This window comes from Myotis lucifugus, unplaced genomic scaffold (assembly GCF_000147115.1).
Source record: "Myotis lucifugus unplaced genomic scaffold, Myoluc2.0 scaffold_164, whole genome shotgun sequence".
NCBI classification, from domain to species: Eukaryota; Metazoa; Chordata; class Mammalia; order Chiroptera; family Vespertilionidae; genus Myotis; species Myotis lucifugus.
The window spans coordinates 1,242,114-1,384,794 of NW_005871212.1; the positions used below are offsets into that span (position 1 = coordinate 1,242,114).

Here is a 142,681-nt window from a genome sequence, read left to right on the forward strand (position 1 = left end):
TTTAACCTTTATAACAAAGAAACGGTAGGTGACATAAGTAGAACATAATTGTCATTTAAAGAAAGTTAGAGATAGTTAAACTATATATTAAATGCCATATTTAAAAGAGAAAATTGAAGGTGATTTAAGAGAGGCCTTCAAATACATGGCACAGGAAAGATTGCGTCATTTGAAGCCGAATTACTCTTAATGACATTATTAGCTCAAGATGGGCAATTGTTAATTTAGAAGTCGTAGGATAAAATTTTGGAGTAAGATATACAGATTAAGTAGAAAATAAGATATAGATTAAGTAGAAAAGTAGAAGATAAAAAATAAGATACAGATTAAGTAGAAAAGTAAAAGATAGAAAATAAGATATAGATTAAGTAGAAAAGTAGAAGATAGAAAATGAGATACAGATTAAGTAGAAAACTAGAAGTAGAAGATAGTACAGGAACAAAAACAAGGAGGAAATTAAATTTTTAATAAGTTATATGCTTATGAGCACTGGACCTCATGGGACTTTGCAGGCTCAGTTCAAGTGTAAAAGTTATAAAGGTTGCAACCCAGGGAAGTTTAAACAAAGGCCAGCCAAGCCTGCCTATAATTAACAAACCATTATCTTCCCCACCTGAGGCAAAGCAGGAGGGGAAGGAAAAAACTTTAAATTGGGTATATTTGACAACTTTTCCAAATGTAATATTTCAAGAATTTAACTGAGAGATAGCTTTGTGACATCTCAAGGGCCCTGAGGTGACACAAAGATCTACTTTCTCCCTAAAAGAAATATTTTTTGGACAATGGTTTAGACCAGAGCCAGTAATGATGTGGGGCAGAGGTTATGTTTGTATCTTTACCCAGAGAAGCTCCTTGTCCCTCCGTTCAAAAGACAGGGTTGCCCTGATGATAGCGATGTGGAAGAAGATAACAAAGGCTACACAAGGGGCTGAGGTGCCAACATGGAATCAGCTAAAGAAGTTGACGACTGAGGCCCAGCAGATGGTAGAAAAGCAAGGAGTGGAAGCTACTCTTTCAGCCATGTTTCTGGCTACGCTAGCATTGGTGAGCTGCCAGTCTTTTGTAAAGTCTTGCACAGCCAAATCCGATGACTCTGAGTAGATATACACCAGCAGCAAAAGAAACTATAACATATCTGTGGTTTGGTTTCTCTCTTGTTGCTGTGTTGTATTGACATTGTTTTGTTGTTGTTTTGTTAATAACCAGAGTTTTGTTCTTGATGTTTTGGTTATGCTGCGTAATTTCCCTAGAGCTTTTGATGCCAAGTAAACAGGAGCAAGTTTTTACTTTTATGGTTATCTTAGTAGCTTAAAGTTTTGGACAATTCCTAATTTTGGAATAATCCTTATAAGTCCAAGTGGTTGTGATGAATAATTTAAATAGAAATGATTAAAAACAGCCCTAGCCGGTTTGGCTCGGTGGATAGAGCATCAGCCTTCGGACTGAAGGGTCCCAGGTTCCATTCCGGTCAAGGGCATGTACCTTGGTTGTGGGCACATCCCCAGTAGGGGGTGTGCAGGAGGCAGCTGATCGATGTTTCTCTCTCATCGATGTTTCTAACTCTCTATCTCTCTCCCTTCCTCTCTGTAAAAAATCAATAAAATATATTTTTTTAAAAAAGGGGGATGGGGGAGATGTGCAGAGCAGCTACAGCGTTTGGACAGGTTCAAGCCTCGGACTATGAGAGAGCACAGTCTTCTCGTGGCAAAGCCATGTGCAGGTCCCAGCTTGGAGGGCAAAGCCCTCCCAGCACAATTATAGCCAAAGGCTATGGTTGTAAGTTTGACCTTATGTACAAAAGGTGGCTGAGTGATGTAGGCTGTTGGACGTGCAGCAAGTGCTGCCAAAACAAAGCTTGATAGAGTTCTCAGGTGAATATAATTAAGTAGATTCAAAACTCATGAGAACATGTAAACATCTTGACCACGCCCTTGATTTGCCTCATGGGATCTGACTATAAAATAAAGACTCAGCTTGCAGGCTGTGGCACTGTCTCTCCATCCAAGAACAGTGTCCCAACTGGTCCCAACTGTATTCTCTTGTCTGTCTTCTTTAATCCTTCACAGGTAGCAATACTTAAATCTGACAAAATAGACCTCAAAGTGAAGGCCATAACAAGAGATAAGGAAGGCTACTTCATAATACTAAAGGGATCGATACAACAAGAGGATATAACCTTGGTAAAAATATATGCACCAATACAGGAGCACCCAAATGCATAAAAATACTGCTGGAGGATATCAAGGGAGAGATCGACAGCAGTACAATCATAGTAGGGGACTTTAATACTCCATTGACATCACTGGATATAATAATGTCAGGGAATTAAAAAGAAGCCCTAAACACATTTCTGTTTCCTTTCTATTCTATCTCTCTTTTATCTCTCCTTTTAAAATACTCTTCAGCCCAGCTGGCGTGGCTCAGTGGTTGAGCATTGACCTATGAACCAGGAGGTCACAGTTCGATTCCTGGTCAGGGCACATGCCCAGGTTGCAGGCTCGATCCCCAGTGTGGGGCATGCAGGAGGTAGCTTTTCAATGATTCTCTCTCATCATTGATGTTTCTATCTCTCTTTCCCTCTCCCTTCCTCTATGAAATCAATAAAAATATATTTTTATTTTAAAAAAACTGGCCTATATTTTATTTTAGCTGAATAAAATTTATAGAGCAAGAAGGAAACACTGGCTAAAGGTCACATTTAATTGCTAGGAGACCAGTCATTTTGTGATGTCACAGCTACACAGGTTGAGGACCATTGTGACGGTGTGAGCAGTTTATCTGTGTAAGCCTGCAAAGACAACCTTTGAAGTCGCAGTGTTCAAAATTATGCAGATGTGGAAGGCCGCTGAAGAAAAGTTTATTTGAGATGGCCCATGTTTCCTCAGAAATTCAAATTGTTTCTCCTAACGATGGATCAAATGATTCAGAAACCTCCATTAGGTCTGCATTGTGTGATCACACTTACCCTGGGGACTCGGAATTGAGGTCTATGATCGAGGAATATGCCTTTCAGGCTTTGTGTGAAGAAACCTTGATAAAAAGACCACGTTACACATTTTGTGCCTCCGAACCAGATGAAGATAATGATTTCCTTTCTATGACCTTTCCCAGAAAACTGTGGAAGATAGTTGAAAGCGATCAATTTAAGTCTATTTGGTGGGATGAGAATGGAACTTCTATAGTGATTAATGAAGACCTCTTTAAGAAAGAAGTTTTGGAAAGAAAGGCTCCTTTCAGAATATTCGAAACTGAGAGTATGAAAAGTTTAGTTCGACAGCTTAACCTTTATGGATTTAGTAAAATGCGACAGAATTTTCAAAGATCTGCTTCTCTAGCTGACTTTCTGGCAGAAGAAAAAGAAGTCTCTGTTTTGAGCAAGGTATTCAGAAATTTTCAGTTACAATATATAGAGGGTATATATATATATATATATTCTTTTGTGCATCAATATGTTCATATATATAAGCTAAAACCAGATTTGTAAAATTATTCTTCTAAATTTAGGACAACTTGGGCATAAACACTCAGGATTATAAGAAATGTTGCTAGTAACTTTGAACCTTATCAATGAGGTCTATTTAAATAAAGGTCCTGAAACCACTTTAAACGGTATTCACAAGTACTGTAAATATACAACACATTTTTGCTTGAAAATCACAATTAAATGTCCTTGCTAATAAGTAAACTTTCAAATATATTAACAGCGTACATGTATTACTTGATGACAATAACTTTATGTGATAAGACTGAAATAATATTTTATAGAATAGGTTTGTAACATTCTTGTATCTTGATTTAAAATGTCACTAAATAACTTTCTCGTTTGGTTTTAGCTACAGTTTTTTCATAATCCCAATTTTAAACGAGGCTGTCCCCAACTCCTAGTAAGAATGAAAAGAAGAGTTGGGATTAAAAATGCTTCTCCAGCATCTTCATTATTTCAAGATTTCAATAAGAAGCATTTTGGAGCAGATAGTCATGTGGATAACCATAATTCTGGTTTTGTTGCTGAATCAAGTGAAGAAAGTGTATTTCCACACTCCACAAATGTAAATATGCCTCTAATAAGAAATCCTGCTACCAGCCAGATAATTGCTAAGACAACTGCTCAAAGGAGAAGTAATTTTTCTCCTCCATCATCCACTTTAGTTAGATCATCAGAACAAATTGTAATGGATCGATATGCTATTTCAAATCAGTTGACTACCTTTCCTGTGCATTCACATAGCAGCTACACTCAAGCAAATACCCGCATGGTGAATTTCATTACAACTACAACTTCTGCTTCTCAGAACCACATTATTTCTCCCTTACAGAGAAGTTATTTTGAAAGGATGGTCCAGCCTTCTACTTTTCCAAATAGATATTCTTATTCACCAGTCATTGATGGTCTTCCTTCTACCCTGCAACCCGTAGGCAACCCAAACTTCCCAATGACAATGATAGCAGATACATCTGCCACCTCCCTTTCAAGATCAACTCCTCAGACATCTTGATTATATGAAAATCATCCTAATTACAACTGATCTACCAAAGAAATACCAGATGCCCCAGGAGAGCAAAAATTAAAATTTATGTTGGCAATATCAGTAAAATGCCTGCAATTCTCTTTTTGAACAATAAACTTACATGTTCAATTTTATGGTTTCATTGTTCTTATTTTTGAAGTAGTTGAGAGTAAAATGATGTCTTATTTATATGGCAGGCTATTTAATATATACATATTTTTAATCCTCACCTGAGGATATTTTTCCATTGATATTGAGAGAGAGAGAGTGGAAGGCAAGGAGGACGGGAAGAGAGAGACATCGATGTGAGAGAGACAAATTGACTCTCTGCCTCCTGCACAGGCCCTGACCAAAGCCAGGGAATGAACCTGTTGAACCTGCAACCAAGGTACTTGCCTTTGGCCAGGAATTGAGCCTTAACCCTTCAGTCCACAGACCGATGCTCTAACCCCTGAGCAAACAGGCCAGGGATTTAACATATATATATATATATATATATATATATATATATATATATATATATATATATATATATATAAATCTTTATTGTTGAAAGTATTATTACATATCTCCCTCTTTATCCCCCATTGACCTATTCTAGCTACCAACCCTGCCTCAGGCCTTCATCACCCTATTGTCTGTGGCCAGGGGTTATGCATATATGCATACAAGTTCTCTGGTTGATCTCTGCCCACCCACCCACCCTCCACCACCTTCCCTCTGAGATTCAATAGTCTGTTCTATGCTTCTATGTCCCTGGATCTATTTTGTTCATCAGTTTATTTTGTTCATTAGTTTCCACATATGAATGAGATCATGTGATACTTGTTTTTCTCTGACTGACTTATTTTGCTTAGCATAATACTCTCCAGGTCCTTCCATGTTGTCTCAAAGGGTAAGAGATCCTTCTTTTATACTGCTGAATAATATTCAATGATGTAAATGTACCACAGCTTTTTTATCCACTCATCTACTGATGGGTACTTTGGCTGTTTTCATATCTTGGCTATTGTAAATTGCACTGCAATGAACATAGGGGTGCATACATTCTTTCTGATTGGTGTTTCGGGTTTCTTAGGATATATTCCTACAAGTGGGATCACTGGGTCAAATGGCAGATTCATATTTAATTTTTTTGAGGAAATTCCATACTGTTTTTCATAATGGCTGTCTACATTCCCACCAGCAGTGTTAATTCTCCACATCCTTGCCAGCAATTGTCATTTGTTGATTTGTTGATGGTAGCCATTGTGACTGGTGTGAGGTGATACCTCATTGTCATTTTAATTTGCATCTCTCTGATGATCAGTGACACTGAGCATCCTATCTAATAATAGAGAAACATGGCGGTTAATTTGCAGGCTGGCCACACCCCCTTTAGGTTGGGGGGTCCCCACTGGGGTGCCTGGCCAGTCTGGGTGAGGGGCTGAGGGCCGTTTTCAGGCTGGTCAAGCCCCCCGGCGACAGAAGCTCCCAGCCTCTGCTTTTTTTCTTTTCTTTTTTTATTCTGGGATTTATTTACCTTCTATAATTGAAACTTTGTTGCCTTCAGTGGAAGCTTGGCTTCCAGTCACGGTAATTAACCATAACTTCACTACCCTTCCCATTGGCTAATCAGCGAGATATGCAAATTAATCGCCAGCCAAGATGGCGGCTAATTTGCACAAAGCCCGTTGGCCCTGGGTAGGAGCAGCCCTCCATGCCGCCGCCAGGCTCCGCCCCTGGGAGCCGAGCCCGGCAGGAACAGCGAGCGAAAGGCAGGCATGGGGAGCACAGAGAGCAAAGCCAGCACGCTGGCTCCACCCCCGGGAGCCGAGCCCGGAAGCGGGAGCAGAGAACGAAGCCTGCTGCGAGGGTCCCTACCAGCGAAGAGCAAAGGCCTGGGTTCCTGACGCCGGAGGAAAACTGGGCCAGCAGCCAGGGGAAGGGGGCCCCCGACTGCAAGAAGGCACAAGTTGGGCTTAGGCGGCCGCTTCCCTGCCCTAGCACTCGGCATCTGCGGTGATCAATCGGTGACCGCAGAAGCCCGGTGCAGTGGTAGGGAATCGGCTGCTGCCAGCGTCCCCGGGCCGGCGCTTTCCCTGACCTGCACCCAGCTTCTGAGATGAGTGACGCCTATGTTTGCATGACACATAACTGACTACCCTCCCTGGAAGCACAGAAGAAGAAGAAGCCCCCAGAAGAAGAAGCCGCCCACCTTTGGTCCAGGTGCCAGCACCTGCAGCTTGCTGCAGCCCAGGAGACGGACAAGCTACCCGCCCAAGGTCCCAGGCTGCAGCCACCCGGAGAAGCTGCCAGCCCTGTGGTCCAGGGCGCCAGCGCCTGTGGCCAGGGAAACAGGTTCCCTCTTCTCCGACTGCAGTCATTACTTCAATATTCCCCTTCTAAATTTCTCTCCTGTGCTGCAACCCAACTCCACTTTTCTTCGGAAGGATACAGAACAGAGAGAACAGTGTTAAAAGCTTACATTTTTAAGCCAGTAAGATTGGTGCTTAAACATATAAATGGAAAACTAGAGTCCTCCTTAAGGTAACAAAGGCTACAAAGGACAGGGACAGCGCATGACCTATTATATCCAGCAATCCATATGGGGACTGAAAACTTTGCAATGATGACTATTACTAAAGATATGAATCAACTAAAATAGTTGACAGGGACAATTCTTCCATCTTTGAAAATATCTACATCAAATCTGTTTAAATAGATTTTCATCTGCATAATATAACACATTCTGACAAGACCACCACCACCGTCACCAATGTGGTCAGTCAGTGTTGTGCGGATAAATGTTTAATAACTGAGGGACCCCCCTCCGAGTGCACAAATTTTGTGCACCGGGCTACTAGTTTTTTATATGTCTCTTGGCCATCTGTACGTCCTCTTTGGAGAAGTATCTATTTAGGTCCTTTGCTAATTTGTATGAGTTTCTTATATATTTTGGATATTAACCCTTTATCAGATGTATCATTGTCAAATGTGTCCTCCCATACAGTGGGCTCCCTTTTCTTTTTGTTGATGGTTTCTTTTGCTATGCAGAAGCTTTTTATTTTGATGTGGTCCCATTTGTTTATTTTCTCCTTAGTTTCCTTTGTCCTAGGAGATATATCTGTAAACATATTGCTTCAAGAGATGTCCGAGAATTTGCTGTATATGCTTTCTTCTAGGATTTTTATGGTTTCACAACTTATATTATAGTTTCACGACTTACATTTATTTTGAGTTTATTCTTGTGTATGGTGTAAGTTGGTGGTCTAGTTTCTTTTTTTGCATGTACCTGTCCAATTTTCCCAACACCATTTATTGAAGAGACTATCTTGACCCCATTGTATGCTCTTGCCTCCTTTGTCAAATATTGAGTGTAATGGCTTGGGTCAGTTTTTGGAGTCTCTGTTCTATTCCATTGATCTATACGCCTGCTCTTATGCCAGAACCAAGCTGTTTTGAGTACAGTGGCCTTGTAGTATAACTTGATATCTGGTATTGTGATTCCTCCAACTTTGTTGTTCTTTCTCCAGATTGCTGTGGCTATTTGGGGTCTTTTTTGGTTTCATACAAATTTTTGGAGTATTTATTATAGGTCTGTGAAATATGCTGTTGGTACTTTCATAGGGATTGCATTGAATCTGTAGAATGCTTTGGGTAGTATGGACATTTTAATGATGTTAATTCTACCAATCCATAAACACGGGATATTCTTCTACTTATTTATATACTAGAGGCCCGGTGCACAAAAATTTGTGCACTCAAGGGAGGGGGTCCCTCAGCCTGGCCTGTGCCCTCTCACAGTCTGGGACCCCTCGGGGGTTGACCACCTGCTGGCTTAGGCCCGCTCCCCGGGGGATTGGGCCTAAGCTGGCAATCAGACATCCCTCTGGCAGCCCGGGAGCCCTCGGGGGATGTCCACTTGCCAGCGGGGAGCAGGCCTAAGCTGCAGTCTGACATCCTTAGTGCTGCTGAGGAGGCGGGAGAGGCTACCACCACCACTGCTGTACTGGCAGCCGTCAGCCTGGCTTGTGGCTGAGCAGAAGCTCCCCTGTGGGAGCGCCCTGAACACCAGGAGGCAGCTCCTGCATTGAGCGTCTGCCCCCTGGTGGTCAGTGTGTGTCATAGTGACCAGTCATTCCCAGTCTTTCTGCTGTTAGGGTCAGTTTGCATATTACCCTTTTATTATATAGGATAGAGGTCTAGTGCATGGGTGGGGGCTGGCTGGTTTGCCCTGAAGGGTGTCCCGGATCAGGGTGGGGGTCCCGCTGGGGTGCCTGGCCAGCCTGGGTGAGGGGCTGATGGGTGTTTGCAGGCTGGTCACACCCCCTTCAGGGTGGGGGTCCCCACTGGGGTGCCTGGCCAGCCTGGGTGAGGGGCTGATGGGTGTTTGCAGGCTGGTCAAGCCCCGCCCCAGTGGGGACCCTCACCCCATGGAGGTTTGGCCAGCCTGGGTGATGGGCTGATGGCTGTTTTCAGGCTGGCCACACCCCCTTTAGGTTGGGGGGTCCCCACTGGGGTGCCTGGCCAGTCTGGGTGAGGAGCTGAGGGCCGTTTTCAGGCTGGCCAAGCCCCCCAGTGACAGACGCTCCCAGCCTCCGCTTTTTTTTTTTTTATTCTGGGATTTACTTACCTACTATAATTGAAACTTTGTTGCCTTCAGTGGAGCTCAGAGCCAGCCGCAACAGGCAGGAAGCTTGGCTTTCTCCATCACTGGAGCAACCAAGCCTCCTGCTCGCTCCAACTCCGTGGCCACGGCCAGCTGAAAGCAGGTATCTGGGGTTTATTTACCTTCTATAATTAAAACTTTGCTGCTTTGAGTGGAGCTCAGAGCCACCGCGGCAGGCAGGAAGCTTGGCTTCCTCCATCATTGGGGCAACCAAGCCTCCTGCTTGCTCCAGCTCCATGGCTACCGGCTGCCTTCTTGGTTGGGTTAATTTGCATATAGTCGCTCTGATTGAGTGGTGGGCGTGGCTTAAGGTGTAGCAAAGGTATGGTCGATTTGCATGTTTGTCTTTATTAGTGTAGATTCTTTTATTTCTGTTTCCAATGTTCTATAGTTTTATGAATACAGGTCTTTTACCTCCTTGGTTAAGTTTATTACAAAGTATCTTAATTTTTTTTTATTGTTGCAATGGTAAATGGGATTGTTTGTTTAGTTTCTCTTTCTGATAGTTCATTTTTGGTATATAAAAATGCCATAAATTACTGGGTGTTAATTTTGTATCCTACTACATTGCCAAATGCATTTATTAAATCCAGTAGGGATTTTTTTGGTGTGTGGAGTCTTTAAGGTTTACTATATACAATACTATGTCATGTGCAGATAATGAGAGTTTTACTTCCTCTTTTTCAATTTGGACGCCTTTTTATTTATTGTCTGTTTACTGTAGTAGCACTTCTAGTGTTATGTTGAAGAGAGTGGTGAAAGCGGACATCCCTGTCTTGTTCCTGTTCTTAGGGAAAATGCTTTTAGTTTTGCCCATTGAGTATGATATTGGCTGTAGGTTTGTCATATAAGGCCTTTATTATGTTGAGATATGATCCCTCTGTTCCCACTTTGCTGAGAATTTTTATTAAAAATGGAGGTTGGATTTTGTCAAATGCTTTTTCTGCATCTATTGATATGATCATGTGATTTTTTACTTTCAGTTGGTTTATGTATCATGTGAAATGCTCCCATCATTTCCTGACATTCCTTGGTTCAGGGAGGTGAGGGTGGGGGCTTTGTTTTGTGTGTGAATATTGTACCAGCCTTGCATCCCTGGAATAAATCTCAATAGTTCATGGTGTATGATCTTTCCAAAAATATATATATATATATTTTATTGATTTTTCACAGAGAGGAAGAGAAAGGGAAAGTTAGAAACATTGATGAGAGAGAAACATCGATCAGCTGCCTCTGCACACCTCCTACTGGGGATGTGCCCACAACCAAGGTACATGCCCTTGGCCAGAATCGAACCTGGGACCTTTCAGTCCACAGGCCGACGCTCTATCCACTGAGCCAAACCGGTCAGAGCGATGTATAATCTTTTTAATGTATTGCTGGATCCAATATTTTATGGAGGATTTTAGCATCTGTGATCATCAGGGATATTGGCCAGTAGTTCTCTTTCTTTGCATTGTCTTTACCTAGATTTGGAATTAGGATAATGCTGGCCTCATACAAAGGGTTTGGAAGTGTTCTTTCCTCTTGGATTTTTTTGGAATAGTTTGAGGAGAATAGGTGTTAGTTGTTCTTTAAAGGTTTGGTAAAACTCCACTCAGAGGCCATCCAGACAAGGGCTTTTTGTTTGCTGGGGATTTTTTATTATTGCTTCCATCTCTTCAGTTATTGGCCTGCTCAGGTTTCCTGATTCTTCCTCATTCAGTTTTAGAAGATGGTATTTTTCTAGAAATTTGTCCTAGGTTGTTTCTTTTCTTTTTTTAAAATATATTTTATTGATTTTTTACAAAGAGGAAGGGAGAGGGATAGAGAGTTAGAAACATCAATGAGAGAGAAACATTGATCAGCTGCCTCTTGCACACCTCCTACTGGGGATGTGCCCGCAACCAAGGTACATGCTCTTGATCGGAATCAAACCTGGGACCTTTTCAGTCCGCAGACCGATGCTCTATCCATGGAGCCATACTGGTTAGGGCTAGATTGTTTTTTTATTGTCTCTTGTGATGACCTGCATTTGGAAATTTATTTTGACATCTCAACATTGTCCAGCTTGTTAGCATATAGTTGTTCATATTATTTTCTTACAATCCTCTGTATTTCTATGGTGTCCATTGTTACTTCACTGCTTTCCTTTCTGATTTTATTTATTTGGGTCCTCCCTCTTTGTTTCTTGATGAGTCTGCCTAAAGGGTAATCAATCTTGTTTATTTTTCAAAGAATCAGCTCTTGGTTTCATTTATCTTTTGCATTGTTTTTTAGCCTCTATGTCATTTATTTCTGCTCTAATCTTTATTATTTCCTTACTTCTGCTTACTCTGCGCTTCTCTTGTTTTCTTTCCAATCCTTTAAGTAGTAGGTTAAATAGCTTATTATTTATTTTTCTTGTTTCTTGAGGTAGGCCTGTAGTGCTATAAACGTCCCTCTCAGAATTGCTTTTGCTATATTCTTAAGATTTTGGGTTGTTGTGTGTTCATTTTCATTTGTTTTCAGGAAGTTTTTAATTTCTTCCCTGATCTCACTGATAACCCATTCATTTTATAACAACACTATAGGCCTGATGCACAAAATTCATGCAAGAATAGGCCTTCCTTCCCCTAGTTGCCACCACCGGCTTCCGTCTGGTACCCGAGACCCGGGCTTCCCTCCGGCCACCAGTAGGCACCTGGGATCCAGGCTTCCCTCACACCCCTGGCTTTGTCCAGAAAGACATCCAGTCTAATTAGCATATTATGCTTTTATTATTATATATGTTATTTAGCCTCCACATACTTGAATGGGTTTTTTTGTTTTGTTTTGGTGTGTTTTTTTTGGGGGGGGGGTGTTTGCTTGTTTTTTTGGTTTAAAACAATACAAATTTATTATGTTATAGTTCTGAAGGTCAGAAGTCCAAGCTACAGGGCTAAAATCAAGATGTCAGCAGGGCTGGTTCCTTCTGGAAGCTCTAGGGCAGAATGTTTCCTTGCCTTTGTCAACTTCTAAAGGCTGCCTGCATTCCTTGATTCATGGCCTCTTCCTCCATCTTCAAAGCCAACAGTGTAGTCACACCTTTACTGGCTATGCCCCCATCATTTCCTGACACTTCTTTTTTTTAAATTATTGTTTAAAGTATTACATATGTCTCCTTTTTCCCCCCACTGACCCCCTCCAGCCCACCCCCATCTTCTTTCCCCCCTCCCCACCCTAGGCCTTTAGTACCCTATTGTCTGTGTCCATGGGTTATGCATATATGCATTCAAGGTCTTTGATTACCTCCCATCTACCCCCCTTCCCCGCCTTCCTGCCAATATTCTGCACTCTGTCCCATGCTTCCATGTCTCTGGACCCACTCTGTTCATCAGTTTATTTTGTTACTTAGATTCCACATAAGAGTATGATCATGTGATACTGGTCTTTCTCTGACTGACTTATTTCACCTAGCATGATACTCTCCAGGTCTCTCCATGCTGTCTCAAAGGGTAAGAGATTCTTCTTTTTTACTGCTGCAAAGTATTCCATGGTATAAATTTTCCAAGCTTTTTTATCCACTCATCCACTTGGGCTGTTTCCAGATCTTAGCTATTGTAGGTTGTGCTGCTATAAATATAGGAGTGCATACATTCTTTCTGATTGGTGTTTCGGGTTTCTTAGGATATATTCCTACAAGTGGGATCACTGGGTCAAATGGCAGATCCATATTTAATTTTTTGAGGAAACTCCATACTGTTTTCCTTAATGGTTGCACCAGTCTGCATTCCCACCAACAATGTACTTGGGTTCCCTTTTCTCCACATCCTCACCAGCACTTATTGTTTGTTGATTTGTTGATGGTAGCCATTCTGACAGGTGTGAGATGGTACCTCATTTCATTTTGATTTGCATCTCTTGGATGATTAGTGAACTTGAGCATTTTTTCATATGTCTCTTGGCCATCTGTATGTCTTCTTTGGAGAAGTGTTTATTTAAGTCCTTTGCCCATTTTTAAATTGGGTTGTCTTCTTTTTGTTAAGTTGTAGGAGTTCCTTTTATATTTTGTTTGTTTTGTTGTGTTTGTGTTTTTTTGAGAATATATTTGCATTTTATTTTTTTATTGTCTAAAGTATTACAAATAGTAGTACATATGTCTCCTTTTTTCCCCCCATTTACCTCCTCCCGGCCTCCCCTACCCCCTGGCACATGCCCTCACTCCCCCTCCACCTGCCAATGTCTTCTGTCCATTGGTTATGCTTATATGCATGCAGACAAGTCCTTCAGTTGGTCTCTTATCCCCCCCCCCACAACCCTCCCCTTATATTTTGGATATTAACCCTTTATCAGATGTATCATTGCCAAATATGTTCTCTCATACAGTGGGCTCTCTTTTCATTTTATTGATGGTTTCTTTTGCTGTGTAGTTTTTTATGAGAAATCAGGTGTCAGCTTTATGGAAGCTCCTTTGTAGGTAACAATTTGCTTTTCTCTTGCTGCCTTTAAGATTCTTTGTCTCTAATTTTTGGCATTTTAATGATGATGTGTCTGGGCATCGCCCTGTTTGGGATCTTTTTGCTTGGGACGCTCTGTGCCTCATGAACTTGTGTGATTTTTTCCTTTATCTGGTTAGGGAAATTTTCTGCCATTATTTCTTCAAACACATTCCCTCTCCCTTTCTCCCTCTTCTGGCACACCCGCTATTCTAATATTGTTGTTTCACATTGTCTCACAGTTGCCTTAAGCTGTCCTCCTATTTTTTCCATTGTTTTTCCTTTTGGTTTTCTGATTAATTTTTCCAATCTTGTCTTCTAATTCACTGATTCGATCCTCAGCTTCCCCTAATCTGCTGTATATTCCTTTCAATGTGTTCTTTATTTGTGCTATGTCATTCTTTATTTCTGTTTTCATGGGTACTATATCTTTTCTCATGCTGTTGAGCATCTTTACCATTATTATTCTGAACACTATATCAGATAAATTTCTTATCTTCATTTATCTCTTCCTTTGGAGAATTCTCGTTCTCTCATTTGGGGGCTTTGTATTTCCTCATTTTGGCTGCCTGTTTGGGTTTCTGATTATGTATTAGGTAGAACTGCTACGCCTCTCAATCTTTAGTGTCAAATGCTGTTTCTGGCTAATTAGATCAGGCAAAGCCTCCAGAGACCACCTCTGTCTCCAGACTGATAGGATTCTGTCTTGAATTATCCACAAGTATGGAGACAGTTTTTAAAACAAGGTGGGACAATTGCTTCTGCCTGGAGGCTGTTATTCTCAGTCTGCTAATGGGCCTCAGATACTCCACACCATCAGCATTCTGAGCTCTAACCCCAGAGTCCCTTCACACAGTCCCAGTCCACTTTGCCCTCCCTCTGCTGGAGCACAAGGTGAGTGGCTCCCCAGGGAATTTTGTGCATTGGCCCTTTAAGACAGTGCCTGAATTTCCAGCTGTTTTTTCCTGGCAGACAGCAACCCTGCTGCTTTTCATAGCCAGATGTTATGTGGGTACCTTTCTCAGTACTGGTGCTCTCTGCTGGGGGGCCCAGCTTGTGCAGCATCCACTTACCCTCTTACTTTTGGTGCCTCCCAAGACACACAGCCTCGTCATATCTTTCATCAATGGCTTCTTTATAGATGGTGTTTCCTCTAACACATTACATCCTGTTGAAAGGTAGCATCTGACTCCCCCTTAGTGCCCAGCACAGAGTGTCTCCCATGAAATGCTCAATAATATGTGCCTTGGTTCTTTTATGATCTTTACCAATGACTGCACAATATACTATAATCACATCTGAGTAGCCCTTGGCTAATGAAGCTATACTAACTTTCCAGGCATCAGTGATCTTCAATGACATGCACGTAACCTCTATTCAGGAACAAAGAGGGCAGCTGTACTTACCCAGAGGACCCTGTACTGAGAAGTGATCCTGAAGTCCTTCAGGCTTCTCATCTCATAGGATAAAGCCTCTCCTCTTCTCTATATGGGGACCTGAAGCTTCCTTCATTCTGTCCTTTCTCTCAAACAGCTCTGTAGGGCACCCTCCCTGCCTGTAGCCCTGCTGTGTTCTTGTCTCACTTTCTCCTATCTGGCACTTTGTCTCCTCAGAGCATTTTGAGTAATAAGTATATTCTCCTCAAAATGGCTCGAAGACCAAGGAGAATTTATTGGAAGGAAATGAAATTGTCTTGTAAGAACCCCACAAAAAGTGAAACAGTAAGTAGATAAAAGTGATAGATGATTAGGAGGACCCACTAAATGTGACATTTCAGGCCAGAATGAAGCAGCAGCCATGTGAAGATGATAATGATGAAAATAGTTAATACTCATTGAATGCTTTTAAGAAGCCAGGCATTATAAGCATTTTACACCAACTAACTCATTTAATCTTCATAATAATCCTGTGAAATAGTTGTTATCACCATTTTACAGATGGGAAACTGAGGCATGGTGCAGTGAAGTAATATGTCCAACATCATACAAAGCCCTTATACATGCAACTTGGAAATATACCCAGATAACATGGCTCCAGAACCTATGTTCTCCACACACACATAGACATGTATATGTACACACACTTTTGAGCTCTTGAAGGGTATGGAGTGTGCCTTATTTATCTGCCCCATAGCTGATGCTCAAGAAATGGCTAACAGACATAACTGAGCATGATTCTGTATCAGTGACCATAACATCGTTATGATCTCAGCCTTATCTTTTACCATAACAAGTTAATGTACTCATTGTTTTCTAAAAACCTTCTCTATTTTTATTTAAAACTCTGGCTTTCTTCTCCTAGTTCAGTATCACTGTAAAAGCATTTTAAATCAAAAATTGTAAATCATTACCATGTGTATGCTTATGTTTTTTATTTCTTAATCTTTATTGTTGAAAGTACTATAGATGTCCCCCTTTTCCCCCTATAACCCCCTCTACCCTGCTCCCAGCTTCTGGCTCCTCCCCAGGCTTTACCTGCATTATTGTCTGTCCTTGGGCTATGCATCTATGCATATAACTTCATTGGTTAATCTCTTCCCACCCCATTTCCTTCTGAAATACACCAGTCTATTGTATGCACCTTTTGAAATGACAATGTATGGGTATCTGGATGAATTCTCTCATAAAATAACAAAATGACATAAAATTATGTGTAGTGAAGGCAAATAAACCTGGGGAATTAAAAGGACTACTTCATTTGTGCAGTACCAGTGCTTAAGAGAGCAGAGAGAGGATAGAGAATAGGAGAAACAGAAAGTTACTGGCATTATCCCATAACTATATATTATGTAGTGGCTAGTCTACCCATAATTACAACATTTCTTTATCTTTGATACCATGCCATGCTTCCTTCATTATCCCTCAAAGATCCTTCAACATTCCCTAGAATTTCAAAATCTCATGACTAAAAATCAAAGGAAATATAAGTCTCTGCTTAAGATTAAAAATTCTCCATCTCATTCCAAACCACTCTATTGAGAATTGCTAAGGAATGTGCCTTGGTTTTCAGTTAAAGTAGCACATGTACTAGAGTAGTATTTTATCTAAAGTCTGAAACCCTATCACACACTCCACATCGGAATTATTATATCAGGATATACCATTCTGGTTTAAAATAATTTATTACAATTATCAGATGCCATAGAGAACATAATTTGAAATATAACTACATAAACTGCCCTTTAGTTCCAACAGTGTCCACACAATCCTAACCATTGATCTATGTTACCTTTCCAGTCACAAGATAGGAAACCATGGGAGACAGGAAACTTACTTATGGGGATAAGACTATTCCATCTCTTATATAATTCTTATATAAGACTAGAGGCCCGGTACACGAAATTCGTGCACTGGAGGATGAGTGTCCCTCAGCCCAGCCTACACCCTCTCCAATCTAGGACCCCTTGGGGGATGTCCAACTGCCGGTTTAGGCCAAATCCCTGGAGTCGGACATCCCTCTCACAATCCAGGACTGCTGGCTCCCAACCGGCAGTCGGACATCCCTCTCACAATCTGGGACTGCTGGCTCCCAACCTCTCACCTGCCTGCCTGCCTGATTTCCCCTAACCACTTCTGCCTGCCAGCCTGATCCCCCCCTAACCACTCCCCTGCCAGCCTGATCGACACCTACTGCTCCCTGCCGGCCTGGTCCCACTCAACTGCCCTCCCCTGCAGGCCCGGTTGCCCACAACTACCCTCCCCTGCTAGCCATCTTGTGGCTGTGGGCGCCAACATCTTTGAGGGCATGGCAGTCAATTAGCATATTCCCTCCTTATTGGCTGTGGGTGCCACCATCTTTGAGGGCGTGGCAGTCAATGAGCAAATTCCCTCCTTATTGGCTGTGGGCACCACCATCTTTGAGGGCAGGGCAGTCAATTAGTATATTCCCTCCTCATTGGCTGTGGTCAATTAGTATATTCCCTCCTCATTGGCTGTGGGCGCTGCCATCTTTTGTGATGGTGTGAGGGTCAATTAGCATGTTCCCTCTTTATTAGATAGGATATTTGAAGCCATGCTCCTTATAAACCGTAATTATCAAGGTTCATTGTAGGAAACAAAAACTCTCATTTCAAGACATATATTACAGAAAATTAATGGTTTCAAAATTGGCAGGTAGGCTGGAGTGGTTTAGATAAACCTCTAAAACTATGATTCAGGGAGGGATAAATGACTGCTGCTATTACTAGTGATGCTGCCAACAGTAATACCCCAAAACCATAAAATCTGAAACTAGACACTGGATCACAGGTGTCTACCTGCAGCAAATACAACAGAACTTGCTGGTGTGCTTTGCCTACAATGACCCCCAGACTGTGTGTGCTTGCAGTTTCATACTTAGTCCTCATCCTTCAGGATTCTAATTAAAAAGCATATCCAGCCCGGCCAGTGTGGTTCAGTGATTGAGCATCGACCCATGAACCAGGAAGTCATGGTTCAATTCCCAGTCAGGGCACATGCCCGGGTTGTGGGCTCAATCCCCATTAGGGGGCGTGCAGGAGGTAGCAGATCAATGATTCTCTCTCATTATTGATGTTTCTATCTCTCCCTCTCCCTTCCTCTCTCTGAAATTAATAAAAATATGAATTTTTAAAAGCATGCTCTGATCCCTCATAGTATGCTATTTCTTGATTATGTTCTCACAAGTACTTGTTAAAAATTTAAATGTGTGAATTAATCCAGTGGAAAAGGACTATGAAATGTCCTTACCAAAAATGAAATTCTTAGCACAGAGATTAGGCAGTTTTTCTTTTTTAACATATATATTTTATTGATTTCAGAAAGGGAGAGGAAGAGATAGAAACATCAATGATGAGAGAGAATCACTGATCAGCTGCCTCCTGCATGCCCCCTTTTGGGGATTGAGCCTGCAATCCAGGCATATGCCCTGACTGGGAATCGAACCATGACCTCCTGGCTCACAGGTTGACACTCACTGAGCAACACTGGCCGGGCCAGTTTTTCTTTAGATTTGCTAGTCTCCCACTAAAGGGTGTTGTCAGTCTGCTCTTAATTCATCAAGAGGAAAGTAGTAGAAAGTTTTACAAGACATATCAGTGTCACTGTGAGTTTAATATATACAACTGGTTTTATTAGAGACTAAGAATTTCATTCACACCACTTTTTACTTCTTTTGCAAATTTAATTTTCATCTTTATAACATTTACTCAATCCACTGAGTAACTAAATATCTTCCCATGCCCATTAACCAAAGATAATTTCTATGTAGAACTTAAGTAAAATTGCAAGCTACTGCTATAAGAAATGCATATTTATTTATAATATGCTTGTTTGCTCTCCTGTAAAACTGTCTACAAATGGCATCATTGCAAAGATTTACACATAATTCCTACATCCTTCAGGTTGTTCTAGCATTAGTACACAGGTTGTTCCAAACATTCCATGTCTAAGAAAATAAGAGCTCTTAGTGAACACTTTGCTACATTTCTTACATAAGCTTTCTCTGCAGTGTGAGTTCTTTGATGTAGCATGAGGGATGCACTTTAACTAAAGGACTTTCCACAAATTTATATTCATATTTTGTCTCTCTTGTACATGTTTGTACATATTTCATAAGAGATTCATATTGCCAAGTCTTCCCCATATTTGTTATTACATATATAGAACAGTAAATACAGTGTGGGTTTACTTATTAAAAGATTAATACTGGCTAAAGGCATTCTCACATTTATTACCTTCATATGGTCTCTCTTCAGTGTGAACTCTGGACAATGTGTCTTGTACCATTGCTAAAGACCTTCCTATAGTTATTATTCTCTTAAGACTTTTCTCCAATATAGATTTTCTGTTGCTCAATCAGGGAGGATCAATGGCTGAAATATATTATGAAAAACACTGCATTCATACAGTTTCTCTCATATATGATTTTTCACACGTATAGTGATTCAGATAGCCTAAAGGTTTTTCCACACTTAGGGCACTACTGAGTTTCTCTCCATTATGTATCCTCTGATGGGCAGTAAGATTTGAGCCTTTGCAAAAAGCTTTCCCACATTCATTACATTTATATGGCTTTTCTCCAGTATGAATTCTCTGATGTACAGTAAGATTTGAACTACAACTGAAGGTCTTCCCACATTTTATACATTCATAGGGTTTCTCTCCAGTATGAATTCTGTGATGTTGAAGCAGGGATGACCTATGACTGAAGGCTTTCCCACATATATTGCATTCATAAGGTTTCAATCTAATGTGATTTCTCAAATGCATATTCAGTGATTCAGGCTGGTTGAAGGATTTCCTGCATTTCTGACATTCAAAGGGTTTTTCTTCAGTATGAATACTCTTATGCTGAATAAGAAATGAGAGGCTACTAAAGACTTTCAGACATTTGTTGCATTCAAATTGTTTCTCTATAGTGTGAATTCTTTGATGTCGAGTAAGGTGTGAGCTACAGCAAAAGGCTTTTCTACATTCACTACATTCATAAGGTTTCTCTCCAGTATGAATTTTCTGATGGTGAATGAGAGATGACCTATGAATGAAGGCCTTCTCACATATTTGACACTCATAGAGTTTTTCTTGAGTATGAATTCTCAGATGCTCAATGAGATGTGAAACACGACTAAAAGACTTTCCACAGTTCATACATTCATATGGTTTCTCTCCAGTGTGAGTGCTTTGATGATTAGTAAGTGATGAGACATGGCTAAAGGCCTTCCCACAGTCAATACATTTGTAAGGTTTCTCACCACTATGGCTTATCTGATGGCGAGTAAGGGATGAGCCATGGCTAAAAGTCTTCCCACATTCACGACATTCATAAGGCTTCTCTCCTGTATGAATTCTCCAGTGGCGATTAAGAATTGATTGTTTGCCAAAGGCTTTCCCACATTCACTGCATGTATAGATTTTCTCTCTATTATAAGTCTGGTGAAGGGTACGAGATTTGCTCTGGCTGAAGGCTGCCACACTTCCATTAGAATTCAAAAGTTTCTTTCCACCATTGATATTCTCATTTTTTATAAATGACTTTTTCGGTAAGATCTTCTTAAATATATCATGTTTATGTGATTTCCCTTCAGCAGAAATTCTCTGTAGTTCAGAAAGAATAGACTTTAAATTTAAATAGAAAATGCTTCTAAATGTATAGTATTTATAAACACATTCCCCATTGGGATTTTCTCTAAAGGTGAATGTCACTGGTCTAAAATGTTCTACCTAATTTACATGCTTTCCCTCCAACTTCTCTATATATTCCCAGTCCTTGTTAAAATTTGAAAATTCACAACTTTATCATTTTTTCTATTATTACCGTTTGGGGTGAGTCATCTTCATAAATATCCTCCTTCGCTGATAATTCTCTGTTTTCCCATCTTAATTTCCAATCTGCAATATATCAAGAAAGCAAAGCACTTCTTTTTACGTACTTCTTGGAAAGAAATTTCTATGATAGAAATAGAATTGGATAAAAAATAAAGTCCCACCCACCCGCCAGCTCGAAAACCCATAACTCTGACAACTCTTATACATTCAATGATTTCTGAAAAAAGTTAAAGCAGAGCACAGAAAACACAGACAGCTCACAGAGGTAGGAACAGAGTACAATAAGGGACAGGGGTTAATTAAGGGCAATCAATATCTTGGAAAAAATGAAACTGTCAAGCAGAATGTGCAGAAGGCATTCTGGAATCCAAGCCAATATTTTGTGCCTATATTTATGTGAAAGAACACATTCAATCTCAGAGCCTTGGTTCTAGAACAGGGGTGGGCAAACTTTTTGACTCGAGGGCCACAATGGGTTCTTAAACTGGACCAGAGGGCCAGAACAAAAGCATGGATGGAGTGTTTGTGTGAACTAATATAAATTCAAAGTAAACATCATTACATAAAAGGGTACGGTCTTTTTTTTTTTTTTTTAGTTTTATTCATTTCAAATGGCCGGATCCGGCCCGCGGGCCGTAGTTTGCCCACGGCTGTTCTAGAACCTTTAATCAATCTCAATTTGCTGTCAGATTAGTATGCTTAAAATGCAGAATTTATGCTGAAACCGGTTTGGCTCAGTGGATAGAGCGTCGGCCTGCGGACTGAAAGGTCCCAGGTTCGATTCCAGTCAAGGGCATGTACCTGGGTTGCGGGCACATCCCCAGTAGGAGATGTGCAGGAGGCAGCTGATCGATGTTTCTCTCTCATTGATGTTTCTAACTCTCTATCTCTCTCCCTTCCTCTCTGTAAAAAATCAATAAAATATATTTTAAAAAATGCAGAATTTATAGTGTTGCATTAAACAGTTACAATGACAACAAAATAATCTAAATATACTTTACAGCTCACAAAAATTTAGGCTTTTGTGAGTTTATGTAGTATCTATGTAAAATCATAATTTTCTTGGACATTAGAAAATACTGTTCTTAGAAACTTTCTTATACGTTCTTTATTTCCTCTAACACTTGTTTATGTTCATATTTGATCTCTGAAGTTCAGCCTTAGCGGAAAAGTGATTTTCTATCCAACTGACAGCTTTTCCTAACCTAAAACCATCAGTATATTTTCCCTTAAGTGGATTTATTTATTTATTTATTTATTTTTATTGCTAAAAGTATTACAAAGGGTATTACATATGTGTCCTTTTTTTTTCTCCCTCCCCCACCGCCCTTGACAATCCCCTGGCCTCCCTTACCCCCCCAGTGTCTTATGTCCATTGGTTATGCTTATATGCATGCATACAAGTCCTTCGGTTGATCTCTTACCCCCCTCCCTCCTGCCCCCCCAACCCTCCCTGGCCTTCCCGCTGCAGTTTGACAATCAGTTTGAGGCAGCTCTGCCTCTGTATCTATTATTGTTCAAAAGTTTGTAATGGTCTTTATTATCCATGAATGAGTGAGATCATGTGGTATTTTTCCTTCATTGACTGGCTTATTTCACTTAGCATAATGCTCTCCAGTTCCATCCATGCTGTTGCAAATGGTAAGAGTTCCTTCTTTTTTACAGCAGCATAGTATTCCATCATGTAGATGTACCACAGTTTTCTAATCCATTCATCTACTGATGGGCACCCCTTAAGTGGATTTAAAAAGAATAATTTGCCTCCACTTTAAAATTTTTATTTATTTAATTTATTATTATTTTACTATATTTTTATTGATTTCAGAGGGAGAGGGAGAGATAGAAACATCCATGATGAGAGAGAATCATTGATCAGCCGCCTCTTGCACACCCCACACTGGGGATCGAGCCCACAACCCGGTAATCGAACTGTGACCTCCTGGTTCATAGATTGACGCTCAAACACTGAGCCATGATGGTCAGGAAAAAACCTCCACTTTTGATTAGATGACATGAATAATACAGAAAGATAATTTTGGATGGAGAAATGGTTATTCTGAAATCTAAGCTTAAGGATCCCTCAATTTTGTTATATTTTGGGAATCTCTGAAGACAGTCTCCCTAAGATTTCCTAAAATGCCCGCCTCCACCCCCCCCCCCCCGGCCCACTTTCTACAAGCATCTTTAACAAAGACCTCTTTTGCCTGATTCACCATGATTTACCTGAAAACATACCTTTTCTCAGTTTTTTCTCCACCATCCAAGGTTCTTTCCCATCCTCCAATAAAGTGATCACATATGGCTTAGGTATCGAAAGACCTGCTTACAGGAAAAATATGGAATTTGTTTAAGCTGTGGTCCTCATGGGGAGATGCCATCATCACAAAAGGGGCCAAAGGACAGTTTAAAGAATGTTCCCTGAAAGGGAAGATAAGCTTCAGGCAGGATATAACAGAGCTTCACTTTCCTTGGGAACATAAAAAGAAAAATTCAGCCATTTACTCAGGAAGATTTCCATCAATTCGGAGTGGCAAAAAAAAAAAAAATCTCCCCTGTTGATGTGGAGGTGGAAGTAAGCAAATTATAATATGCTTACCTAGAGAGACCAGGTTCTCATAATTCTGGACCATCACATCCTTGTATAAATCCCTCTGAACAGAATCTAGCCATCCCCACTCTTCATGAGAGAAGTCTATGGCCACATCACTAAATGTTACCTGAAATAGCAAACACATTTAGGCTCAATTATAACCCAGACCTCCTCTTGTAACTGGACAAAGGGTAAAGTTACCCTGGTTATAAAAGGGGACAAGATGCAGCAATTGTGACAGTAATTAGAAATCTGATATAAGTAAACTAATAATTGGGTAATTACATTCTTGGCATTGTTGTACAGTAAGGGTGAGACAAATTAAGAACTTTGCTTCAGGAGAGTTAATTTTTTCAAAGGGAATAGAGTTATAATTTTTTTTTTAAATCAGCATTCAAAAAAATCAGCATTCAACATTTAACAGCACATAGTCAAATTGTTTTTTTGTCATTTTTTTTAAAAATATACTTTTATTGATTTCAGAGAGAAGGGATAGGGAGAAAGAGATAGAAACATCAATGATAACAGATAATTATTGATGGGTTGCCTCCTGCATGCCCCTACTAGAGACTGAGCCTGTGCCCTAACCGGGAATCAAACTGTGACCTCCTGGTTCATAGGTTGACCCTTCAACCACTGAGCCATGCTGGTTGGGCTCAAGTTGTGTTTTTTATAACTTACATGCTAGGTAAATAAAAATGTTAAGAGTAGACATATACATAACTAATTTATAAACAACAAAAAAACACTTATGGTATACTTAAATCTTGTATTGATCATCAATCTGTAATTAAAATAACTTAAGATTCCTTGTACAACAAGACTGAAGGATGGTTTCATGCCATAGGTAGTCCTTGAATAGAACCTTAAAGTAAGGGTAAAGAATAACATTTCACGGAAAATATTATAAGGAAGTAGGTTTCTTCTCAGAAACAGTGATCATTCATGGTGGTATTAAAATATCAAAACATTAGAAGAAGTTTAAATGTTTATTATGCTTACTGGTTAGTCAAATTATAACATATGCAAAAATGTATGTATTTAAAATGGCATTATTAATATCTTTCATTGGTAAAATAGACATTGCTTGGCCATGGTAAATTTTTCACTCCATAAGTGGTTGATTCAATATTCTATTACTGAGAACCAAGATGGTAGCATAAGTAAACACCAGTACTCGCCGCCTCCCACAACCACATCAAAATTACAACTAATTTTGTAAGCTGGCTGAATGGAAGTCCTACTACTAGAGAAGTAAATAAGAAAGCACCTTGAAACTGGTAGGAGGGACAGAGGCTCAGACTGGGCTGGTCAGGCACCCAGAGGGGCCTTTTTTTTTTTTTTTAACCCAGAGGGAGATTGTCCCTGCGGAGGCTGCTATGAGGAGCAAGAGGTCCCAGCCCCACACCAGACCACCCACCCAGGGCCCCAGAGCTGAAAAAAGAAGTCCCTGTAACTTTGGGCTGTAAAAACCAGTGGGCATTGGGGCTGAGAGATATGAAGGCTGCCCAAGACACAGGTGTCCCTCTCAAAGGACCAGGCATGAACTTACTCGGACTTGTTTCCTCTGAGCTCCAGCGCCAGGAGACGTTAGGGGACCCAGACACATATGGGGAGGAACTGAATTGTCTGGTATTGGGGCAGGAACTCGGGAGCGGCTTTCTATCAGTCAGAGGTGCTTGCAGAGGTCATTGTTCCTATGCCAAGACCTCCCCTGTCCCAGGGCTGACTGGAAACCATATCTGAGTCCCCATCAACCTGGAGCACACTGTTTGCCCTGCCCTAGTGATTCCCTGAGAGCCCACCCCATCCAATTTGCAGCCCCACCCAAGCTGTTTGCAGCAGTTTTTCCATAAGAATGGCCTGTCCTGGCTCAGGCTTCACACTTTGCTAAAATCTCTTAAACAAGCTGCAGCTGGTGTCAGCGTGCCCCAAACCTATCCATAAAAGGCCCAAGACCCAGCACCAGCCTGCCTTGCTTCACAGCTGGGCCTCGCCTGGGCACTTCTAAACCTGATACAAATAGGAGAAATCTGCAGATCTTTCTGTAGCTCCTGCCGGATGGCCACAAGACAGTGGCTGACTTTGCATCTCCCTGGAGACCCAAGAACCTGTGCACCTGGTGGACAGCTTTAGACCATACCAGATTACAACTCTACACCTCAACAAGCAACACACTGAAGGAGCAGACTCAGTGAGCACCACCACCCTACTGAAGCAAGTCCTGCTCCACAGGGGTATTTCCTGCACAGCAGGTCTCCCACTATAGTCACAGCTGGTACTCATAGCCAATTGGTCTGAAGGTGAATTCCTCCCAGTGACACCAACAGCAATCAAGTCTCAACTACAACAAAACTGTGCACACAGTCCACAAAAGGGTGCATCTAGAGTGCTCAGCTCAGGAGACTGGAGAGGCTGAGCCACTGGGCTCTATGGGACACCTACTACACAAGGCCACTCTACCAACTCCAGGAAACATTACAGTTCTACCTAATACATAGAAACAAACATAGGGAAGCAGCCAAATTATTGAGATAAAGAAACACGTCATAAATGAAATAAATACTAGAAAGCAGAGTTCAAAACCATGGTTATAAGGTTACTCGAGGGTTTTCATGAGATCTTCAAGGGACTTAGTGAGACTTTTAAGGATCTGGTGAGAATGCCAAAGACATGGAAAAGGACCAGTCAGAAATTAAGCATACACTACATGAAATAAAGAATAATTTATAGTGATTCAAGAGTAAAGGATTCCGATAATCAAATAAATGATTTTAAATATGAGGAAGCAAAAAACACCAAATCAGAAGAGCAAAAAGATTCCAAAAATATGAAGATAGTGTAAGGAGCCTCTCAGACAACTTCAAGGGTACCAACATTCACGTTATGAGGTTGCCAGAAGGAGAAGAGAGCAAGATATTGAGAACATATTTAAAGAAATAATGACAGAAAACTTCCCCTACCTGGTGAAAGAAATAGACTTACAAGTCTAGGAAGCGCAGAGTCCCAAACAAGAGAAACCCAAAGAGGCCCACACCGAGACACATCATAATTAAAATGCCAAGGGTTAAAAGCAGCAAGAGAAAAGCTGTTAGTTACCTACCAGGGAGCGGCCATACGACTGTCAGCTGATTCCTCAACAGAAACTATGCAGGCCACAAGAGAGTGGCAAGAAATATACAAAGTGATGAATAGCAAGAACCTACAACCAAGATTACTCTACCCAGCAAAGCTATCATTTAGAATTGAAGGTCAGATAAAGAGCTTCCCAGACAAGAAAATGCTAAAGGAGTTCATCACCACCAAACCAGTATTACATGGAATGTTGAAGGGTATTCTTTAAGAAAAGGAAGAAAAAAATAAAAAATATGAACAATAAAATGGCAATAAATCTATCAACAACTGAATCTAAAAATCAAAATAAATAAGAAGTAAATATACACTGAGTGGCCAGATTATTATGACCACCTGATGTTTGTAGGCAAATTAGCTATAATTTCGCACTGAAGTTGCTAGAGGGGCCAGACCATTATAAATAGGGAAGCAGGTTGTTGGACAGTCGAGCATTGGAAAAAAGTCATGTGGTCCGATGAATCACGTTTACAGTTGCATCATGCAGATGGCAGAGTGAGAATTTGGCAGAAACAGCATGAAAGCATGCACCCCACATGCATGAGTATTTCCATCACACTCAAGGTGCCAAAGAGCCACATGTGGCTCACGAGCCGCAGTTTGCCGACCACTGTACTAGTATGTTCACTAGTGACACTGGTCTTTGGTTTCAAAACGGGAATTTACCTTTGTCAGATGTTGGGGAAATAATTAAAAACCATTATCTACAAACAAGAGGAACTGTCAAGCAGAAAATCTTCTCTACAATGTAGAAAAGAAAGAGACAGGTTTATTATTGAATAAGCATTAAACCAGACTTCATAGGACATCACTAATGAGACTTTAAGGACAGAAAGAAATCTGATCCTTTTACAAAGCCAGGTAGATACAACCAATATATACATGCTTTCAAAATAAGTAACTTGTCCTCCATTTGCTACACATAGTTCATCCTACATTCACCTGGTAACTGATATAACCATCTGTGTTAACTGCCTTTACTCCAAAGAAAAATAAAACTTCTTTATCTTTATGATAAGCAGACAGAACTTGAAACCAGAAGCCTAGGCTAAACTCCCACAGACAGGTAGTTAAGGGTGCATCTTCCTTCATGTTTGTATTTCAAAGAAATGGGTCCAAAGCCCTAAGAAAGACTCTACTTCCTTGAAATATTGGCAGAGGGTATTAAGCTTTGAAAAAGATTTATAAGCATCTCAAGGGGACAAGGAAAGCATTTACAACGACAGGTTTTTCTCAAGGAAATATTCTAAGAAAAGGAAGGGGTGGAACAACGTCTAAATAGCACAACATACCTAAGTATCGCTGCTGATCAAGTTCATCCTATCATGTTGATGGCGTATCCCAATGGAGATGGCTTCTTCCAACAAGACAATGCGCCATGCCACAGTGCTCGTATCGTGCAGGAGTGGTTTCAAGAACATGAGGGAGACTTTACCTTGCTTAGGTGGCCCCCACAATCACCAGATTTCAATCCAATTGAGCATTTGTGGGACAAAGTTAAAAGAGCCATCAGGCAGCTGGTTCCACAACCATCAAATCTCACAGAACTGGACAGTGCTATTCATCAGGCATGGTGTCAGATTCCTCGCATCACCTTTCAACATCTCGTGGAGTCAATGCCAAGAAGAATCACCACAGTATTGAAGGCAAAAGATGGCCCAATGAAGTACTGATGGGGTGGTCACAATAATCTGGCCACTCAGTGTGTATATATATATCCCATGTTCAAAGGCTGTTAAATCGTGTTGTTTACCCATATCTTCAGAAAAAAGTCACTTCTACTGTCGTGGTAAACAACCTGCTTCCCTAATTATAATGGTCTGGCCCCTCTAGCAACTTCAGCGCGAAATTATAGCTAATTTGCCTACAAACGTCAGGTGGTCATAATAATCTGGCCACTCAGTGTATATATTCTATTAATTTATTAGGATATTTTGCATGTACTAGTTACAGTGGTCGGCAAACTGCGGCTCGCGAGCCATATGCGGCTCCTTGGCCCCTTGAGTGTGGCTCTTCCACAAAATACCGACTTCTGTGCATGGGCCACGAAGTTTCAATCGCACTGTACGTGGGCGCCCGCACGTGGTATTTTGTGGAAGAGCCACATTCAAGGGGCCGGAGCAGCGAAGCCTGCCGGCTCCAGCCGGAGCCCAGGCAGAGCGAAGGCCTGGGTCCCGGGTGCCAGAGGCAAACTGGTGCCAGCAGCCAAGGGAAGGGAAGGCCTATTGCACGAATCTCTTCGTGCGACAGGCCTCTAGTTTTATATAATAAGAGGATCATTGTGACAGCTGTATTAAGGAGAGTCAAGGTCAGAAGCAGAGAATCCTGCTAGGAAGCTACTGCAATAATCAAGATTGGCGTGGACCATGGTGGCAGTGGAGGTGGCAATGATGGGGTAACTAATGGTCAGATTCTGTATATATCCTGTACGTATAAATTTTAGAACTAACTGAAGTGCCTGAATGTGAGTTTTAAGAGAAAGGGGGGAATCAAGATGACTCCAAACATCTCTTGACTTAAATAACTGAAAGGACTTATATACCATTAATTGAGACCACATGATACAGCTTTAACAACCATAAAGCAAATAGCCTAAATTTCCAAATTTGAATTTTGAATTGTAATTTTTAAAAGTTTAGCCCTAGCCAGTTTGGCTCAGTGGATAGAGCGTTGGCCGGAGGACTGAAGGGTCCCAGGTTTGATTCCAGTCAAGGGCATGTACCTCAGCTGCAGGCTCCATCCTCAGCCCTGGTTGGGGCACCTGTGGGAAGCAACCAATCACATCGCTGTTTCTCTATCTGTGTTTCTCCCCCTTCCTTCCACTCTCTCTAAAAATCAATGGGAAAATATTCACAGGTAAGGATTAACAACAACAAATGCTTGCTCAAGACTCTACAGAGGCTTCTAGCAGACAACTGGTAGAAAAGAGAAACTTAAAGAAGATAATACTTTGGAGTTCTTCAGGCTCCATCCTTTGCTACAGTGAAAGGAATCACAGATCCAGTCCCTAAATGGACTTTGTTAGGAGAGAACTGATAGGAGAAGGAAAGCAAACACTTAGGAGTCCTGATTAAAAGGTGCTTCGGGAAGATCTGAGGACTTACCTGGAACATGACTTGGCAATTTCCAGTAGTCAACACAGTTGTCTTTCCAGGCTCTTGTATAATTGGAGGGCACTGTCCTGAGATGGCAAATTAAGGACAGGAAAAAGCAGTCATGAAAAATCGGGACTATCTTGCAGCTCTGTGACACACCTGCGTGGAGAAACACAAGGGGAATCATTTTCTAGGGCTCCGACCTTATTTGAACTAACAGAGTATTCCTTGGCACGACGTAACTAAACCATTTACTAGGTTCCACCTGCAAGTAAATCAACGTTTATATTACCTAAGAGAGAAACTCATAAAACAACAGTAGTAAGCATGTTAAATATGAGCTGATTTAATCGTCACCACTCTGCACGGTGGGCATTCACATTATTCCAGATTTCTTTTTTTAAACGACTTGACAATTGAAAGGGCGATATTGAAACAACTGTTCAAGGTTACACAACCGGAAAGCGTCAGCTACTGGATGACACAGAAACAAGTGCAGACGGCGTTTTCTTCCGTCGGTACTCCGTGCACTCGCTCGCCCATTTTCTTTTCACGAGCTCTACGGGGTGGACGCCGCCTGGAAACCCTTCCACACAGCAAGGCCCAGAGGCCCGGAGAGCTAAGGCCCTCGTGGGCTCACACCGCGGGGAGACGCTGGGAGCAGCAAGGGCTCGGGCCGTGCCAGCGCCCGGGGCCGGGGCCGTTAGCCGGAGGCCCGCGCCAGCCCCCCCGGGGCCCACGCTTGCCCAAATCCGCGCACCGGACGCGCCGGGTCGCTGTGCGCGGACAATGGTCGCCGCCCTCACGGAAACTGCACCGCCGCGTCCTCCCAGCGTCCAGGTCGGAGAATTCCGCCTGGCCCGACACTAGCGCGGGGTGGACCACGAGCGGAGCCCCCAGCAAGGCGCCATTTCTCAGACTTCTCCGCGCCGCACACACTAGTTACCGGCGCTGCGCCCGGTCGCCTCCAGCAAAACCACACTTCCCAGCAGTCTCCGCGGCCGCGCGCGGTCTCCGCGCCCCGCGAGAACTCGGCCTGGACGCGTGGGGCGGCGGGACACGCACGCAGAGTGAGGAGGGGCGACGGGAGCCTCTGGTGGACTCGCCGCCTGCTCCCCGCTGCGTTGTAAGAGCCATCGCGTGTGAGTCCCGGAAAAGTGTGCGGGGGAACGTGGTCGTTCGCACGTGGGTTCTGCCGGCCGCCTTCCGACCTGACCTTTCAGACGCGCTTAGGCGTCGGGAGTAGTTCACTTCTTAAAACCCTCTCTTCTCCCAAAACTCCCTCCAGCAAATGCTCCACGTCTATTCTCAGTAGAAAAACTTCTTGGAATTTTTTTCTAAGTTAATTTTCTATAATTTAAATAGGGAAACATTCCTATGACTTTCCTGGGCTGCTTTTCTCTAGGTCAGTGTCATCTCATTACTAAATATGAGAGACACGTTTCTTTTCTTGACCTCTTAGCATTTGCTATAACTCACCATTTTTCATCAGTCTCTTCTCATGGTTCTATGATACTACATTTTTCTCAAATTTCATCTTCACGGCTGCTGCTTCTCAGTTTCCTTTTGTTCATCTTTTTTGAGCTCTAAATGGTTGTGCTGCCCTAGCAGGTCTGGCTCAGTGGATAGAGCGTCGGCCTGTGGACTGAAGGGTCCCGTGTTAGATCCCTAGTCAGGGCACATGCCCGGTTGTGGGCTCAATCCCCGGTGGGGGGTGTGCCGGAAGCAGCCGATCAATGATTCTCTCTCATCGTTGATGTTTCTAGCTCTCTCCCTCTCTCTTCCTCTCAGAAATCAATAAAATTATTAAATAAAAAAATTAAAATGGGTGTGCTTTTTAATTTTTTTAATTTTTTTTTTTTTTGGTTAATCCTCACCTGGGGATACTTTTCCATTGATTTTTTTTCTTTTTTTTTTTTTTTTAGAGAGAGAGGTGAAATGTAGGGAAAGAGACAGACAGAAACCTCGATGTGAAAGAAACACATCGATTGGTTGCCTCCCTCACAGGTCCAACTGGGACAGGTCAAGCCTGCAACCAAAGTACATGCCCCTGACCCGAATCAAACCGGGGACCCTTCAGTCTGCAGGGCAAAGCTCTATCCACTGAGCCAAACCGGCTAGGGCTTGAGCTCTAAATGTTAAAGGGACCCAGGACTTGATACTTGGCCTCCATTTTTCATATTTTCTACATGTTTTCAGTTTTGCATTTTCATGTGTTTATGAATCATTTTTAAATATGACTCAAGTCTTTATCTATAGCCCAGCCTTGCCTCTCCGTGGAATTCAATCCACATGTCTACCTCTTTACCTCCCAGCTCACGTGGTTGTTCATTGTCAAACTGCACAAGTTTCACCAGACCCACACAGGTGTTGTCTCCTTATTCCCATCCTCTTTCAAGCCCCCACCAATTAGTAAATGGAATCACCATCCCCCTATTCGATAAAGCTGACCATCCAGACATTTCCCTTTATTTCACTCTTGTCCCCACCCTCCCCACATGTACACAGTAACAGACAGTATTGTTTTCAATCTGCCTCAAAGTAATTGGCCATCAGGCTTCATTTATTCATATTCAGTTCTCACATTAAAAACTGCAATTGCGGAGGAAACTCCATACTGTTCTCCACAGTGGCTGCACCAGTCTGCATTCCCACCAGCAGTGCACGAGTGTTCCTTTTTCTCCGCATCCTCACCAGCACTTGTCATTTGTCAATTTGTTGATGATAGCCATTCTGACAAGTGTGAGATGGTACCTCATTGTTGTTTTGATTTGCCTCTCTGGGATGATTAGTGACTTTGAGCATGTTTTCATATGTCTCATGGCCTTCTGTATGTCCACTTTTGAAAAGTGTCTAAGTCCTTTGCGCATTTTTTTATTGGATTGTTTATTTTCCTTTTGTTGAGATGTATGAGTTCCCTATACATTTTGGCAAATATATTCTCTCATGCAGTGGGCTTTCTTGTTGTTTTGTTGATGGTTTCTTTTGCTATGCAGAAGCTTTTTATTTTGATGTCCCATTTGTTTATTTTCTCCATAGTTTCCATTGCCCTCGGAGCTATATCGGTAAAGATATTACTACGACATATGTCTGATATTTTGCTGCCTATGGATTTTTCTAGGATTTATGGTTTCCTGTATTACGTTTAAGTCCTTTATCCATTTTGAGTTTATTTTTGTGTATGGTGTAAGTTGGTGGTCTAGTTTCATTTTTTTGCATGTATCTGTCCAATTTTCCCAACACCATTTATTGAAGAAACTGTCTTGACGCCATTGTATGCTCTTGCTTCCTTTGTCAAATATTGATTGAGCATAATGGCTTGGGTCGATTTCTGGAGTCTCTGTTCTCTTCCATTGGTTCTTGTGCCAGTACCAGGCAGTTTTGAGAACAGTGGCTTTGAACCTTAATATAGCTTGATATCTGGTATTGTGATCCCTCCAACTTTGTTCTTCTTTCTCAAGATTGCTGCGGCTATTCGGGATCTTTTTTGTTTGTTTGTTTCATATGAATTTTTGGAGAGTTTGTTCTAGGACTGTGAAATATGCTGTTGGTATTTAAATGGGGATTGCATTAAATCTATAGGTTGCTTTGGATAGTATGCACATTTTAATTATGTTGATTCTACCAATCCATGAACACGTATACCAGTATTCTTCCATTTGTTTATGTCTTCCTCTATCTCTTTTTTCAATGTCCTGTAGTTTTCCAAGTACAGTCTTTTACCTCCTTAGTTAAGTTTATTCCTAGGTATCTTAATTTCTTTGGTGCAATGGTAAATGGGAGTGTTTTTGTTGTTTCTGTTTCTGTGAGTTCATTATTGGTGTATAAAAAAGCCGTAGATTTTGGGTGTTAATTTTGTATCCTGCTACATTGCCGAATTCATTTATTAAATCTAGTAGTTTTTTTATGGAGTCTTTGGGGTTTTCAATGTACAATATCATGTCACCTGCGAATAGTGATAGTTTTATTTCTTCTTTTCCAATTTGGATGACTTTTATTTCTTCTTCTTGTCTAATGGCTATGGCTAGCACTTCCAGTACTCTGTCACACAGGAGTGGTGAGAGTGGGCATCCCTGTCTTGTTCCTGTTTTTAGGGGAAATTATTCTAGTTTTTGCCCATGAGTATGATGTTGGCTGTAGGTTTGTCATATAAAACTTTTATTATGTTGAGATATGATCCCTCTATTCCCACTTTGCTGAGAGTTTTTATCAAGAAAGGCTGTTGGATTTTGTCAAATGCTTTTTTCTGCATCAATTGATATGATTATGTGATTTTTGTCTCTCAGTTTGTTTATGTGATATATCATGTTTATTGATTTGTGGATATTGTACCATCCTTGCATCCCCGGCAATGGAGGAAGCCAAGCTTCCCGCCTGCCCTGGCTGGCCATGGGCTCCGCTCAAGGCTACAAAGTTTCAATTATAGAAGATAGATAAATCCCAGATACCTGCTTCCAGACCACGGGCATGGCCAGCCTGAAAACGGCCCTCAGCCCCTCACCCATGCTGGCCAGGCACCCCAGTGGGGACCCCTACTCTGAAGGGGGTGTGACCAGCCTGCAAACAGCCATCAGCTCCTCACCCAGGCTGGCCAGGCACCACAGCGGGACCCCCACCCTGATCCGGGACACCCTTCAGGGCAAACCAGCTGGCCCCCACCCGTGCACCAGGCCTGTATAATAAAATATTATATCCTATATAATAAAAGGGTAATATGCAAATTGACCCTAACAGCAGAAAGACTGGGAATGACTGGTCACTATGACACACACTGACCACCAGGGGGCAGACGCTCAATGCAAGAGATGCCCCTGGTGGTCAGTGCGCTCCCACAGTGGGAGCTCTGCTCAGCCACAAGCCAGGCTGACAGCTGCCAGCACAGCGGTGGTGGCGGGAACCTCTCCCGCCTCCTCAGCAGCACTAAGGATGTCCAACTGCAGCTTAGACCTGCTCCCCACTGGCAAGTGGACATCTCCCGAGGGCTCCGGGCTGCCAGAGGGATGTCTGACTGCCAGCTTAGGCCCAATCCCACAGGGAGTGGGCCTAAGCCAGCAGGTGGACATCCCCCGAGGGGTCCCAGACTGCAAGAGGGCACAGGCCGGGCTGAGGGATCCCCCCAAGTGCACAAACTTTTGTGCACTGGGCCTCTAGGTTTTTTATAATTCTTTGTATTTCTGTGGAGTCTGTTGTTATTTCGCCTCTTTCATTTCTGATTTTGTTTATTTGGGTCCTCTCTCTTTGATCTTCGTGAGCCTGGCTAGAGTTTCATCAATCTTGTTTATCCTTTCAAAGAATCAGCTCTTGGTTTCATTGATTTTTTGTATTTTTTTTTTTGGTCTCTATGTCATTTATTTCATCTCTAATCTTTATTATTTCCTTCCTCCTGCTCATTCTGGGCTTTTCTTGTTGCTCTCTTTCTAATTCTTTAAGTTGTAGAGTTAGATAGTTTATTATCAGTTTTTCATGTTTTTTGAGGTAGGCCTGTAATGCTATGATCTTCCCTCTCAGGACTACTTTCACTGTGTCCCAGAGATTAAAAATGGAACTCCCATTTGACCCAATAATCCCACTTCTAGGAATATGTCCCAAGAAATCAGAAACACCCATCATAAAGGACACATGCACCCCTATGTTCATAGCAGCACAATTTACAATAGCCAAGATTTGGAATCAACCTAAGTGCCCATCAGAAGATGAGTGGATTAAAAAGCTGTGGTACATCTACACAATGGAATACTATGCTGCTGTAAAAAGGAAAGAACTCCTACCATTTACCACAGCTTGGATGGACTGGGAGAGCATTATGCTAAGTTAAATAAGCTAGTCCAGCCGTGGGCAAACTACGGCCCGCAGGCCGGATCCAGCCCGTTTGAAATGAATAAAACTAAAAAAAAAAAAAACCGTACCCTTTTATGTAATGATGTTTACTTTGAATTTATATTAATTCACACAAACACTCCATCCATGCTTTTGTTCCAGCCCTCCGGTCCAGTTTAAGAACCCATTGTGGCCCTTGAGTCAAAAAGTTTGCCCACCCCTGAGCTAGTCAGAGAAAGAAAAATATCACATGATCTCACTCATTTGTGGAATATAATGAATAACATAAAACTGATAAACAAAAAAATCCAGAGACATAGAAGCATCTAATAGTCCATCAATCTTCAGAGGGAAGGCAGGGGAGGGTGGGAGTTGAGGGCAAGAGATCAACCAAAGGATTTGTATGCTTCATATAAACTTAACCAATGGATACAGACACTAGGGGGGTGAGGGCATGTGCTGAGGGTTGGGGGGGGACAATGGGGAAAAAAGGAGACATATGTAATACTATAAGTAATACTTTAAACAATGAAGAATTAAAAAAAAAAAAAGGGCCGTGGGGCAGAGGAGAGCACAGCTCTGGTTTCCTGGTTTCATGGGAAAGAACTTCTCACATCTTGCTTACCTGGAGAGTAACTGAATGAGAAAAAGTCTTAATGATGCTTTCACTAAAGAAATTCTTCAGGCCCTAACCGGTTTTGCTCAGTGGATAGAGCATCAGCCTGCGGACTGAAGGGTCCCAGGTTTGATTCCAGGCAAGGGCATGTACCTTGGTTGCGGGCACAACCCCAGTGGGGAGTGTGCAGGAGGCAGCTGATCAATGTATCTCTCTCATCAATGTTTCTAACTCTCTATCCCTCTCCCTTCCTCTCTGTAAAAAATCAATAAAATATTTTTTTTGCATTTAAATAGAACTAGATTTATTCTTTAAAAATAAATAAATAAATAAATGGTCTAAAAGCAAATGCAGATTTGTACCAAGGGGTGGACAAGACCTGGTACTTACAAAGGTGCTGCTGTGTCATAAATGAAAACAGCATGTTAGGAGAAAAGTAATATTTCAGGTGCTGTCTGCTTGCACAACCTGGAGCTGCGGCTTAACTGAGAGAAGGTGCTCTGCCAAGCCTCCGGGTGAGCAAAACCACCAGCAGCTGCTCCAGAGAACTGTGGTGGCAGCACGAACACTGGCATCAACTCACAGTCTTCTCAATATCCCCATTTTCCTTAATTTTCCTCTTCATCTGCTTTTTTCTTGAAGATGTTATTTCGGTAAAACTGAAGTTCTCTGATGCTTTCACTAATGTCATCAAGTGCCCTGTGAGAAGCAGCCTTCTTGGGTGCAAATTCATATTCTTCTGGATACCAGCGTCTGCACAGTTCCTTAACAGTGCTCACATCAATTGTTCTATAATGAAGATGTTTCATGAACTGGGGCATGTATTTGTCAAGAAACTTCTTATCTGCATGAACTGAATTTCCTGCAAGTGGACAGAGCCGCGGAGGAGTCTGCTGTCACACAAAGGACAGAAATTCATACTGTGCCTGCTGCAATGTCACTGTACTCTCCTTCACTGCTTTGGTTAGACTGGACTTCCCGTGATACTTCTTGCACCAATCTCACATGCTGTCCCAGTAACTCATCTGGCTGTTTTATAATCAGGTTAGGACCTTCGGCCAAGATGTTGAGATCAGAGTTGGTGATCAGACAGGCCATCTCAATAATTTGGTCCTTCTCAATGTCCAATCCCATCATCTCCAGGTCCACCCAGACCATCTGCTGGACCATGCTCTCCCCCACCGCCATGGCTGCGCCACCTTCGCGGACACCCCGTGCCCCGAACTGCCCACGGCTCCCACCCACACCTCGCAACAGCCTGGAGCGCAGGGAGCCGCCTAGCATCACCCAGCACGCGCAGCGAAAATATTTTTTTTTTAAAAAGAAATTCTTGAGGGAAAAACCAAGATGGCGGCATAGGTAAACACTGGAAATTGCTGCCTCGCACAACCACTTCAAAAATACAACTAAAAGGCAAAACGGACATCATCCAGAACCACAAGAAGGCTGGCTGAGTGGAAATTCTACAACTAGAAGGAAAGACAAAAGCACACTGAGACTCAGAGGAGGTGCGGAAGTAAAGTGCAGAGGTACGGAGGCGCGTGCGGAAAGGCCTGGCAACTGAGGACACAGTTGTCTTTTTCAATCGGGAGTCTCAAGTCCTGACTGCTCTGAACTCCAGTTCTGGGCAAGTCTCTGGGGACCCAGACTCATACGAGGAGAAACTGGACTGTCTGGCATCGGTCTGAACTCAAGGTCGGCTTTCTCTCAGAGGTGCTTGCAGCGATTACCGGGACACTGAGACTCGGGGCCTCTTAGGGTAGGACTGATGATCAGCCATAGCTGTTTGCTCCACCCTGTTGATTCCCTGAGACCCCGCCCCACCCAAGCTGTGCCCAGAGGCTTTTGCATATGAAAGGCCTGGCCCTTTGCAATCTGAAAATTACCTAACAAACTGCAACTGGGTCAGAAAGACCCAGAACTTCCAAAAGAAGGCCCAAGGCCCCACAGCAGCTTGCATTGCTTCACAGCTGGGCCTCATCTAGGCACCTCAAACCCCAAACAAAGAAGAGGAATCTGCAGATCTCTCCATAGCTCCTGCTGGGTAGCCTCAGGCAGAGGCTAAATTAGCACCTCCTTAGAGATCCAAGTGCCAGTGTACCCAGTGGTCAGAGTGGGACCATCCAGATTACAACTCCTCAGATCCATAAGGGACACACTCAGGGGGCAGACTCAGTGAGCACCAAAGCCCCACTGAAGCAAGTCTGGCCCCAGAAGGGTGTCTCCAGCACAGAAGTTCTCCCACTGTAGACACAGCTGATTCTCACAGCCAATTGGCCTGGAGGTCAATTCCTCCCAGTGATACCTACAACAATCAAGGCTTAACTACAACAAGACTGTGCACAAAGCCCACAAAGGGGTGCTCCAAGAGTTTCCACCTCAGGTAATTGGGGAGGCTGAGCCACTGGGCCCTATAGGACACATAGCACAGAAAGCCACTCTATCAACACAGGGAAGCATAAAAAATGCGGAGACAAAGAAACAGGTCACAAATGACAGAAATGGAGGAAAGCAAACTACAGGATATAGAGTTCAAAACCACACTTATAAGGTTTTTCAAGAATTTTCTAGAAACCGCCGATAAATTTAGTGAGACCCTCAAGAAATCTAGTGAGACCCTCGAGGATATGAACAAGGACCAACTAGAAATTAAGCATACACTGACTGAAATAAAGAATATTATACAGACTTCCAACAGCAGACCAGAGGATCGCAAGAATCAAGTCAAAGATTTGAAATACGAAGAAGCAAAAAACACCCAACCAGAAAAGCAAAATGAAAAAAGAATCCAAAAATATGAAGATAGTGTAAGGAGCCTCTGGGACAACTTCAAGCGTACCAACATTCGAATTATGGGGGTGCCAGAAGAAGAGAGGGAGCAAGATATTGAAAACCTATTTGAAGAAATAATGACAGAAAACTTCCCCTACCTGATGAAAGAAATAGACTTACAAGTCCAGGAAGTGCAGAGAACCCCAAACAAAAGGAATCCAAAGAGGACCACACCAAGACACATCATAATTACAATGCCAAGAGCAAAAGACAAAGAATCTTAAAAGCAGCAAGAGAAAAAAAGTCAGTTACCTACAAGGGAGTACCCATACGACTGTCAGCTGATTTCTCAACAGAAACTTTGCAGGCCAGAAGGGAGTGGCAAGAAATGTTCAAAGTGATGAACAAGAACCTACAACCAAGATTACTTTACCCAGCAAAGCTATCATTCAGAATTGAAGGTCAGATAAAGAGCTTCACAGATAAGGAAAAGCTAAAGGAGTTCATCACCACCAAACCAGTATTATATGAAATGCTGAAAGGTATCCTTTAAGAAGAGGAAGAAGAAGAAAAAGGTAAAGATACAAATTATGAACAACAAATACACATCTATCAACAAGTGAATCTAAAAATCAAGTGAATAAATAATCTGATAAACAGAGTAAACTGGTGAATATAATAGAATCAGGGGCATAGAAAGGGAGTGGACTGACTATTCTTGGGGGGGAAAGGGGTGTGGGGGGTGCGGGAAGAGACTGGACAAAAATTGTACACCTATGGATGAGGACAGTGGCGGGGAGGGGGGTAAGGGCAGAGGGTGGGGTGGGAACTGGGTGGAGGGGAGCTCTGGGGGGAAAAAAGAGGAACAACTGTAATAATCTGAAGAATAAAGATTTAATTAAAAAACAATTCTTCAGGTTAGGAGCTGATATCGTTTTCTTTTTCTTTTTTCTTTAATCCTCACTTGAGGACATGTTCAGAGAGAGGAAGGGGGAGGGAGGGAAGGGCAAAAAACGGGGGGGGGGAAAATGCAATTGCTGCTTAGCTGATCTCCATGCTTTCACTCTTACATCCATACACTCCACACTCTATACAGAAATTAGATGATTTTTAAACTTCATTTCATAATGTCTTTAATGTCTACTGATTTCTCAAAGAATGTAATCCAAACTTTTTATGTTGGTTTACACAGGCCTACCTGACTTGGCTCTGCCTCCTTCCATTCTTGCTCACATGTTAATTCAATGGCCTGCCTTCTCTACCTCTCATAAGCCAAACTTGTACCACCTTCAAGCCCTTAAGCAAGCCTTTTGCCTGGAGGTTCATCTTCATGACCTCACTGTTGTTCTTTCTTGTTATCTAGATCTTTGCTCTACTGTCACCTTCTAAAATAGGTCTTTTCTTATCACTCTCTCTAAAGGTGCATCTAGTCCCACTCGTTTTAATTACTTGCCCAATACTCATTATTTTGCATTTGTTCATCATCTGTTGGCAAGCACTTGATTAAAACTTATTGAGAGAAGGAACAATGTCTCTTTGTATTGAAGTACTTTATAAGTCTGAAAGAGAGAGAGAGAGAGAGAGAGAGAGAGAGAGAGAGAGAGAGAGAGAGAGAGATGTCCTGGTGTGATTAATGAAAACTAATTTTTTCTCTGTAGATGACACCTGTGTTCCTAAAAATGTTTCTCTCTTTGGGAGAAAGGAAGACAGCCTTAAAGGGTAAGGTGATTTCAATAGTGCAGATTTCAAAAAGTGGAAACATCCAGGTCTACAGCAGGTGCAATATTGTTATATTTCCTGTGATGGGTTTCTCTGATTCTCGTGAATATTTTTTAGTCTAATTCTTCAGTCTCATTATTCACCTCCTTCTCTTTCAGTTTTCTCACCTACAGCTTGCCATGCCTTACAGTATCCCTTATTGGTGAAGATGTGAATTATTGTGTGTGAAAAGCAAGAACTGCATGTCAAAGTCACATGCATGTTAAAGTGAATGAAAGGAGTGGGAAGAAATCTGAGGGCTAGAAAGCCCAACCCTTGCTATTTTGCAGGGAAAAAAAATAGAACTGGGAATTATTTATTATTGTTCCATATGTAATGACAAAATGGGTCTCCAAAACACATCACTGAAATTATGACTACACAGTTTTATATATGTGTGCCTATCATTCATCAAATTGATACTGAATGAATAATTGTAAAACCCTCTTTGTTTGGAATGAGTATGAATTTGCTGTGATGTAGAAATTTTAATGCTACTCCTCTGAATAATTTGTGAAGTTTGTATGTTTTTTTTTAACATTTCCATTGTCACTACACTAATTTGGTCTAGAACGCCACCCTGTCTCATATCATGATAGAAACCACTACCTGTCATGATGATTTCTGGGGGTCTTGTCCAAATCAGAACTGCTCACTTTGCTCTCATTGGTTAATATCATGTTTCTTGAGGGTTAAAACACAAACTCCTATTTGATCTAGCAATCCCTCTTCTGGATATCTACTGAAATTTTTGCAAACATTGATTCATAAAGATCTATGTACTCCTATGTTCATTATTCACAATAGCCAAGATATGAAAACAACCTACATGTCCTTTAATGGATGCTCGGATAACGAAGTTGTGGTACATATCGCAATAGAATACTAAGCAATAAGAAAGGATGATATACTGCCATTTGCAACACAATGGATGGATCTTGAGAGTATTATGCTAAGCAAATTAAATCAGATGATAAAAATAAAAAACCATATGGTTTCACTCATATGTGGGATATAAAACAGAAAGCAACAAATGAAAACAAACAAACTAACAAACAAAAACCTCCTAGACACAAGCAATAGAATGGTAGTTACCAAAGGTCGTTACCAGAGTTGGGGGGAAGCCACAGAGGGAAAAGGGGGCCAATTACACGTGATGGAAGGAGCCTAGGCTTTAAGTGTGAGCATGTAATAAGAGTATACAGACTTTGTACTATAAAGTTGTACACCAGAAATTTATATAATGTCAGTAACCAATGTTACCCCAATACATTGTTTTAAAAATGAAAAATAAAAATTACATACAAGTCATAAAGGAATACATAATATTATAGAAAAATTTATGGTTTGACTAAATACATATTTCTAGAAATTATAAATTATGTTCATAAATTTGTAAATCTAAAAATAATAGTGTGACAGTGCACAATTGCTTAATTTTGACTAGAAATTAAGGTTTTAAAAGGTTAAGAATTCTATTATATATAATTAAAGCTACAAAAATTAATAGGAAAAACAACTGTATACAAGAGAAGTAAGATATGTTTTGGCTTTTTTAAAGTTGGGTTTTTTTTTAATTTCAGAACATCCTGGGTGGTCACTTTAGGTGTCTGAGTTTGCAAGGCCAGGCCAGGCCTCTACAAAGGCCTCCTCAGAGTTAGCATGTGGCCCCCCCCCTTTTTTTAAATATATTTCTTTATTGATTTCAGAGAGGAAGGGAGAAGAAGAGAGAGATAGAAACATCAATGATGAAAGAGAATCATTGATTGGCTGCCTCCTGCATGCCCCCCACTGGGGATCAAGCCCGCAACCCAGGCATGTGCCCTTGGCCGGAATCAAACCTGGGACCCTTCAATCCGCAGGCTGACACTCTATCCACTGAGCCAAGCCAACCAGGGCTGTTTTGGCTTTTTAAAAAGTTATGAGATATGCAGATGTGAAATGAAATAATTTTGTTCTGATTATGAATGGCAAGAGGGCAAGAGACAAACTCAGAAGACCACAGAATATTGTAGAAAGTTTATGTAAAAGGAATTGAGAAAGGAAAATTTATGTTTGATCAAATTGTATAAGATTGCATGAATTTATACGTTTTTTAAATTAAGCTTTAATATCAATAGTGTACTAAAACAATATTCTTTTATCTGTTAAAAAGACAAAGTTTTCTTGGACTAATAGTCTGTTACTGATAAGATATTGTAAAAATGTTTTCTGCCTAGAAAGCAAAGATTCTGCATTTATCCTAACTTTCTAGGTGTTTTGTTGTTGAGGTGATGGTGATGGTGGTGGTGTCTTAATCAAGTCCTTGAATACTTAAGAAAGCTGGCCCAGACATCTAGATTAGTGGTTGAGCGTTGACCTATGAACCAGGAGGTCATAGTTCGATTCCTGGTCAGGGCACATGCCTGGGTTGTGGGCTTGATCCCCAGTAGGGGGCATGCAGGAGGCAGCCGATCGATTATTCTCTCTCATCATTGATGTTTCTATCTCTCTCTCCATCTCCCTTCCTCTCTACTAGTAAAATCTATTTAAAATTTTTTTTTTAAGTTGAATGTTTTCAACAGTAAGAACTCAGTTTTGCTAACAATTATGTAACCTTCTGTATTCATCTTTGAAGTCTTTTTTTGTGTAAAACTGTTTAGTTTCCCCACTAATATGTTTGCCATTGCTTATTTGCAGATGCTAGCAGATTACAAATGAAGTAGTAAACATGTACAGGAAAATAATTACAACCGTGAAGAGATGTCCCTCTTAACATTTTCCTCCCTGGGCAGTGGGGTTGCTCCTACTGCTTGGTTTGTGCAGGGAGTAGTAAGCTTGGAGCACCTGGGCTCACAATCCCCTTCAATGTTGAACAATGTTTTATTGTTACTTTAGTTAAATAGATAAGTATTGTTTTATAACTTGTTGGAATTATCATTGTCCCCATCACTCTGTTATCAGACAAAGGTGAGAAAACTAATGGAAAAACTGGATGCAAGCAGAAGTTTGAATTATATGCGACTGAATGAACTGTGGGGATGATTATAATTTTATGACTTTTTGTTTGAAATATTGCTGATTCTTTTTCCCCCTTTTAAAAAAAATGTCTTTATTGTTAAAAGTATTACAGATGTCCCCCTTTTTTCCTTCAGTGCCCCCCTCTACCCAGCTCTTGCCCCACCCCAGGCCTTCATCACACTATTGTCTGTGTCCATGGGCAATGCATATATGCATGTAAGTTCTTTGGTTATATTTTTGTTGCTGCTGTTTGTTTGTTTCCAGATGTGGGAAAATATTTGTTTTTTTTCTCTTAGAGTTCTTACTGTTGAATTTAGAGCAATTTGATAAATGATACCTTTGTAAATAGCATTGAAACACTTATTCCCCTAACTCAGTGGTCGGCAAACTGCGGCTCACGAGCCGCATGCGGCTCTTTGGCCCCTTGAGTGTGGCTCTTCCACAAAATACCACATGCGGGCGTGAACGTACAGTGTGATTGAAACTTCGTGGCCCATGCGCAGAAGTCGGTTTTCGGCCTGGGCGAGTCTATTTTGAAGAAGTACTGTTTGATATTTGGCTCTGTTGACTAATGACTTTGCCAACCACTGAGATAGACGAAACAAGTATATAAGATGAGTGTGGATGGGAGAGTTGGAAGGGGTCGACCTCAGCGAACGTACCTCAATCAGATTGAGGACGTTTTTAGCAAAGGCCAGCTTAGGAGTACCCTAATTAAGTTAATAACAATGTACCTACCTATATAGTTTAAGTTTTAAAAATTTGGCTCACAAAAGAAATTTCAATTGTACTGTTGATATTTGGCTCTGTTGACTAATGAGTTTGCCGACCACTGCCCTAACTTGATCCCTTTAGAATTTGGAAACTTTTAGTCAGTAAGTATTCTTATTTTCATGGCAATATTGTTATTTGCATAAATTCAATAAGGATCTGTTCACCTTGCAACAGGACACAATTGGAAATTGGTTATATTGTCAAGGCTTTGAGTGGAATGTCAGAGTTGAAAAAGACGTGCATAGATTCAGATATGACCAGACAGCTTTATAGAATTAAGACTGACTTATGGAAGTCAATATAAGCCTCTTGGGAAAATCCACTGCGTATAAGGATGAAACTCCATCTCCTGAGTGCTGCCATCATTGACCCAGTGTCCCCTTGGCTCAGTGCTGTGGAGCTCTTCCCTTTGCATATCCCATCCCCCATCCCTTTCCTTAAATAAATTCAATTTTTCTTTATCCACCGTCTGAGATGGCTATTTAGCCTGCCGCACGCACCATCCACTTTAACCTTTCACTGGGTTTACATGGTAACAGTGATTACTAGAATTAGTGGGGTGATCACATTGTAAGGTATAAAATGTTGACTCGTTATACACTTAATATAATCAGTTTAACATTGTATACCAACTATACTTAAATTAAAATAAATAAATAAATGAGTCTATATAATTATTATTCTTGTTGGACTTACACAAATAATCAGTGCAAGTTTATTGAAACTAGACTTATTTTGCAAACAAATTAGCCTTAATTTGGCTATCTTTGTTAAAAATGAGAGTGATTTTAGAGAAAAACATGTTTCAGTAACACACTTTTGTGGATATTAGATTCTAGTGCTGTTTATCGTCTTTTGAGGTGTTGTTTTCTACCTATAAACTGGACTGGATGGTGAATGAAGTCTTCTAGTTTCCTCCATTATCTGCCTATGACTCTCCAAACTAACCTTTCCAATTTTTCTCCCATCCTGACTTGGAATCATTGAAAACTAAAATTTCCCTTTAGCCAAAGCCATGCAAGCTAAAGTGGGATGACTTGATATACTAGTAAACTTCAGAGAAATCACCACAACAGCTCATGTATGTGTCGTAGGCAGTTAGGTAAGCATGAGCAGAGTAGGAACAACATGCCAGGTGCGGGGGGTCATGAGGATGGAGAGCCCTGTGTTATGCAAAGTGCTGAAGAAACAGCCTGGAGACCTGTCTGTGAGAGACATGGGTTTATTAGGACTTACATGCGCACTTGTGGCGGCCAACCAGTGAAGTACCACCACACCTGCTGCTACCTGTGAACTTGTCCCGCAAGTCCCATCTGGCCTGCAGACAGGCTGCACCGGGGAAGGTGGGGGGGTGGGGGGGTGGGCAGGCTGCCAGTGTTATTGCTTTGCCACCCCCAAGACTTACCTAACATAAGGTTTTATAGAGTACAGAAAACAGAGAAACAGGGCATGCAAGGGGAGGGGAATGGGCCGCTGTATGAACTGCCACATCAAAACGCAAGCTATTTACAAACCAGGCTCACATCTAGAAGCAGTTACTATATGGCCTTTTCTTTTTTTAATATTATACTATTATTTTAAATATTTTTAAATTGATTTTAGAGAGGAAGAGGGAGATAGAAACATCAGTGATGCTAGAGAATCATTGATCAGCTGCCTCCTGCACATCTCCTACCAGGATCGAGCCTGAACCTGGGCATATGCCCTGACCAGGAATCAAACTGTGACCTCCTCGTTCACATAGGTCATGTTCAACCACTGAATCACACCTTTCTTAGACCGAGTTGCTGCCAGGTTCCCAAGGTCTCACAATGTACTTACAGATTTCAACTGTATTTCCCACAGGGTGGGAGGGGTAGTTGAAGCATGGGAAGGGAAGAGGCCCATGTATCCATTTACCATATACCTTGGGTGCCTAGCAACCACTTCCTTAAGTATTTACCCCTGAAGATGACATCTAGGCTCCAAGTTCAAAAAAGCAGTGAAACCAGATAGAGTGATGTCAGGGCTGACAGCAGGACCAGCTGCATGGTACCAACCAATCAATGGAGACTGACCTCAAGGAGACACACCTGTAAAGCTAGTGAATATTCTATTGAGATCCTCCCCTGAGGCCTCCAGATAAAAGCCTCAGGGTGGAGGATGAGGTGTGGCGCTGTCTTCTCCTAGACCAATCATGCTTTTCCCCACACCCTTGCCCCAGGCGTGTCTTCCTTAATTCTCTCTTTCTCCTAAGCTTTAAGGGCCCTTCTTTTGCCTCTATACTTTGTTTTTTGAGCCCATTTCTTCTAGGGCTCACTTCTTCTACCTCTGTGACTTTTTTTGTGTATTTTTATAACTTAGAATTTTTATTTTTAACCAACTGAAAGAACTATTTTACTTCAAAAGAAAATCTTTTAAAACCACATTTCACTCTTCTGAAAAGGAAAACAAGCAAAGTCAATTGGTTATGTTGTAATGTACCCCACGAATCACAGAAGGACGCCTCAAGAAGTCAAATTAAAGAGTCACATTTATTGCAATCCGGGACTATGAGGGGCCATTCCCCAAATCTCATAGTGATAAGATGGTGGCAAAACCAGACTTATATAGGCAAAGATCACAAAGGTATTGATTACATCTCAAGGTTTGGAATGAGGAACCTGGTTTGCAAAAAAGCAGTTTACAGAAGCAGAAGCAGCATGTTATCTAAATTACAGTTTTGGGTCCCCGGATCACTGAATTGACAGAAACATATTATCTAGAGCCCTCGGGTCTGGAATGAGGAACCTGGCCAGACTTAAGCATGTTATCTAAATTACAGTTTTGGGTCTCCGGAACACTGAGTCAACAGGGACACGTTAACTGGAGCCCTCTGACCTTGGGATAACTGTGCTGTCCTTCCCAGGTAAAGGAAAATGTGCTTTCTAAGACCAGTATGACCACTACAAATGGGATTTCACATTACAATCAATAGGCTATTTAATCGAATGGGATGATTTATATAGTTCAGAAAATCAAAATAACTTTCCTATTGTTAAACAAAGGAAATAAGTACAGGAGCCAAACAGCAGGGTTAAAGTTAAATTATAGTTTCTACCTGAGATGATTGCTACCATACTTCAGTTAAAGCATTCTTAAAACATTTTCACATTCAGATCTAACTCCTGCAACTTGTTTTTCTACTCAGAATTGTCAAAATCCATTTTTCCCATACAATATTGTCCTCTGTGCCAACAAAAGTTCTCCATTATTGTTTCTGAGATTTTCTTTGAAGTTGTAACTTTCTAAATAAACTTTCTCTTATAGTGTGAGTTGGTTCTGAATTTTTTCTTAGCCAGAATTCAAGTATTGAGGTTGCTAAACTGAGGTCCAGTCTGACTCCACCAGTCTAACACCTGGTGCCATTTTGCCACCAACATATAGACAATTTTCATGCCTGTTGCAGAAAAATGCCAGAAACATTCCAACTACAGAACCGGAGAATCTATCAGACTGTCACTACCTGCCTTCACGTCATCTGAAGATGCTTTGAGACAGACATGTAGAAATCTTAACTTCCTGCCTTCAGAACTTAGAAACTGGGATGAGTGTCTGCTTTAGTCATTAACCATTGTTTTTCTTTTGTTTCCATAGAGCAGTGGTTCTCAACCTTCTGGCCCTTTAAATACAGTTCCTCGCCGAAACCGGTTTGCCTCAGTGGATAGAGCGTTGGCCTGCGGACTGAAGGGTCCCAGGTTCGATTCCGGTCAAGGGCATGTACCTGGGTTGCGGGCATATCCCCAGTGGGGGATGTGCAGGAGGCAGCTGATCGATGTTTCTCTCTCATTGATGTTTCTAACTCTCTATCTCTCTCCCTTCGACTCTGTAAAAAATCAATAAAATATATATTTTTTAAAAAATAAATAAATAAATACAGTTCCTCATGTTGTGACCCAACCATAAAATTATTTTCGTTGCTACTTCATAACTATAATGTTGCTAATGTTATGAATCGTAATGTAAATATCTGATATGCAGGATGGTCTTAGGCGACCCCTGTGAAAGCGTTGTTCGACCGCCAAAGGGATCGTGACCCACAGGTTGAGAACCGCTGCCATAGAGCTACCTATTATTAAATACGTGATTGCTTGCACCATTGGCCTAGCTTTGGGAGCCCACCTATATGTCTGCCTCCTGAAATGAGACATGACTGTTTAACTGAACTGATTATACTCAAGACTGAGACTAATTTAATGTCATATGGGACAATCTATCAACTCAATTTCTGAAATGTGAAACTTCTCAGGAGGTTGAGGGTAGTTACCCCTTCAAGAGGACTGGAAAAGAGAATTACTCTGGCGTTTCAAATGGACAGGCTTGCTTAAGGCAAAGACAAACCTAAGGAAGTTATAGGCCTGGGGTGTGACTACCCACTGTGACCTGCCCCGTTAGGAATTTATGATCAGATCACCCTTTGAGGTTACTGTAATCACTGAGCTTATCAAATGTTACAATGTTATGGTCATAAGGAAACCCCTCTAATGGGTGAAATGATTATTGTGTGAAATGTTTGCTGTGTGGAGACCCCAATACTCTTGTTAACGTAAAAAAAACCATTGAAACCTGTAAAGAATTTTTGTGAGTTTATTTGAGCCAAACTGTCGACATATGCTGGGAAGCAGAACCTCAACAAATTGAGATAATGCTACGGCGAATGGCGGGGTTACATTTGTATTTATACATTTCAATCAAAGGAGGAACATAGGTGGGTTTCATGAAATTCATTGGTGACAGATTAAGGAGGAGGGATAAAGCAAAGCAGGGAAACCCCTGGGATTGGATAAAAAGTAAAATGATGGACACATACTTAGGTGGGTGCAGGAACAATTAACATGATAATGAAGGAATCTGTGATATCTGTCCTGGGGCCCAGCACATTTGGTTGTGCCCCAGGGGCTCCATAAAAAGGGAAGTCACAAGTTACCCAGACATTTCAAGGATATGTTATCATAGATGCAAAAAGACAGATAGGCTCAGTTACAGTAAAGGTTGACCTTGTCAGTGAAGATATCGGCTTAGGACATGACTACCCACTATAACCTGTTTGTAGTTAAATATTTAATTTTCAGACCATCTTTTGTGGTTATTTTAGGTCTCTGAGTTTGCTAGGCTGCCACGCAGGCCTCCCCTGAGCTTGTCAGGTTAGCATGTGGCTCCTTTCGTGTCCACACTCTGTAACTTCCAACATGTTATAAACATGGTGAACGCCCCACTATCTTGATGTAAACGCCCTAAGCCCTTAAAGTGTAAAGGCCCTGCTCCTAGCATAAGGCACACCCTCTGGCCCACACTGATAAGACACAAGGTGTTTGCTGCTGGCTATATAAGCGCCGGACCTTCCTGCCTGATAAGAGGAGGACTCCACCTCAATCCGGGAGACGAGCCTCTGACTGACTGCTCTGCTGTGCGAGCCTGAACCAACTGCGGCCGCCTGTCTCCGTCTTCGTCGTCTGTCTTTCGGTGTGCTTGGCTGAGTGGCCTTTGCCGGAGCCTAGGACCCACTAGGAATAGGTAAGTAAACCTTGTGTGATTGCATACTAATTCTGTCTTGTGTGTTCATGTGTTCCGGTTCGGCTCAACTGTCTAGACTAGACATTGAAGTACCAGGGGATAGGCCGTTAGTGCTGACCCCTGGTCACCTGCGTATGTCCCACTAAATCTAGGCAGATAATTAATTAATTGGGGCATAATTGGGACATCAGATTTACATTGTTCACAGTATGTATGTATTAAATTTGGTTATTTTCTCTTGTTAATCTATCTTTTATAGATTTGATTATTAGATCAGGAAAGAAAAAAAAACTTGAGGATAGGGGCAAGTTTCTTCCTTCCCATAGTGGCATATGAAGTCATGTGTCTTCTGTGATGGGTGGCAGATAAATCTGGGTGCTTCCCCTATAAGAAGATGCAAGCCTCATCCCCTTCCTACAAGCCACCTTTTCCCAGCGCCCCACCCAATCAGGTGGTGGTTCAGGAGATTGGAAAGAGCTCCCCCGGCCGGGCTGCGAGCAAGAGAGAAACTACATTACCCAGAAGTCTGGGCGCGGTGAGGATCCGACTACAGGGTATTCGGGACCTTGAAAGGGGCTGCGGTATTGTTGGGTGGGACTTCCGGCGGCACCGGCGATTTGGTTCTTCCAGCCTAGGGGTATGTGCACTCTGGCTCTCCAGGCTTTTCGGTACCTTGCAGAGAAGCACCGAAAGGGGAGGACAGCCACTCCGGCGCTAGCAGGACCTGGAGGAGGCTTCGCGAGCCCACGGGACCATCTCTGCCGTCGCCTCTCTTGGCTGTGCTCCGCACACGGACTTCCTTGTCGGTGCTAGTTCACATGGACCTGGCGCAGGTAAGTGCAGGGTGGCCCGGACCCCTGCCCACTCCTTCATTGTTGGAGCCCTGACGTGTATTAAATGCGGGAGTCCTCGCCTTCCCCTCGCTGCCGTTGGGTCTGGGTATCCCGGCATGGGGTCACTCACAGCCCATGGTGTGGACTCCAGGATGGGGTTTACATGGAGAGATTCTCATTTCTGGCAATCACCGGTTTGCCACGTGGAAGGAAGAAGTGCAGCTTCTCAGAATCTCCACGGTAGGCGCGACTCACGTGGACCTTCCCGCTGGGTGGAACGTAGGCTGCTGAATGCAGAGACCTCAGTGTGGATTCTGGGTGGCACCCATTCCAGGGTGTGACCTGCCTGAGCCACTCCTTATCCTTGGCCTATCTTATCTCAGGTATAAAATGGGAATGTTTACAGTTGTTCCCTCTTGGTTTCGGGAACTGGAAAGTGCACCTCTGTGTCTGTCCCCCAGCACTGCCCAGGGAGCATCATTCTGTACCCATTTGCCTGAGAGGTGCATCCCGGACCCGTGTTAATCTTAGGGCCTGACCTCAAGAAGAATCTGGCCATTGGGCCTTCCTGGGCTCTGGCCTTACACATAAATGATGAGTGGAGTAGGAGGTGGGTAGCCTGGAGGGAAAGGTGGGTGGAGAAAACGGCGTTTGGCACTGCTGCTCCTCTGCTAGTGCAAGGAAGATCATAGATCAGGCTGAGAGCTAGGGAAGCCTCCAAACTCACCTTTTGCAATTGCCATCTTGTCAGTGCAGTTGACTTGCCTGATTCACAGTAGTGAATCAGTTTACCTTTTAAGACATTCACATTTGAAAAGCAAATCCATTACATATTCAGTGTGGATGAAAAAGGGGCATTGCAATATATCTAACTAAAAGTGACCTCACGGGGTGATCTGATCATAAATTCCTAATTAGGTAGTCATAGCCCAGGCAATTACTTTCGTTAGTAAAAAAGTTTATCTTTGCCTTAAATAAGCCCGGTCCATTGTTCAGTTCTCTTTTCCAGACCTCTTAGAGGGATAACCACCCTCAAGGGATAGTTAATCTTCTTAACGATCCTGTACCTTGCTTTCTCCCACCTTCAGTTAATCTTTAAACTCCTTTTTTTCTTACTAAGATAACTAGAGGCCGGGTGCACAAAAATTTGTGCACTCTGGGGGGGGGGTCCCCTCAACCCGACCTGTGCCCTCTCCCAGTCTGGGACCCCTCAGGGGATGTCCACCTGCTGGCTTAGGCCTACTCCCTGGGGTATCGAGCCTAAGCTGGTAGTCAGACATCTCTCTGGCAGCCTGGGAGCCCTCGGGGGATGTCCACTTGCCAGCGGGGAGCAGGCCTAAACTGCAGTCGGACATCCTTAATGCTGCTGAGGAGGCGGGAGAGGTTCCCGCTACCACCGCTGTGCTGGCAGCCGTCAGCCTGGCTTGTGGCTGAGCAGAGCTCCCCCTGTGGGAGCACACTGACCACCAGGGGGCATCTCCTGCATTGAGCATCTGCCCCCTGGTGGTCAGTGTGTGTCATAGTGACCAGTCATTCCCAGTTGTTCTGCTGTTAGGGTCAATTTGCATATTACCCTTTTATTATATAGCACTAGAGGCCTGGTGCACAAAAATTTGCACCAGGCCTGCGCCCATTCACAGTCCAGGACCCCTTGGGGGATGTCCACCTGTCAACTTAGACCCACTCCCCGGGGGATCAGGCCTAAGCTTGCATCCTTCTGGCAGCCAGGGAGCCCTCGGGGGATGTCCGACTAAAGGCTAGGTGCCCAAGGGATCAGGTCTAAACCGTTAGTTGGACATTTTTAGTGCTGCCACGGAGGTGGGAGAGGCTCCTGCCACCACCACTGTGCTGGCCAGCCATGAGCCAGCTTCTGGCTGAGTGGCACTCCCCATATGGAAGTGCACCGACCACCAGGGGGCAGCTCCTGCATTGAGCATCTGCCCCCTGGTGGCCAGTGCGCATCATAGCAACCGGTCATTCTGCCGTTCAGTCAATGTGCATATTAGCCTTTTATTATTATTATATAGGATGTCCCTATTTCCCCCCTTTTGCCCCCTCTACCCAGCTCTTGCCCCCCACTTCCTTCTGGCCATCACCATACTGTTGTCTGTGTCCATGGGTTGTGCATATATTTTCTTTGGCTAATCCCTTCTTTAAATTCACTTCTTTAAATTTTTATTTTCAGATAAGTGCTTATAACTGCACTATTATATATTTTCTATTATGTCATTTATTTATTTTTTTAATATATTTTATTGTTTTTTTACAGAGAGGGAGAGAGAGGGAGAGAGAGTTAGAAACACCGATGAGAGAGAAACATCGATTAGCTGCCTCCGGCACATCTCCTACTGGGGATGTGCCCGCAACCAAGGTACATGCCCTTGACCGGAATCAAACCTGGGACCCTTCAGTCTGCAGGCCGATGCTCTATCCACTGAGCCAAACTGGTTTGGCTATTATGTCATTTAGAATTAAGATATTTTTTAATTGAACCCTTGTAAATTTTAGCACAATTTAATAAATTATGCTAGAAGCAATTAGGAGATTTTTCATGTAATGCAGATACATTTCAATTAATATTTTATTAATTTTTAATTTTTTAATATTTTAATTTGAAATAATCTCATACAGGTTAAAAAAAAACTATAAAATACTACAGCATATTATATGTACCCTTCACCCAATTTCTTAGGTGTTAATAATTTAAACATAACCATTATACAACTAACAAAATTTGGAATATATTTTTCTTATAATCTCTTTAATGTTACTTAATCCATTTACTTTGTTTTTGTTAATCTTCACCCAAGGATATTTTTCCATTGAATTTTAGAGAGAGTGAAGGGAAAGGGAGAGACACATTGATTGGTTGCCTCCTGTGCATGCTTTGATAGGGACTGGGGATCAAGCCAGCAACTGAGGTACATGCCCTTGACTGGAATCGAACCTGGGACCCTTCAGTCCAAGGGCTAATGCTCTATCCACTGAGCAAAACAGGCTGCAGCTTAATTCATTTACTTTTAATCTATATGTGTCTTTATATTTAAAGTGGGTTTTGTTTTTGATTCACCCTCATAATCTGTTTTGGCTTCTGGGGCTTCTGGGTCTGGCCTGCCTTGCCGACCTGCTGATCAGGTCCCGGGCCGCAAGGCGGGCCGGCTCCTGGGGCTTTTGGGGAAAGGCGGGGCCAGGCTTGCCCTGGATGGGGGCGAGCTGGCAGCTTGCGCTGTCCCGCCCTGCCCCGCCCTGCCTGCAGTATGCAAATTATCTGCCATCTTTGTGGTGGCTGATTTGCATATTGCACTGATTAGCCAATGGGAGACGTAGCAAAGGTACGGTCAATTACCATGTTTGTCTATTATTAGATAGGATAGGGGCCTGGTGCACGGGTGGGGGCCGGCTAGTTTGCCCTGAAGGGTGTCCCAGTCAGGGTAGGGGTCCCGCTGGGGTGCCTGGCCAGCCTGGATGAGGGGCTGATGGCTGTTTGCAGGCTGGCCAAGCCCCCCAGCAGGGACCCTCACCCCATGAGGGTGTGGCCAGCCTGGGTGAGGGGCTGAGGGCCGTTTTCAGGCTGCCCACAGCCCCTTCAGGGTTGGGGAGTCCCGCTGGGGTGCCTGGCCAGTCTGGGTGAGGTTTTCAGGCTGGCCACGCCCCCCGGTGACCCAGCTTTTCCTTTTTTTCTTTTTTTTCTTTTTCTGGGATTTATTTATCTTCTATAATTGAAACGTTGTAGCCTTGAGTGGAGCTCAGGTCCGGTTGGAAGCCCAGGCTCCCAGCCCCTCCTTGGTCGGAGGCCACAGCTGGCTGGAAGCAGGTATCTGAGATTTATTTATCTTCTGTAATTGAAACTTTGTAGCCTTGAGCGGAGCCGAGGGCCCGGCCAGGGCAGGTGGGAAGCTTGGCTTCCTCCATCGCCGGCGGCAACCCAAGCCTCCTGCTCGCTCCAGCTGCGTGGCCACCCGCCATCTTAGTTGGGTTAATTTGCATACTCGCTCCTGATTGGCTGGTGGGTGTGACTTGAGGGTAGTGGAGGGGTGGTTAATTTGCATGTTTCTCTTTTATTATATAGGATTTGTTTTATTTACCCTATTTTTCCAAAATGTAAATTACACTGTTGGAGTAAATTAAGCAAACTCCCTTTTTTAAAAAAATATACTTTTTAGCCTTAGCCAGTTTGGCTCAGTGGATAGAGTATCGGCCTGTGGATTGAAGGGTCCCAGGTTCGATTCTGGTCAAGAGCACACGCACAGGGTTGCGGGCTTGATCCCCAGTAGGGGGCGTGCAGAAGGCAGCCGATCAATGATTTTCTCTCATCATTGATGTTTCTATCTCTCCCTCTCCCTTCCTTGCTGAAATCAATAAAAATATATTTTTATTTATATATACATATATATATATATATATATATATATATATATACTTTTTATTGTTGATAGTATTATAGATATTTCCCCTTTTCTCTCCCTTTACTCCCATCCTCCCAGCCCCTACCCACCCTACTCTATTGCCTGTGTCTATGGGCTATGCCTATCTATCTACACTAATAAAAGAGAAACATGGTAATTAGCGTACGACCGCTACCCTTCCCATTGGCTAATCAGCATATCCTTATGCAAATTAACTGTCAGCCATGCACTGAAGCGAACAGGGAGGCTTGCTTGCTCCAGTGACTGCAGACTCCAACGTTCCCCGCCTGAGTTGCCGGCCTCTCAGCTGCAACTCTAAGCAACTATGTACTATGTTGCAAATATAGAAGCTAAACAAAACCCCAGAAACCGGCTTTCAGTCAGCCTGCCTTCAGCCAGCCTGACCGCAACATTGTATCAATGTTTTCAGCAGCTAGGCCTCAGAGCTAAAGCAGGCCCAGAATAGAAAAAGAAAAAAGAAAAAAAGGAGCAGTTGGGAGCTTCAGTCACCCGCCAACGTGAAAATGGCCCTCAGCCCCTCAGCCAGACTGGCCAGGCACCCCAGTGGGGACCCCCACCCTGATCCAGGACACCCTTCGGGGCAAACCAGCCAGCCCCTATCCGTGCACCAGGCCTCTATCCTATATAGTAAAAGGGTAATATGCCTCCCAGCACCGGGATCAGCGGAGCAGTGAGGCCTCCCGGCACCAGGATCAGTGTGACAGGGGGCAGCGCCCAAACCCCCTGATCGCCCTGTGGCTCTGTGTGTGACAGGGGGCGGGGCCCCAACCCCCTGATCAGCCCTGCTCTGTGCCTGATAGGGGGGAGCTCCCCAACCCCCTGATTGCCCTGCGGCTCTGTGTGTGACGGGGGCGGGGCCACAACCTCCCTATCCTCCCTGCTCTGTGTTTGACAGGGTAGAGCCATAACCTCTCCATCGGCCCTGCCTTGAGTGTGACAGTGGCGGCGCCCCAACCCCCTGATCGGCCCTGTTCTATGGGTGATAGAGTGTGGCGCCCCAACCCCCCTCCACGGGCCTTGCTCTATGTGTGACAGGGTAGAGCCATAACCTCCCCATTGGCCCTGCCCTGAGTGTGACAGGGTGCAGCGCCCCAACTCCCTGATCCGCCCTGCTCTGTGTGTGACAGGGGGCGGTGCTCCAACTCCCCTATCGGCCCTACTCTGTGAGTGACAGGGGGGAGCTCCTCAACCCCCTGATGGGCCCTGCTCTGTGAGTGACAGGGGGGAGCTCCTCAACCCCCTGATTGGCCCTGCTCTGTGCATGACAGGGGGCAGCGCCCCAACCCCCTGATTGGCCCTGCTCTGTGAGTGACAGGGGGCAGCGCCCCAACCCCCTGATCGACCCTGCTCTGTGCGTGACAGGGGTGGCGCCGCAACCTCCCCATCGACCCTGCCTTGAGTGTGACAGGGGGCAGTGCCCCAACCCCCCAATCGGCCCTACCCTGAGCGTGACTGAGGGTGGCATCGCAACCTCCCAATCCGCCCTGCTCTGTGCATGAGGGGGCGGTGCCCCAACTCCCCAATCGGCCCTGCTCTGAGCCTGACCAGGGGCTGCACCTAGGGATTGGGCATGCCCTCTGCCACCCGGAGCAGGCCTAAGCCAGCAGGTCGTTATCTCCCGAGGGGTCCCAGACTGCGAGAGGGCACAGGCCGGGCTGGGGGACCTCCCCCCCCCCCGAGTGCACAAATTTTTGTGCACCGGGCCTCTAGTATATATATAAAAGCCTAAGCGACCAAACAACTGGTTGCTATGACCCGTACTGACCAGTAGCTGCCCCCTGGTGGTCAGTGTGCTCCCACAGCAGAAGTGCCGCTCAGCTGACCGATGGGTGCCAGACACAGGGCTCACAGCTGGTGAGCGCTGCTGTGGCGGTGCGAGCCTTTCCCAATGGGGACTGACTGCAGCAGGATCGGGATGAGCGGGAGCGGCAGGCAGGAGCGGCAGGTGGCATTGGACTGCCAGTTTCGGCCAGATCCCCGCAGGCCACGCCAAGGGACCTCACCAGTGCATGAATCCATGCACCAGCCTCTAGTAAGCATATAAGTTCTTTGGTTTATCTCTTCTCATCTCCGTAACCCCACAGGGAGGTATGTCAGTTTGTTCCATGCCTCCATGCTTTGGGTCTTACTTTGTTGTCGATTCATTCTGTTCATTAGATTCTACAAATAAGTGAGGTCATGTAATATTTGTCTTTCTCAGATTGGCTTATTTCAATTAACATATTTTCCAGTTCCATCCATGCTGTCCCAAAGGGTAAGAGATCCCTTGTTTTATACCTGAATAGTATTCCATAGTGTAAATGTGCCACAGCTTTTTTATCCACTCATCTACTGATGGGCACTTGGGCTGTTTCCAAATCTCAGCTACTGTTAATAACACTGTTATGAACATAGGGGTGCATACATTCTTTCTGATTGTTTTTTTTGGGCATTTCTCCAAAGGGGACATACAGATGGCCAAGAGACATATGAAAAAATGCTCAGAGTCACTAATCATCAGAGAAATGCAAATTAAAGCCACAATGAGATATCACCTCACACATGTTAGAATGGCTACCATCAAAAAATCAACAGACAACAAATGCTGGCGAGGATATGGAAAAAAGGGAACACTAGTTCACTGCTGGTGGGAATGCAGACTGGTGCAGCCACTATGGAAAACAGTATGGAGTTTCCTCAAAAAATTAAAAATGGAACTCCCATTTGACCCAGCGATCCCACTTCTGGGAATATATCCTAAAAAACCCAAAACACCAATTAGAAGGAATATAAGCTCCCTCCTTAATTCCAAATGTATAAAAACTGCATCCAGAGAACATTTCATATCTTGCTTTCCAGCAATTGTCATCAGTTTTGGCTCAAATAAATTCTTACAAAAATTCTCTACAGGTTTGGATGTTTCTTATATAAACATCAGTAATGATGGTGTACCAGGGCTCTGTCTTTAGATGTAAACACACAACAGGTCCTGTATTGCTCTCTGGCATGGCACCATCTTTACTTTTGTCAAGACTTGTCGTATTTATTTGTCCTCCACATGATTCCCTTTCTTACTTCATTTCATGCTCCCTCCAATGTCCCCTCCTTGGAGAGGCCTTCCCCATTGACCCCATTTAAGTCATCTCAATTTGTTACCCTCATCCTGTTTTGTTTGTAGAATCCTTAGGGCCATTCGAAATAGTATTTTGCATTCCTTCTCCTCAGACCTGGAACAGTACAGGGCCTGTAATCAGTGCTCCATAAGTGGTTAATGAGTGAGTGACTCCTCTGGACGCTTCGACTCGCCTGCAAGGCCCTACTACATCCACCGCTGTCCCTTCCCCTTCAGTTCCCTCCTTCCCTTCCTCCTTGCTCATGGCTCTCCAGCTAAGCGGTCTTGAACATTCCAAGCTCTTTCCCATTTCCAGGCTTTTGCCCATGCAATTTCCTCAGCCTGGAAAACTGCCTCCAGATCGCTGCAGGGCTGCCTCTCTACTTCCTTCCCAGCTCTGTCCAGTGTCACCTCTTAGATGGGTCTTTCCTGGCTTTTCTGCTAGTTCTAGATAAAGTATCCCCATTCCCACTTGCCCATCTTCTGAAATCTTTGTGCACAGAATCTGGTACAGTTACAGAAGCAGAGATGGGGTTTAGTTGATTTTTCACCCGAGTATTCTGGGAGCAAAGAGAAAAAATAACTAAAACAAGCGAAGCAGCTGGCCTTCATTTAGCACTTGATCTGTGCTGAAGTGGAGCACCCTACCTCAGAGTTAGGTTCGTTTATCATCCCTGCTTTATAGGAGAGGAACTTCAGACCTGCCAAAGGTCACATAGCTAAATAGCCAAAAGTCAACACACCGTACACTGACCACCGGAACATGCATTCTCCTTTTTTTTAAAAAAAAAAAAAGTATTTTTATTCATTTCATAGAGGAAGGGAAAGGAAGAGAGAGATAGAATCATCAATGATGAGAATCACTGATCGGCCGCCTCCTGCACGCCCCACACTGGGGACCCAGGCATGTGCCCCTGACCAGAATAGAACCTAGGACCCTTCAGTATACAAGCCGATGCTCTATGCACTGAGCCAAGCCAGCCAGGGCGGAACGTATTTATTTATTTATTTATTTATTTATTTATTTTTGGAATGTGCATTGTTAATCACCTTTCCACCCACAGTGCACTGGGGGCCTAGAGATTACAACTAATGAAAACTTTGCAAAGCAGGAAGTGTCCCTTTGGCATGTGGACTTGGGAACAAGGGGCATGGCGGACCTTCCCGCCAGATGGAAGTGTATGTACAGGGCAGGGAATGTCTCTGAGATGTGCCTCAGGAGGGTGAGGTTGTGTGTGTTTTACAGATGTTCAAATTCTATCTGTGTTCCTGGGACATGTGACTCCAGGTGACTTGCTAGAGCTGCCTGAGCCTCATTGACTGCTGTGGAGATGATGATGGTGTTTGCATCATAGCTGTGGGTGGAGTAATGAAAGTAGGAAAAACACATAGAGCACTGACATGTGCTAGGCACTGCAGTTTGCCTCGTGAACATTTTTTCTTTAATTCTCACAACCACCTAGTGAGGTGGGAACTGTTACTGTGTTGATGCAGAAATTGAGGCTCAGGAAAATATGTTAACTTCCCCCAGATTGCAGATCAGGCAAGAATCATTCCCAGTAGACTGTTCAAAATCGGAATCTAGCTCCAGGGCGGGAACGTGTAATTGCTAGAATATGGCATGTGAAGCCCCACCATGGCGCAGGTATGTGGTAAGGACCAGCGAGGCTCAACTGCTGCTGCTTTTGTCATGATTGGTGCTTTGATCATTGTCATGTCCTCCCTGTTCCTCTTCATTCTCAAAGTGCTTGCCGTCTATGCCTCTCGGGCCATTCGGCCTTGCCACTGTCTTGTGTCTTTGGTGAATGGTTCCAGCGTAGAAAGCTTTTGTCTCTAACAGTCACATTTGGTCCACAGCAGTGTCTGAGTCCTTGGGACCTGGGACAGAGTGAGGTTCCTAGGAAGTGCTCGATGATACTGGCCTTGGGGCTTGTTATGCAAAGAGCTGAGGTGTGAGTCCTGCTTGCCAATTTCAAGGAAATTACTCAGAGGACTGGCTGTGAAAGACATGAATTTATGAGGACTTAGTGCATATTGGGGGTGGCCTGTCGGTGAAGTCTCCGCCACACACACAGGCTTTGGTAGTACAGGGTTACCTAGAGTCAGAAAATAGAGTCACAAATTGTGCATGCAGGGTGGACAGGTTCGTGTGCAAGCTGTGATGAAAACACCAGCTGTTTACAATCCAGGCTCACATCCGGCACAGGTTCTTTTTGGCCATTCCGTGACCGAGGAGCTGCCAGGCTTCCAGGGTCCCATAGTACACTTACAGATGGTCTTCATTGTATTCCCACAGGGTGGAGGGGGAGCTGGAGCTTGGGAAGGGGCTCATGTGCTCACATACCACTCAGGGCTCTATGGTCCTTTACAAACGACTGGGCATGAGGCTCTAATCTTATCTGACTGGCCCTGGGCCAACGAAGCTACCTCTGTTTGACTTTTCAGACATCAGTTACCTTCAAGGATGTGGCAGTGACCTTTACCCAGGACAAGTGGGAGCAGCTGGACCTTGCCCAGCGGACCCTATACAGGGAAGTGATGCTGGAAATCTGTAGGCTCCTGGTCTCTCTGGGTAAGGCCTCACTGCTCCTTTCTGTGGGGACCTACAGCCTCCTTCATCCCACCTTGTGTTCAGATTTCCACAAGACTCCCTCTCTCCCGCCCACAGCCCCAGTGTGTGTTGGTTTCATGTTCTCCTGTCTGTCTCCCTGTATCTTCTACAGGAAATTTTGGGCAAGAAATGTAGTTCTCTTCCGAATAGCTCAGACACCAAAGGAGAAGGATTTGTAGGAGGAAACATGGGTTTCTTTAACATCCAAGAGCAAGATGTGCAGTCCGGCATCATGAGAGTTAAAGCCAGAAAGTGGAAGGAATCTGATTAGGCCTTGCCCCGGGGACTTCTGTTCCTCACGTCTGTTTGTGGGTCTCAGCAGATTGGCTTCTTCTGCCACGGGGAGTTGGTGGCTAGAAATGGCCACTCCTGTCCTTGCTCTAAGAAGCCCCCAATTCCTTGTCTCTGCTTCTCTCTGTATATACTTTTTTTCGTTCTCTCTCTTCCTTTCCACTGGGCTGTCTCTGCACAGATGTCCCGAGCCCACACTTCCTTTACCTCTCAACCTGGACTTCAGCACAGGCTGGCTTAGACGGTCCCTTCTCCAGGTTCCCATGAGATGGAAGCTGAGTAGCCAAGCTTGATTGGTTCACAGCCCAGTCAGCAGGACCCATGAGTAATAGGATGTTGTTCAGAAATGAGTGAACCAGACAGCACACCCGGAGGTGTGAGTCCTACTGGTTATTGTTCTAAACAACAATTCATTTTAAAGGCTTCTTTGGCCCTGACCAGTTGCTCAGTAGTTAGAGCATCAGCCCTCAGACTGAAGGGTCTCGGGTTCGATTTCCGGTCAAGGGCACGTACCTCGGTTGCAGACTCAATCCCTGGCCTACATCAGGGCATGTTCGGGAGACAACCAATCCATGTGTCACTCTCACATCGATGTTTTTCTCTCTCCCCCCACTTCCTCCCTCCCTTCCAATCTCTCAAAAAATCAAAAGAAAAATATCCTCGGGTGAGAATTTAAAAAAAAATGCTTAAAAGGCTTCTTTGACCCCTGATGCCTACCTGTTTATCCCTTGTGTCCTGAAGTCTGGGCCATGATCCTCTCTTGGCATGGGAGATAATTTTAGGGGGTACAAACACAACAAATGGCATTGGTGAGCAATCGGAGAATGCCATTCCCTTTTTTTTCTTTCCTGCTTGCTGATGGTTTTAGGGCAGGGTGGGGAACCTTTTTTTTGCCAGGGGCCATTTTTATGATATTTATAACATCATTCAAGGGCCATACACAATTATCAACTTAAAAATTAGCCTACTCTAGGGGGTGAGAGTGGCCAGGGAGTAGTCGGTGGGAGAAAAAGGAGACATATATAATACTTTAAACAATAAAAAAATACATATATTTTTTTAACTAGCCTGCTATATTTGGTCAAACATTTAATTAACTCACCCCTAATGCCTTAGAAGGGCCAGACCAAATGATTTTGCGGGCCTTATATGGGCCAGATGTTCCCCACCCCTGGTTAAGGGAGAAAGTATTTTTTGCTGAGTCTTTTTTTGTTTGTTTTCTATTTTAGAGAGAGAGGAACAGAGAGAGAGAGAGACATCAGTTTCATTCATTGGTTGATTCTTGTATGTGCCCTGACCAGGGAGCGAACCCACAACCTTGGAGTAGGGGGACAATGCTCTAACCACCTGAGCTACCCGGCCAAGGCCGAGCTGAGTCTTTCTAAATGCCCCTTGACTATTGGTAATTTCCCTCTTCAACAGAGGAGACAGCCTCAGACTCACAGCCCTGAGCAGGCCCTAACTGGTTTGGCTCAGTGGATGGAGTGTTGGCCTGCGGACTGAAGGGTCCCAGGTTCGATTCTGGTCAAGGGCACATGCCATCGCCAGTGGGGGGTGTGCAGGAGGCAGCCAATCAATGATTCTCTCTCATCATTGATGTTTCTATCTCTCCCTCACCCTTCCTCACTTAATCAATAAAATATTTTTTTAAATAGCACTATTTTGATTTTCTTATAGTAACTTTCCATTTGTGGTGAATGAAACTAGTTTTTCAATTTCTCAAATTGACACAGGATTCCCTTTTTAAAGGCAGGTATTAAGATAAAATTAAAGTGGGCCAGTGTAAAGAAGAGCAGTCAGTAGCAGTGGTCATGCTGTTCTTTGAGCACTGGTGCAGGTGGGTCCTGTGACTACATCGGAACAATTTTGGGGATTCTCCAGGATGGAGTCAAGGGAGACGGATCGGCATAGACAGCCAGCACCACCTTATTCGGTGTTTAGGACCCAATGACGGTATTCTTGGCGTTGGTTCCCGGTTGCAGATCAACTTGGACAAGAGCAGCCTCACTCCAAGGTCTTCTCTATCCTGAAGTCCCAGACAGCACTGAGGCATTGCTTTTTGTCTTTGCTAAAATGTGTGTATCTTACTTCTTTCTCCACAAACAGGATACCCAGTCCCCAAATCAGAGCTTGTCCACCTATCGGAGCACAGGCAGGAGCTATGGATTGTGAAGAGAGGCCTCTCCCAAAGTGCCTGTGCAGGTGGGTGGCCGAGATGTAGGCAGTGGGTGTTGTGGCGGCCTAACTGTTGCCTCTGGAGCTCCGTGGGAAGCTCCTTGTTGCGGCCTCCTTGGGTGCCTGGGTGTCTTGGTGTCCTTCTGTCCTCCCTCCTCAACACATTCTGTACTGCCGCCAGATGAAGAACCTCTTCTGTCAGGTCAGAGTGAGGCTCTGGCTCCAATTGCTTGGCCTCATTTAGCTACGTTAGGCTCAGTTAATGCTCACTGCATAACAGATAACCTCCAAACTGTCAGTGGCTCAACACATGAAAAATACTTTTCTCAGTCATAACAGGGTCCATGTGGTCAGCCTGGGAGTTCATTCACACAGTTGTTCAGAGACCATGTGCCCGAACATGTGCCCTTTGTCATCCATATGTGGCTTCATGGTTACCCTGGCATCATTCTGCTGCAAAGGGCACACGAGAGGAAGGTAGAGTCCAGCTGCACACACGCATCACTTCACCTCGCATTCTGTTTGAGGACTCAGCGGTTCGCCCTCCCTCGGGATGTAGCAGGGAGGTAGGATTCGGCTGTGTGCCCCAGGAGAAGGCACATGGGTTTGGTTTACTCTGCCTACTCTTGAAAAAAGTAGAAATAGCCCTAACCGGTTTGGCTCAGTGGATAGAGCGTCGGCCTGCAGACTGAAAGGTACCAGGTTCGATTCCGGCCAAGGGCATGTACCTTGTTGCAGGAACATCCCCAGTACGGGGTGTGCAGGAGGCAGCTGATGTTTCTCACTCATCAATGATTCTAACTCTCTATCCCTCTCTCTTCCTCTCTGTAAAAAATCAATAAAATATATTTTTTAAAAAGTAGAAATAATTTCAAACTCATTGGGCTGTTTGAAGGTATAATCGTGAATGCATGAAAACGCTTAGCACCATGCCTAAGCTGTAGTTAGGAGCTCAAAAAAAGTCAGCTGTTAGGATCTTTCGTGTGATGATATCAATCACAAAGCGTAACATCTCACATGTCATTCTGGACTCAGAAGAAAAAGAGCCTACCTTACTATATCTGCCTGTAATCTGTTCCCACCCTTCTGCATCCATTCTTCCATCCTCCTGTTTGTCAGGCAGAAGCCATCCCTGGCTCCATTGGCTTCCTGCCCCTCTTTTACTGTAAAACCTCAAGGTGACATTTGAATCTGTCTGTCCTACATCTCGGCTGCTGAAGGCAGTTGGAGTCAGCGAATGTGTTGATTGGCACCAATGCAGAGCCATGGTCTCGCCCCTCTCCTGCTCAGCCTGCCAGTGAGTGTCTCTCACCAGCCTCCTCAGCCCAGCTGAGTCCCTTATTTTTCAATTATATTCCACATGTTCCATCAGATTCTTCATGCCTAGAAGGAAATCACGATCTTGCCCACTCCTCCATCCTCTACTTGCACTGATGGCCCTGTCACTCAGACAGTCGAGAAGGGGGAAACAACCTTGGCCGAACCCATAGCACTCTGCCTCCGTCCATCCAGCATCCAGCCATCCTCATCTTGCTATTTTGTTTTTCACATCAAGTGAATCCACTACCTCCATGAGCTCCACCACTAACATCCTAGGCTAAGCCCTCATCACCTACTGCCAGTGTGATGCCAGCACACTGCTAACTGGTCGGCCCACACCTGCTCTTGGTTTCTGATCAGCTGTCTCCTATACCAGCTCTCCCACCCACTCACCCACTGATCCAAACTGACCACTCCCTGAGCCACTGATGTCTCAGCATACAACCCACTTCATGTCCTGCTCTTGCTCCTCCACTGACAGATCCATCTGTCTGTCTCATACCTGTAGCTCCCATTCTCTACGGAAGAGATCTTGCCCCCTGCCGTGCCCACTTTCTGTGCCAGAGACTAACTCACATCTCCTGCCTTCCCTGGGACCTTACTTCACTTATTTTCTGTTTCTTTCTTTTTTCTTTTTCTTTTTTTTCAGTGAGGATGCGGGAGGGAGAGAGAGAAACATCAATGAGAGAGAATCATTGATCAGCTGCCTCCTTCATGCTCCACACTGGGGATCGTGCCTGCAACCCAGGATATGCCCAGACCAGGACTCGAACCCTGACCTCCTGATTCATAAGTTGATGCTCAACCATTGAGCCACACTGGCCAGGCTCTTTTCTATTTTTATCTACCTCTATTCAACAAAAACCCATGCTCAGGGTGCTTGCTTGGGGAAAATAAAACACACAAAACAGTCCTGGCTCCATGGCAGTTTCTAAATGTTGACTAATACATTTGTACAACCAAACTCTTGGAGGAGTTGTCTTATTCTTGGAAAAGTTGCCTACACTTGACTTCCTTAGCCCCACTCCTCTTATTTCTTCTAGTTTTTTACCTGCATCCAGCAATACGCACATATCTTAGAGCTCACTGGTGGATTTTTACATAGATACGAGCCCGAACAGCCCCCACCCAGGGCAGACACGCACAGTGCTTCCAGCCAGTCAGGAGGCTCTGCTGCTCCGTCCTGGAAAGGTCACTTATCTAGATTGTCACCATAGGTTCATCGTGACTGCTCTAGAATTATTGGAAATGGACCCCGACTATATATTCTAGTATGTCTGTGAGATTCATTCTTGTGGTTGCATATAGTTGAACTCTGTTCTTAATAACCTCGTTCTTTGACATGATTCATTCTAGCCTTCCTTCTTTGCTTATTTGCAACTTCTTTCTGTGACCATAAAAACCTGGCTTCCATTATCTACCATTTATTAACTTATTTTTTCAATTCCATTATACATGTGAAGTAGTCTCCCTGGGAAACAGATTACCAACTAGAGTATAATATTTACATACATATTTTGGATCCGTGATTGGGAATTCACGTTTGCAGAGATGATTTCACTTATATGTGCATTTTCCACTGTGTGGGTGGTGGGTACCCCTAAACCTCCCCATCCCCATGTTCAAGGGTAAACTGTAGTTATTTTTGTCTTTAGCCTTACAGTGTACTGTCAAAACACCATTTTCCAAAAGTACTTAGGTCAGCTTGGTTTTCCTCCACCTCCTTCACTGAGGTAGGGCCATACATACCGTTATAATTCACTCAAGTTCATTTGTCACAGTCTGCATTCCATTCTGGAATCCCCTGACATCCCGGGTGGTGGTGTTGTTGTTAATTTGAACACATTAATATTCACTCACTGTGATGTACAGTTCTTTGGGTTTTGAAAAATGCATAGAGGCATGTACTGTCCAGCCCAGTAAAATACAATATAGTTTCGTTATATACAAATGACCCTTGGCATCTCCTATATAGTCAACCACTCTCCCCTTCCCCATTCACTGGCATATAATCTGTGTTGTCTCCATAGTTCTCCTCTTTCCAAATGTTATGTGAATGGAATCTGTAACACTTTTGAATCTGGCTTTTTCACGTGCAAAATGCATTTATTTATTTATTTGGGGGGGGGAGATTTTTTATTTTTTTTATTATTGTCTAAAGTTTTACATATGTCTCCCTTTTCCCAAATTGACCCCCCACCCCCCCACTCCCCAGCCATTCCCACCTAATGGACACAGACACAGGCAGTGGGGCTTGCAAAATGCATTTAATATTCATCCACATCATTGAGTGAATCCACAGTTCATTCTTTTTTGTTTCCAAATAGTATCACAGTATATGGGTATGTACCAGTTTGTTTATCCATTCACCGTCCTGTCTGCTGTAATAATTCACATACAAGTTTTTGTGTAAACATAAGGTTTCAGTTCATTTAGGTATTGGATTGCTTGAACTTTTTAGGAACTTGACAAATTGCCTTCCAAAATGGCTATAGCATTTGGCATTCCCACCAGTAATGAGTGAGAATTCCTCATTCCATATCTTTACCAGCATTTGATATTGCCAGGATTTTTGGTTTGTGTGTGTGTGTGTGTGTGTGTGTGTGTGTGTGTGTGTTTAATGTTAGAGGTAACTCGTGGTTCTAATTTTTTTCTCTAATGACAAGTGATTGACAATGACATATGCTCACTTTTTATCCATATATTTTCTTTTGTGAATTTTTGTATATTTTCTTTTGTGAATTATCTGTTCAGATCTTCTGCTCATTTTGTAGTTGTTATTATTTTCTTATATTTGAGCTCTAAGTATTCTCTATTCTAGATATGAGTTCTTTATTGTGATTTGCAAATATTTTATTTCAATCTGTGGCTTGTATTTTCATTCATTTATTTATTTTTAAATATATTTTTTATTGATTTCTGAGAGGATGGGAGAGGGAGAGAGAGATAGAAACATCCATGATGAGAGAGAATCTTCAATCGGCTACCTCCTGCCCGCCCTCTATTGGGGATCCGCAACCTGGGCATATGCCCTTGACCAGAATCAAACCTGGGACCCTTCAGTCCACAGGCTGACGCACTATCCACTGAGCAAAATTAGCCAGGGATGTATTTTCATTCTTTTAACAATAGAGCAAACATTTTTAATTTTGGTAAAGCTCAATTTACTACTAAAGCTGAATTTTTCCTTTCAACAATTGTGCTTTTCTTTTCATATCAAAATATTTATTGCCAAACACTGGTCTCACAGATTTTCTCCTTTGTGTTTCTTTAAAAATTTTATGTTTTTATATTTAAGTCTATGATCCATTTTGTGTTATTTTTTCTATAAGATGTGAGGTGTGTGTCAAGGTATGTTTCTTACCCCGTGTAAACACCCAGAGCCATTTGTTGAAAAGACTATCTCCCTATTGAACTGACTATGCATCTTTCAAAAAGGAGTTTACTATGTTTGAGAGTAATATTTCTAGGCTCTTTGTTCTGTTTCACTGATCTATGTGTGTGTTTACTTTTGCCAACACCACAGTTTTGATTACTATAACTTCATAGTTGGTTTTAAATTGGGTAAGGTGTATTCTCTGACTTTGTTCTTTTTCTGAATTATTTTGTCAATGCAATAGCCTTTGCCTTTTCACATACATTTTATATATCTTCAAAAGGAACTTGATGGAATTTTTATTGGGATTGTGTTTAATCTAAAGAATTAGGGAGAGTTGATACCTTTTTTAAAATATATATTTTTTTCTTTGTTCTGTAATCCCAGTAAGATTCTAAAATATATATATATTTATTGATATCAGAGAAGAAGGGAGAAGTAGAAAGATATAGAAACATCAATAATGAGAGAGAATCATTGATTGGCCACCTCCTGTACGCTCCATACTGGGGATTGAGCCCACCACCTGGGCATGTGCCCTGATCAGGAATCAAACTATGACTTCCTGGTTCATAGGTCGACACTCAACAACTGAGCATGTACTGCATACTCCAACCCATGACCATAGAATATCTTTCCATTTATTTAGATACCCGTGACCTGTCGCGGGAAATCGTGCGAGACCCGGGATCACTCCACCCCCACTCCCCGCGCCATGGGACTGCCCTGAGTCCTGGAGTCCTGCCCCACGTGGCCAGCGCACCACGGGACGGCCCCAAGTCCTGGAGTGCCGCCCCAATGCCCCGCCTCTGGGCCGCGTGCAGCAGCTGCCAGACCCAGCCCCCGTGGCACGCACGCAGGGCTGCGGAAACCCTGGCAGAAGCTGCACAAAGCGGCCACCGGAAGCCCCGCGTCCCCACAGGGCCACAGGGACCCCGGCAGAAGCTGCATGGAGCAGCCGCTGACCCCGCCCCTGCTGCCCCGCCTCCACTGTGCACATCGCCATTTTGTGATGGCATGAGGGTCAATCTGCATATTACCTCTTTATTATATGGGATGCTCTGATTTTTTTCACCAACATTTTGTGGTTTTCAGCATATAAACTCTGCACATATGATTACATTTATACTTAGTCTTTTTTAAAATCATGAATGGATGTTGAGTTTTACTTACTGATTTTTCTGTCTGCTGATGTGATCATATAGTTTTCCTTTTTAGTCTTTTTTTTTTTTTAAGAATCCAGAACCCAGAGTTTTTTGTTTGTTTTTTTCAGAGAAAAGGGAGAGAGAGGAAGTGAAAAAGAGGAGAGAGAAACATCTATCAGTTGCTTCCCACACACTCCCAACCCAGGATCAAACCCCCCAACCCGAGTTTGTACCCTGACCAGGAATCAAACAGCTACCTTCTGGTGTTCGTCTGGATGCTTAAACCAACTGACCCACACCAGCCAGGGCCCTAAGTCTTTTAATAGGGTCAGTTACAAGGATTTATTTTTAAATGGTGAACCAGCCTTTTATTCCTGCATGGACTTTCCGTTCTTTTTTACATTTGGGATTCAGTTTGTTAATATATCATTCTGTATTTTTGTGTCTATGATCTTGAGAGATGTTAGTTTATAGTTTTAATAATATCTGGTTTTGGTTTTAGTATTAAGGTAATGATGACCTCATAAAATGAGATGGGGAGTATTTCATCCTCTTGTTTTCTGGAAGAGCTTATATAGAATTGGTATTAGATATTTGTTATTATTTCTTCCTTAAATATTTTGTAGAATTTAGCAGTAAATCATCTGGCCCTATAATTGTGTCCCTTTACTCTTCCACATTAGATCTAGAATTATCTTTTTGAGTTCTCTGAAAAAGGCTGTTGTGAATTTATCTAGGGTTTATTGAATTAATAGATTCATTGAGGAAGAATGAACACTTATATTTTTAACATTTCCATTCTCATAATGCCTCTAATTAAGTGTTTAAAATTTTCACTATCCAGATTATGTCTTTTTTTTTAATCTTTATTTTTGAAAGTATTACATATGTCCCCCATTCTCCCCCATTGACCTCTTCTAGCTGTTTTGTGTCTTTTAACTTGCCTGTTTCTCTGGCACAGCTGACCCCACCTGCCCCTTAGACTGTGCTCACTTCTGCCTTGTAAACCTTGTCAGGGGATAGCAGTGACTGTGCTCACTGCACCCAAGTCAGAGTCCTGGGCATCTGCCTGCCCTCTGCCTCTGTCTGTCTCTAGTTCCATACCACCAACAGCCTCTCATGTGCTGAGCTTCCCTAGCCATCCATGTCTCACTCAGAACGGACTTTGTACATTCTGTCTCCTTCACAGCACCCCTTCCACTTCCTCTGTCAGGTGGTTTCTGCCTCTCTATTAGGAAACAGCTGGCACACCTCCTGGGAAACCCCTTGTGATCTCTTTCCCTCTCCCACCTGGAAGGGAATTGGTGCCTCTGCTTGTGCTGTCCTAGCACCACGATGAGACGCTCCCTCTCAGAGCCAACCTACTGTATGTGATGTCATCCTCATACTGTCCACGCTCCTTGACTCTGGAATGTAAGGAGGGTTCCCCAACAGATCCTCTGTTCTGTGCCCAAGCACCCCCTCTTGAGTTTCCCTTTTTTAAATGTCAAGAGCTCAAGCAACAGAAAAGAACAAATTGTAAACCTGGGGTTCAAAGATGTGAAAACGTAACAGGCACAGAGACATTGTTTTCATCATTTTCTCTCTAATAAAAGTAGTAATTTGTTTCTTTATGTTGGCATCACTACTAAGTCATTCTTGTGTTGTTATTTCTTTTCAGGAGCCAGAGGAAATCAGAGCTACCACTTCTCAGCGGCTCCTGTCCGAGGCGTCCTCACTTCGGGGATGGGTGGGGCAGGGAGCTTCAGGGACTCCAGGGCTGGAAAAACCAAAACTCAGGAAGGGCTGTCGGAAATGCAGGAAGTCTTAAGGCCAGTGACAGACCCCCACAAGGAGATGAACCCTAAATGCAATGATTTGGGGTCAGATAATAGTCTACGCTCAAGGGTTTTACAGGAGCGAGTCTCTCTAGTAGGTGTTCTCCATAACAGTGATACACACAGACTAAAAGACCCCAGGAATCAAGCTGGGAAGAACCATTATGAATATAGTGAATGCAGGAACACCAAGAATTGGGATCTTGCACATGACTATGTTCATCCGAAAGCAAAGCCCTATGAGTGCACACAGTGTAGGAAAACCTTCAGCTGTACATCAGACCTCATGCAGCACCAACAGATTCACACTGGAGAACAGCCTTTTGAGTGCAGAGTGTGGGAAAACCTTTCGCCACAGTTCTGCTCTCAGGCAACACATGAAGAATCACACTAAAGAGAAGCCCTATGAGTGCAATAAATGTGGAAAGGCCATGCATCAGTCTAATTTAATTAAGCATCAGAAAACTCACACTGGAGAAAAACCCTTTGTATGCAAAGACTGTGGGAAAGCATTTTGCTACAAGTTTAATTTGGGTCAACATATGCAGATCCACACGGGAGTGAAGCCCTATGAGTGCAGTGAGTGTGGGAAAGCTTTTCGTCGCAAGTCACACCTCACTGAGCACCAGCGGATTCACACAGGAGAGAAGCCCTATGAATGCACTAAATGTGGAAAATCTTTCTCCTTCCACTCTGGTTTTGTCCAGCATGGTTGGATCCATACTGGCGAGAAACCTTTTAAGTGCAAAGAATGTGGGAAAACCTTTTGCTCCCAGTATAATTTGCGTCAACACATGAAAGTTCACATTGGAGGGAAGCCCCATGAATGCAATAAATGTTGAAAGGCCTTCGACCAAACTCATCTTGTATTCATATGACTCACACTGGATAAAAAACCCTTTAAATGCAAAGTCTATGGGAAAGACTTGCTACTACTATAATTTCAGTCAACACATGAAGATTCACTGGAGAGCATCAAGTGTAGGAAAGCTTTTATTCTCAAGTCATACCACACAACACACCAACAGATTCACATGCGATGAGCCAGTAAGTGTAGACTGGCTTTCACTTAGTGCTCGTCTTTATCCAGCATAATAGGGCTGTCACTGTAAGGAACAGTATCTTTTACTACATGAAAAAAACAACGCCTTTCCTGCCTGGCTGGTGTGACTCAGTGAACCAGGTCACAGTTTGATTCCTGGTCAGGGCACATGCCCAGGTTGCAGGCTCAGTCCCCAAAAGGGGGTGTGCTGGAGGCAGCTGATCATTGATTCTCATCACTAATGTTTCTAATTCTCCCTCTCCCTTCCTCTCTGAAAGCAATAAAAAAACACAAAAACAAAAATTTTTTTAAAAAACCTTTCCCTTGCTCTCCTGTTCCCTTTTTTAAATCCTCTCATTCATCTTGCACCTCCACAGCCTGTTTTCTCCAAGGCCGCTGGCTTCTGACAGGGCTATGAGGTACTTTCCGCTTAGTGTAAAGCTCTGGAGCCATAACTCAGTGTGAATCCCAACCCTGTAGGCTGGGAGCTGTATTGCCCTGTGCAAGTTACGAAATCTGCCTCTACTTTAGTTTCCACATTGGTAAAATGGGTAATTTAGTGCTTACTTCACAGGGCTGTTATGAGAGTAAATGGTGTGGGGACCCTACCCAGAGTACGCCGGATGTTAAAGGCCTATTTGCCATACGTGCAAAGGCAATGACAGCAGTTTTACTGTATGCACTGTGCAGTGTACCTATGTATCATGTGACACTGATGTCACTATTTTAGCAAGAAACCTCTTTTGTCTGAGTTAGTATAAAATGTGCTCCTGAACAGCAGGTGGCTGGCTGCTTTGCAATAAAGCATGTCCCACCTACCTGTGGCTGCTCTCATCTCCCAGTTCCCAGCTTCCAAGGAGGTCCCATCCCTAGCAGAGGGGCTCGGACCCAAGAAATGGCTTCATGTATGACATAAATGAGAACAGAACCTGTTTCTCCCTGAGTAGGTGTAGGTTGACAGTTGTGATCCCTGCTGATGTGGCTACTTATTATTGGTATTGTTACCACTGTCATGCCTGGATTCAAGACCTTTAGGAACAATTTTTGAAGCTTTGTGATTAAACAGCACAGATACCAGAGACAATCAAACCTGAATTCCCAAATTAGATCAGGTGATACCATTTTTGTCCATTTAAGCAATTAGGATATTTCTTTGATCTTCTTTGTTTTCATCTACAAATGATGCCTTCCAGGGAATCTGCATTTGGATGCCAGGAGGAACACATCGAATGAATCATTTTCTTCCATTTAACTTAGGACATAAAAAGACTAAGCTAGACAGCCCTAGTTGGTTTGGCTCAGTGGTTAGAATGTCAGCCTCTGGACTGAAGGGTCTCAGGTTCAATTCTGGTCAAGGGCATATGCTTGGGTTGCAGGCTCAATCCCCAGTAGGGGGTGTGCAGGAGGCAGCTGATCAATGATTCTCATTATTGATATTTCTCTCCCTCTGAAATCAATAAAAATATATTTTAAAAAAGACTAAGACGTACATGCGACATCAGCAAGACAATGGAATAGAAGATTCTAGTCTTCATTCTCACAGAAACTTCAATTTGACAGTGATCCACCCACACAAAATGCCTTCTCCAAAGCTCTGATATCCAGGTGAAAGATTCCATTACTCGGGTGGAGCATAGAAATGAGAAAAGATGATTGGAGGAGGGTAGGGTCAACAGTTTCAGTTTACCTGCATCGCCTCTACCTCAAACCTATTTGATAAGCACTGAGAGAAATCTCCATTCAAGCTCTGTCATGGGGAAGAGTGAAATGAGTGTTTGAATAAAAGCCAGAGTCAGAGAGATGCGTCTGTAGCTGTTGACAACATTTTTGTCCTTCCAGGCTAGTCAAGTCTGGGATTACATTTGTTATTTAACTTCATCCTCATACACAATGCCCATTTATGGATGAGGGAATAGCCTGAGAAAGACAAAACAACTTGTCCGAGGTCCTAGAGCTTGTCAGCGACAGGGCCTAAGCTCATCCTGGTTCTACCTGACTCCAGTCTGCATGCTTTCACCATACGTCACGCCTCACCACCTCCCAGCATCCCCTGCCAGGCCTCACGTACTCCCCGCACAGCGCAGACGCAGCACACAGATCTGAGCTGCAGTTACTTTATTAGAGTCGGCCTGATGAAGACAGCGTGGGGACAGGTGTCTGGATTCCAGCTTCAGGTGAGAATGGCAGGAAGACGGAGCTCAGAGCAACAGTTCAGTTTAGAAGTTCGGTGACATCCTTCTTTATCTTGTCCACTGTGTAGTGGATGCATTCCTTGCTGGTGGTGATAGTGCCCTAAAGAGGGAGATAACAAGAGAAGAGGACTTGAGCCCCCGGCAGGGCTATCCTATCTCCCCAGGTCACCCCACTCCTCATCCTCGGTGATTCAGCTCCATCCCCAGCAAGAACCACAGGCAAGAGGGGCTGTGATCAGTCAGGCCAGGATGATGATGGCTCCCAATTGCCCACGCACGGGTATTCTGGGGTCTCTCCTGTACCTAAGACTCTCTGTTAGGTGCATCGGATGAATGTTTATGCATGTGTTGTAAACAATCTCATGTGCCCTGTGTGCCTACATTAATGCAAGAAGTTCTTGAAAAACCTCGTTTTGTAGAGTCAGCACTTTGGGGAAAATAGAGTGAGACAGACTGTTCAAAATCGACGTAACTGTAAAAAGAGCAATAACAGACAGTTCATCAGGAGATATATCTGTGAGCAGCTACACGTAAGTAGAAGTTGCCACAGGGGCCTCGGGCACTAACACGACATAGTGGAAATTCTGGCTTGTGGGCACTGCGACAATGCAGGTGGAAGTGGGGCTCGGAGCCGGAAGAAGAGCCATCAAGGTGGGCACAAGAGGAAGTGAAACAGACCGAAAGCCAGAAGCCTTGCAAAGCCAGCGAGTCCCTTCTGGGAAGAGTCTAAAAGTGGTGCTCATTTTTTGTTTTTGTTCTTTTGTTAATCCTCACCCAAGGATATTTTTTCCATTGATTTTTAGAGAGAATGGAAGATGGCAAGTGGGGGTGAGGGGGGGAGAGAGAGAGAGAGAGAAAGAGAGAAAGGCATTGATATGCCTCCCACACGCCCCTCACTGAGACCCGGGATTAAACCTGTAACCCAGGTACGTGCTGTTGGCTGGGAACTGGACCCACAACTCTCCATGCATAGGCTGACACTCTAACCACTGAGCCACACTGGCCGGGGCAGTGCTCTTTTTTAATATTTCTAAAATAGAGCAGCAGGACTCCTACTTGTGCAGGAGCTGAAGTCTCTCCTGCCAAAGGTTAAAATTCTAATCCTGCAATGTTAGCTCCCCTAATCTGGGGGAAAATCACATGAGCTAACACATTTTCTATGTTACACTGGCATCAGTCGCCTATTTCCCAGTGTGTGAGCTAATCGGCACAATAGGGACATGCATGATAGAAGAACAGGTTGGACGTGCATGTAGCATGTGGTTGTATGTTATACATGCTGTAGAGTGGAGCTAAGATTTATGAGCTTGACTGTTTATAGCTCTTATCTGTCATGTACCCCATGATGTCATGGTCTATTTGTATGTGGCATTTTGCAATATGCTGCATGTATGTCGCCAGAGCGAGGTTGGGGGGAGGAAAGTAAATTACCATGACGATCAGATCCAAGATCTTGGATTCGATTCCCGCCTCATTGTAGCATTCCTGGATTTTTTCTAAGGCTACTTTTTCTGGTTGGGTAGCGTGGACCAGTTCGAGGCTGGCGTCCAACAGTGTTTTGCTTCCAATAGCCAACGTACCAAAGACTCCATAAAAAATAGGGCAAGATTCCACTGAAGACAAGAGACAAAAACACCCCATCAAAGGAATCACCAGGGTAAGAGGTTCCTGTTTCCCCACCACTTGGAAGTAATCACATAGCCAGTGTGTCCTGACTCACCTTCCACAGACACCTGCCCTCTCCCAGGACCGCTTACACCCCAGACAGAGCAAACATTCTCTCAGAGGCACTCCCAGCTAAAGGGAGCAGTGAGAGGGGCTAGGACTAGAGCCCCTCTGCCCCTGACCATGGCCCCAGACATCCCAGCCCTTCAAATAAGCACCACTACCCCAACCAACTCCCCCTATGTGTGCATAACTGATGACCCTCCATCTTCGAACCTCTCCCTCCATTGAAAGACTGAAAACCTGGGGCTTTCTGCAGGACTCCTGGGCAGTAATCTCCCAGCTGACCCCTAAATTTCTTGCTAGAAGCTGCCCAGAGATCACCATGGGGGGAGGGAGGGAGACAGACTAGGGCAAAGGTCAAGAGGCCATTTCTTCCCTCCTTCCTATTCTTACCCATCTGGATGCCCAGCTCTCTGGTCACCAGCAAGGCCAGCACAAGCAGTGTCCCCTTCATCATGTCAGCTGCTGGAATGCTCTGCCCAGGGCAGGGTTTCTGCTACTTTATAAACAAGTTCCTTGAGCCCATCCCACACCCCAGGAGCTCCAACAGCCTATGGGCAGGGAGCTGGCACACGTGGCCCCTCAGCCATCGGGGTGTTAAATGTGGGAAGCAAATCTGGAGAAGATGTGGTTTTACCTTTGCCAAAAACCAACCGGAGCTGACATTTCTAAATTCCTTCACTCTGAGCCAACTGCTCTGTTGTCCAGCACCAACTGTCACATCTCCTGGTCATCTTTCCCCCACACTATCCTGGCTCCAAATGCAATACTCTCCCAAAATGTAGAGACAGAAATCACAGGAGGGGTCAAGGCGGGTCTATGCCACTATAGCTAAACAAGGAATCACCCGGAAAACGGACGGGCGGGTTTAATTTCTTGAGGTGAGTATGGGGAGCTGGGCCTGACTGGAGCCCCTTGAACATCGTAGCTGCTGCAGTCGCTGGATGGGGCCCCAAGAAGGGGTGGCCACCGTCCTTGGGCTCTGAGTCACTCACTATCAGGGAAGTTGCAGGACTTGTGGCCACGTAGGTTTTCTCAGGGCTGGTAATGCTCCATTTTTAGATCCCACCACCAGTTTCCTTCTCACCCTTAAGGGGGCAGATTCCTTGACTCCCAGTGGCCCCAGCCTTGTTGCTTCGCCTCGCTGTCTCTTCCTCCAGCAGTAAACCTGCCCTAAGAGGGGCTGACTGCACAGCACGTCCAGAAACATGAGTGAGCAGGTGTGGGCTGTGCAGTTTGTCTCTGTCAGACAGACAGAGGTGTCCACAGCCCTACAGGCCACTGTGGGCTAGACTTCTACAGACTAGAGTGCCAGTCAACCAGAGGTGGCACGCAATCTGCTCAAACTCTCAAGGTTAAACTGAGCCTTCTACTCTAGGAAAATCGTTTGTTGGCATTAACAAGTTGAGACAGTTCATGAAAAGTCAGCAGGAAGAAACCTGAGAAAGCTCCCAATGGCCAAATCTGGAACAATTTGAACAAAAAAATAACAGTATAAATTATAGTCCAAATATAAAGTAATAGATGTGAGTCCACCCTGATGTAAAGGATTGAATAAATAAAGCAATGGGGGAGAAGAGAAATGCTCCCTACAGAAGACTCCAAGCAATCCACAGACCCAGGCCCAGGAGGTGGCGCCTACCACCCTCACCCCCTTAAGAGGAGCCAGACTGAGTGACTCATTTCCATAGAAAAGAGTAGGGAAAGGGGAAAACAGTGCAGAATCCTGGCAAAAATGACATTATCAAGTGACCAAAGCTAAAATAACCAGTGATAAGACATTGATACTACAGATGCCCGGATGCGATGTGACAAGAACGGCCCGTCACCTCTGTGCTGTCTTCCCAAGAACCCAAAGTCCAAACCCCGGTCTAAATTGTGAGGAGAGCAGCAGACAAACTCAGCTCTGGAGCCACTCCACACTACCTGGCCAGTGCGCCTCATGACAGCCAAGGCCATGACAAGGAAACAAGTGTCCCCACCATCTGGAGGTGTCTCAGAGGGCCTTGTGGCACCCACCCTGGGGCTGGGCGCCATCAGCTCGCAGAGCTGGGGGGAGGACTGCAGGAACTCCCTGTGCAGGACCGGACATGTGGTTCTCGCCCAGGTGTCCCACCACACGGAAACTGCTCTGGGTAGAGAAAGAGCCACCTGTGCAGCCGAGGGCATGTAGTGTTTACTTTCTCAGCTAACAGGTGCCCAGGAGCCTCCGAGGGACATCAGTGACCTGAGCCCTCATGGGGTGATCTTCAGAGGGACAGGCCCTTGGCCTCAGTAGCCATGGCAAGGAAAGGCTCTGTGGGGGCCAATCCACAGCTGGAGCTCAGTACTTGGTGCCTCTTTGCCAAGAGCAGTTACCGGATATGAATCCTGTTTGGCATAGGGTTCTGACTGGGGTCAGAAAACATGTCCTGTCTTCAACTCTGGGCTTCAGCAAACCTTATTCCAGCAAAAAGCTCCTTAATTCTGACTTATCAAAACATTTCAAACCTTTATCTTATTTAATTAATCCCAGGCAATGTTCATAAGCACATATATAGCAAATATAAGTGAAGTGTTCCTACTTATATAGATTCCAGAGACATGAGCTATTCCTTCCATTCATCTAATAAACATTGGTGAAGCACCTACTGTGTGTCAGCCCAGGTCCCAGTCTTACAGATGTGGCAGCACGCACAGCAACGCCCTCACATTCTTGGTGCTCATCAGACATCTAAGAGGGAGTGGAGGACAAGCCACAGTGACAAGAAGTGCTATGGAGGAAGATAAGTCAGGGAGAACAGAGTGCTATGGTAGAGGGTCCCCTTTTATAGAAGGGGCCAAGAGTGTGGGGGAGTCTCTCTGATACGGTGACAGTTGCAGCGACCTGAGGAATTGGGCCATGAATCGTGCTGCACTTGGAGAAAGAGCTTTGCAGGCAGCGAGGGCGGCCCCTGCAAAGGGCCTCTGCAGGACACTTGATAAGGCCCAGAAGCAGGATGGGGGCAGTGAGGGAGGAGAGAAGCACAGAGATATGTTTAGAGAGGCAGCAGGGCAGGGAGGAGGGGGCAAGTGTACAAATCACACAGGGGTTGTGGGCCACAGCGGGCGTGGCTTTTCCTTGGGTTGTAGCTCTAGACTAGAGAAATGATATGTGAGCGATACAGAGAAACTCAAAAGAGGCAGCTTGGGAGGGGGATGAAATTTCTGTCAGATTGAGGTGCTATCAAAGTAAGGAGGTGGCAGACTTGGTCTACAGACAACTACGACTTCTGGTTCTGGGCCAGCATGTAGGGGTGGATTCAAGGCTCAGAAACAGATTCAGGGGACTGGCCCAAGGGGGGCCACTGAGCATGTCAAGGACATTGTGACAAGAGCAAGGGAGGCAGCAGTCACCAGAGAGCCTAACCAGGGGCCTGTGCTCTGGCCTTCTCTTGACCGGTACTAGCTGTGAAGCCAGCTAAGCACTGAGCTTCCTGAGAAATCCTTAGGGGGGACCAGACTGCCGTCAAGGACACAGGCAGTTGTGACAGGCTGACACTGGGCATCCCTCAGGAGGCCTGATTTGGGGACCTTTTTGCCCCTTTTCCTAGTCAACCTAGGAAATTTCAGTTCTTAAGTTTTCAGTGTCAGCTGACCTCAGACAGCCCTGGAGGGGGGGAAGGGAGGCTGAGCCAGTGCCCTTTGTTGACTCAGTGACTTAGGATTTCTTCAAAGTATACACTTCCCACCTCCACAGCCCCAGGGAATTCCAAGCTATGGCCTGGGAATGGCGTTGGCAGAACCTCCTGGAAAAGGAGGCATCAGATACAGGCCCCTTCCGTCCCCGCTCCCCTTTGTGGGGCCAACAGCAAGTATAAAAGGGCTCCAGGGTAGGTAGGGAGCACCAGCCAACTGCACCATGATGGGGGCCGGTGCCCTCGCGCTGCTCTGGGCTGCCTCCCTCCTGATCTCCAGCGGAAGTGTGTTCCTGGGGACATGGATTCTCCGGGGTTTTAAGGCCTCCCGGGCAGTCCTAAGCATGTCGGGGTGTAAGGGAAGAGTGTGTTTTCATGAGTGTCTTTCATTGCTTTATGTTTCAGATTGTGACATCTGCCCAGCCGTGAAAAAAGATGTTACCATATTCCTGACGGGAACCCCAGAAGAATATGTTGCACAAGTGGAAAAATACCAAAACAACTCTTTAATATTGGCCAATGCCAGGAAACTGAAGGACTGCATTGATCAGAAATTGACAGAAGAGGATAAGGAGCATGCCGTCACCGTGCTGGTGGGTCTGGCTGTGTGTGTGTGTGTGTGTGTGTGTGTGTGTGTGTGTGTGTGTGACTGAGGCCTGTCTGGGGTCTGCTCAGATCTCTCCTCTCCATATAGCCCTTCCCTGAGAAACAAGGAGGAAAAAGAGCTCCCTGAATGAGGATGTGGAGAGGATGCGCGGGCACCAAAGGTGTGTGGAAGGGCCAGCTGGGAAGGCTCAGTCTAGCCCTTGAGCTCTTGGGCTGGCCCTGACCGCTCGCATCTGCCGGGCCACAGCCTAACACCCTCCAGGCCCTCCTGACTGTGTGACACCACGTGGCCTCAGTGTCAGGCCCTAACTCAGCCTCTCCAGCTCACCAGCCTGGATCTTCAAACCATTAGCATTGAGTCCTTTACCTTAACTCCTCAAGTCTCCGACTCCATTCCCACTAAAACCCTCATTTCCTTGTTCTCTGGATCCCAGAGGGCCCTTCTGTACCTCAAATGCCAGGAGAGGAGGCACCTTCCAAAAGCCCCTTCCAACCTCCCAACTTCAGGTTGCCCCAAGTCATGATGGAAACGCCACGACTTTAGCTGCAAGTGTCCACAGGACAGGAGATCAAAGTAGACTGGGCTCCTCATTCCTGGAGACTCCCAGGTGCACTTGGACCCACCAGGTCCTCCTCAGCAGCCTCTTCCTGCTCCACCCAAGACTGCCCTCCATCTCACCACGGTGACCCTTCCTCCTCTCTCTGTTCCATCGGCGGAAGCTTCTAGGCACATCCTGGGATTCTCTTGTGGGGCAGGAGGTAGGGAGGAACCCACTTTACCTGCTCAGATCCAGGGGTCACCCTTCAAACAGGCCTGCAGGTCCTCCTCAGAGGGCCCAGGGCGTGTCCCCTGCAGCTTGGTGTCTTCTACCCCTGAGGTCACCAGGTTTCCTGACTTTCTCTTTGCAGAATAAAATATACTCAAGTCCTTTATGTTAATGGAGCCATCCTTGCCAGGAGCCCCAAGGAAGCTGCTTGCCTGATCATTAAGGAGTCTCTGCAACCGCCATGTCCACGTGTCTGCCTAAAGGATTCCAGCAATAAAAGCTTTGCAATTCAAGCGAGAGTGCTTGCTCCTTAGAGACTGGGCTTTGGGGAGGGGGCAGCACAGTGGGGACCACTTGTGTGACACAACTGCAGCTGGATTTGAGTGCTGTCAGATGTCGTTCCTCCACTAAATTCAATGTAAGGGGGAAGGGGGGTGATGACTAGCACAGCTTCTCGCGTCTGTGGACCAGGATCCACTGGTCACATGCACTACCTACCAGATTTTAGCCTCCCAGCAGCCTTCAGAGATGGGAGTAATCATCATAGTCTTACAAGGGAGGAAGCTGAGGCTCAGAGATGTAACGTGTCTGCCAAAGACCACAGAGCTCCTGGGCAGCAGAATGTGCTGCACCCCCTCCTGCCCGTCCTCTGCGGGGGAGACAGGCAGGGGAGCTCACCTCGTGGCTGTCCACATATCGCAGTCCCTCACTGGGCCTCTGGTTCCAACCTATAAAATGGGAATATTGTACCTCCCCTCTCCAGGGCCTCATCAGTGGGTGAGAAGGGGCCCCTGTGAGGAGAGAAAGAGCAAAGGGTCAAGTGCTGAACCTGGTCACTTCTTGTGCCTCAGTTTACCCACATGCCAGCCAGCCCCCCAATTGCAGATTCTGCTGCCCCCAAGTCAATACCCTACAGGTTGGGTCTAATGCTCAGAGTGGGGTCCAGGGTCCTGGAGCTTCAGACGCCTCCTGTGGCTCTGCTCCATGACCATGACGAGGCCTCTCAGGCCCATGCTACCCTGTCGTTTCCTCTCTTATTGCTCCATCCGACTGAGAGCTTACACCACAGGGCTCTCCCGGGAGGAGTCGCTAAGAGCTTCATGGTGGGGAGGCTCAGAAGAGGCCCCCAGAGGTGATCCAGAGCAGCCATTTCCCTCCTTGTGCTCTGAGGGCTGCAGGAGTAAGACCTGGCTCTTGGTCTGTGCCCACCGCTCGGGGTCGGGGGGGGAATTCTTCAGAAAGGGATAACTGCCTCTGAGAGCTGAGGAGATGGGGGGCATGTGCAGGTTATGGGGCAGAGATCCTTCTCATCACCCTCCCATGTGACCCGGGACACGTGTCCCACCACTCTCCCAGTCTACAGATTTAAAAGTTCCAGGCCTTCTAAAAGAGCGGCACCCGCATGAGTTGGGTGGGTCTTACAATGTCTTAGATAAAGACTCCCCCTTGCCTGTGGAGAGTATATGGGTGTCATGGGAACCCGTCCAAAGAGGAGGAGGCGACGAGTGATGGGCAGTTTATCCTCACTGGGACACTTGGCCGTTACTTAACTCCCACAGACCTCCCTAGGCCCGTGGTCGGCAAACTGCGGCTCGTGAGCCACATGTGGCTCTTTGGCCCCTTGAGTGTGGCTCTTCCTACACCTTAGGAGTACCCCAATTAAGTTAATAACAATGTACCTACCTATATAGTTTAAGTTTAAAAAATTTGGCTCTCAAAAGAAATTTCAATCGTTGCACTGTGGATATTTGGCTCTGTTGACTAATGAGTTTGCCGACCACTGCCCTAGGGAATGCTGTGTACAGAGACATCTCAATATTGTCCATGTGCTCCCTTCCCTCCCTCTGCCTTCCTCCGACCTGTAGAATCTCTATCTAATCTGGAGGTGGGGGTGAGGGAGAGATTAGCATCAGATGCCCTTCCAACCCTTTTACTGTCTGGCATCTAAACCTTAGATGCTTAAAAGGTAAATGTCAAAAACTGTGGATTTTTACCTCTGATTCTAACATGAATTTGCCTCTGAGATCATAGAAGTCCTGCCCATCTCCTGCTAGGCCCAGCTCCACCTGACTTCACCTGAAGCTGTGGTAGACAAGCCTGTATGGCAGACATCTGCCTCCTCAAACACGTGCATTTCTCTTTACTGCTTAGTGGCTTTCTCCAGTCCCTGGGAGCTTGTTGAATGTTGTTGAGCTCACTCTGAAGTGTGGGGGAGTTACTGTCACAGGGCGACCCTCTAACATTACCCCAGCCTCCCTGACTTCTGCTGGGTCAGCTCCGAGGTGAGCTCCACAGTGTCTCTGAGAAGGTGCCTAGTGAGTTTGAGCCCCAGTTGCCCAACCCCGTGGCCTTTTCTCACTTTCCTATTTCATTTCCTCTTGAGCACCCTGAGATCACTTCCCAGATAAACTGCCTGCCCCCAAGTCCTTCTGTCTGGGTGTCCTCTGGTCGAAACCCAGACTAACATAGTAACCTGTATCCATCTGCCTGATCAGGAAGGAAAGGCAGGCTAGTGAAAGAGGCTCAGTGAAGGCAGCACGAGGAAGGAGTGGGATACACCAGGTGACTCTTCAGAAGTACCATCCATCCTTCACAGACAGCAGGGAACCCCAGTGGAGTAGGGTGGCACTCTCTTGCCATTTATTTCTCTAGGGACCTTGCACTGCTGAATTCTCAAACTGCCCTGACAAGGTGCTTTTGTCAGGTGCTCCAGCACATGGGAATCAATGGGGGATTTCAGACACAAGTAGACACTGCTGAATTTGATTGAGACCAGGGAGTCAGGAAAAGATAGAGAGATGAAAGGAAATTCTGGGTGCTAGTACAGAGGCATCGGAACTGAGACAAGCTCCCAACTTCATTAAAAAAAAGAAAAAGAAATGAGACACCAATTGCCTTCAGAAATAAAAGAAATGATGTCTTTATTATTCTACAATAAAAATAATAACTAGATGCTATGAACAAATGTCAATACATTTGATGGCTTAGATGAAATGGACAACTTGCTTAAAGATGCAAATTACAAAACTGACTCAAGGCAAAAGAGAATATCGGAATAGTCCTATATCTGTTAAGAAAATTAAGCTTCTAGTTAAAACTTCACATATAGAAAGCTCCAGCCTTATAGAGCTTTACTGGTGAATTATATCAAACACTCAAAAAAGAAATAATAGCAACCTTATATTAATGCTTTAAGAAAATGGAGAACAAAGAAATTTCCCAACTGATCTCTTGAAGCTAGTATCATCCTCATAATAAATCTAGACAAAATTATTACAAGAAAACTATAGACCAATACTCTTCATAAACATATTCACAAAAATTCTTAACAAAATATTAGTAAATCAAACCCATCAACACATAAAAAGGGTGTTACATTATGACAAGATGCTGTTTATCCTGGGAATGCAAGGTTGGTTTAACATACAAAATCAATCAACGTAATCTACTACATTAAGAATAATAAAGTCTGCTGGCGTGGCTCAGTGGTTGAGCATCAACATATGAACCAGAAGTTCATGGTTCAATTTCAGGCCAGGGCACATACTCAGGTTGTGGGCTCAATTCCCAGTGTGGGGCATGCAGGAGGCAACCCATCAATGACTCTCGCTCATCATTGATGTTTCTCTCTTCCTCTCCCTTCCTCTCCAAAATCAATAAAAAATATTTTTTTAAAAATGTCTCTAACTTCTGCCACCATTTTCTCTCCTCCCAAATGGCTTTTGCTACTATCACTCTACCAACAGCTCCCTTTGTTCTCACTAGATCAATGAAGAACTTTCAGTCCTCTTTTCAACCTCCGGTCTACTTGTCTCCTCTCTTCTTATTGAAGTCCTCCCCCTTGTCTCCCACAACCTCACCTGGATTTCCACCTATCTCTGTAGCTGTTCCTCCTTACTCTCATTCACAGGCTAATGCCACAGCCTGGATGGCCATGCAATTTACACCGCCATAGAAAGGCACCCTTGACACAGTGGGCATCTCTCTTACCAGGCACAGTGGAACTTTGTAATGGGCCCCCAATCACGTTGAGATCCTCTGAATACAAGGATTATAGAGAACATAGAGTTTCCATGGACTAGAAGAAACTTTCCAATGTTTTCCCCAAAGCAGAATGTCTTCCTTACTGACAGGCTCCTCTCATTACTCCTTCTGTTTGGCAGACATGTGTTTCCTCCCTGACTTTGGCAAAGAAAAGGAACAGGTTTATCCTAATGAGCTGTGTCCTAAGTCCTCGATATCTCTGCTTATTGCGGTTGCTCTTTTGTTGAACAGTGTGTGTGGCTAGGGTACACAGTCAAAGGGTTGTCCCTGGATAACATTTTATTTAAATGAGAAAATCTAAGCACCATGTCCTCAGCTTGAAGTGATAAAGGTTTCCTCTTTCAAACAATGATGATGTCAGCAACTAAGTAATTCCTAATCACTGTTGGCAAACAGGAGACTGTGCTGAGACCTGGGGCTTCATCCTTGAGGGATGCTGTCTTTAATAGATGAGCGGATGGAAAATGAGCTGAGGTGTCTTAAAAGCAAGTCTATGTATTACTCTATCACAGGAATGTTTCTTTGCTATTTTGAAAAAGGTATCAAACTATTATAGTATACAGAGAGTATAAGTAGGTTCCCTATCTGTATCTTGAGAAAGCTGTAAATTGTGCTAATCTGCTTCTTTACTGCTATCCAGAAAGACTTATTTCTGTTAATGGCATGGTAAATCAGGAGACTTGTTAGTGAAACTGCTTTGAAAATGGGTCTTGAAAATGAAAGCTATAATATTTGTCAGATTTCCACATTCCCTCTTAGCAACAAAGATGGTAACCGTAACATATTTGCTAAATTCCATCACTTACAGTGGTTCTCAACCTTCCTGATGCCGCGACCCTTTAATACAGTTCATGTTGTGGTGACCTCCTAACCATAAATTATTTTTGTTGCTACCTCATAACTGTAATTTTGCTACTGCTATGAATCGTAATGTAAATATCTGATATGCTATATGTGTTTTCCGATGGTCGCGACCCACAGGTTGAGAACCGCTTAATACATTTAAGAAAGTTTAATACATTCATGCTGCTTGAGATATGGGATGCTAAAGAAGGCACACACATAAATCAAGGGTAAAAACATTAAACCAAATCCAAAGATAGATACTATGCCTGGAAATTCAGACCTGATTTCAGGGTTAATATTCTGTTAGATTTGAATGCCATCACTTACATGCTTAAAGGACCTGCTCAGCCCTGACTGGTTTGGCTCAGTGGATAGAGCGTCGGCCTGCAGACTCAAGGATCCCAGGTTCGATTCCGGTCAGGGGCATGTACCTTGGTTGCGGGCACATCCCCAGTGGAGGGTGAGCAGGAGGCAGCTGATCGATGTTTTTCTCTCATCGATGTTTCTAACTCTCTGTCCCTCTCCCTTCCTCTCTGTAAAAAATCAATAAAATATGTTTTAAAAAAATAAATAAAAGGACCTGCTCAGCCTCCTTTGTGGCCCCCAGGCGAATTCCTAATGAGAGTGTGATCTTACCACTCCCGCCAGCCGCCTGCCCTGGACCTCCAAGTCAAATGACTTCAGCATCCTCTTCACAAAGAAACTCACTGGCTTCCTGCGCAGCACAGAACAGGCCTCAGGTGCTCTCCTGTTATTTATTGAAAACCCTTTCTAGAGGAAAATAATTCAAGAGGTGCTAAACTCAGTCATGATCAGAGAAATGCATTTGAAAAAATTATGTAATAATAGCTTGGCAAATGTTTAAAGTGCGATAATACCAAGCGTTGGTGATAGCATGAGGAAACAGGTACTTTCATACAACGCAGAGGGACAGGTGGTTTGGTACAATCCCTTTGTAAGGGGAATTTGGCAGGATCTTAAAAACACACATATGTACATACATACACAAATGTCATATCGTATGCATATACATGTATGTACACAACATACATGTATGTTACTTTTTCAAATCTACCTAGAAAAACTCTTTTACATGTGCACATGACAACAGGTAAAGAATGCTCACCCTAGGATCATTTTTAGTAGTGAAAACAATAAGGAAAAGGTTAAATGAAGTGACTTATGGTAGACCCATACCATGAAACTGATACAGAATTAAAATGAACGACGTATTTGCACACCTATGAACATGGGAAGATGTCTAAAGTACATCGCATAGTGAAATGGTAACGCTGTTGACATCTAAGAATAGGAGAGGGGACAGATCAGGGGGTAGTTGAAGCCTTATCTGTGATTATTTAATTTTTATTTACCCTCTGGCTTAGATTTCTGGCTTAAAACCTCAGTTATGCCACTCACTTCCTGGGTGAGGCCTGTGCCTCAATATTCTCATCTACAAAGTCGATGGCACAGCCAAAACGGGGACAAATGGCAGTGCCTGGCCCTTGGTAGGTGCTCACCGAGTACTAGAAGCCTTTCCCTTGTCACCTTTCCAACATCATCTTACAAATGAAATCAACATTTTCATAACCTCAAGGCTGGAGAAAGAACTTTCTTTGTGGTGGCTTTTCTCATGCTCCATTTACTGCCCTTTCAGTTTGTGTCCACAGGTTCTTCTTACTCCCGTTCTTCTCAATCCCTCTTGCGTTATCTTTTGCGCATCTGCTGTAAGAATTCAGCTCTGATAGCATTGTGGGAAAGCATAAGGCATTCAGTGACAATGTTTTGCTAGGTCTCCACATAACCAAATGAGATTATATCTGAAATTCCCTAGAAAGTAGACAAAGAGATATCAAAGGCTGTTAGATTTTGCTTAACAGAAATACAGGGAGATGGAAATTATACAAAATGAGCTCCATTGCTTCAAAGAAGAAGAAAGTAAATCATTTCATGTAGGCAATAATTCAGCAGTCCTAACAAATCAGAACGGCAGAGAGAAAGAAGGGGTTGATGGAGCTACCCCATCTCACTTTATTTTGCAAAATGAGGAAACATATGCAAAAAGGTCCCAGGATTGTCCAAAGTCAATGAGCTAGTCAGCTGAAGACCAGAGTAAAACTCTGGAACTTTTTACTACATTCTTCCCTTCCCTCCCCAATTTGCCTCTTGCCTAGAGGTCAGTGAGATTTGCATTCAAGAGATACTGTAGCCCTGGCCTGATCTCAGTGGTTAGAGCATCAGCCCATGCACTGAAGGATTGCAGGTTCAATCCTCAACCCCCGTCAGGGTGAGTGCGGGAGGCAACCAATCGATGTGTCTCTCTCACATGAATGTTTCTCTCTCTCCCTCCTTCTCACTCTCTCTAAAAATCAATGCAAATATATCCTCAGGTAAGGATTAACACACACACAAAAAAATAGATACTATAATTAGGGAATATGCTATCTCCAGTTAACAGGTTGATCCTGGATAATAAGCAATTCTCTTTGGTCATTTTAAGAGAAAAAGAACACAATTTTAAAATGACCCAAGATAGTCCAACCAGAATGGCCCAATTGGTTGAGTGTCATCCTGTGCACCAAAAGGTTGCTGGTTCTATTCCCAGTCAGGGCACAAACCTGGGCAGGTTCAGTCCCCGATCCAGGCACATACAGAAGACAACTGATCGATGTTTCTCTCTCACATTGATGTTTCTCCCTTCTTCTCACTAAGTATGTATGCAATAATTAGGGTGAGGATTAGATAGATAGATATGTATGTATGTATAAAATGACCCAAGATAGCCCTAGCCAGTTTGGCTCAGTGGATAGAGTGTCGGCCTGCGGACTGAAGGATCCCAGGTTCAATTCCGGTCAAGGGCATGTACCTTGGTTGTGGGCACATCCCCAGTAGGGGGTGTGCAGGAGGCAGCTGACCGATGTTTCTCTCTCATTGATGTTTCTAACTCTCTATCCCTCTCCCTTCCTCTCTATAAAAAAAATCAATAAAAACATTTTAAAATAAATAAATAAATAAAATAAAATGACCCAAGTTAAAGCTGACTACATGTGTTAAGTTTGGAAGAACCTAAATAGAGTTTATTAAATTCCCCAAGAATCATTGCTGTTGACCAAGTTGCATATATTTACTCTTTGACTGTTTTTCTCCACACACAAAATACTTCATTATGGCTTTGGAGGGGTAAAATCTTGAGATTAATTATTCCTTTTGATACCATTGTAATTAGCTAGTTATTAATAATAGAAAAGGAGAAAAAGGGGGGAGGGTAGACATTGTAGGCATGTCATTTGGGCAGCTTCACCAACAAGCTGCAACTTCACACTCCAGGGATTCAACAAAGGGAAGTTGGGGTGACTAGGGAAGGTTCTGTCCATCACATCTGGGGACAGAGATCATTGGCCAGAATGGATGTGGTCACTGCAAGGAAGTGAAGATTTGGGAATGCATAATTCCCTAAACAAAGAAGTTCTCTCTGGGCTCTCTTGTTGCTCACCTGGCTCTTGGCTCTTGGTTCTCATATGTTCGCCTGTGTGGCCCACACATGCCGATCTCCACACGCAATGAACTAATGGACTGCAGTGGAGAAACACAAGCTAAGCTAGCCTGATGCTGGGCTGGACCTGGCTCCAACATGGAAAGGAGACTCTGGATACTCTCTGGGGCTCGACTGAAGCCCCAGCTACACTCTTTCTATGGCTGGACTAAGGGAAATGGAACTCTTGAAACCCAGGGGTGTAATTCCATGGAAATAAACCTTTCTACCACTTCATCCTCCCATGGGGGCCTCTGGAAATGCTTATTCTAGCGGTACTCCAAGAACCCCATTCCAATGAGCAACCGATGGAAGATGAGCCCCTCTCCTATCCTCTAACACTTTCACCCTTTACAAGAAACAAAGAGTATCCTCTCTTCTAACAAAACATAAAGCCTTTAACTTAAGGGTTATCCTTAGACCCACAGGAGGGGTCTCCAAGATAAGAGGTCAATGGGTCCATCTTCCAGGGATCCTTCGCACCAAAATCAAGATATGATGTCATTTTTACCTAGATGGTTTTGCTCTCCTGTTTCTTCCTTATATTTATTTTTTAAAATTTTATTTTATTGTTTAAAGTATTACAGATAGCACTACATATGTCTCCTTTTTTTTCTCTCCCATTGACCTTCTCCTGGCCGCCCCTATCCCCCTGCACATGCCCTCACCCCACCCCACCCCCAGTCTCTTGTGTCCATTGTTTATGCTTATATGCATGCATACAAGTCCTTCGGTTGATCTCTTACCTCCCTCCCCTGCCTTCCTTATATTTAAGTGTTAACTCCCACTCATCCACTCCAACTGGGCCCTTGGCCCCTACCCTTGACCTGAAAATCCTCCACTTTTCTCACGCTGCCCTTCCCAGCTACCAGACCTCTCCCTGCTGATCTGCTGCCCAAACTGCTAAAGAGAATGATCTTGCAACCTCAACCAACAAACACCCTATTTTGTTTGCCCTGCAAAACAACTAAAAAATGTCAATTGTTCTTTCTCTTTTGGGCAAAAATATGAGGCCATTATTTCAAAAAGATTAAACAAATAAAAGCAATTATAATAACAGGTTACTTAACAATCTGGCTAATTCTTTCCCTTTTACATGGCATTTGGAACATTGGTTGTGTGGATAAATCTGGCAATGTCTGCTGTCAATAAAGGCAATTTAAGTTTTTTGTTTAAAAACATGTTCTCAAATCCAAAAGAATATACTTGAAACTAGATGTTACTTATCATTTGGACTAAAAACTTTATTGGTCTTGCTCTCTCAAAGACAGCTACTTCTGCCCTGGCTGGTTCGGCTCGGTGGATAGAGCGTTGGCCTGGGGACTGAAGGATCCCAGGTTTGATTCTGGTCAAGGTCACATGCCTGAGTTGTGGGCTCAATCCCGGGTGGGGAGGTGTGCTGGAGGCAGCTGATCAATGATTCTTTCTTATCAATGATGTTTCTCTCTCTCCCTCTCCCTTCCTCTCTGAAATCAACAAAAATCATTTTTAAAAAATGATATATCAGCTGAAAATTTTTTAAAAAGACAACTAATTTTTCTCCTACCTCTAGTTGCCTTGGATTTCACCCTCAAGATGTTTGCTACGTCCACATCTCATCAGTCTTTGCTGGGACATAGTAGAGAATATCATAGCTGGCAAGTTTCACCTTATTACCTATACGCTGTGCTCCTCAGTTGTGCTTTCCTATGTCATAATGCAAGCCTTTGTCTCTATGGATCTAAAACTTCCCGGCTGGAGTTGAAAAGGCACATGAGAACCCATTGAAGGGGAAAACCTTATGAGTGTTGTATTTGTCATGCGCGATTTACCCAAAGTGGTACCATGAAGATGCACACTTTACAGAAGCGCACAGAAAATGTGGCCACATCTCACCGTTCCCCTGTGACAATGCCAGAGCAGAGGAAGTGATTGGGTGTCCACTTGCGAAAGCAGCGCTCCCACACTGAGCAAGGCAAGGAATGCCCATACTGCGAGGCTGTGTTTCACGAGCGCTCCGCCCTCACTCAGCATCACAGTCACACAAGAATGAGAAGCGCTTTCCGTGTGATTCCGTCTGCAGACAGGAGAGGCACATGATCATGCACAAGCGCACCCGCACGGGGAGAAGCCTTCCGCCTGCAGCCACTGCGACAAGACCTTCCGCCAGAAACAACTCCTCGACATGCACTTCAAACGCTATCACGACCCCAACTTTGTCCCTGCGGCCTCTGTCTGTTCTAAGTGTGGGAAAACATCCCCACGGCGGAATACCCTGGCAAGACATGCTGATAATTGTGCTGGTCCAGATGGTGTAGAAGGGGAAAATGGAGGTGAAACAAAGACCCTCCGACAGCGAAAATGCTGAGCCAGACCTGGATGACACCGAGGATGAAGAGGAGTCTGCCGTGGGAATTGAGCCTGAACCTCTGACCCCAGCCCCACCACCTGCCAAGAAGCTGAGAGGACCTACCCTCCACCCCACCCCACCCCACCCCCGGCAGCCCAAACAGACCCAGCCAGCTCTCATCCAGGTTGAGGATCAGAATACAGGTGCAATTGAGAACATAGTAGTTGAAGTAAAAAAGAGCCAGATGCAGAGCCCGTGGAGGGGCAGGAAGAGGAGGCCAGCCCGCTGCCACAGCCCCCAACGGAGACCTCACCCCGAGACGATCCTCAGCGTGATGGACCGGTGATGGCAGGGCCTTGTCTTCAGCAGGACTGCTCAGGGCTGTTTAAACGGCCTGCATCTTCGTTTTTCTCCCTTTTTTCTTTTGTCTTTGGGAAAAGCACCACTTTACACCGTTTTACCAAACATACCGAGAACTAAAACTTCAAGGATGATGTTAGGAAAATGCGATTTAACTAGAACTTGCCGTCGGCAAATCATGAAATGTTCTGAGTCCCTGCGGGTTCACCAGGAGGTGCTGAGGGCGGGGTTGACGCCTAACTGGTTTCTTAGATGGAAACAGACATTGGACCCTCCTCTGGCTGCGGTGAACTACTCCAGGGCAGCCCCCGCTTGCCCAGAGTTCTGTGGTCTTCTTCCCAGGAGAGTTTTTAATCGTAAATGCAGACTTGGGAAGGACTTAGACTTTTAAACTGGTTTTTGCTTTTGCTTTTTGCCTGACTCCCTTTGCACACCAATAATAGGGCACGCTGCGATCAGTTTTTGTCCTGAAGGCTTTGCCTCTTTCTTGGCAAAGTTTCTGGTATGGTCAAGCTTGTAAATAACGATTTTTACATTTTGATCTTTTCCATTAATTAAGAGGTTGAAAAGAAGTGCAGTGTAAGAAAACCCAGCATTTTAATCACTTGCAAATTAAGTTACTACAGACTGTAGTGTGTAAATGTTGACAAAAAGGGCCCCAGACTGCTGCCTGCTAGACAGTCGCCCATGTGGGAGATCGTGATTCGAGCCGTGAGCCAGCATTTGAACCTTGTACAGTTAACTTTCCGCTATGATTTCCCATCCACATTTTCTTTGCTCTGTTTGTAGGTGAATTTTCTGTTTTATAAATCCTCTGTTAAAGCAGAAGGGTGACGATGAGCAGGTCATAGCAGCCCTTAGCAGGTGGGCCAGAAATTTTCATTCAGTCAGTAATTTAAACTTTGGATCTTAAAAAAATAATAATAAATAAAGGTAATAATGTGAAGCGAAACCAACTAAAAAATGATTCTTGCACATGAACTGTCACGTTTAAAATGTGTGTTTTAGAGAGCCTCCATCTTGCTGATTTCAAACACTTTTCCTTCTGTGTGTTGCTTTGAAGAGAGCCATCAGTTAGCTGCCAGACTCTAGGTTGATACATTTTGTTCTTAGCTGTAGTGTGTGATATTTTTCATTATTTTAGGACACCAACATGAGACCTGTAATAAAATATATCATGGAGTTGAAAGCTGGGGAGGAGGATCTATTGCTGTACAGCTAATAAATCATAACGGATTAACAAGTGCTCCAAAATAAAATAAAATAAAAAATAAAATAAATTTAATTAATTAAATAAATAATAAAATGAATAAAATAAAATTTCCCTACTGGAGAAACAGCTATATTTCACTCATCATCATTCCACGTGAGTCAGACAAATATGCAAACTCTTCAGCTCTCCCAGCCTGAGAGTGCTTGGGACTCCTCTCCTCAAAACAAAGCATCATTTTTCAACCAAGGTTCCAACCCAGCAAGCTGGAAGTTTGGGCAGGATTTAAAGGAGATCTTCCCGGGAGAAACCAAGATGGCGGCATAGGTAAACACCGGAAATTGCTGCCTCCCACAACAAATTCAAAAATACAACTAAAAGACAAAACGGACATCATCCAGAACCACAGGAAGGCTGGCTGAGTGGAAACTCTGCAACTAGAAGGAAAGAGAAAAGCACACTGAGACTCAGAGGAGGTGTGGATGTGCAGAGGTACGGAGGCGCACGCAGCAAGAGCTGGCAACTGAGGACATGGCTGTCTTTTTTAATCAGGGGGAGTCACAAGCCCCCAACTGCTCTGAACTCCAGTTCCAAGTGAGTCTCTGGGGACCCAGACTCATACAGGGAGAGACTGGACTGTCTGGCAGCAGGCAGAACTCGGAACTCGAGGGCGGCTTTCTCTCAGAGGTGCTTGCAGCGATTACCGGGACACTGAGATGCAGGGCCCCTTAGGGCAGGGCTGAGGATCAGCCATAGCTGCTTGCTCTGCCCTGTTGATTCCCTGAGACCCTGCCCCACCCAAGCTGCGGCAGAGGCTTTTGCATGTGAATGCCCTGGCCCTTTGCAATCTGACAATTACCTAACAAACTGCAGCTGGGCCAGACAGACCCAGAACTTCCAAGAGAAGGCCCAAGGCCCCACAGCAGCTTGCATTGCTTCACAGCTGGGCCTCATTTGGGCACCTCCAAACCCCAAACAAGGAAGGGGAATTTGCAGATCTCTTCGTAGTTCCTGCTGGGTAGCCTCAGGCAGAGGCTAAATTAGCACCTCCTTAGATCCAAGAGCCAGTGAACCCAGTGGTCAGAGTGGGACCATCCAATTACAACTCCTCAGATCCATAAGGGACACACTCAGGGGGCAGACTCAGTGAGCAAGTCTTGCCTCATAAGGGTGTCTTCAGCACAGAAGTTCTCCCACCGTAGACACAGCTGACTCTCACAGCCAATTGGCCTGGAGGTCAATTCCTCCCAGTGATACCTACAACAATCAAGGCTTAACTACAACAAGACTGTGCACAAAGCCCACAAGGGGGTGCACCAAGAGTGTCCACCTCAGGTAATAGGGGAGGCTGAGCCACTGGGCCCTATAGGACACCTAGCACAGAAAGCCACTCTACCAACACAGGGAAGCATAAAACATGCGGAGACAAAGAAACAGGTCACAAATGACAGAAATGGAAGAAAGCAAATGACTGGATATAGAGTTCAAAACCACACTTTTAAGGTTTTTCAAGAACTTTCTAGAAACCGCCAATAAATGTAGTGAGACCCTCAAGAAATCTAGTGAGACCCTCGAGGTTATGATAAAGGACCATCTAGAAATTAAGCATACACTGACTGAAATAAAGAATATTATACAGACTCCCAACAGCAGACTAGAGGATCGCAAGAATCAAGTCAAAGATTTGAAATACGAAGAAGCAAAAAACACCCAACCGGAAAAGCAAAATGAACAAAGAATCCAAAAATACGAAGATAGTGTAAGGAGCCTCTGGGACAGCTTCAAGCGTACCAACATCCGAATTATAGGGGTGCCAGAAGAAGAGAGAGAGCAAGATATTGAAAACCTATTTGAAGAAATAATGACAGAAAACTTCCCCTACCTGGTGAAAGAAATAGACTTCCAAGTCCAGGAAGCGCAGAGAACCCCAAACAAAAGGAATCCAAAGAGGACCACACCAAGACACATCATAATTAAAATGCCAAGAGCAAAAGACAAAGAGAGAATCTTAAAAGCAGCAAGAGAAAGACAGTCAGTTACCTTCAAGGGAGTACCCATACGACTGTCAGCTGATTTCTCAACAGAAACTTTGCAGGCCAGAAGGGAGTGGCAAGAAATATTCAAAGTGATGAATGCCAAGAACCTACAACCAAGATTACTTTATCCAGCAAAGCTATCATTCAGAACTGAAGGTCAGATAAAGAGCTTCACTGATAAGAAAAAGCTAAAGGAGTTCATCACCACCAAACCGGTATTATATGAAATGCTGAAAGGTATCCTTTAGAAGAGGAAGAAGAAGAAAAAGGTAAAGATACAAATTATGAACAACAAATACACATCTATCAACAAGTGAATCTAAAAATCAAGTGAATAAATAATCTGATGAACAGAATAAACTGGTGATTATAATAGAATCAGGGGCATAGAAAGGGAGTGGACTGACTATTCTTGGGGGGGAAAGGGGTGTGGGGAATTCGGGAAGAGACTGAACAAAAATCATGCACCTATGGATGAGGACAGTGGGGGGGGGTGGAGGGGGGAACCGGGTGGAGGGGAGCTATAGGGGGAAAAAAGAGGAACAACTGTAATAATCTGAACAATAAAGATTTAATTTTTTAATAAAAAGGAGATCTTCCCTTACATTTCTTTCTACTCATTACCCCACTTCCCATCATTTGCCTCAGGAATAAGATATTGTTGCTATAAAGCAGAGAGAGATCAAAAATAAACAAATTTAAAGTTTTAAACATACAAGTTTTTGTTGTTGTAGTAAGAGCCCATTTTTATATTTGAAACATTAAATTTAAAAGAAATCGGAGTACCTGTGGCTGGTGTTGATTGGTGGTTAGAGTATTGGTCCTTGGACCAAAGGGTTGCAGGTTCAATTCCCGTGCAGGAGGCAACCAGTGTATGTGTCTCTCACTGGGAAAATATCCGCAGGAGAGGATTAAAAACAAAAAAGAAATCTGAGTATACAATTGGGCATCAAATGATAGGGAAGAATGGATTATGATCCAGGGTATTTCCACCTATTGTCCAGATAAAATTTCTCTGGGTCAAAAGAAAAAGAAATACAGCAGACATGGTAAAGGGGACAATGGCATCTCATCTCTCTGAGCTGCATTTCAAAGCCCAGTTCAGCAAGGGAGCAAAAGAATGATCCCCACATGCTTTAGGAAGGGACTGAACAGTGAAGAGAGACCTGAAAGACTTGAATCACTCTTAAGCTCGGAAGGAGAAGACCAAAGTCCAGATGGGTATACTAACATCTCAGTGGATGCCAGAGTGCCTCCCACCTGTCACGTGCCATGGCAGTATGTAAGCTTAATAGAAATCAGACAACAACCTAGGGGATTATGGAGGCAATGAATGGACTTAGCTTAAGTTTCCACCAACCGGTAGAAAGGGTGGTCAAAATAGAAATGCATGCACAGCTTCAGAAGACAGAGACCGTTGTCTTATTGGCATCTCAGAGCTTGTAAGTAGGAGATTGGTACTTCCTGCACACATCCCCACTTCTATCTGATACAGTATAGCACATCCACGTCATACTGGCAAGGTCATGCCTTTATACTTACCCAAGACTTCCTCCAACAAAAGCACCTTTAGTAATCACTAGGCTATGAGAAAAGTTCCAAATCAGACTCTCACACTCACACTCAGTCCCTAAATTGTATTTTTATGAAGTCTTTTTTACTTTGACTCTCACTCATGGAATAGCATTCATATTTGGGCATTTCTGGTTGCAGTCTCCAGCTATCTGGTCCCATATCCGTGCAGGCCCCTGAACTATATTTTGGTATACTGCCCAAACACTCCTCTGGCATTTTGCCAGATTTTGGCCTCATGCATCTGTTTCTCTATGCACAGCTTGAACCAGCTATGCTACTCTGCATAGCTAACATAAGCCAAGGACTAGATTTGGACAGCTATAGGATTTACTCATCAAATGAGCAGAAAGGCCAGAAAATACACAAATTTACAGTTACTTTGGTCTTAAGGGTTACCAATCAATTTAATTATCTAATCATTTCTCTCTTCTGTACATGGCCCCCCTTCCTCTCAGGTTTTACAACCTGTCTCCCCACCAAGGTTTGTCATACTGTGGTCCTAATAGGAAGAAGAATGCATGGGAGTGGTGGCTGGGAGTGAAGATAGAGGCTCCCCAGAAAAATGAAAAGCAAGTTCACACTCTTCTGTGATAAAGTCTTGGGAACCTTATTAACGCTTGGAGTTTTATGTTGATGGTTTTCCTTTAAGCCTCTGGATAATGAAAGATGGATAAGGTGAGAGCACCAACCGTGGATGTCTTCTAATTAAGTAACCATGAGTAACTCTGCTTACACCTGAAATGGAAATATGGAGTTAGGGAAGGTGGGAAATTAAACTTGAGGAGCCGGTGCACATTCTTTGATAACTTTAGATTATTTTTTCTAAATTTCCTAATATATGTTACAATTTAGATACACATGTTTAACCCTAAACTGCACTAATGGGTTATCAATTCATAGTCTTTATTCCTTTATTGGATACCTAATCCAGGGAATTGTGTTCCATTATATAGCTTTACCATTTGCTATGTACCCTGGAGAGTAAGAGCAGGGAGAATCCAACAAATATTAAGTGTCTACCATGAGCCATATCCTGGGTCAGCTATGTCATGTATATGGTGTCCCCTATTCCACATGGTGACTCTATAAACCATACATTACATCCTGCATTGTTCATGTGGGAAAACTGAGGGAGAGATGCATGTAGTAGAATCAGGATCCAAGCCCATGATGATCTGATAATATGAATTCCCAGTGTTGTTATTTTCTCTTCTTTTTATTATATACCACACCTAAAGACTTAAACTGACTGCAGGAGCATTTGAGTTGTTCTCTAAATTTTCATTTTAAAAAATGATGAAAAATTCACATTCTGTCTATATGCTGGCAATAAAAAACATTTTTCAGTCTGAGCTGCTCAGCCTTCCCAAATAAATTTTGCAGTTTGAGTCTTGGGTGCTATAAAAATCAGTAACTTGGGAAGATAATGTCATGCCTCTTCCAGAATTCTGAGATGAAGAAGGTCCAATAAGCAAAGGTGAATGGATGTTCATTTTCAGAAAACAAATAATAGTTGTCATTCAAGGATAAAGGAGAAATATTCAAAATCAAGGTCAACTTAAATCTTTTACCCCTAAGTCTCTATGATGCCATCCCAGCACCATGGACCACATCTCTGCCAGGGACAGGGTAGCTGAGCTGCGGGTGGTTTAGATCCACCCAAGGTCAGTGAGAGGAGCTGGTCAACAAACAGCAAAGCAAACACCTCAGTGCAATCTGTGCCTTTTTCTACAGCTGGGAATATTTGTGCAGCTGAACTCCAGGGCCGGCTGTGTTTCTGCCATGGAGCAGCACGTTGGAGGGGAAAAACAAACAAACAGGGATGAGTCCATCCCAGGCATCCATCTCTAAAATTGCACACGGCTCTCAATGGAGTTTGTTTCAAAGTGAGGAAACGCAAAGGTGACGAGCACAGATGAGAAAGATGAAGGCAGAGAGTCGGCTGTGACTGTTGGGAGTCACGTGGAAGTTTGCTCCTTGGCCACTTCAAGTACACTTTTCAGGCAGCCAAGGAGGGAGATAAGAATGTTGCCTGAACATTTGATAAAGGTTGCCCTTCACTTCTCCTCAGTATACTCAATTTTAAAGCTATATCCACTATTCATAAATCCTCTGTCCTAATGCACCTTCCCCCCCATTTTTCCCCCAGTTTCGTCGAGGTATAATTGACAAATTAAAATATATATCTTTAAGACATACAATATAATTATCCTATATAATAAAAGGCTAATATGCAAATAGACCGAACAGTGGAACGACCAAACAACCGGTTGCTATGACATGTGCTGACCACCAGGGAGCATGCATGGAACATGGCGGGCGTTGGCAGCAGGTGGCAGAGCGCGGAATGTGGCAGGTGTTGGCCACGGTGGGATGGTGGAGCAGGTGAGCGGGGGCACCAGACCAAGGTGGGGCACCAGTTGCTGTCATCAGGGCGAGCCTCTGGTGGTTACTAAAAATTTGTTACTCCCGTATGCTGCGGTCCCACCCAGCACTTGCACCCACTGCCGGCACCAGAGCCACTGCTCACACCCGCTGCCAGCGCCCGGGGCCAGTCCCGATCACTCAGCGCCAGTCCCGATTGCTTGGCACCATCAGCAGGTGTAAGTGGCAGCTGTCGGCCCTGATCACCCCTGAGGGCTTCTCCACCTCCCCCTGCTCCTGAGGGGCAATTGGGGCAGCAGCCGCCACTTACACCCACTGACAGCACCTGCCCCGCTCACACCCGCTGCTGGCGCCAACCCCAGGGCTGCTGGCAGACAGGGGACTGGGGGCCACAGCAGGAGGGGCCGGGCGGGGGCGTGGAAGATGGGCCAAGACCCACCCCTGTGCCCACCACAGCCTCTCAGCCCACAGTTACTCTCAATTTGTGCATTGGTCACCTAGTTTAATATAATTGTGAAATGATTACCAAAGTCAGGTTAAATACTACATCTAGGACCTCATAGTTACCTTTTTTTATGTGTGGTGAGAACACTTAGGTTCTACACTCTGAGCAACCTTCAAGTGTCAATATAGTATTTGTTAACTATAGTCATCGTGCTGCACAAGAGATGCCCAATTTTGTTCATCTTAGAATAAAAGTTTGTACCTTTGATCAATATCTCCCCATTTCCCCAACTACTAACCACCCTTCTATTTTGTTTCTATGAGTATCTGCTTTGGGGAACAGAGCCTAAGACACTGAGGGTTGGCATGAATGTGAATGACAAACTTTTAGAACTGTTCCCTCCCCCATCCCAATCTATACCTCTATAGGGTCAACAGTTCAAGAACTATTGAACTATTGAAGATTTTGGGTGAAAAAATACTTGGAATCATTTTATATGTTGTGTATGGGTTAGTTGAAGAGATTACCCTGGTATTTTCAAGTTCTTATTCAGTTTCTTCCAGTTAATTTTTTCACTGCCCTTGATTACTGACCTCAGAATTTTATGGTAGCTCCTCTTGTTGCCATGTGTCAACACCCTTGACTAAACAGTCAAGTATTGTTGGTTCAATAATCTATAGCAGTAGCCCTACTGTTCTCAGCCCTGGCTGCTCATCATGACTTAATGTCTGTGATCAAGGGCTGATTATAGTAGTTGCTGACTTGATAGGAATTCAGGGGGCAAGAGAGGTTCCTGAGAGATTGCACCAAGCTACAAGGTCCTGGAGATAGAGTTGATTAGTCAGGGTTTTTCCCCAAAGCATTTGAATCTATAAAAGCAAGAGGTCTCTTGAGGAACATCAAGCCAGGAGGTTAGATGGACCCACAGTGAGGACAATCATTCATAATTCAGCAGCCAGGTTAACTGGAAGCAGGCTCAAAGTATTTTGTGAGATGGGTTGCCACAAGACTCAGGAATAAACCTGTGTATAACTCTTGGGTGTTGGTGGCCATCTTTTTAAGTCTCTGTAGGGTGGAGGACGAGTCTGAGAACCTCTGAAGTCAAGCATAATTGGATACTTGCTGTTTCATACAAAAGGACACCAAATAACCTAGTTTTTGAGCATCAAGAACTCCTAAGACATAAAAAATTTAAACACTGATCTTAACCTTTGCTCAATAAGCATCACAAACATGTGACTTTATGCTGCTTTTGAGTTTCAGGACCTCCTATTCCATTTCCTCCCTTGTTTAGGGGTAGAAAATATACCAAATGAAGTCAAAAGAAGGAAAAAGACAATGAGATACCTGAAAATCCACATGTTGAATTTAAGTAATTGAATACTGGCTGCAAATGAGGAAAATAACCAAACTTAACATGACTGGGTTTCTCATCTGAGACTCCCAAATCCCAGAATAAACATTAATCAGCACAGGATCCATTTCCCTTTGGGCTTTAAGTAAATCCCATTCGTTTTCTGTTATATCATGAGGTGTGCAGTAGTTGAATGACATGACCAAGTAAGCTAATATGTGGTAAATAGGCCCCAAATCATGTATCACTGCCAGATCCCATTATTTAGAAGAATTAACTAAATGTATTTGTTCTTAACCTTTCTAGATCTTAAGCCCTTTTGTTAATGTGATGATATTTGTGAAAAAAATGTCTACACATACAGCATTTTGCATACATTTGAAGGCTGATGGGCCTCAAGTCCATCCTTTGGTCTCTGTTCCATGGATCTCAAGTTAAGAATTCTGATTTATGTTTGGGGGATCACCTAGGAATCTCTTCACTACAAGGAAGATCTGTTGGGAGTGAACTGCCACCATTTTGTCTCAAGTTCGCTGAGAAACCCACTGAACTACGTACGTATTGACATGAAAGAATCATAGAGTTTTAGCTCTAGCCAGTTTGGCTCATTGGATAGAGCATCAGCCTGGGGACTCAAGGGTCCCCGGTTCAATTCTGGTCAAGGGCACATGCCCGCATTGTGGGCTCGATCCCTGGCGGGTGCAGAAGGCAGCTGATCAATGATTCTCTCACATCATTGATGCTTCTATCTCTCTCTCCCTCTCCTTTCCTCTCTGAAATCAATAAAAATATATTTTAAAAGAGACCTAGCCCAACTGAAATGGAAAGCAAGATTTGGACAAGCCAACTTTATCTTACTACAATATAAATAGATGAATGTGCAATAGTTAATGTCAACCAAAGAACTGGGTATCTTTTCATTACAATGGCACCAACCATATCCACTAAAAGTGCAAATTCATTTGTGTGAACTGGGCAGATCCTCAGAAAACATCTGCTTAGGAAATAGATGCTCATTGCTTGTAACAGCATGTCATTATAATGCAGCGATTTCACCATTCCTATTTAGGAGCCAATAAATTGCCCAATTGGACAGTTAGAAATCTGGTAGTGGGCTATCCTAATATCAGGAGATAGAGACACATGTTGGAAATGAAAAATCTACGCTCCATTAGAAAGTCATATTCAGTAGACACCATCTTTTTATTTTTTCAAAAAAGTACAAAACAATTTTTTTTCTATTTGAAAAACGTCTCTGTAAATTGTGGAGACATACAGTCCCACACTACATCAGAGACTAAACGTGAAAAAATGAACTGAACCAACTTTCTCTGAGAAGTCACTGATGAAAATAAATGAGTATAAATGAATTAATACTAAGCAAGAGTTTTCCATGTATTTTCCCGTTATTGCATGGTGGAATAATGTTGAGGGGGCCCTAACCGGTTTGGCTCAGTGGATAGAGCATTGGCCTGCGGACTGAAGGGTCTCAGGTTCGATTCCAGTCAGGGGGATGTACCTTGGTTGCGGGCACATCCCCAATAGGGGATTGCAGGAGGCAGCTGATTGATGTTTCTCTCTATCCTTCTCCCTTCCTCTCTGTAAAAAATCAATAAAGTATATTTTTTTAAAAATAATAATGTTGAGGGGAAAACTAAATTCATATGTTTTCCCTGGTAGCATAGCTTAACAAGAGCTGCTTCCACAAGCTTATGAGCTTTCATAGCAAACTGCTGAGTACATCTAGATCAGTGGTTTTCAACCTGTGGGTCGCGACCCCTTTGGGGGTCGAACGACCATTTCACAGGGGTCGTCTAAGACCATCCTGCATATCAGATATTTACATTACGATTCCTAACAGTAGCAAAATTATAGTTATGAAGTAGCAACGAAAATAATTTTATGGTTGGGGGTCACCACAACATGAGGAACTGTATTAAAGGGTCGCAGCATTAGGAAGGTTGAGAACCACTGATCTAGATAATAGGGTTAAAAGCCCACCTTATGATAAATTACTCTAGACTCTAATTTGGCTAAATTATTTGTGGTCCAAAAAGAGATTTAATGCCAAGCTCCTAATTTGAGCTACATGTAGTATTTCCTTTTTTAAAATAATCCTCACCTGAGGACATGTTTTATTGATTTTTTAGAGGGAGAAGAAGGGGAAGAGAGGAACATCAATGAGAGAAACATTGATCAGTTGCCTCCTATAACTCACAACCTAGATATTTGCCCTACTAGGGAATTGAACCCACAACCTTTTGATGTATAGCACAACACTCCAACCAAGACACCCACCCAGGGTACATACAATATTTCAAGACCAACTTTCATTACTATCAGTTTATAAATGAATTATGTGTAAGCAACTGAATAGTGTAACAACAACAACAAAAAAAACATGTATCAGACTTTTCTTTGATCACACTCTAGTTTTATTAACGCAGTGTTTTTTAAGATACTGAAAGAAATTGGAGATTACTGACTAGTCTTTTTTTAAATATATTTTTATTGATTTCAGAGAGAAAGGGAGAGGGAGAGAGAGAAACATCAATGATGAGAGAGAATCATTGACTGGCTGCCTCCTGCATGCCCCCTGCCGGGGATTGAGTCCACAACCCGGGCATGTGCCCTTGACTGGAATTGAACCCAGGACCCTTCAATACACAGGCTGATGCTCTATCCACTGAGCCAAACCAGCTAGGGCCTGACTAGTTTTTTATCTCCAAGTTTATCTATTGTTCTCTGAGTGGAATTACTATGTTTGAACAGTCATAAAAGGTGTGAAATTTAGTGGTTAAGTGAGGACTCTGGTGGCAGACTTCCTGGGCTAGAACCTCACCTCTGCCAAATTCTAAATAGCTTTTTGGGTAAATTAATTAATCCCTCCGGGCCTCAGTGTCTTCATCTGGAAAAAGTGAGAGCCCTAGCCGTTTGGGCTCAGTGGATAGAGCATAGGCCTGCGGACTGAAGGGCCCCAGGTTTGATTCCGGTCAAGGGCACATGCCCAGGTTGCGGGCTTGATCCCCAGTAGGGGGGTGTGCAGGGGACAGCCAATCAATGATTCTCTTATCATTGATGTTTTTCTCTCTCTCGCCTTCTCCCTTCCTCTCTGAAATAAAAATATATTTTATTTTTAAAAAACACTTACTTTAAAAAAAAAGTGAGAATAACAACTGTGCTCACCTCCTAGGGTTATTGTCAGTATTAAGTAGGATGATCCATTTAAGAAATAGGTCAGTGCCTGGGACATGGCAAATGTTCAGTAATCGTTAGCTATGATGCTGATGCTGCTTCTAAATATGAAGACAGAGAGGATAGAGGAAGAAGAAAATAAAAACAGAGAAAATATAATAATATTTCCTGAGCATGTCTCTCTTGAAAACTATACTTGGGGCTTTCAAATATATAGATTTGAAAAATGCTACAAAAAAACACTGAGTGATATGCACAACCTTCCAATATGTGCTCAATGCCCCTTAATTTAACCTTAATATAGTTAAAATGGTAAATTTGATGTTATGATTATTACATTAGTTACTCTTGAAGGAAGAGCGGGAGGGAGGAAGGAAAGGAGGTGGGAGGGAGGGAGCGAGGGAGGGAGGATGGGATGTCGGGGAGGGGGGAAGGGGGGAGATCCAGTGCCCAGGTGAATAGCAGACACATGAGGTAGGCAGGCCCTTCAGAGGAATCATCCCTGATCCTGCAGGACGCCGAGTGGTTAGTCTCTTTTCTGCTCCTGTACTCCCCACCTTCACAGAGAACCTCATGTTCTGTCATGAATTAGAGATCTTTCCATGTAGTCTTTCTGTGTATGGGATATTTATTCATAGGATACCCGAGTGGTAGTGAAATTTCTGGGTCGAGTAAATTTTTTTTAAGAGTGAAATTTTTGATATGTAGGCTAGCGTTTAATTGGAATTGAGGGGCAGACTTGGGTGATCCATGGACTCCCTGAAATTGTAGACATATCTGAGTGCGTGAGCATATGTACAGTTTCCTAGGATTTTAGTTACTCAGAGTCTCTTAGACTAAAACATGCCTGAGGCTAGATGTGTCCCCCGAACAGAATTCTGAACATTGTGTCTATAATCTCCGGCTTTGACAAATGGAGTGTTTTAAAGTAACTTTATCATTCGACAATTCATTGTACATGGGATCTTTTTTTACACACACATCTCATTCTTGTAAGGTCTGAGCATTTCTGCTTCCCCTTGTGACCTCCCTCTCTCATCAGACTAAGTTCTGAAATAGGAATGGGAAAGGAGAGAGTCCAGCCTATTTCAAGTTCAGAATGGAGAGAACACAGCATCCCCTGGGGAGGGGTAAAGAGTGACGCTGCCATAGAGGAGAGTGTTGGAGGCTGGACAGAGGCTGTTGGGTCAGTGGCAGGAGGTACGGTTGACCCCTGACTCCCAGGAGCAGTGCACACATGGCAGTCCATGGGTTTGGATCCTTCAAGCTGCTTGCCAGGTTGGAATGACTAATGACATCAGAGGCTTCTGACCTTCCTGATTGGAAGGACCAAATTCCGTGGTGCTTGGCAACGGGGGTGGGCAACAGCATCTTCTCCAAGAATTTGAACAGATCAGAGTCTAGGTGTCCTGAAAGGGAAGATTTGGGAGAAATCATGGCCAGTTGTGAACCAAGTTTCCAGCGTGAGAACCAGAGACCACAGCCTAACTGCTCAGGGTGCCCCCTAGAGGTGAGAGTGGTTGAAGTCGTGCCAGGACCATCAGGTGAGGAAACTGGGGGCAGAAGGGATTTGAGAGGGTTACCATTGAGGAAGGGGGACCGGAGTAGTGTGTGTGTGAAAGAGAGATTCAGAAAGCCAGGGATTGGAGGAGATCACAGGAGCTGGGGACAAGGACATCCCCACGAAAGGAAAGCCTGGGAAGGAGGCTAGGAGATGAGATCCAAGGATGAGAGAAGGGAAGGGAGGAAATAGTGGAGGGTTCCTGTCTTTTCCCTCCAATGGGAGAAATTATCACCAACAAGGAAGGGTTTTGAGGACAGAGACATAGAACAATGACAAGATGACTGGGGGACAGGTGGGCATCACCAAAGGAGTAAGATGGAAAGATGGCTGGGGGGACGGCCAGTAGACTATGAGACTGGAGACAATGGAGGGGTTTGCTTTGGGGACGGGGAGTACATGAGGTGGACTGGGTATGCAGTTTGTTTTATGTAACCAGTAGCCCCTGCCAGGTAGCGAGCTCCCTCTCCTAGGAGGGCTCCGTGTCAATCACTCATGGGGTGGGGGGGGGGGCACTCAGAGAAAGGAAGGGGCCCGGCTTCCCCGCTGAATTTTATCTTCATCATCAAGGTCTGAGAGGTGCCCTTCAGGTCCCGCTCAGCTTCCTGATCAGCTCTCACTGGCCTTCTGATTCTAAACACCTTCATCTGTGTAAGAGGGCACATAATAAGGCCACCTTCCCACCCTGAAGGGACTGTCCACTGACAATGGCCATGTGTCGGCAGGGGTACATTCATGCATGTTGACAGATTATTTCAGCTCTGAATCTTGTAGATAGGTGACTGACACCCTACCTGTCACTCAGTCACCCCAGACTGGGGGGTAAGGTTCAGGGGTCACCACTGCTTCCTTATCCCAGGAACTATCTCCTCTGTCCCTCTTCCTACTGGCCTCGGCCTTGGCCACAATCCTGAAACTTCCCCAGGAGGGCCATGGTTCTGCACTTGGCCCTGGAACGCTCCCATGGCAACCCTGTTGCTGTCCTCAAGCTAACATATGCCCTCTTTCACAGAGGATCCTGTCATTAAAAGATTCCTGGCCTGGGACACAAATCTGAGGCTCTCTGACAAGGTAAGAAGTACTCCTGCTCTGCCATCTATCCTGGGGCAGGGGAGAGCTTTCTGAGCCCACAGCTCTCTCTCCAGCCTGATGCCTTGTCACCCCTTCCCTTCGGGGACCGGGGGGTTTCCTGCAGTGTGGACGGGCAGCCCTGCCTCAGCCCTGGCTCCTCTGGGATCTTTTATGTTTGTTCTCTTTCCATCAGTATCTCCTGACCATGGTGATAGCTTATTTCAGCCATGCGGGCCTCTTCTCCTGGCAGTACCAGCCCTGTGAGTATTTTGCTTATTCTCATCAGTAAATATTCTTATCTTGGGAGATGGAGGGCGAGGAGTGGGTCTCTGACCTTTCACTTATTTTTTTAACCTATTTATAGTTTCCTTTGTGTATGAATTGATAGGATTAGAGTATAGTGTTTTTTTAATGCTGTTTGTTGTTAAAGGCAACAACCTTATGGTCAGTTAAAAGAACAAAGCCAAAGAAAACACAAAAGGGTCATAAAGAAGTGACATCACTTTGCTCCCAAGTAAATAGGCTTAGGACTAGCCATTACTAATTCCCTCTTTCTCTTTCTTTCCCTCTCCTTCGTTCTCTTCTCTCTTACATCAATTACAATACCAAATGTTACGGTCTTCCTCCTCAACTCCAGCTGGTGTGGCTCAGTTGTTACGGGTGTTCTCCCCTACACTGAAAGGTCCCGGTTTTGATTCCCAGTCTGGCAGGAAATCATCCCTGGCCCTGGTCAGGGCAAGTAAAGGAGCCCTACTAGGAGAGGGATGTGTCTCTCACATGGGTCTCTCTGGGTCTCTCTCTCTCTCTCTCTCTCTCCTCCCTCCTTTAATTTTCCCTAAAAATCAATGGAAAAAAATTTCCTCAGGTGAGAATTAACAATAAATTGCTAGCTAGCTAGCTAAAACAGATCTAGTGTAAAATGCTCCCCAGGTATGGTTCTCACAAGTCTCCTGAATATCCTTCCAAAACACAGGTCTAACCACTTCACCACCCTCCCCAACAATTTCACTTGCTAATTACCTTCTAATTCAAGGCCTGGATTCTCAGCTTGAATTCAGCTCTTTTTTATCTCCATCAAACTTGCTTACCACCCTGATATTACATTCTTTGTTTCACTGCTCTTCCAAACACCTTCCATGTGTTTTTATGTTATGTTTTCTGTCTACGTGTTCTTAACATCTATGCATCTTTTAAAAAGACATATTCTTAAAATTGATTCAAACATCAAAATCTTCACATACCATCTTTAACCCCCCAATTTCTACATGCCAGTATCACTTTAATTAAAATTCCATTAAAACGTGATATTTTGGATTATAATTATTTCTCTTCTATCCCCTTTTTCCTTCCCTAAATTCATTAGACAAGACACCTGTTGAGGACAGCTCTTGTCAATCTATCAATGGTTTCTTAAAACATTCCACACAATTTTTTTATTTTTCTAAATGTTGAAGTTATATTGAGTCTTTAAGGTAATCAGTTTTCCACTTGACTGTGAGAAAAACCATTCATTTATTCATTCTATGCAACCTTATAAAGCCCACCTCATGGCCAGGGAATGTGAGAATGGGAAGAGAATTTAAAAAGTGCTGTTGAGTTACTGGGCCTGTTAGTCATTTGGTAGGAAAGCGATGAAGACCGAAATAGACCGCGTGGTCCCTGCCCTCAGCAGCTGTATGGGCACTGACACTATAGGGACACAGGTGTGTGCACACACAACAGGTTGAAAGGAAGGGGCCCGGCTTCCCCGCTGAATTTTATCTTCATCATCAAGGTCTGAGAGGTGCCCTTCAGGTCCCGCTAAGCTTCCTGATGCCTGGGTGGCACCAGAGACACTGGACAGGGCTCCCGAGGTCCTGTGTGAGGAGGATCCAGCCTGAGTGTTTTCTGGGAAGCTGAGCACAGGCAGGCGCTTCCTCCCTGCTCCTGACTGGCAACCTCATGTCCTTCCTCAGCTACCTGGCCCTGGACATGGAAGAGAATTACCACACCCCTAAACAGGCCATCTTGTCCTTCCTCTATGGGGAGAACAACTGCCCCCAGCGCCCCTTGTTCCACAAACTGCGATTCCAGTTCTTCCGTTCCATGGGCTGGAGGGCGAGGGTCACGCGGGAAGAGTGCGATGAGGTAGGTGGGCTGTGGGATTAGGGGGAGGGGACCACATTGGAGAGACAGGGGACCTTGGGGATTGGTTTGGGGATTTGGGGATGACTAAGAATTGAAGGCTGGACCAGGGACGGGATGGGGTGCACCTGGAGAGTCATCATCTTCTCAGGGGGCTGTTTGTCCTTCCAGATCCAGGCTTTTGATCCAGAGCTCTGGGTCTGGAAGCGAGATCGCGCCCTCCTTTCCGAGACCACCTAAGGTAGGGCTGAAGGAAGGCGGTCGGAGTCCTCACAGGTACAGATGAAAGGATTTGTTGTCTCTAAGAAATCCCAGGAATCCAATGGCTGGACCCATGCTCATCGTCCCCCTCCTCATCACCTCTCCACACACTGAAGTGGACCCGCCAGGCACACAGCCAGGCACTGACTCAGCTCCCAGCCACAAGCTGACACACAGGCACCTCAGTGGGATGTGTGGGGGCCAGACCTCAAGATTTGGTGGATTCATTTTAAACAGAGCAACTAGGTCCAAGCAATCAATTTGTTGAAATGTTGAGTTTCTTGAAAACTGAGTTAGTTTCCAATTTTTTCCATATATTGTGACTTCCTGTTGTTCATTCACTTGGGCCTTTCTCCCTCAGGAATGCCAACTACAGGGACGTTCTGCACTGAAGTCAATGTCTAACAATAGGGTATCAGATGGAACAGTCTCTAAATCCAAAGATAAACAGATAAATCCCACTAGCTGTCTTCATCCACGTTTACACGCAAACAAGTGGCCCATGGCCAGATCACCCTGTGTCCTTCACTTCCCCTGGCTCACAATCTCTCCCCTTGGACCATTACATGTCTCCCCTCAAGTTTATGGTCAAGGAAGTTTGTCAGAATGAGCAAAGGTTGAGAAATACTGGTCTAGCATGGCTTGCCCTGATCGACACATGGGAGTTACAGATTGTGGCAGAGGACTGAGTTTTGGTTAAAATCTTGTGACCTCGCTACCTTAGTCCGTTCTGGCTGCTATAACAAAACACCACAGACTGGGTGGCTGATCAACAACAGACATTTGCTTCTCACCATTCTGGAGGCTGGAAGGCTGCGATCAAGTGCTGGCACGGTGGGGTTCTGGTGAGACCGTCTTCTGTGCTGCAGACGGCCAACATGTCGCCATGTCCTTACACAGTGGAAGGAGGGAGGCATCTCTGGAGCCTTCTCTAAGGGCAGACAATAAGCTCATTCTTAGGGCCCCACCCAATGGCCTAACCACCTCCCAAAGGCCTCCACCTCCTAATACCATCACCTCAGGGGTAATGAATTTGGGGGACACAAACACTCACACCGTAGCACTAGCCTCGTTCAGACTCGGTATGATAGTTAAACATCCGAATCCAGGGTTAGGAGCAGGGATGGGGCGCCTGGTCTCGTGGTCTGTGATGTGGACATGTCAGTGATGTTTGCAGTGTGGCTGGAAGTTAGATGTGAAGGAGCACAAAAGGACCAAGGTGTGAGTGAGCTAGAGCAGCTCTCTCCCTAGGTGTGCTGCCCCCGAACACACAGTCACCTAGAGTCCTGGCTATAAACAGGTCACTGGGTACACTAAGGAATGTTGGGACTCAGGGTCGTCAAAGTCCAAGCATAACACTTGGAAACAGTGGTTCAGGAGTGGGGTTGAGAAGGGAGGACTGGAGATAAAATGGGGCCTACAGGTTAGCCAAACTCTGTTAGAATTGCCTGAGATTTTAATAATCTTTACATGTGGAGAGCTGCCTGTTTGGAATGTGACATCCTGTCTCTTCCTCTTACCTCTAGATCGCTGAGCCCAGGGCAGACTCCACTTTAAAGCAGGAAGTCAATCCAGATGCTCAGGACAGACAGGAGGAAGGGAAACATCATCCAGAAGAGCCCAGAACGCCCTCCAACAGGCTCCAAAGCTATGTCTGTCTGTTCCCAGGAGCACGTTTAGGAGTCTGTAGGAGGACAATACGGAACTAGGGTTTTTTCAGATTCCATCCCTTCCTAAGGCTCCATCCCAAATTTCACATTGTTTAATTCAAATCTCCCGAGGCAGAAGCTGGAGGTCCCACATTTTCTACACCTGGTTGTAGCCTTCCAGAGCCATCTGAAGGTGGTGTTTGGGGTCTCAGACCAGGAGGGAAATACTTTAAAGTATAAAATTAGAGCCCTAAGTTTGTGATAGCTGAATGTATGCCATGCATTCTATGGTTTGTTTAGAAAATGTTGCCCATAGGATTATTATATTTATTCTCATATTTAATATTTATATATTTATGTTAGGTAGATTTGAATAGTCAGTAGTTTTAAAAAGCTTTCTGATGAGTATTATAGCTGGCATACATATGCAAATACTGTATAATTTTGTTTCCATTTTCAAGAGAGGTTTCTCTGGTTTTATCTATTATATTTATATAATATCAATTATCTTATAGGTAGGTGGTAGTTCCCCCATATTCTTTGTGTGTGTGTGTGTGTGTGTGTGTGTGTGTGTGTGTGTCCTCTTAAGCTTTTACATAACTGTAGTCACATTCAGCATCTTGCTTTTGTGGGAGTTCAGAACAAGTCACCCCAAGATGTGCCTCAATGGTATGTGATTATTTTTTTAAATATATTTTATTGATTTTTTTACAGAGAGGAAGGGAGTAGGATAGAGAGTTAGAAACATCGATGAGAGAGAAACATCGATCAGCTGCCTCCTGCACACCCCCTACTGGGTATGTGCCCGCAATCAAGGTACATGCCCTTGACTGGAATCGAACCTGGGGCCCTTCAGTCCATAGGCCGAAGCTCTATCCACTGAGCCAAACCAGTTAGGGCCCCCATATTCTTATAAATTTTTATTTTTTAGACTTTATTATTGAATTGTGAGAATTTGGGTGTAATTTATTGCCTTGCCTGGATGGCATGTTTGTATGTTAATTTAGATCATTAAAGAGCACAAGGCAATGCATCTCTGGAGAAAATATAATACAGATGAATTCTCACCTTTGCGACGTGTCTGGTCATGTCAGTTTAATTAGCCTATTCACTATCAAATGATAATGTAGCTAAATGGGGCTGTGATTATTCAACCAAATTTCTTAACTCTGAGAAATAATCCCGAATTGTTTTCCACGTATTAGAAAAAAACAATAGAAGTTGAGTCAGATCCTAAGTTAGAGTCTGAGAGGGGGAAGAAGGGGACGATATTGAGGTAGAAGAATGGGGAAGAGCAGAGAGAAGGAAGAAAGCACCCCGGGTACCCAGGCAATAACCAGAAATTCAAAGTCAAGGACAGGTGACTCCACTAGACAAGCTTTCCCGGAAATGGGCTGTGACAGGGGACCCCTGGGCACAAGAGAACACACAGTGTTCACTCTTTTACCCCTCATGGGAGTCCTTTTCACAACCTCCAATAACAGTTTTAGCTGGTAGAAGGAACATCTAGAGCCTGTGGTGAAGCAGGAACCATGGGAAAGAAATGAGGGTACTGGGGAAATTTCTGGGACGAGTTCAGGCTGTTAAGGGAGATGGGCCTGGAGAAGGAGGAACTACTGCCGTGAACAGTGGATTGTGGAGGAAAGCTTCCTGGGAGAGGGGATGGTCAGAGGATGCTGGGACGGTCCCGCACCCCAAGCTTCCGTGTCCTCAGCCTGTGGCCTCCCTCACAGCGCACAGATGTGCCTCACCCATCAGAGAAGCTCAGCTGAGCTTCCAGGACCTGGGTTTTCTTGGGGTTTCAGTATGTAGCACCATCTAGTTTCTAGTCAATCAATCACTGGCCAGGAGGTTGAACTCAGTCCCCAGGGCCCGCTCCTCCCCAGAGACTGGGCTCCAATACCTGATCTGCAGTCCCAGGGCTGGTCTTTCTGGCCTGACGGGCCCACGCCCTGAGGCTCCTCCTCCTCATAAGCCCAGGTGTGCTCCAGGGGGCCCCGCGTGGTGCGCACACACCCCGACCACCCAGGACATTCCTCCAAGGAACCAGGGACAAGGACCAGCCAAAGTGTTCATGATACGACACACTGGGCATGGCCGGTGGTCAGGGCAGGGAAACAGGTGAGGCTGCAGGAACAGTTTAGGCCAGAGCTGTGGCAGCGGAGATGGGGGACGCTGAAGCAGTGAGGAGTGGAACAAGGGGGTGCTCACAGCCTCTGGAGGAGCTCAGGAGATGCACAAATTCAGGACATGGGGCGAGTCTTCTCCACACAGTGTCTGGGCAAAAGGAATATGGGAGTTCTATGTACAATGCTTGTAACTGTTCTGTAAATTGGAAGTTTTTTCAAAATAAAATACTGATTAAAAAAGAATGCTATCAAATACATAGGGAATGACTCAAAGGGACTCAGAAGAAGCGATTCACAGATGTGCCCACTTACACATCAAAAGGAGTAACAACTTCAACCTACCAAAGTACTTAAACGTTTAAATCCACCAGCTCATAATAGTAACAAAAGTAAGCAAATGTAAAATCCTGTTCAATATTTTGGAAATTGTCTTCTTGTATGAACCACAGAACCAAGTAAAGAGGAGATGCTATTCTTCAGAAAAGTAGTCCAGCTCATAAGTGAAGGAGAAAGGGTAGAGAAGCACCTTACCATTCTATAGCCTGTAATGAATCATTTGGTCACGGTAATGGGTATCAATCAACAGAAGCTAATCTCACAAGACAAAGACAGGAGGATAAAACGGGCTTCCAGAAGAAAGAGGGCACATGTCATGGACAAGAGTCTTGCCAAACACTCTGAACTGGTCCGAGTCAATTTCCAATCTAACTACCAATCTTACAAGGCCTACAAGGAATTAAAAAAAAAAAAAGTAAAGTTAAAACAGATGGCAATGCAATCCCCACAATCCATACTGTGAGAAACAGGATAAACAACCCAATTTCTTCAAAAAACAAATTGCAAAGAAATAACACAAGAGACATAAAGGGGAGTTACTATTAATAGATTTAAAACACCAATCTCCTACCTGAAACATATGGACGCTATTTGTGTCCTGACTGAAAAGAACAAACTAAACATTTAGAAAAGGGAAACTTTGAACACTGAATATTATCGAATCCTATATAATAATCCTATATAATAAAGAGGGAATATGCAAATTGACCATCACTCCAACACACAAGATGGCCGCCCCCATGTGGACACAAGATGGCCGCCACAGATGGCCTGCAGGGGAGGGCAGTTGGGGGTGACCAGGCCTGCAGGGGAGGACAGTTAAGGGCAATCAGGCCAGCAGGGGAGGACAGTAAGGGCAATCGGGCCGGCAGGGGAGCAGTTAGGCGTCAATCAGGAATGGCAGGTGAGTGGTTAGGGCAGCCGTGGGCAAACTTACGGCCCGCGGGCCGGATCCGGCCCGTTTGAAATGAATAAAACTAAAAAAAAAAAAGACAGTACCCTTTTATGTAACGATGTTTACTTTGAATTTATATTAGTTCACACAAACACTCCATCTATGCTTTTGTTCCGGCCCTCCGGTCCAGTTTAAGAACCCATTGTGGCCGAAACCGGTTTGGCTCAGTGGATAGAGCGTCGGCCTGCGGACTGAAAGGTCCCAGGTTCGATTCCGGTCAAGGGCATGTACCTGGGTTGCGGGCACATCTCCAGTGGGAGATATGCAGGAGGCAGCTGGCCGATGTTTCTCTCTCACCGATGTTTCTAACTCTCTATCTCTCTCCCTTCCTCTCTGTAAAAAATCAATAAAATATATTTAAAAAAAAAAAGAACCCATTGTGGCCCTCGAGTCAAAAAGTTTGCCCACCCCTGGGTTAGGGGGTGATCAGGTTGGCAGGCAGGTGAGCGGTTGGGAGCCAGCAGTCCTGGATTGTGAGAGGGATGTGTCGACTGCCCTCTAGGGGTCCCAGATTGGAGAGGGTGAAGGCTGGGCTATGGGACACACACACACACACACACACACACACAGTGCACAAATTTTGTGCACCAGGCCTCTAGTATTATATAAGAAAGAATGGTACTGGGGTTATATCTCCACTCATTTTTTTAAAAAATATATTTGTATTGATTTCAAAGAGGAAGGGAGAGGAAGGGAAAACATCAATGATGAGAGAATATCATTGATTGGCTGACTCCTGCATACCCTGTACGGGGGATTGAGCCCACAACCTGGGCATGTGCCCTGACTGGGAATCGAACATTGAACTCCTGGTTTAGAGGTTAACACTCAACCGCTGGGGCACATAGGGTAGGCTCCACCCACTTTTTCACAGACTCTTTATCGATCAAGGATACACACAGAAATTCTCGCAGGTAAACTTTTTTAAAAGTCAGGTAAAGGGAGAAAATAACAGTTTGGAAGAAACTCACGTCAAAGGCAGATGAATGGTCACCTGATGAAAAGAACTGGAAAAAGTGCACTGGATTTGACTATAATTAGGTCACTGCTAATCTTTACCCACAGATGCAGGAAAATGGTAAGGACAAAGCCAAGACACTGAGAAATGAAGTGGGAATGGGCAGCGAGGGCATCTTTACTAGAGAATACTTTTATCCCTGGTTAAACGGTAAACATGGAAGCATATCTATCTGCATCACAACATGCTGATGCCCGGAAAAATCATAAGCACCAAGTTCTCCCGGGGCAGGAGAACTACTTACAAAAGTGAGTTTAAGCCATAGATTACAATGATTTACTGGTTGTTATTACAGGAGCTATCTATATTATGTCAGCTTTATTAAAGAAAACTTTCCAGGTCCTAGGGAATCTTTACAACCCACAGGAACAAATATGGTTTCTCTTCTTATAATCTATAAAATCACGTAATGAAAGGCATTTTCCTCATTCTATGACTGTCAAAGACATTGGTCCTATTTGCAGCTCAAAGTTGATACAAAGATTCTTGGTGCTGATCTGACACTCTAATAGCTGCATTTTACATAATGTCTTTTATCTACTTCTACGTTCCCATTTTAAAATATAGCCCAGAGGTCAGCTGGGACCTGCCCTTCCATGCCAGACGCTCATGCCTCGATCGCCGGCCAGGCCTAGGGACCGCACATGGTGCACGAATTTCATGCACCGGGCCTCTAGTCCTATCTAATAATAGCCAAACATGGTAATTGACCGTACCTTTGCTACACCTCCCATTGGCTAATCAGCGAGATATGCAAATTAACCGCCAACAAAGGTGGCAGCTAATTTGCATACTGCAGGCAGGGCGGGACAGTGCCAGCCGCCCACGCGAGCCGCCATCCAGGCCCCCATGGGCGACCCAGGAGCCGCCTGCCTGCCGCCCGGGACCTTATTGGTCCTGGGCCGCTGGCAGGCACCAGAAGCCCCAGAAGCCGCTAGATATGGCAGTAACTCTATCAGTAAGCACTCTCAAAGTCAGTGGCATAAATGCACCAATTAAAAGACAGATTATGGGTGAGCTGGAGGGGCTGGCGCGCACATGCGTGCGGGTCCCGCCCCTTCCAGAGCACGTCCGCTTTCCCCTCCCCCCTCCCCCCCGTTCTTCCGCCGCCGCCTCAGAGCCTTCCCCCGCACCCAGCCCTCTCTTTTCGAGGGGGAGGGAGCCCGTCTCGCCCATCTACTGACTAACCCCTTCACCCCAGCTTCGCCCCGCCTTCCCTGAGCTTCGGAACAAACTCCGTAGTGAGAGCTCAGCTTTCACATTCCAGCCTCCGCCTCCTCTCTCCCCTCCCAACCCTAAAGCACTTCCTGCAAACTGCCCTGTTCTCGATCCTCTCGGCGCCACCTCCCACTTCCCACTAACTAGGTGGTGGCTCTCATGTCGGCGGGGGCCGTGGGTTCTAGTCCTGGACTCTCCCCCTGGAAATAGTGGTCTGCCCCATTTTCAGGTTGGGGAAGTTAAGGTCCCGATATCTGACGTGCTTGATTCTAATGGCCCCTCGAGTGGTTCCCAAGTTCAAACACCCTGACGCTGGGAAGATGAGCCCTCGACCCCCTGAAATGTAAGCAGCCTTGCAGACCAAGTCTCCGATCTTTCTCTTGGAACCCTCAGTCCTTCAAGCCAAACCATACCAGCCCAGTCAGCAAAAGTCACAAAAACGTGCCCTGGCCGGTAACTCAGTGGTTAGAGCGTCAGCCTGCAAACTGAAGTCCCGGGTTCCATTCTGGTCAGGGCATGTGCCCAGGTTGTGGGCTCCATCCCCAGTAGGGGGCGTGTAGGAGGCAGCCATCAGTGATTCTCTCGCATCATTGATGTTTCTCTCCCTCTCCCTTCTTTTAATCAATAAAAATATTTTTTAAGTCAAAAAAAATTAAAGACAGATTATGAGGGTGAATCAAAAACAATACCCACTTTTTAAAAAATTAAATCTTTATTGTTTAGATTATTACAGTTGTTCCTCTTTTTCCCCCCATAGCTCCCCTCCACCCGTTTCCCACTCCACCCTCTGCCCTCACCTCCCCACTTTCCTCATCCATAGGTGCACGATTTTTGTTCAGTCTCTTCCTGCATCCCCCACACCTCTTTCTTCCCCCAAGAATAGTCAGTCCACTCCCTTTCTATGCCGCTGATTCTATTATAATCACCAGTTTATTCTGTTCATCAGATTATTTATTCACTTGATTTTTAGATTTACTTGTTGATAGATGTGTATTTGTTGTTCATAGTTTGTATCTTTACCATTTTCTTCTTCTTCCTCTTCTTAAAGGATACCTTTCAGCATTTCATACAATACTGGTTTGGTGGTGATGAACTCCTTTAGCTTTTCCTTATCTGTGAAGCTCTTTATCTGACCTTCAATTCTGAATGATAGCTTTGCTGGGTAAATTAATCTTGGTTGTAGGTTCTTGGCATTCATCACTTTGAATATTTCTTGCCACTCCCTTCTGGCCTGCAAAGTTTCTGTTGAGAAATCAGCTGACAGTCGTATGGTACTCCCTTGTAGGTAACTGACTGTCTTTCTCTTGCTGCTTTTAAGATTCTCTCTTTGTCTTTTGCTCTTGGCATTTTAATTATGATGTGTCTTGGTGTGGTCCTCTTTGGATTCCTTTTGTTTGGGGTTCTCTGCGCTTCCTGGACTTGTAAGTCTATTTCTTTCACCAGGTAGGGGAAATTTTCTGTCATTATTTCTTCAAATAGGTTTTCAATATCTTGCTCTCTCTCTTCTTCTGGCACCCCTATAATTCGGATGTTGGTACGCTTGAAGCTGTCCCAGAGGCTCCTTACACTATCTTTATATTTTTGGATTCTTTGTTCATTTTGCTTTTCCAGTTGGGTGTTTTTTGCTTCTTCGAATTTCAAATCTTTGACTTGATTCTTGCGATCCTCTGGTCTGCTGTTGGGAGTCTGTATAATATTCTTTATTTCAGTCAGTGTATGCTTAATTTCTAGTTGGTCCTTTATCACCAACTAGAGGGTCTCATTAGATTTCTTGAGGGTCTCATTAAGTTTATCGGCGGTTTCTAGAAAATTCTTGAAAAACCTTAAAAGTGTGGTTTTGAACTCTATATCCAGTAGTTTGCTTTCCTCCATTTGTGTCCTGTTTCTTTGTCTCCGCATTTTTTTATGCTTTGCTGTGTCGATAGAGTGGCTTTCTGTGCTAGGTGTCCTATAGGGCCCAGTGGCTCAGCCTCCCCAATTACCTGAGGTAGACACTCTTGGTGCACCCCCTTGTGGGCTTTGTGCACAGTCTTGTTGTAGTTAAGCCTTGACTGTTGTAGGTATCACTGGGAGGGATTGACCTCCAGGCCAATTGGCTGTGAGAATCAGCTGTGTCTGCAGTGGGAGAACTTCTGTGCTGGAGACACCCCTCCGGGGCAAGACTTGCTTCAATGGGGCTTTGGTGCTCACTGAGTCTGCCCCCTGAGTGTGTCCTTTACGAATCCGAGGAGCTGCAATCTGGATGGTCCCACTCTGACCACCAGGCACACTGGCTCCTGGATCTCTAAGGAGGTGCTAATCTAGCCTCTGCTTGAGGCTATCCAGCAGGAGCCAGCTGTGACGCAATGCAAGTTGCCCTGGGGCCTTGGGCCAGCTGCAGTTTGTTAGGTAATTATCAGATTGCAAAGGGCCAGGCCTTTCATATGCAAAAGCCTCCGTGGCTTGGGCAGGGTGGGGTCCCAGGAGATCAACAGGGCAGAGGGAGCAGTTATGGCTGCTCTCAGTCCTGCCCTCAGAGGCCCTGCTTCTCAGTGTCCCGGCAATCGCTGCAAGCACCCCCGAGAGAATGCTGCCCCCGAGTTCCGACCGATGCCAGACAGTCCAGTTTCTCCCATATGAGTCTGGGTCCCCAGAGACTCATCCGGAACTGGAGCTCGGAGCTTGAGACTCCCTCCCGATTGAAAAAGACAACTGTGTCCTCAGCCGCCAACCCTCTCTGCATGTGCCTCTGTACCTCTGTATTTTACTTCCGCACCACACCTCCTCTGAGTCTCGGTATGCCTTTCTCTTTCCTTCTAGTTGTAGAATTTCCACTCAGCCAGCCTTCCTGTGGTTCTGGATGATGTCCATTCCGTCTTTTAGTTGTATTTTTGAAGTGGTTGTGCGAGGCAGCAATCTCCGGTGTTTACCTATGCCGCCATCTTGGTTTCTCAAAACCCACTTTAAATATAAAGACACATATAGATTAAAAGTAAATGAATTAAGCTGCAGCCTGTTTTGCTCAGTGGATAGAGCACTAGCCCATGGACTGAAGGGTCCCAGGTTTGATTCCAGTCAAGGGCATGTACTTCAGTTGCTGGCTTGGTCCCCAGTCCCTATCAGAGCATGTGCAGGAGGCAACCAATCAGTGTGTCTCTCCCTTTCCTTTCACTCTCTCTAAAATTCAATGAAAAAATATCCTTGGGTGAAGATTAACAGAAACAAAGTAAATGGATTAAGTAACATTAAAGAGATTATAAGAAAAATATATTCCAAATTTTGTTAGTTGTATAATGGTTATGTTTAAATTATTAACACCGAAGAAATTGGGTGAAGGGTACTTATAATATGCTGTAGTATTTTATAGGTTTTTTTTAACATGTATGAGATTATTTCAAATTAAAATATTAAAAAATTAAAAATTAATATAATATTAATTAAAATGTATCTACATTACATAAAAAATCTCCTAATTGCCTCTAGCATAATTTATTAAATTGTGCTAAAATTTACAAGCATTGAATTTAAAAATATCTTAATTCTAAATGATATAATAGAAAATATTTAATAGTGCAGTTATAAGCACTTATCTGAAAATAAAAATTTAAAGAAGTGAATTTAAAGAAGGGATTAGCCAAAGAAAATATAAGCACAACCCTTGGACACAGACAACAGTATGGTGATGGCCAGAGAGAAGTGGGGAGCAAGAGCTGGGTAGAGGGGGCAAAAGGGGGGAAATAGGGATATCCTATATAATAATAATAAAAGGCTAATATGCACATTGACTGAACGGCAGAATGGCCGGTTGCTATGATGTGCACTGGCCACCAGGGGGCAGACGCTCAATGCAGGAGCTGCCCCCTAGTGGTCAGTGCACTTCCATATGGGGAGTGCCACTCAGCCAGAAGCTGGCTCATGGCTGGCCAGCCCAGAGGTGGTGGCAGGAGCCTCTCCCACCTCCGTGGCAGCACTAAGAATGTCCAACTAACGGTTTAGACCTGATCCCTTGGGGACCTAAGCCTTTAGTCGGACATCCCCCGAGGGCTCCCTGGCTGCCAGAAGGAAGTCTGACTGCAAGCTTAGGCCTGATCCCCCGGGGAGTGGGCCTAAGTCAACAGGTGGACATCCCCCAAGGGGTCCTGGACTGCAAATGGGCGCAGGCCAGGCTGAGGGACATCCCCCCCGAGTGCACAAATTTTTGTGCACCGGGCCTCTAGTCATTAAATAAACCTCCTAAAATGCATCAGGAAGTGGGAAAACTCACCTGGGATTCATGCGTTTTCTGCTGCTCCAGGAAAAGTGTAGAGATTGTTAACAGTGCGTGGACCTAAGGGAGAAGAAACAGATAATTGTAGTCATGAGGAACCTGAGTTGCTGAGGCAGGAACCTCTAGCACAGTGGTTCTCCACTTTCTGGCCCTTTAAATACAGTTCCTCACGTTGTGACCCAACCATAAAATTATTTTCGTTGCTACTTCATAACTGTAATGTTGCTACTGTTATGAATCGTAATGTAAATATCTGATATGCAGGGTGGTCTTAGGCGACCCCTGTGAAAGGGTCGTTTGACTGCCAAAGGGGTCGTGACCCACAGGTTGAGAACCGCTGCATAAAAAACACCAAAGAAACTCAATAAAATGACACCCTGTGAACACTCAGAAGGGCCTAAAAGGGTGATCAAGGAGAAACAAACTCTTAAGCATTGTTAACTCCAAAAGGATGTGAAGCAATTAGACCAGGTACTCCACTGGTGAATATAAACATGGACTCCTTTTACATATAGTTGTCCATCCTATGTAATAAAAGCCTAATATGCAAAATGTCCCCTTGATCAGTTCGACCCAGAGTTAGACTGCTATGATGTTCGCTGACCACCAGGGGGCGGCGCTAAACATGGTGGGCATTGGCCACACAGTGCTGGCAGCAGGCAGCAGTGAAGGTGCTGGCAGCCCCAATGAGCCCCAACGAGAGCGGGACCACGTGGGATGGTGGAGCAGGTAAGCAGGCAGCACCAGGCCAAGCCGTGCCAAGCAGGGCCTGACCGTCTCACCAATCACCCTGCAGATGGCGACCAGTGGCGGGGGGTGGGGCCGCCGCCCAGCTCCCAGCCGCTGAGGGAGCCAAGCAGGGGGCCCGGCCCAGATCAATCGTCCCACAGATGGTGACCAGTGGCCGCAGGCCCTGATCGCCCGATCAGCGCCAGGCCCCAGGCTGGGACAGGGAACTGGGGGTGGGTGGTGGCGACCAACCTCCCTCGGCACCCGGGCAGGGGGCTGCAACCTCTCGCTGGCTACCTGGGGGCGGGGGTGACCAGAGAATGCGGGGTGTCCACCGAGCTCACCTCACTCCCCCTGCTACCCTTCCCTGGGACGTCAGGGCTGGCGCGCCAGGAAAGCCCCACACTCAGGTGCCAGGTGCCCGCGAAGAGCCTGCCCCACAACGGCACAGCCTCTTCCAGGTGAGCTAGGCTGTAGGCCAGGACCGCAGGGGCCTGTCTGTGAGGCCGGCCAGGAAAGAGCGCTGCCTGACCGGCTTCCGTGTGGCACGGCTGGGCAGCCCAGAGGCCCACACTGCGCCCTGGCCTGCAGCATCCGGCCACGCTCACCACAACTCCGCGTGAGGACTCGGGCACCATGACTGAGGAAGAGGAGGGCACGCGGGGGCCCGGGGCCCAGGTGCTGCCCAGGGCCCAGAGGTCAGCTGGGACCTGCCCTTCCATGCCAGACACTCACACTTCGATCGCCCGCCAGGCCTAGGGACTGCACCGCTGCACTAATTTCATGCACTGGGCCTCTAGTCTACACTAATAAAAGAGAAACATGGTAATTGGCGTACGACCGCTACCCTTTTCATTGGCTAATCAGTGAGTATATGCAAATTAACTGTCAGCCAAGATGGCGGCCAGCCAGGCCGGGATCAGCGGAGCCGAGAGGCCTCCGCCCCGGGATCAGCGGAGCCGAGAGGCTCCTGGCCGCCTGGATCAGCGGAGCCGAGAAGCCTCCGCCCCGGGATCAGCGGAGCCGAGAGGCCTCCCGGCCCCGGGATCAGCGGAGCCGAGAGGCCTCCCGCCCGGGATCAGCGGAGCCGAGAGGCCTCCCGGCCCCGGGATCAGCGGAGCCGAGAGGCCTCCCGGCCCCGGGATCAGCGGAGCCGAGAGGCCTCCTGGCCGCCTGGATCAGCGGAGCCGAGAGGCCTCCCGGCCCGGGATCAGTGGAGCCGAGAGGCCTCCCGGCCGCCTGGATCAGTGGAGCCGAGAGGCCTCCCGGCCGCCTGGATCAGTGGAGCCGAGAGGCCTCCGGGTCCCGGGATCAGCAGAGCCTGATGGAAGCCCTGTGTGTTTATGCACCCTGGGGGTGCAGAGGTCCTGTCCTAGGCAGAGGCCTATGGCGAAAATTTCGACTCTGAGAAGCAGCCTACGGGCTGGAAGGCGGCTCCTCTGACCTCAGTGCTGGAGAAGACCATTAAGCAGAAAACTAAAGAAACCGATTTTACATCATTTCCCAGGTGGAGAACAGTTGGCATGTAAGCCCCTGACCAGTGCCCAGCCTCTCCTCTGTCAGTCTATCTCACTCTTAGGTACCATGTTCTTTGTTCTGTCTTAACAGCAACTCATTTTTAAACTAGATTGCTTTTAAAAGAAGACTAAATAAAGTTTCCCTTAAGTTATTTAGGTGGTGCTGGGGCTGCTGGGGCTGCTGGGGGCCTGATAGAAGACACAAACATGCAATGGGGGGCCTGTACCCAGCAGCCCCAAGGCCCGCCACCTTGGTGCTGGGGCTGCTGGGGGTATCAGAGACACAAACCTGCAGGCCCGGCACCCAGCAGACCCAAGGCCTTCATGGCAGAACTAAGGAGCAGCAAGCCAAGCGGTAGGAAGCAGCAAGCAGGTGGGCAGTAACAAGGGAGGGGTCCCGGACTGCAAGAGGGCACATGCTGGGCTAAGGGACCCCCCACCCATCCCCAGTGCACGAATTTCGTGCACCGGGCCTCTAGTCATTAAATAAAAGGAGAAACAAACATTGTTTACACTCTTTCCATTGACAAAAAACAAAGAATCCACAGGAACCCAGAATATGAGCTCTCAAAAGTGGGATAAATGTGCATCAGAGCATAGTTTTTGTTATCTCACTTAAACTTGGTTGCCACTGAGCTTAATCTTTTATCAAGAAAACGGTAATACAATGGGCAGAACCCTTGGCCTGGGGGTCCTGTTAGCAACGCCGCCCAGAGGCCCAGAGACCTAGGACAAGCCACCGCCCTCGGGCCTCCCTTCCCCGTCACCCAGGCGGCAGGGCATGGCCCTTGGGACGGACCCTGCGCTGCAAGGGCCGGCACACACTTGGGACAGATCCAAGGCCTGGGGGACGCGGAGAGTCACACCGGGAGCCCGGAGAGGGCGAGAGGCTGAGCAAGGGCAGTTGGGGTGCGCAGGGAGGAGGGGACGCGGCTGGGGCGCCACCGCCACCTCGCCATCCCCCGGGAGACCGAGAAGCCACCCTCCCGGGGCACCCACTCCGGAGCAGCCCGCCCTGCCCTGGGCGCCCACCCGCGGACCTGCCGGAAGCGGCCCACTGCTCCCCGCACGCACCCCCGGCCGCCGCCCGGGAGGAGCCCACCCAGCCCTGCCCACCGCGGGAAGGTCCAGAACTGGCCGAGGCCGCGCACGCACCACCTACCCCATCCGGAGTCGCTGAGCTGCCCAAGGCCCCGCCGCTGCGCCCCCCAAGGAGCCGGCCCTGCGCCTGCGGGACAAACTCATTCAGGAGAAGATCCCCGCGCCCAGGGCCTCACCCTGCCCCGCGGCCCCTCCGGGATGGCCCTGGGGGTCCCCGCTCGCGACGCTGCCCGCACAGCCCCGCGTCCGCCCCCCCGGACCACGGCACCCTCGCCCAACGGACGCCGGCGCCCGGGCACCGCGGGCAGCACCGGCCTGGGCACGCACCTCTCGCGCCAGCAACGGCAGCGGCAGTGCGCGTGCGCCAACGGGCCCACATGACACGCGCAGGACCACGCGGGGCCCTGCCAGGGGTCCACCCCTCAAGTTAGGGACCTCCCCACGGTCTCTCCTCCGCCGGCCCGGGAGGAGGCGCTGAGCTCAGAGCGCTGGCCGCCTGGACCCGGCCCGTTTCCCTGCTCACCCATCCGCGCTGCTCTTAGGGACCAAGGAAAGGTGTCGCCTGTGTGATTGCCACCGGCAATCCTGGTCCTTTCTTTGCTCTGGGACTTTTCCTGTTAGAACCGAGCTTCCACCACAGCCAGGCGAGGAAGGGAAGGGCGTATCATGTCCACTCACCTGAAATACTGGGCGTTTCACTGAAACACTAGGAACCTGCAAATGCCCAGCCATGTCATGAAATAGCATTACCCATGTCCATATGGCTTCTCCAAGGACAGAAAAGATCATAGAAACAAAGTCTTCTACATTACACAACTAATGCATAAAAACTGTAAAAGCAATCATCAGAAAATACAACCGAAAAATAAAAGCAGAGCTCACCTCTCAAGGAGCATTGCTTACATTGGGTAAAAGTGTCACTTTTTTTAAAATGGGATCTTGCCCAGCCAGTTTGGCTCAGTGGAGAGAGCCTGGGCCTGCGGAATGAGGGGTACCGGGTTTGATGTCCCTCAAGGGCACATTCTCGGTTGCGGGCTTGATCCCCAGTAGGGGGCGTGCAGGAGGCAGCCAATCAATGATTCTCATCATTGATGCTTCTCTCTCCCTCCCTCTCCCTTCCTTTCTGAAATCAATATATATATATGTGTGTGTGTATATATACATATACATATATATGTATATATACATATATACATATATATATATATATGATTAAATGGGATCTTAAGGACTATGATTAACACTTCTTGGCAGTGAAATAATACAACCGTGTTTTTGGCCAATTGTTTCTTAAAAGCTGGTCGGAGGGGGGCGGGATTAATAATAAAATCTCTTGCCAACCCAGAAAAATCACTCCACAACTGTAGAAATAAAGAAAACAGTTGTGTTTATTGTTGAATAACCATTAAACCAGACTGGAAGGCTCGTGGCAAGCAAACCAAGGAGATTTCAAAAACAAACGAACCTCATCTTTTCAAATAGCTCAGCAGGTCTAATCATTACAGAGGTGTTCTCAAGGTCATGGTTACTCATCTCGTGTAAAAGGGCAGCACCATTTGCTATACATTCTTTCACAGTCCATTGTAAATTCACCTGGTAGTCTGGGTAGCCATCCATGTTAGTTAATTGCCTTTATCCCAAGGAAAAAGGAAAGCACTCATATCTCCATGAAAAGTGGGTAGTTCAAACAAAGGGTCAAAAGCAAGTCTCAGGGCCAAGAGGTGGGAACAAGCCACGCATCCATCAGCAGATGGATGGATAAGCAAAATGTGACCCTTCTAATGAATTCTAGTGGCCCAGTGCATGAAATTCGTGTGCAAGGGGGGGGGTGGTCCCTCAACCCAGCCCCTGTGGGATAGGGCCTAAACCGGCAGTCGGACATCCCTCTCACAATCTGGGACTGTTGGCTCCTAACCACTCACCTGCCTGTCTGATAGCCCCTAACTGCCTCTGCCTGCCTGCCTGATCACCCATAACTGCCCTCCCCTGACAGCCTGATCTCGCCCCCAACTGCCCTCCCCTGATGGCCTGATCGCCCCTAACTGCCTCTGCCTCGGCCCCCACCACCATGGCTTTGTCCAGAAGGAAGTCAGACATCCGGAAGATGGCCAGTTGACCCGGTCTAATTAGCATATTACCCTTTTATTAGTATAGATAGATTATATTGGATAGGATTGCTTAAAGAGGCGGTGGGGAGCCTTTTTCAGCAGGAGGAGATGCTCTTGGCAGACAAAAATACATAATCCCTATATCTGGACTGATAGCCAGCCATATGCACTATACTGCCAAACCAGTCATTAAAAAATTGAACTGCTTTCTTACACCAAACAGCTGTTGCCCTTAAAATCCCTCCTCAGCCTCCACCTTAGGTTCTGCCTTCACAGTTCACCCAGATAAGGTTCTGATTGGTTGGTTTCTATGCCAGTCAGCATCAGAAGCTCCACCTCCTAGGCAGCCCTTGGCTCCTCACATCACACAGATTTGGTTCTGATTGGTCGGTTTCTATGCCAGTCAGCGTCTCCGGGCCTATCCCCGGGCCTGATCAGAGAGGCGGGGCTGATGAGCAGCCCCGTGGAGGTGGAGGCCCTGAGAGAAAGAGAGGCATAGCTGCTGGACAGGCCCCCAGAGAAAGAGAGAGGCAAGGGCTGATGAACAGCTGCCATGGAGGTTACGGATCAGACCCTGCCTCTCTCCGGGCCTGATCCGCAGCCCCCTCCACAGTCAGTGCCGGGTCACCAGCACCGGCGACCCAGCACTGACTGCAGGACTGACTTCCAGTCGGTCAAGCTTTCGGTCGTTTTGGACGTTACAGACCCTGGGTTTTTATATATTAGGATTATTCATCCTTAAAAAGGAAGGCAATCCTGACACATACAACATGGATGAACCCTGAGGACATTATGCTGACTGAATGAGCCAGAAATAATGGACAAATACTGTCTGATCCCACTTATATGAGGGGCCTAGAGTGGTCAACCTCATAAGGAGAGAAAGGTAAATGGTGGCTGCCAGGGACTGGAGAGAGACAGGGGGAGTCAGTACTTGATGGCTGCAGAGTCTCAGTTTGGGAAGATGAAGAGGTTGTGGAGATGGATGATGGTGATTGTAGCACAACCATGTGAATGTGCTCAATGCCACTGAATTTAACTGTAAATGTGGTTAAAATGTTAAATTGTGTTATGTTATTTTACCACAAAAAGGAAGAAAGGGAGAAAGAGAGGGAAGGAGGGAAGATCTCTCCACGTGGTCTCTTTGTGCATGGCACATTTCATCCATAGGCTACTGGGAGGTAGTAAAATGTCTGGGTCAAGGATGATACACAGGCTGGAAACATGTAGACTAGAGTTTAATTGGAATTGAGGGGCAGCTTTGGGAAATCCAGAGACTCCCTGAAATTGGAGACACCACCTGAGTGTGTGAGCACATGTGTAGTTTTCTAGGATTTTAGGTTCTCACAGTCTCTTGGACTAAAAGATGCCTGAGGCTGGAAGATGCATGTCCTCCAGTACAGAATCCTGAACATTGTGTCTGTAACCATCGAGCTTTGGCAAATGGAGTGTTTTAAGTAACTATTTAATACGAGGAGTCAATGTAGCTGGGATCTTTTTTACACACGTATCTCATTCTTGTAAAGTCTGAGCACTTCTGCTTCCCCTAAATGTCCTTGTGAGCTCCCTCTCTCATCAGACCAAGCTCTGAAGTAGGAATGGGAAAGGAGAGCTCAGCCTATTTCAAGTTCAGAATGGAGAGAACACAGCATCTCCTGGAGAGGGGTAAAGAGTGATGTTGATACGTGGAATCTAATTAACAAAATAAACTGATGAACAGAGTGGATCCAGAGACAAGGAAGCATGGAACAGAGTGTGGAATCTTGGAGGGAAGGTGGGGGAAGGTGGGTGGAGAGGAGGTAATCAACCAAAGACCTTCAGTGGTTCTCAACTTTCCTAATGCCGTGACCCTTTAATACAGTTCCTCATGTTGTGGTGACCCCAACCATAAAATTATTTTCGTTTTTACTTCATAACTGTAATTTTGCTACTGTTATGAATCGTAATGTAAATATCTGATATGCTATATGTATTTTCCGATGGTTGCGACCCACAGGTTGAGGACTGCTGCAGATGGACATAGACAGTGGGGTGGTGAGGCCTGGGGTGGGGTGTGTGGGGGTGGGGGATGGAGGGAATCAATGGGGGAAAAGGGGAGACATATATAATACTTTCAACAATAAAGATTTTTTAAAGAGAATTATGCTGACATTTGAGGAGAGTGTTGGAGGCTGGACAGAGGCTGTTGGGTCAGTGGCAGGAGGTACGGTTGACCCCTGATTCCCAGGAGCAGTGCACACATGGCAGTCCATGGGTTTGGATCCTTCAAGCTGCTTGCCAGGTTGGAATGACTAATGACATCAGAGGCTTCCGACCTTCCTGATTGGAAGGACCAAATTCCGTGGTGCTTGGCAACGGGGGTGGGCAACAGCATCTTCTCCAAGAATTTGAAAAGACTGGAGTCTAGGTGTCCTGAAAGGGAAGATTTGGGAGAAATCATGGCCAGTTGTGAACCAAGTTTCCAGGGTGAGAACCAGAGACCACAACCTAACTGCTCAGGGTGCCCCCTAGAGGTGAGAGTGGTTGAAGTCGTGCCAGGACCATCAGGTGAGGAAACTGGGGGCAGAAGGGATTTGAGAGGGTTACCATTGAGGAAGGGGGACCTGAGTAGTGTGTGTGTGAAAGAGAGATTCAGAAAGCCAGGGATTGGAGGAGATCACAGGAGCTGGGGACAAGGAAATCCCCACGAAAGGAAAGCCTGGGAAGGAGGCTAGGAGATGAGATCCAAGGATGAGAGAAGGGAAGGGAGGTAATAGTGGAGGGTTCCTGTCTTTTCCCTCCAATGGGAGAAATTATCACCAACAAGGAAGGGTTTTGAGGACAGAGACATAGAACAATGACAAGATGACTGGGGGACAGGTGGGCATCACCAAAGGAGTGAGATGGAAAGATGGCTGGGGGGGGCGGCCAGTAGACTATGAGACTGGAGACAATGGAGGGGTTTGCTTTGGGGGCGGGAGTACATGAGGTGGACTGGGTATGCAGTTTGTTTTCTGTGGCCAGTAGCTGAATTCCAGAGGCAAATGCTGTGTGTTGTAGCTGGTTTTTTTACTCAGGCCCCTGTGCAGAGGGCAGCGCCCTGCCTCGATCTGCTCGCCTGAAAAGGAAGAGGGAGTGGCCCACAGAGGAGGGGACAGAGGAGGAGCCTGCCCCTGGGGCTCAGGACCTCTGGGTCGTGGAGACCCTGTGCGGGCTCAAGATGAAGCTGAAGAGGCAGCGGGTGTCTTCAGTGCGACCTGAGCACCATCAGGCCTTCACCAGGCTGCTCGGTAGGAAGGGACCCTGCAGAGCACCCTCCAATCCTACGCTTTAAAAAGGACCTTCCAATAAGTACTCCTTCCCAATAGAAAAGAATTCCCTGCCAGTTAGCGAGCTCCCTTTCCTAGGAGGGCTCCATGTCAATCTCTCATGGCGGAGGGGGGGCGGGGCACTCAGAGATAATGGAAGACTAGGCTACACTTCAAATGGGGCTGCACTTGGGGTCAGGCAGCTCAGTTTCAACTGCACCCTCTGCGACTACTCAGCTCTGACTGGCCTTCTGATTCTAAACACCTTCATCTGTGTAAGAAGGCACATAATAAGGCCACCTTCCCACCCTGAAGGGACTGTCCACTGACAATGGCCATGGCATCGGATTACTTCAGCTCTGAATCTTGTAGATAGGTGACTGACACCCTACCTGTCACTCAGTCACCCCAGACTGGGGGGTAAGGTTCAGGGGTCACCACTGCTTCCTTATCCCAGGAACTATCTCCTCTGTCCCTCTTCCTACTGGCCTCGGCCTTGGCCACAATCCTGAAATTTCCCCAGGAGGGCCATGGTTCTGCACTTGGCCCTGGAATGCTCCCATGGCAACCCTGTTGCTGTCCTCAAGCTAACATATGCCCTCTTCCACAGAGGATCCTGTCATTAAAAGATTCCTGGCCTGGGACACCAATCTGAGGCTCTCTGACAAGGCAAGAAGTACTCCTGCTCTGCCATCTATCCTGGGGCAGGGGAGAGCTTTCCGAGCCCACAGCTCTCTCTCCAGCCTGATGCCTTGTCACCCCTTCCCTTCGGGGACCGGGGGGTTTCCTGCAGTGTGGACGGGCAGCCCTGCCTCAGCCCTGGCTCCTCTGGGATCTTGCCCCTGTGGTTTTGGCCACATCAAGTGCCCTCTTCTCTCTGCCTTTGGGGACACCCCTTTGCTCCAGCCTGTCAAAGACCCTCCTGGAGCTGGCTGTCCTGAGCACACGCCCTGAAACCTCAGCGCTTGCCACTGGGAGCATCAGCCAGTCACTCATCCCACTGTTCCTCCTCTTTCACAACGGGAGTCCTTTTATGTTTGTTCTCTTTCCATCAGTATCTCCTGTCCATGGTGATAGCTTATTTCAGCCGCGCGGGCCTCTTCTCCTGGCAGTACCAACGCCTTCATTTCTTCCTGGCCCTGTGAGTATCTTGCTTATTCCCATCAGTCAGTATTCATACCCTGGGGAGGAGGAGGGAGACGAGTTGTATCTCTGACCTTTCATCTATTTTTTTTAATTTTTGTTAATTACCACCCAGGGATATTTTTTCCATTGATTTTTTTAGAGAATGGAAGGGAGGGGGAGAAAGAGAGAGAGAGAAACATCAATGTGAGAGAGACACACCCATTGGTTGCCTCTCACAGGAGCCTCGACCAGGGCAGGGAACTGAGCCTGCAACCGAGGTAGGTGCCCTTGACCAGAATGGACTCTGAGACCCTTTAGCTGATGCTCTAACCACAGAGCTAACCAGCTAAGGCCTTTTCATCTATTTTTATAACCTATTTGTACTGTTCCGTCTAGTTATAAAAATGATAGAATTGTAGTATAGGGTTTTTTATACTCTTCTTTGTAAAAGCCAACAACCCTAATGTCAATTAAAAGATTGAACAAAATAAAAGAAAACACAAAAGCCTCATAAAGAATTGATACCACTTCACTTTACCCCCAACAAATAGGCTTGGGACTAGCCATTTCTAACTCTCTCTCTCTCTCTCTCTCTCTCTCTCTCTCTCTCTCTCTCTCTCTCTCTCTTTCTCTCCCCCCCCCCCCCCCCGCCATAACCATGCCAAATGTAATGGTCTTAGTCCTCAATGCAGGCCTTCATTAAACAACCCTGGCTGATGTGCGACTGAGTTGGTAGGAGTGTTGTCCCCTAAACCGAAAAGTTGAGGGTTCGATTTCCAGTCAGGGCACATATGCAGGTTGCAGGTTGCAGGTTCAATCCCAGCCCCAACTGGGGTGCATGCAGGAGGCAGTGGATCAGAGTTTCTCTCTCTCTCTTTCTCTCTCTGTGTCCCTCCCTCCCTTCCCCTCTCTCTAAAAATCAATGAAAATATTCTCAGATGATAATTAAGAAAAAAAGTATTAAACAACACAGATCTATTGTAAAATGCTACCCAGGGGTGTTTCTTACAAATCTTCCTGAATATCCTTCCAAAACACAGGTTTAAACACTTCACCAACTACCACAAGAATTTCATTTGCTAATTTCCTTCTAAATCAAGGCCAAAGTTTTCAGCTTGAATTCAGCTGTCTCAGGGTCTCCATCAATACCACCCTGATATCCCATTCTTTGTTTCACTGCTCTTCTAAACACCTTTTCCTGTTTTCTTACTATTGCTTTCTGTCTAGGTATTATTTACACATATGTATCTGAAAAAAAGGTGTATTCTTATACTGATTCAAACAAAAAATATTCAGATAACTTCTCTGACCCCCTAATTTCTACATGCCAGTGGTTGGTTATTCAAACTGTATTATAATGTGATATCTTGGATTACAATGACTTCTCTTCTCCCCCTTTCTCCTTCCCCAATCCCATTCAACTAGATACCTGTTAGGACAGCACTTGTCAAAATATCAATGGCTTCTTAAAACACTCCACACAGGGGGTTTTTTATTTTGCAAATGTTCAAGTTATATTGAGTCTGTAAGGTAATCAGTTTTCCACTTGACTATGAGAAAAAGCATTCATTCATTCATTCATTCATTCTGTGCAACCTTATAAAGCCCATTCATGGCCAGGGAAGGTGAGGATGGGAAGAGAATTTAAAAAGTGCTGTTGAGCCCTAGCCGGTTTAGCTCAGTGGATAGAGAGTCAGCCTGCAGACCATAAGGGTCCCAGGTTTGATTCTGGTCAATGGCATATGCCTGGTTGTAGGCTGGATCCCCTGTGAGGGGCATGCAGGAGGCAGCCAATCAATGATTCTCTCTCATCATTGATATTTCTATCTCTCTCTCCCTCTTCCTTCCTCTCTAAAATCAATAAAAATGTATATTTTTTAATAAGTGCTGTTGAGTTACTGGGCCTGTTAGTCATTTGGTAGGAAAGCGATGAAGACCGAAATAGACCGCGTGGTCCCTGCCCTCAGCAGCTGTATGGGCACTGACACTATAGGGACACAGGTGTGTGCACACACAACAGGTTGAAAGGAAGGGGCCCGGCTTCCCCGCTGAATTTTATCTTCATCATCAAGGTCTGAGAGGTGCCCTTCAGGTCCCGCTCAGCTTCCTGATGCCTGGGTGGCACCAGAGACACTGGATGGGGCTCCCGAGGGCCTGTGTGAGGAGGATCCAGCCTGAGTGCTTTCTGGGAAGCTGACCACAGGCAGGCGCTTCCTCCCTGCTCCTGACTGGCAACCTCATGTCCTTCCTCAGCTACCTGGCCCTGGACATGGAAGAGAATTACCACGCCCCTAAACAGGCCATCTTGTCCTTCCTCTATGGGGAGAATAACTGCTCCCAGCGCCCCTTGTTCCACAAACTGCGATTCCAGTTCTTCCGTTCCATGGGCTGGAGGGCGAGGGTCACGCGGGAAGAATGCGAAGAGGTAGGTGGGCTGTGGGATTAGGGGGAGGAAACCACATTGGAGAGACAGGGGACCTTGGGGATCGGTTTGGGGATTTGGGGATGACTAAGAATTGAAGGCTGGACCAGGGACGGGATGGGGTGCACCTGGAGAGTCATCATCTTCTCAGGGGGCTATTTGTCCTTCCAGATCCAGGCTTTTGATCCAGAGCTCTGGGTCTGGAAGCGAGATCGCGCCCTCCTTTCTGAGACCACCTAAGGTAGGGCTGAAGGAAGGCGGTCGGAGTCCTCACAGGTACAGATGAAAGGATTTGTTGTCTCTAAGAAATCCCAGGAATCCAATGGCTGGACCCATGCTCATCGTCCCCCTCCTCATCACCTCTCCACACACTGAAGTGGACCCGCCAGGCACACAGCCAGGCACTGACAGCTCCCAGCCACAAGCTGACACACAGGCACCTCAGTGGGATGTGTGGGGGCCAGACCTCAAGATTTTGTGGAATCATTTTAAACAGAGCAACTAGGTCCAAGCAATCAATTTGTTGAAATGTTGAGTTTCTTGAAAACTGAGTTAGTTTCCAATTTTTTCCATATATTGTGACTTCCTGTTGTTCATTCACTTGGGCCTTTCTCCCTCAGGAATGCCAACTACAGGGACGTTCTGCACTGAAGTCAATGTCTAACAATAGGGTATCAGATGGAACAGTCTCTAAATCCAAAGATAAACAGATAAATCCCCACTAGCTGTCTTCATCCACGTTTACACGCAAACAAGTGGCCCATGGCCAGATCACCCTGTGTCCTTCACTTCCCCTGGCTCACAATCTCTCCCCTTGGACCATTACATGTCTCCCCTCAAGTTTATGGTCAAGGAAGTTTGTCAGAATGAGCAAAGGTTGAGAAATACTGGTCCCGCATGGCTTGCCCTGATCGACACATGGGAGTTACAGATTGTGGCAGAGGACTGAGTTTTGGTTAAAATCTTGTGACCTCACTACCTTAGTCCGTTCTGGCCGCTATAACAAAACACCACAGACTGGGTGGCTGATCAACAACAGACATTTGCTTCTCACCATTCTGGAGGCTGGAAGGCTGCGATCAAGTGCTGGCACGGTGGGGTTCTGGTGAGACCGTCTTCTGTGCTGCAGACGGCCAACATGTCGCCATGTCCTTACACAGTGGAAGGAGCGAGGCATCTCTGGAGCCTTCTCTAAGGGCAGACAATAAGCTCATTCTTAGGGCCCCACCCAATGGCCTAACCACCTCCCAAAGGCCTCCACCTCCTAATACCATCACCTCAGGGGTAGTGAATTTGGGGGACACAAACACTCACACCATAGCACTAGCCTCGTTCAGACTCGGTATGATAGTTAAACATCCGGATCCAGGGTTAGGAGCATGGATGGGGCGCCTGGTCTCGTGGTCTGTGATGTGGACATGTCAGTGATGTTTGCAGTGTGGCTGGAAGTTAGATGTGAAGGAGCACAAAAGGACCAAGGTGTGAGTGAGCTAGAGCAGCTCTCTCCCTAGGTGTGCTGCCCCCGAACACACAGTCACCTAGAGTCCTGGCTATAAACAGGTCACTGGGTACACTAAGGAATGTTGGGACTCAGGGTCATTGAAGTCCAAGCATCACACTTGGAAACAGTGGTTCAGGAGTGGGGCTGAGAAGGGAGGGCTGGAGATAAAATGGGGCCTACAGGTTAGCCAAACTCTGTTAGAATTGCCTGAGATTTTAATAATCTTTACATGTGGAGAGCTGCCTGTTTGGAATGTGACATCCTGTCTCTTCCTCTTACCTCTAGATCGCTGAGCCCAGGGCAGACTCCATTTTTCAACAGGAAGTCCATCCAGGTGCTCAGGACAGACAGGAGGAAGGGAAACATCATGCAGAGGAGCCCAGAACGACCTCCAACAGGCTCCAAAGCTATGTCTGTCTGTTCCCAGGAGCACGTCTAGGAGTCTGTAGGAGGACAATACGGAACTAGGGTTTTTCAGATTCCATCCCTTCCTAAGGCTCCATCCCAAATTTCACATTGTTTAATTCAAATCTCCTGAGGCAGAAGCTGGAGGTCCCACATTTTCTACACCTGGTTGTAGCCTTCCAGAGCCATCTGAAGGTGGTGTTTGGGGTCTCAGACCAGGAGGGAAATACTTTAAAGTATAAAATTAGAGCCCTAAGTTTGTGATAGCTGAATGCATGCCATGCATTTTGTGAGTTTGTTTAGAAAATGTTGCCCATAGGGTTATTATATTTATTTTCATATTTAATATTTAGTGAGGTAGCTTTGCAATAGTCGTAGTTTTGAAGACACCCTGTTCCTACAATGTTTTTAATTAGTATTATAGCTGGTATAGATGTCAATATAATTTTGTCTACATTTTCAAGCGAGGATTTTGTATTTTAATCTATTATATTTATACTAGAGGCCCGGTGCACAAAAATTTGTGCACTGGAGGGGGGGCGTACCCCAGCCCGGCCTGAGCCCTCTCACAGTCTGGGACCCCTCGGGAGATAACGACCTGCTGGCTTAGGCCTGCTTCTGGGTGGCAGAGGGCAGGCCCAATCCCTAGGTGCAGCCCCTGGTCAGGCTCAGAGCAGGGCCGAATGGGGAGTTGGGGCGCCGCCCCGTCATGCACAGAGCAGGGCGGATTGGGAGGTTGCGATGCCACCCTCAGTCACGCTCAGGGTAGGGCCGATTGGGGGGTTGGGGCACCGCCCGCTGACACACTCAAGGCAGGGTCGATGGGGAGGTTGCAGCGCCACCCCCTGTCACCCACAGAGCAGGGCCAATCAGGGGGTTGGGGCGCTGCCCCCTGTCACTCACAGAGCAGGGCCAATCAGGGGGTTGGGGCGCTGCCCCCTGTCACTCACAGAGCAGGGCCCATCAGGGGGTTGGGGCGCTGCCCCCTGTCACTCACAGAGCAGGGCCAATCAGGGGGTTGGGGCGCTGCCCCCTGTCACTCACAGAGCAGGGCCCATCAGGGGGTTGGGGCGCTGCCCCCTGTCACGCACAGAGCAGGGCCCATCAGGGGAGTTGGGGCACCGCCCCCTGTCACACACAGAGCAGGGCAGATCAGGGGGTGGGGCGCTGCACCCTGTCACACTCAGGGCAGGGCCAATGGGGAGGTTATGGCTCTACCCTGTCACACACAGAGCAGGGTGATCAGGGGGTTGGTGCGCTGCACCCTGTCAAACACAGAGCCGAAGGGCAATCAGGGGATTGGGGAGCTCCCCCCTATCAGGCACAGAGCAGGGCAGATAGGGAGGTTGTGGCCCCGCCCCCTGTAACACACAGAGCCGCAGGGCAATCAGGGGGTTTGGGCGCTGCCCCCTGTCACACTGATCCCGGTGCTGGGAGGCATATTACCCTTTTACTATATAGAATAGAGGCCTGGTGCACGGGTGGGGGCTGGCTGGTTTGCCCTGAAGGGTGTCCTGGATCAGGGTGGGGGTCCCCACTGGGGTGCCTGACCAGTCTGGGTGAGGGGCTGAGGGCTGTTTTCCGGAAGCGAGTGACTGAAGCTTCCAACCGCTCCTTGTTTTCTTTTATTTTTTTTTTAATTCTGGGCCAGCTTTAGCTCTGAGGCCTCGCTGCTGAAAACATCGATACAATGTTGCTAAAGCCCAGCTGACTGAAAGCCGGTTACTGGGGTTTTGTTTATCTTCTTATTTGCAACATAGTACATAGTTGCTTAGAGTTGTAGCTCAGAGGCCGGCAAGTGAGGCGGGGAATGTTGGAGTCCTCCTCTACTGCAGCAAGCAAGCCTCATGTTCGCTTCCAGCTGCCTGGCTGCCGGCCGCCATCTTGGCTGACAGTTAATTTGCATATACTCACTGATTAGCCAATGAAAAGGGTAGCGGCCGTACGCCAATTACCATGTTTCTCTTTTATTAGTGTAGATAATATCAATTATCTTATAGCTAGGTGGGTAGTTCTCCCATATTCTTTATTTTTTTGGTCTTTATTAGTGAATTGTGAGAATTCAGGTGTAATTTTTTACCTTGCCTGGATGACATGCGTGTGTGTTAATTTAGATTATTAAAGAGCTCAGGGCAATGCATCTCTTGAGGAAATACAATAAAGATGAATTCTCACCTTCAGGATGTGTGTGGTCCTGTCAGTTTGACTAGCCTGCTCACTGTCAAGTGATAATCTAGCTTTATGACTTTGTGATTATTCAACCAAATTTCTTAACTCTGAGAAATAATCCTGAATTGTTTTCCACGTATTAGAAAAAAAACAATACAAGTTGAGGCAGATCCTAAGTTAGAGTCTGAGAGCGGGAAAGAGGGGGATGATAAAGAGGTAGAAAAATGGGAAGAGCAGAGAGAAGGAAGAAAGCACCACGGGTACCCAGGCAGTAACCTGAAATTCACAGTCAAGGACATGGATTCCCCAGGCACAAGAGAACACACACAGTAGTCACTACTTTACCCCTAATGGGAGTCCTTTTCACAGCCTCCAATAACAGTTTCAGGTGGTAGAAGGAACAGTTTCAGGTAGTACAGTGTGTGGCGAAGTAAAAACCATGGAAAAGAAATTAGGGTACTGGGGAAATTTCTGGGAAGAGCTCAGGCTATTAAGGAAGATGGGCCTGGAGAAAGAGGAGCTACTAACGTGAACCGTGGATTGTGGAGGAAAGCGTCCTGGGAGATGGGATCCTCAGAGAATGCTGTGACTTAAACTTAAGTTAGAGCCATCACTGCAGTTAAGAAGACAGATTAACTGCCTGAGCACTAGCCAACACTTTATGAGCTTACCATCTGCCGGGGAGGCTGCTAATCACTTTCCAAGTGTTGTCTCATTCAACACAGCAGGACTATTAGGGAAGTAATTTAAAATCATTCCTTTCCAGATGAGGAAACTAAGTAGGCTAGTAGGATTAAGAAAGCTTCCCGAGGGAGACCAAGATGGCGGCATAGGTAAACACCGGAGATTGCTGCTGCAAACAACCACTTCAAAAATACAACTAAAAGACGGAACGGACATCACCCAGAACCACAGGAAGGCTGGCTGAGGAGAGACTCTTCAACTAGAAGGAAAGACAACAGCATACCGAGGCTCAGAGGAGGCGCAGTGTGGAAAATTTAAAGGTGCAGAGGTACGCGCGCAAAGCGGGCTGGTGGCTGAGGGCGTGGTTGTCGTTTTCAATCAGGAGGGAGTCTCAGACTCTGAGCTCCAGATCCGGGCGAGTCTCTAGGGACTCAGACTCAAATGGGAGAAGCGGGATTGTCTGGCATCAGTTGGAACGTGAGGGCAGCTTTCTCTCCGAGGTTTGCAGCCGTTGCTGGGGTTCTGAGAAGCAGAGCCTCTGGGAACAGGACTGAGAGCAGCCATAACTGCTTCCTCTGCCCGCCCTGTTGATCCCCTGCGACCCGCCCCGCCCAAGCCCTGCGCAGAGCCATTTGCCGGATAGCCTCAGGCAAAGGCTAGATTAGCACCTCTCCAGAGGACAGAAGTTTTCCCGCGGCAGACACAGCTGATTCTCACAGCTAGTCGGCCTGGTGGTCAAATCCCTCTAGTATTAACTACAACAATCAAGGCTTAACTAGAACAAGACTGCGTGCAAAGACCACAAGGGGGTGCACCAAGAAAGCATAAAAAATGCGGAGACAAAAAAACATGACAGAAATGGAGGATATAGAGCTAAAAAACGCAATTTTGAGGGCTTGCAATAATGTGCTAGAAGCTGCCAATAAACTTGATGAGAGCCTCACGAAATCTAATGAGACCCTCGATGCTATGATAAAGAACCAACTAGAAATTAAGCATACACGGACTGAAATAAAGAATATTATACAGACACCCAATAGCAGACCAGAGGAGCGCAAGAATCAAGTCAAAGATTTGAAATATGAAGAAGCAAAAAACCCCCAACCGGAAAAGCAAAAAGAAAAAAGAATCCAAAAATTCAAAGATAGTGTAAGGAGCCTCTGGGACAGCTTCAAGCGTATAAACATCAGAATTATAGGGGTGCCAGAAGATGAGAGACAGCAAGATATTGAAAACCTATTTGAAGAAATAATGACAGAAAACTTCCCCTACCTGGTGAAAGAAATGGACTTACAGGTCCAAGAAGCACAGAGAACCCCAAACAAAAGGAATCCAAAAAGGACCACACCAAGACACATCATAATTAAAATGCCAAGAGCAAAAGACAAAGAGAGAATCTTAAAAGCAGCCAGAGAAAGACAGTCAGTTACCTTCAAGGGAGTACCCATACGACTGTCAGCTGATTTCTCAACAGAAACTTTGCAGGCCAGAAGGGAATGGCAAGAAATATTCAAAGTGATGAATACCAAGAACCTACAACCAAGATTACTTTATCCAGCAAAGCTATCATTCAGAATTGAAGGTCAGATAAAGAGCTTCACAGATAAGGAAAAGCTAAAGGAGTTCATCACCACTAAACCAGTATTATACGAAATGCTGAAAGGTATCCTTTAAGAAGAGGAAGACGAAAAAGGTAAAGATACAAATTGTGAACAACAAACATGGATCTATCAACAAGTGAATCTAAGATTCAAGTGAATAAATAATCTGATGTACAGAATGAACTGGTGATTATAATGAATCAGGGACATAGAAAGGGAATGGACTGACTATTCTTGGGGGGGAAAGGGGAATGGGAGATTCGGGAAGAGACTGGACAAAAATCGTGCACCTATGGATGAGGACAGTGGGTGGGGAGTGAGGGCGGAGGGTGGGGCGGGAACTGGGAGGAGGGGAGTTATGGGGGGGAAAAAAAGAGGAACAAATGTAATCTGAACAATAAAGATTTAATTAAATAAATAAATAAATAAAAAGAAAGCTTCCCAAGCTCTCATGGTACAAAATTGGTAGAAGTGGCTCTGAACCCAGGGTTATGTACCCACAGCCAGTATCCAGGATTCACTGCTTACAAAAGACTGATTCCTCGGAGCAAATCCCTCACAACTTGATGGGCACAGAATCAGGTTGTCTGAGTGCTAAAAAAAAATGCCATTTATCATTGCCCAAACTCCTTTCAAAAAATATGGTTTAATCATATGTTTAATTCAACACAATATTCTAGCTAAGTGTACGGCAAAGGGATATGTGTTGTGATTGCGATTTTGTTGGGAGAAAGTCTTATAAAACCTGCATTAAAGAAAAATGACAGACAGATACAGTGTCTATAGCCCTCTTTGTGGTACCTCTGTGGCTCCCTAGAAGACAATGGAATACTTATAATGACACACTGAGCCCCCAGGCCCCATGGCATTGGGTGGCTGTACCGGGAAGAGGATTTATGTCCTTTATGTCCTAGAATATTCACCAAGCTCCACACTGATGAGACAGCCGTGGACACCAGATCAGTGATGAGTGGATCCCTGGGTCTCGAGTCCTCTGGGCCTCCCTGCACTGTAGCCATGTACCTATTGTCGCATTTATCAGCGTCTTCCTTTTATTTGAATCATTTCTACATGAGTCCCTTACCTACTATACTGAGCCCCTCAAGGGCCGTGGATTGAACATAGAAATGTATAGGGAAGGTGGTGAGTAAATACTTACTTCATGGAACTGAACTTTGGACTCTATGTAAAACCAATAGGACAAAGGAATGCACTGTCTAGGGGCATTTAAACATCATTATCTACACAGAAATGCCTAATATATTAAATATTGATTACTTTAGGCCCGTGGTCAGCAAACCGCAGCTCATGAGCCACATGTGGCTCTTTGGCCCCTTGAGTGTCACGCTTCCACAATATACCATGTGCGGGTGCCCATGTACAGTGCGATTGAAACTTCGTGTCCCATGCACAGAAGTCGGTATTTTGTGGAAGAGCCACACTCAAGGGGCCAAAGAGCCGCATGTGGCTCGCAAGCCACGGTTTGCCGACCATGGGCTATGCTAAAAAATGAAGAGCAGCTGCCTGGCGTGGCTCAGTGGTTGAGCATCAACCTATGAACTAGGGGGTCACAGTTTGATTTCAGGTTAGGACACAGGCCCAGGTTTCAGGCTCAATCCCTACTAGTAGGGGGCATGTGGAAGTCAGTGAATCAATGATTCTCTCATTATTGATGTTTCTTTCTCTCTCTCCCTCTCCCTTCCTCTCTGAAATCAATAAAAATATATTTTTAAAAAACAAAACGATCTCTGTATATCACTTTGATAGGTTTGTAAAGCATGCTGCCGTGTTTGGGAAGGGAGCTGCTAAAGAAAGATGCCTTCGTTGCAGTTTACAAGACCATTTCCAAAATGTGCTTCTTCGGCCCTTACAGTCAACTTCCACTGTAGAAGCCTGTAACACTTACCCGGGACCCACTGTCACAGGAAGACATTCTCCCCATGAGTGGAGAGCACACTTTAGTCTGTCACATTGGATACCTGGATGTTAAATCTATATCCTAATATTGTCTTAACTGACCATAAAAAGGACAACTGAAAACACAGGATTTGATCACCACGCATACAACACTAGTGCTATTACCACCAAATAAGGCCATTTTGCAGAGAACATCAGGCCTGAGTTCTGTTTGAGCTGTCTCAGGGTTACATTTCATCACTTTCAAAAAGTGAAAGTTTAGACCATTGCACATCCCTGATAAGGGTGCGGGAGGGAGGGAGAGACATCTTACATGTTTTCTTAGGATTAAAATTGAACTTGGGCCTGATGGTCATAGTGGCACCTTTTGGTACCGCTGGATTAGTGATGTTATAAATAATGAGTGAAACAAATTTGGAGTCTGGTACATGATCTCAGGGACCATCCTGTGCAGAGAACACGATGTCTAGATGCAGCACGTCACTTTCACGTTCTCTGCTCTCTCATGAGTGGCAGATCCCGGGTAGCATGCCCATCCCCTCCACGCTGAGTGAGAACACTGCCTGCATCAGTTCTGACAGGCCTCAGAACAGGCGATATGCTTTGAAAAATCACAGCTTCAGTTTCTTTTTGTTTGTTTTTAGAAATATTTTCATCTGGAGGAAATCAGACTTGTTAACTACTGGTAGGTGCCTGGGTCCTTTTAGAGAGAACAGTATTGGCAGGAATCATGGTTAAGACACTTGCAGGAGGTTGAGCTGGAAAAACTGGCCTATTCCACTACTTACTAGCTGTGCAACAATGGGCAGTCTGCTTAAAACTGCTAAACCTGAAAACTGCTAGATAGGCTCCTTCCCCCGGCCCATAAAATGGGGGAAATAACAGTATCTACCTGAAGACTTTACTGTGAAGATGACATGGATTAAAATATCACATGAGGCAACTAGTCCTCAGCACACCTTATGGTGGGGGCCGTGGGGGTGGTGGAGGTATCAGTTGTACCAGGTGGAAGCTTGCTGTAGAATCTCAGGAAGCTTCTAGCAGGAAGCTCCCAAATCACTGGGAGAACAGAGGCTGTGGCTCAACCACCTTCATTACTTATCGCTCCCTTCCTGCCGTCCACTCCCATCCTTGGCCTGACCACATCATTGCTCTTTTCTTTCTCTTTAAAGACTTTTTAAAGAGCAATTGTAGA

General features: G+C 45.2%; 6 protein-coding genes, 1 long non-coding RNA gene and 2 pseudogenes across 13 annotated transcripts; 5 read left to right on the forward strand and 4 right to left on the reverse strand.

Annotated features, from left to right (window-relative positions):
• Window positions 1–2,866: 2,866 nt before the first annotated feature.
• On the forward strand, window positions 2,867–4,496 carry LOC102424734 (heat shock transcription factor, Y-linked-like). Its single transcript, XM_006095999.2, has 2 exons — window positions 2,867–3,379; window positions 3,834–4,496. Exons 1-2 carry the CDS (start codon window positions 2,867–2,869, stop codon window positions 4,494–4,496), a joined length of 1,176 nt encoding a protein of 391 aa, XP_006096061.2.
• A 13,937-nt stretch (window positions 4,497–18,433) lies between these two features.
• LOC102438742 (zinc finger protein 181-like) lies at window positions 18,434–30,932 on the reverse strand. 5 transcript variants are annotated; one of them, XM_023759884.1, is made up of 6 exons: window positions 30,456–30,932; window positions 29,705–29,854; window positions 23,475–23,595; window positions 23,102–23,200; window positions 20,868–20,941; window positions 18,434–18,600 (listed from the first exon to the last, which is right to left on the reverse strand). In XM_023759884.1, exons 2-6 carry the CDS (start codon window positions 29,711–29,713, stop codon window positions 18,511–18,513), a joined length of 393 nt encoding a protein of 130 aa, XP_023615652.1. In that variant the 5' UTR covers window positions 29,714–29,854; window positions 30,456–30,932; the 3' UTR covers window positions 18,434–18,510. The 5 variants fall into 5 exon arrangements, with proteins under 5 accessions (XP_023615652.1, XP_014317439.1, XP_014317438.1 ...); XM_014461953.2 differs by lacking the exon at window positions 18,434–18,600 and adding an exon at window positions 18,656–20,647 and having other exon boundaries at window positions 23,114–23,197; XM_014461952.2 differs by lacking the exon at window positions 18,434–18,600 and adding an exon at window positions 18,656–20,647 and having other exon boundaries at window positions 23,114–23,200.
• A 5,535-nt stretch (window positions 30,933–36,467) lies between these two features.
• On the reverse strand, window positions 36,468–37,412 carry LOC102439032 (annotated as a pseudogene).
• Window positions 37,413–50,488: 13,076 nt separating this feature from the next.
• Window positions 50,489–69,109, forward strand: LOC102425051 (zinc finger protein 550-like). Its single transcript, XM_023759891.1, has 5 exons — window positions 50,489–50,797; window positions 60,761–60,887; window positions 63,324–63,419; window positions 68,738–68,875; window positions 68,949–69,109. Exons 1-5 carry the CDS (start codon window positions 50,783–50,785, stop codon window positions 69,107–69,109), a joined length of 537 nt encoding a protein of 178 aa, XP_023615659.1. The 5' UTR covers window positions 50,489–50,782.
• Window positions 69,110–71,382: 2,273 nt separating this feature from the next.
• LOC111827437 lies at window positions 71,383–92,138 on the forward strand (annotated as a pseudogene).
• LOC106698338 (major allergen I polypeptide chain 2-like) lies at window positions 74,193–76,512 on the reverse strand. Its single transcript, XM_014461957.2, has 3 exons — window positions 76,406–76,512; window positions 75,716–75,897; window positions 74,193–74,384 (listed from the first exon to the last, which is right to left on the reverse strand). Exons 1-3 carry the CDS (start codon window positions 76,467–76,469, stop codon window positions 74,304–74,306), a joined length of 327 nt encoding a protein of 108 aa, XP_014317443.1. The 5' UTR covers window positions 76,470–76,512; the 3' UTR covers window positions 74,193–74,303.
• Window positions 79,817–81,334, forward strand: LOC106698339 (major allergen I polypeptide chain 1-like). 2 transcript variants are annotated; one of them, XM_014461959.2, is made up of 3 exons: window positions 79,817–79,953; window positions 80,074–80,261; window positions 81,184–81,334. In XM_014461959.2, the coding sequence occupies exons 1-3, from the start codon at window positions 79,893–79,895 to the stop codon at window positions 81,211–81,213; spliced, it is 279 nt and encodes a 92-aa protein (XP_014317445.1). In that variant the 5' UTR covers window positions 79,817–79,892; the 3' UTR covers window positions 81,214–81,334. The 2 variants fall into 2 exon arrangements, with proteins under 2 accessions (XP_014317445.1, XP_014317444.1); XM_014461958.2 differs by lacking the exon at window positions 81,184–81,334 and adding an exon at window positions 80,363–80,416.
• A 13,132-nt stretch (window positions 92,139–105,270) lies between the features above and the next one.
• On the reverse strand, window positions 105,271–124,432 carry LOC111827436. Of its 2 annotated transcripts, none has more exons than XR_002831014.1 (5): window positions 124,329–124,432; window positions 120,918–120,980; window positions 110,890–111,053; window positions 110,164–110,300; window positions 105,271–105,761 (listed from the first exon to the last, which is right to left on the reverse strand). It is a non-coding gene; the product is annotated as an uncharacterized LOC111827436 (long non-coding RNA). The 2 variants fall into 2 exon arrangements; XR_002831013.1 differs by lacking the exon at window positions 105,271–105,761 and adding an exon at window positions 109,164–109,355.
• A 4,953-nt stretch (window positions 124,433–129,385) lies between these two features.
• On the forward strand, window positions 129,386–133,449 carry LOC102425686 (speedy protein E4-like; the record flags this gene model as incomplete). Its single annotated transcript, XM_023759892.1, has 5 exons — window positions 129,386–129,644; window positions 130,273–130,331; window positions 130,718–130,803; window positions 133,041–133,212; window positions 133,381–133,449. Coding segments are annotated over 5 exons (645 nt in total), but the record flags the coding sequence as incomplete, so codon positions are not given.
• Between the last annotated feature and the right edge of the window lie 9,232 nt (window positions 133,450–142,681).

What these genes read in the sequence shown, in the direction of transcription:
- LOC102424734 (XM_006095999.2), top strand. Translation starts at nt 2,867, where the DNA reads ATGGCCCATGTTTCCTCAGAAATTCAAATTGTTTCTCCTAACGATGGA. An exon ending in AAGTCTCTGTTTTGAGCAAG is followed by an intron (nt 3,380 to 3,833) that starts GTATTCAGAAAT and finishes GTTTGGTTTTAG; the next exon opens with CTACAGTTTTTTCATAATCC.
- LOC102438742 (XM_023759883.1), bottom strand. An exon ending in TGAGAACCTGGTCTCTCTAG is followed by an intron (nt 23,201 to 23,474) that starts GTAAGCATATTA and finishes TTTTCCTGTAAG; the next exon opens with CAGGTCTTTCGATACCTAAG. An exon ending in AAGATGACTCACCCCAAACG is followed by an intron (nt 20,648 to 20,867) that starts GTAATAATAGAA and finishes TCTGAACTACAG; the next exon opens with AGAATTTCTGCTGAAGGGAA.
- LOC102425051 (XM_023759891.1), top strand. An exon ending in TAGGCTCCTGGTCTCTCTGG is followed by an intron (nt 60,888 to 63,323) that starts GTAAGGCCTCAC and finishes CTCCACAAACAG; the next exon opens with GATACCCAGTCCCCAAATCA. An exon ending in GGACGGCCCCAAGTCCTGGA is followed by an intron (nt 68,876 to 68,948) that starts GTGCCGCCCCAA and finishes GCACGCACGCAG; the next exon opens with GGCTGCGGAAACCCTGGCAG.
- LOC106698338 (XM_014461957.2), bottom strand. Translation starts at nt 76,469, where the DNA reads ATGATGAAGGGGACACTGCTTGTGCTGGCCTTGCTGGTGACCAGAGAG. An exon ending in AGAGCTGGGCATCCAGATGG is followed by an intron (nt 75,898 to 76,405) that starts GTAAGAATAGGA and finishes TCTTGTCTTCAG; the next exon opens with TGGAATCTTGCCCTATTTTT. An exon ending in TCTTGGATCTGATCGTCATG is followed by an intron (nt 74,385 to 75,715) that starts GTAATTTACTTT and finishes CTCCCTCTTTAG; the next exon opens with GGCACTATCACCACCAGCAA.
- LOC106698339 (XM_014461958.2), top strand. Translation starts at nt 79,893, where the DNA reads ATGATGGGGGCCGGTGCCCTCGCGCTGCTCTGGGCTGCCTCCCTCCTG. An exon ending in CCTCCTGATCTCCAGCGGAA is followed by an intron (nt 79,954 to 80,073) that starts GTGTGTTCCTGG and finishes TTTATGTTTCAG; the next exon opens with ATTGTGACATCTGCCCAGCC. An exon ending in AGCATGCCGTCACCGTGCTG is followed by an intron (nt 80,262 to 80,362) that starts GTGGGTCTGGCT and finishes CTCTCCATATAG; the next exon opens with CCCTTCCCTGAGAAACAAGG.